The 144,144-nt window shown below is 43.4% G+C and overlaps 4 protein-coding genes and 1 non-coding gene across 6 annotated transcripts; 2 read left to right on the top strand and 3 right to left on the bottom strand.

The window, feature by feature from the left end:
• Window positions 1-28,456: 28,456 nt before the first annotated feature.
• On the top strand, window positions 28,457-73,151 carry LOC106582113 (B-cell CLL/lymphoma 9 protein). The gene is given in 13 exon segments (XM_014164866.2): window positions 28,457-28,797; window positions 30,300-30,480; window positions 33,375-33,477; window positions 34,376-34,448; window positions 42,221-42,646; window positions 57,077-57,417; window positions 58,023-58,130; window positions 58,240-58,426; window positions 66,562-66,661; window positions 67,068-69,237; window positions 70,909-70,998; window positions 71,001-71,177; window positions 71,359-73,151. Coding segments are annotated over 9 exon segments (4,527 nt in total). The 5' UTR covers window positions 28,457-28,797; window positions 30,300-30,480; window positions 33,375-33,477; window positions 34,376-34,448; window positions 42,221-42,347; the 3' UTR covers window positions 72,414-73,151.
• Window positions 73,152-74,420: 1,269 nt separating this feature from the next.
• Window positions 74,421-81,045, bottom strand: ppa6 (Lysophosphatidic acid phosphatase type 6). Of its 2 annotated transcripts, none has more exons than XM_045704324.1 (11): window positions 80,872-81,045; window positions 80,122-80,356; window positions 79,818-79,946; window positions 79,021-79,151; window positions 77,857-77,936; window positions 77,694-77,781; window positions 77,436-77,568; window positions 77,191-77,291; window positions 76,888-76,980; window positions 76,514-76,679; window positions 74,421-75,479 (listed from the first exon to the last, which is right to left on the bottom strand). In XM_045704324.1, exons 2-11 carry the CDS (start codon window positions 80,344-80,346, stop codon window positions 75,345-75,347), a joined length of 1,281 nt encoding a protein of 426 aa, XP_045560280.1. In that variant the 5' UTR covers window positions 80,347-80,356; window positions 80,872-81,045; the 3' UTR covers window positions 74,421-75,344. The 2 variants fall into 2 exon arrangements, with proteins under 2 accessions (XP_045560280.1, NP_001133278.1); NM_001139806.1 differs by having other exon boundaries at window positions 80,122-80,361; window positions 80,872-81,006.
• Window positions 81,046-83,226: 2,181 nt separating this feature from the next.
• trnat-ugu (transfer RNA threonine (anticodon UGU)) lies at window positions 83,227-83,300 on the bottom strand. Its single transcript has one exon. It is a non-coding gene; the product is annotated as a tRNA-Thr (tRNA).
• Window positions 83,301-89,158: 5,858 nt separating this feature from the next.
• LOC106582114 (gap junction alpha-5 protein) lies at window positions 89,159-113,267 on the bottom strand. The gene is made up of 2 exons (XM_014164867.2): window positions 113,050-113,267; window positions 89,159-90,586 (listed from the first exon to the last, which is right to left on the bottom strand). Exon 2 carries the CDS (start codon window positions 90,554-90,556, stop codon window positions 89,396-89,398), a length of 1,161 nt encoding a protein of 386 aa, XP_014020342.1. The 5' UTR covers window positions 90,557-90,586; window positions 113,050-113,267; the 3' UTR covers window positions 89,159-89,395.
• Window positions 113,268-128,864: 15,597 nt separating this feature from the next.
• LOC106582042 (gap junction alpha-8 protein) lies at window positions 128,865-133,048 on the top strand. Its single transcript, XM_045704758.1, has 2 exons — window positions 128,865-130,025; window positions 130,386-133,048. The coding sequence occupies exons 1-2, from the start codon at window positions 128,877-128,879 to the stop codon at window positions 130,521-130,523; spliced, it is 1,287 nt and encodes a 428-aa protein (XP_045560714.1). The 5' UTR covers window positions 128,865-128,876; the 3' UTR covers window positions 130,524-133,048.
• The last annotated feature ends 11,096 nt before the right edge of the window (window positions 133,049-144,144 follow it).

Raw genomic sequence — 144,144 nt, 5'->3', positions numbered from 1 at the left:
TAACCATAGTCTGTGCTCATCCAGAGGGTTAGGAGGAACGATAGAAGGCAGGAATCTACCAGCGATGGTCACTAATCCATTTACTGTGCCCAAACAGCACATAAAAAGCATCTGCTTCTCATTCAAACATAATGATGTGATGTCACAGGTGTATTCAGATAGATATGTAACCATGACTCACGTAATCCCAAGGACATTACCATGCAGTACCTGATAATACCACAAGATAGCAGCCAATACTAGGTAGTGAGAATTGGCTGTGGGTGCCGCTGCAAAATAATGAAATCTTCTTCCATCTTTACTCTTCTAAATGGCCCCCTGTTGATCTGAACTTTGGATAGGTGTGTGTCAATAATATGGTCATACCTAATAAACAACAGACTCGCACCAACCCAGTTCTTTCAGATCTAAAAAAGGCCCCTTGTCAATGGTCCATCATGAAGTGTCTAAGGCAAGGGGATTAATTCAGACTGGGTATCAGACAGTATCAGTAATATAGTCAGCCCTTACTCATTGGATGTGTAGTGTATAGGTGTTATGTAAAATTGCATGTTTATGAAAAAAATTCACCATCATGTTGCAACCGTACCAGAGAAGGGACAGCATAGCGTGCAAAACTGTTTATAAAACGATTCATTTATTTCCTCCTGATAACAGCACGACATTACACCATATCATACTTTACCATTGTCTATCACTTCTGGGTAAAAATGAAGTACCTTACTGTGATTGTTTTCAATTAAAGTGGTAGAATTTTGATAGGACTGTTTGGGAGTGGTCTGAGTGGGTAGGAGAAATTGAGCTGTTATTGGCAGAGAGGTTTGGAACTCTCTTTCACCAGGCAGGCCAAAACTCCATCCCACCAAAGCAGGCTAACATTTCAGGTGGTCTTTTCAAGGAGCTCTTACACTAAAAGGGCTTTATCATTGTTTTCACAATTTCAGAGTATTATTCCAAACTCATAGTATAGAAATGTATATAACACACAGGAAAATCCAGTTTTTGACTGCACTGGGCCTTTAAATCTAGTATAAAAATGGTGTTGGAGACAGGGACTCAACTTTTCATTGCATAGACAGCATCTTGTTACTGATGGTAAGAGACTGATTGTGGTTTCTTTCTAGTTTGGTGATTAATATCTGATGTGTGTGAGGAATACTGGGTCTGGAGGGCTGTACAAACTACATAACTATTACCTCTCTCCATCTGAACAGAACCTACTGGGATTTATTCTCTAACAGTTAGGTACTCTACTCATCTACACTGAATTACTCACTGAGGTGATTATGGCAGTATTTCTGTTACTTGTTCTTTGTCTGATTTCTACTATCTGTGGAAATGGTACCAACATTTTATACTATCTGATTTCTACTGTACATCTCATCTTTACAGTATGGTAAAAAGTGGTTTTACTCTTTGTCTTAGGGGACTATCACCATGGCGATGTTGACCATCCTTCTGTCCTCAGTGCTGCATTTGCTCTGGGCGAGGCATGTAGTAGAGACTCCACCTCACACATACTCCTCATACATTCATTCATCTTAGTTGTTGTACACTGCGAGACTTCACTAAAACACCTTAGAATACACAGTAAAATACCTTATGTGTTTTACAGAATGAATGCTGTAGATTGCACTGCATTATCGGTAAAATGCAGAAATTACTGTTATTAACTGTACTTGGAAGCCTCCAATAAAAATTACTAACATGCTATATTTCTTTACAGTAATAGCTTATGATTACTGTAGATTAAAATGTTCAGTTTCAAACGCCAATCTCATGCTGTCAGGGGAGATGCAGACTATTTCAGTTTTTTTTTTTTATCATAAAAAAAAAAAAATCACGCAAATAGTAATTGTTGTAATGATTAGGCTTCGCTGTACCCCAGCCTCTGGGTGCCATAGTAAATAAACTGAATGTAGATTTGTGACTGTTTACATTTGCAATGGCTTGTTTGCACAGAGAAAATGGCTTGTTTCTAGGCCAAACAATTCAAAAGTGTAAGCGATCTAAGGCACTGCATCTCAGTGCAAGAGGCGTCACTACAGTCCCTGGTTCAAATCCAGGCTGTATCACATCCGGCTGTGATTGGGAGTCCAATAGGGCGGCGCACAATTGGCCCAGGGTTGGCCATCATTGTAAATAAGAATTTGTTCTTAACTGACTTGCCTAGTTTAAAAAATATATTACCTTAGTTTTATTGTATTATACTGTAAAAACAAACAGCAATGTACCATATTATTTACAATAAATTGGCATAAATCGCAATGCACTCCAGGTGATTTTTAGGTATAACTGGTAAATGATACCATACATTCCAATGGTTGGTTTAACAGTACCTTACTTTAAAGAAGTACTGTATTTCAAATGGTAATGTAATTTCACCCCACAATAAGAATATAGTACCCTACCGTATTTTGAGTGAAAAAAAAGTTTTTGCATGGTATTGTTGTTTCTGTTTCAAACATATTTTGAGGCGTGCCTTGTAAGAGGTTACATTTGTTGCACCCGTGAGTGAGATTGCTGTACCAGTTTAACTGATATGTGTTACTGTAGTAGACCCCCAACAATTAAATGTGTATAGGGGACAGATTGGAGTGGCAGCAAGCCTCAAACCTTTAATGGTTTAGTATTTGCCATGTCCTTGATCTGTTTTGCCCTGTAGTCACTGCAAGTTTTGAAGCTTTTAAGGCCTCTAGAAGTGCAAGTGATTCATTGTGAACTACCTGTCAAATCGAACCCAGTGTGATAAGGCATATGGTTGTGCAGTAAGACCCAGTTGTTTATTATCTATATCAGGGTTTCCCAAACTTGGTTTTGGTATTTTCTCTAGCACTACACAGCTGATTCAAATACTCCAAGCTTGGTGATGAGTTGGTGATTTGAATCAGCTGTGTAGTGCTATAGCAAAAACCAAAACGTGCACCCAGGAGGGCCCTAGGACCTAGTTTGGGAAACCCTGATCTAGATCAACAACATTGGGAGACATATTGCGACAGCTGATGCAACTAACGCGTTCTAACTTGAACAGCAAGGAGTCGTATACCAGTTAATACTATAGTGAATTTGTTAGGTTACTAACGTTAAGGTTTGCTCATCTGATGTTGTAACGTTAGCTAGCTAATGTTAGCTGTCTGACTTTATTAGCCAGCTAATTGTCACGCCATAAACGTAATTATTTGATCAGTTAAGTTGGCTAATGTTGCTCAACATTTATCTGGCTAGCTAACGGAGAATTCGATCTAGCTAGCAAGATACTTAACAATACTTGTTCCATCACACTTTCTCCCTCACCTCGAACTTTCCAAATTACAGTTAATTTTCAGTTACAGCTCATGAAGTACGCTTCATCACCTTATCACCCCCGTCTTTGTGGTCAGGCTTCTCACCTACCTCTTCTTTATCGTCCAGGGGACGCGCTGCGTAACTGACAAACTGCCTTTCCACTCTTTCGGCGAAAGGTGACTGGTTTGCATCCCTGATGAACAGCATCACCATAGTCCAATACAGACAGAAAAGTACAATGAATCAACTCCTTTCTGGCGTCAAAGGAAAAACAAGCTTTGTGCTGGTAATAAAACCCAATAAGCAGCATGAATTTCCTGATAAGTTCCTCTACATGGGTGGTGATGCTCAACTTCTCATCCACCCAAACTCACAGATATTTCTACACTTTGACTTGCTCTATAGTGCCATACCATGCATTTTGTTTTAGAGGAATTCAGAACAAGCTTCAAATCACACAGATTCTGTTGAACGATGTTAAAATCTGTTTGAGTTTTTTCAAAAACCAAAGTCAAACTGCTGCCACTTGAAGAGAGAACAGTGTCATCCACATAAGTTGCTTACTGGAAATCTGTGTGAAATGTTAACTAGCTAACAAACTAACTACTGTGAACTAATGTTTTCCCTCTACAGTATGTGGTTAATTTTCAGAATGAGAGAATAAGGTGAAAATGAGGCTTTGCTTGTTAAACAAGTGCATTCAGCAATCAAGTGTAGAGGTGAAAGGAACACCACACACTTTCCCTCTTATTCAGTATAGTGGATAAAAAGGAGTATGCCAGGTGTACTCTGCCAGAAAGATAAATTATGCCAACAAAGGGTACCATGCTCTGAAGGCACATTCTAGAACAGATGTCCACAGGCAGAAAGTGTACAATGTAATAATGTGCAGTGTAGCCCAAAGATATTGCTTTTGTTGTGTTGAACTTGACAGTAACACTTGTGAGTGAGGGGGGATTATAAAACATTTTTACTCAGTGAATGTTATTTTTGCACACCTGTAGCCTTGCGTGCTTGATCGATGTCGACTATAGTGGCCACTATAATAGAGCAAAAATAGAATGCCTGTTTTCGTTTTATTTCCACTTAAGATGTTTTTCTCTCAAGTGCAATATTTAGATGTGTGTGTGTGTGGTCACAAGCATTCTATTATAAAGGCTGTCATGGCTAACAGCAATATTAGTGTATTGTTTTTTTCTCAAGACTTGAGTGTCATTTGCAGTGAAGTCTAGGCAACAAATAACATTGGATTGCTTTCTTTACATTTTTTAGCTGTGAGTTAGGTTCACATTAACCACTATTTATTTTACACACAGAGACTGATCATGTAGATCATATTCTTTGTTGTTTTATTAGTTAAAACCTGCATTTCCCCCAAGAAGGGATTTATTTGGCATGTTTCAGTGCAAAAAAAAGTGTCACCTTTTTGGGCCCTCACCAGTTTGCATCCCTGGTTTATGTGCATGCCTCAAGCTCTACACTGAAGGATCTTGATTCTGTATCTTGCAGCCTTTGGTGACAAAACCAATCAGATACATCTATTACTCACCATCTCTACAGTGCTGTCTATTACTCACCATCTCTACAGTGCTGTCTATTACTCACCATCTCTACAGTGCTGTCTATTACTCACCATCTCTACAGTGCTGTCGATTACTCACCATCTCTACAGTGCTGTCGATTACTCACCATCTCTACAGTGCTGTCGATTACCCACCATCTCCACAGTGCTGTCGATTACTCACCATCTCCACAGTGCTGTCGATTACCCACCATCTCTACGGTGCTGTCTATTCACGTTGTCTTATATTGTTTAGTTATTTTTTGATCTCAGCCCCCGTACCTTTTGCCTCTTGCCTGGCCGTCATTGTAATTTTTTTTATTTCTTACTCGACTTGCCTGGTTAAATAAAATAAAAAATACATATTTGGTATATATACAGTGGGGTCCGAAATTACTGACAATAATTGAGCAATAATGACTGCATAAAATAAACAATTCAATTACTGAGCTATATTGTATGCTAAAAAAAAAATGGGGATATATATATATATATATATTATTATTTTAGACTAATACAATTGCTTAGAGAAAAATACTTTGTTTTCAAGTAATATTTTATTTCACAAAAATGTAGGGGTCAAAATTATTGACACCCCTAAAGATTCTTAAAAATAAAGTAGTCAAAAGTTTAGTATTTGGTCCCATATTCCTAGCACACAATAACTACAACTACTACAAAATCTCTTTCTCTGGGCAATTGTATTTGTATAAAGAATATAATCTCCCATTTTTTTGGAGCATACAATATAGCTCAGTATTGGAATAATTTATTTTATACAGTCAATATTGCTCATCTTTATCAAGGGTGTCAATCATTTTGGACCCATGTGTGTGTGTGTGTGTGTATGTATTAGAGGTTGACCGATTAATCGGAATGGCCAATTAATTAGGGCCGATTTCAAGTTTTCATAACAATCGGAAATCGGTATTTTTGGACGCCGATTTGGCTGATTCTTAAAAAAAAAAAAGTATATCTTTTTTTTTTTTACTTTATTTAATTAAGCAAGTTAGTTAAGAACACATTCTTATTTTCAATGATGGCCTAGGAACGGTGGGTTAACTGCCTTGTTCAGGGGCAGAACGACAGATTTTTACCTTATCAGCTCGGGGATTCAATCTTGCAACCTTACGGTTAACTAGTCCAACGCTCTAACCACCTGCTTTACATTGCACTCAACGAGGAGCCTGCCTGTTATGTGAATGCAGTAAGAAGCTAAGGTAAGTTGCTAGCTAGCATTAAACTTATCTTATAAAAAACAATCAATCATAATCACTAGTTAACTACACATGATTGATGATATTACTAGTTTATCTAGCCTGTCCTGTGTTGCATATAATCACTTAGGTACACGTTGCTCCAACCATAAACATCAATGCCTTTATTAAAATCAATACACAAGTATATATTTTTAAACTTGCATATTTAGTTAATATTGCCTGCTAACATGAATTTCTTTTAACTCTGGAAAATGTGTCACTTCTCTTGCAAACAGAGTCAGGGTATATGCAGCAGTTTGGGCCGCCTGGCTCGTTGCGAACTGTGAAGACTATTTCTTCCTAACAAAGACAGCCGACTTCGCCAAAAAGGGGGGATGATTTAACAAAAGCGCATTTGCGAAAAAAGCACAATCGTTGCACGACTGTACCTAACCATAAACATCAATGCATTTCTTAAAATCAATACATAGAAGTATATATTTTTAAACCTGCATATTTAGCTAAAAGAAATCCAGGTTAGCAGGCAATATTAACCAGGTGAAATTGTGCCTGCGGAGCGCAGGCATTGGGCGAACTGGGCCCTCCCAGCGCTCTGGAGACACAGTGAGCAGCGCCGGCGCAGGATAACCTGGACCGAGGAGGCGCACTGGAGACCAGACGCGCTGAGCTGGCACCATCCGCCCTGGCTCGATGCCTGCACTCACATGGCACTTGCGGGGGGCTGGCCTATAGCGCACCGGGCTATGCACGCGCACTGGAGACACCGTGCGCTTTACCGCATAACACGGTGCCTGACCAGTACTGCGCTGCCTGCCGTAAGCACGGGGAGTTGGCCCAGAATTCCTTCCTGGTTCCGCCACACTCCCCGTGTGCCCCCCCCCCAAAAAATGTGGGGGCTGCCTCTCGTGCCTGTTGCGCTCCCTCCCCTCATACCAGCGCCTCTCAGCTCTCGCCGCCTCGATCTCCCACTGCGAGCGGCGATAATCCCCAGCTTGAGCCCATGGTCCTTTACCGTCCAGGATTTCCTCCCAAGTCCACGATTCCAGATAGCTCCTCTCCTGGTTCTTCTCCTTGCGCTGCTCCTTCCTCCGCTGCTTGGTCCGTTTTTGGTGGGTAATTCTGTAATGGCCGTCGTCAGAATTAGACCAAGGTGCAGCGGAGGATGTGTTCATCATTAGGGTTTTAATTAAAAATAGAACACTACAAAAATAAACAAAAGACGACAGCAAAACAGTCCTGTCAGGATTAACTCTACACAAGACAGAAAACACTAGACAGAAACAATTACCCACAAAACCCCAACGGAAAAACAGGCACTTATGTGTGACTCCCAATCAGCAACAACACTCTACAGCTGTGCCTGATTGGAAGCCACACGGCCAAAATCAACGAAACAAACCAACATAGAAAAATGCACATAGAACGCCCACCCAATGTAACACCCTGGCCTAACCAAAATAAAGAACAAAAACCCCCTCTCTATGGCCAGGGCGTTACAAGGTTGTGCAATGTAACAGGAATATTTAGACTTCTGGATGCCCCCCGTTAGATAAAATACGGAACGGTTCCGTATTTCACTGACAAGAAAAACGTTTGTTTTCGAGATGATAGTTTAATGACCTAAGGCTCGTATTTCTGTGTGTTATTATGTCATAATTAAGTCTATGATTTGATAGAGCAGTCTGACTGAGCGATGGTAGGCACCAGCAGGCTCGTAAGCATTCATTCAGACAGCACTTCCGTGCGTTTTGCCAGCAGCCCTTTGCAATGCATTGCGCTGTTTATGACTTCAAGCCTATCAACTCCCAAGATTAGGCTGGTGTAACCGATGTGAAATGGCTAGCTAGTTAGCGGGGTGCGAGCTAGTAGCGTTTCAAACGTCACTCGCTCTGAGACTTGGAGTAGTTGTTCCCCTTGCTCTGCATGGGTAACGCTGCTTCGAGGGTGGCTGTTGTCGATGTGTTCCTGGTTCGAGCCCAGGTAGGAGCGAGGAGAGGGACGGAAGCTATACTGTTACACTGGCAATACTAAAGTGCCTATAAGAACATCCAATAGTCAAAGGTATATGAAATACAAATCGTATAGAGAGAAATAGTCCTATAATTCCTATAATAACTACAACCTAAAACTTCTTACCTGGGAATATTGAAGACTCATGTTAAAAGGAACCACCAGCTTTCATATGTTCTCATGTTCTGAGCAAGGAACTTAAACATTAGCTTTCTTACATGGCACATATTGCACTTTTACTTTCTTCTCCAACACTTTGTTTTTGCATTATTTAAACCAAATTGAACCTGTTTCATTATTTATTTGAGGCTAAATTGATTTTATTGATGTATTATATTAAGTTAAAATGAGTGTTCTTTCAGTATTGTTGTAATTGTCATTATTACAAATAAATAAAAACAATCAGCTGATGCATCGGCTTTTTTTGGGGGGTCCTCCAATAATCGATATTGGCGTTGAAAAATCATAATCGGTCGACCTCTAATGTACATTAATGTATAGTTAAAGTGACTATGCATATATGATAAACAGTAGCAGCAGTGTAAAAAGTGGGGTTGGTTGGGGTGGGAACACAATGCAAATAGTCCAGGTAGCCATTTGATTACCTGTTCAGGAGTATTATGGCTTGGGGGTAAAAACTGTTGAGAAGTATTTTTGTCCTAGACTTAGCACTCCGGTACCGCTTGCCATGCGGTAGTAGAGAGAACAGTCTTTCACTGGGGTGGCTGGGATCTTTGACAATTTTTAGGGCCTTCCTCTGACACCGCCTAGTGTAGAAGTCCTGGATGGCAGGCAACTTAGCCCCAGTGATGTACTGGGCCATACGCACTACCCTCTGTAGTGCCTTGCGGTCAGAGGCCGAGCAATTGCCGTACCAGGCAGTGATGCAACCAGTCAGGATACTCTCGATGTTGCAGCTGTAGAACCTTTTGAGGATGAGGACCCATGCCAAATCAGTATAATGCTGTAAATGTACAGGAAAACATTTTACAGTGTATACTTGGCCATTTGAATCGATTTGGAATGTAGAGATGTGTAGAAATGGGTCAACCTGGATGCTACAAAACACTTTTTGCATTCAAGGTTCCATCTGGAACTGAAAGGGTGGTTTCCCACAAACTAGCAGGAGCTGTGGGAAGACGTTGAGGACGAAGGTAGGTCCAGAATAACAGCAGGCCCCCGGAGGTGAAGGAGACGGCTCAGATCACGTGGGACAAGTTGAGAAGATCATTAACGAGAACGAACGGTGGAGGGAAAGGCAAATGTTGAGGCGATCACGCCGTCCCCCAAGATGGAGTCGTTCCACATGGTCTGCAAGTCTGACTTTGAAGACGACACCCCTGCCTGGTATATTTAACAGATTTAATTATCATAATTGTTAGCTTCTCTGCTATACTGTTTGGTAACTTTCCACTACTGTGATGACTAAAGCAGCAGTTCCCAATCTAGGTATCGCTGGAGAGTTTTCGTAATCCTAAATATATATATATATATATATATATATATATATATATATATATATATATATATATATATACACTGCTCAAAAAAATAAAGGGAACACTTAATCAACACATCCTAGATCTGAATGAAAGAAATAATCTTATGAAATACTTTTTTCTTTACATAGTTGAATGTGCTGACAACAAAATCGCACAAAAATAATCAATGGAAATCCAATTTATCAACCCATGGAGGTCTGGATTTGGAGTCACACTCAAAATTAAAGTGGAAAACCACACTACAGGCTGATCCAACTTTGATGTAATGTCCTTAAAACAAGTCAAAATGAGGCTCAGTAGTGTGTGTGGCCTCCACGTGCCTGTATGACCTCCCTACAACGCCTGGGCATGCTCCTGATGAGGTGGCGAATAGTCTCCTGAGGGATCTCCTCCCAGACCTGGACTAAAGCATCCGCCAACTCCTGGACAGTCTGTGGTGCAACGTGGCGTTGGTGGATGGAGCGAGACATGATGTCCCAGATGTGCTCAATTGGATTCAGGTCTGGGGAACGGGCGGGCCAGTCCATAGCATCAATGCCTTCCTCTTGCAGGAACTGCTGACACACTCCAGCCACATGAGGTCTAGCATTGTCTTGCATTAGGAGGAACCCAGGGCCAACCGCACCAGCATATGGTCTCACAAGGGGTCTGAGGATCTCATCTCGGTACCTAATGGCAGTCAGGCTACCTCTGGCGAGCACATGGAGGGCTGTGCGGCCCACCAAAGAAATGCCACCCCACACCATGACTGACCCACCGCCAAACCGGTCATGCTGGAGGATGTTGCAGGCAGCAGAACGTTCTCCACGGCATCTCCAGACTCTGTCACGTCTGTTACATGTGCTCAGTGTGAACCTGCTTTCATCTGTGAAGAGCACAGGGCGCCAGTGACAAATTTGCCAATCTTGGTGTTCTCTGGCAAATGCCAAACGTCCTGCACGGTGTTGGGCTGTAAGCACAACCCCCACCTGTGGACGTCAGGCCCTCATACCACCCTCATGGAGTCTGTTTCTGACTGTTTGAGCAGACACATGCACATTTGTGGCCTGCTGGAGGTCATTTTGCAGGGCTCTGGCAGTGCTCCTCCTGCTCCTCCTTGCACAAAGGCGGAGGTAGCGGTCCTGCTGCTGGGTTGTTGCCCTCCTACGGCCTCCTCCACGTCTCCTGATGTACTGGCCTGTCTCCTGGTAGCGCCTCCATGCTTTGGACACTACGCTGATAGACACAGCAAACCTTCTTGCCACAGCTCGCATTGATGTGCCATCCTGGATGAGCTGCACTACCTGAGCCACTTGTGTGGGTTGTAGACTCCGTCTCATGCTACCACTAGAGTGAAAGCACCGCCAGCATTCAAAAGTAACTAAAACATCAGCCAGGAAGCATAGGAACTGAGAAGTGGTCTGTGGTCACCACCTGCTGAACCACTCCTTTATTGGGGGTGTCTTGCTTATTGCCTATAATTTCCACCTGTTTGTCTATTCCATTTGCACAACAGCATGTGAAATTTATTGTAAATCAGTGTTGCTTCCTAAGTGGACAGTTTGATTTCACAGAAGTGTGATTGACTTGGAGTTACATTGTGTTGTTTAAGTGTTACCCTTTATTTTTTTGAGCAGTATATATATCGTCTTTATATCTCAATCATTGTAATGTGGTTAACCTTAAAAATCTAAATGAAAATTATTCAAATCGAAAAGATAAAATTCAACCAGAGAGCGCTCTTAGATCATGGGAAAAGGCCGCACTTGACCGTTGCACTTGAATTATTCCCACGGTGAATGGCTGAGCCCGTTACACTATGAAACCACACATTATTGCAGAGACTTTGATATTCCCAGCGGCAATTGACATGGTCAAAACAATGTGTGAGGAGGCCGCCAGCAGAAGAACAGAAACTCACATCAATACCTTTGTCAGATCACACTGTGAAACTAAGAATTGATGCTATAGCTAGCAATAAAGAGGAAACTGGCTGAACGACTCAAACTCCCCAGCTTATGTTCTCCAAATGGACGTTAGCTGTGAGAGCCGAGATGTCCATGCATTGACATTTGTTGGCTACATGTCAGGGGATGCAATTCATGAGGACATATTGTTCTGTCTCACGATTCCCGAGCATGAAACGGCACAGGGGATGTTCAGTGTGCTGCGTGGCTACTGTTTAGTGACGAAAAACACATTCCATGGGATCGAATGGTGGGCTTTTGCACAGATGGGGCTCTATCTATAACGGGATGGGGGGCAGGCTTCTGCACTCTAGTTATGAATGTGTCTCCCTCTGCCATGTGGACGCATTGTATGATACACCCACTGAGCTATAATGGATACACCAAGAGCAACTGGCAGCAAAAGAGCTGAGCACAGAACTCAGAGATATACTGCAGCAGGTAACTTCGATTGTAAACTACATCAAACCACATCCATTGAGCGCACGCTTGTTCACAAAACTATGTAGAGATGTTCTATTTCATATTGAGGCTGGGTGGTTATCGAGGGGAAGTGTTGGAAAGATTGGTCGCATTGAGAGTGGAACTGTTGTCATTCACAATGGATAAACGCAGGTATAGCATTTTTTTAAAGTGTAGCGCTCTCCATGACACTGAACAACACAGGGTTAGGGTTCAGCCTATAGGGTTCTCTAGGATCATGGTACCAGGCAGGCCATCTGTAGAGTAGTAGTACTTTATTGATCCCAACTTAGGAAATAGTTTTATCACCATCTCCTAATAGGTTACTTCCTAAATGCTGTGCCACACCAGACAAAATAAAACTGCGCAGTCCCAGTCATCACAGGATGTATACAGTCTCCTCAACTGTTAACATTATCACTATCAACAGCTGGATTGGCATACTCAGTATGTCAATCATCATGATCAATGGGGATCTGCTGCTGATGATGATTGCCATAGGAGTATGACAATCCAGCTGTTGATAATGATCATGTTAACCGTTATAGAGATGATAATGTTCATGATAATGATTGTTGTGTAGATACCATATATACAAACACGCCATGTGAATTGGACTGAAACCTGAGGATGTATAGTTGGGGTTCACTACTACAGTAAGTTCTCAAAAAATCCATTCATTTTTTAACAATGAATATTCTGTTAATACATACCATCGCTCTTTAGGTAACCTTACGGTTTCCAGCGGCTGCATGTGCGTGTTTATGACAGTTAGGAGAGTAGAGAACGCCCAGGAACAGCTGACTATTTAATACATGTCTAGTGGGGCCCCCACATTCTCAGAGAGAGTGGGAGAGAGAGAAAGTGGGAGAGAGAGAGGTCAGAAGGGGTAAGGAGTATGTGGGTGGGAGGTTAAAGAAGGGGGAGGGGGAGAGGCAAGAGAGGGAGGGAAAGGGACAGAGGGTCTGTCTTGTTTGTTGCTTGTCAGCAATTGCTTGAGACAAGCTTCCCCTCCATGTGTGAATGCTACTTGGCAGGAATGCGTGGACTGTACCAAGTGAAAGCCAGGAGGGGGTTCAACAGGGAAAACGGACTCCAACTGAGCAGCCAGTGTGTGGCTGAAGTGATTCCTCTACGCTTTGATGCTGCCCTGGTGTGCATCTTTGTGTGTGTGTGTGTGTGTGTGTGTGTGTGTGTGTGTGTGTGTGTGTGTGAGAGAGAGAGAGAGAGAGAGAGAGTGAGAGGTTGCCGGAGAGAGTGTTCTGTATGGATATGTGCTCTCTTTCACAAACGGCAACAAAGAGAGGGAATGAGACACCCCTTTCTCCCCCTCCCTCCACACAGGAGAAATAGAAGGAAAAACAGAGGGAAAAAAGATGATGAAACCCAAAGTGTTCATGTAGACTGTGTGTGCATGTTTGCGTGTGTACGATACAGAGACATCTCTTCAAAAGAGTCCAGACACACACCTGGTGCATCTTGCTTTGTGTGTGTGCTTTGTGTGTTTGCAATATGTGTGTGTTTGTGTAAACACCAGCATGTCTCTCCCCTGTTCCCCAGTAGGGGTTGTAATAGTCTTGAGAATGTGGGTGGTTGTGCTGTGGCTGTGGCAGTACAGCCTGTTGCCTTCCCCCCTATCCACTCCTCTCCCATCTGCATCAATAAGAAACCCAGGCAGAGACATATTCCCACTTTCTCTCTCCATCCTTTTCACGGCGAGTAGGATCTTTCCTTTTCAGAGGGAGCACCCATGGCAGGATTTATCTGACTTCAGAAAGTGAAAGACAAATTCCTAACAATCTAAATTAGTTCTTTATTAATGAAGGAAAAAATGAGTTTGATTCAATTAAATCAACCACTTTAAAAGCCCACATTGAATGGAGTCTTCCCTAATCCACTCCCCTCTGCTCTTCTTTCCTCTTTTCCTCCCATCTCGCTCTCTTTCTATAAGGAACATTTTGTGTTCAGTCATGCACACACACACACACACACACACACACACACACACACACACACACACACACACACACACACACACACACACACACACACACACACACACACACACACACACACACACACACACACACACACACACACACACACACACAATTGAGGCTCCTGTTGGCAGTCACAGAGGTTTTATTTCCAGACTGAATCTTTTTTGTGTGGAAAAGCAGTAAAGTTCCAGAATGTCCAGTCAGCAGTCTGTTTCTACTCTACAACAATCAGAAACCCCTGTTCCCTTTTCATTTATTGCACTTGTGGTTTTAAAAGACTCTTAAAAAAAGGATGTGTAATTATAAGTTAATAACTGAATAATGTTGTGGATGTGGAAACGTGTTTGGCTTAAGGAGTGTATACGACTGGGGTGCTGGATGGTTCACTGGAGGGGCTGGTAGAGAGGAGAAACAGTAATCACACACACACACACACCTACACCTACCTACAGCTGTAAGTTGGTGTGGAAGCTGTATTCAGGAGACTCAGCTCTGAGCGAGGTGTAAGAGAACATAGGTGAATGGATGGAAGGAGAGGGGAGGACTGATAGAAGAAGGGTGATGGAGTAAGAGGAAAGGGGGGAGGGAGGGATGCACAGAAGGGGAAAGGGGCAATAGAGGGAGTGGGGAAGGAGGGAAAGATGGAAAGGAAGGAATGGAGAGAGGGAGGGAAGAGCAGGAGGTAGGGATGGAGGGAGGGGAGGAGGGGTGATCTCAGGGGTTTGAAGCACATTAGTATTCATGGAGAAGAGGAGGCCTCAGACAGCACAGAAACAGAGGAGCCAGACGGAGAGCAGGACAATACCACACACACACACACACACACACACACACTTTATTCTGCATGTACTGACGTGTGTGTGTTCAGCATGCATGGATATATAAAATATGTACAGTGCCTTCAGAAAGTTCACAGCCCTTGACTTTTTCCACATTTATTGTGTTACAGCCTGAATTTAAAATGGGTTAAATTTAGATTTTGTGCTACAGATCTACACACAATAACCCATAATATAAAAGTGGAATTTTGTTTAGACACTTTTACAAATTATATAAAAAAATGTAAAGCTCTGTGTGCAATAATAGTGGTCAACATGCTTTTTGAATGATTACCCCATCTCTGTACCCCACACATACAATTAAACACACATACAAGGTCCGTCATTCGTGTAGTGAATTTCAAGCACAGATTCAGCCACAAAGACCAGGGAGGTTTTCCAATGGCTTGCAAAGAAGGGCACTTATTGGTAGATGGGTAAAAAAGGAAAAAAGCAGATATTGAATATTCCTTTGAGCATGGTGAAGTTATTAATTACATTTTGGATGGTGTATCAATACACCCAGTCCCTACAAAGATACAGGCGTCTTTCCTAACTCAGTTTCCGGAGAGGAAGGAAACTGATCAGGGATTTCACCATGAGGCCAATGGTGATTTTAAAACAGAGTTTAATGGTTGTGATATGAAAATATGCATCCTGTTTGCAATAAGGCACTAAAGTAATATTGCAAATAATGTGGCAAAGAAATGTCCTGAATACAAAGTGTTTTGTTTGGGGCAAATCCAACACATCACTGAGTACCACTCTTCATATTTTCAAGCATGGTGGTGGCTGCATCATGTTATGGATATACTCGTCATTGGCAAAGACTAAGGAGTTTTTGGGGGGTATTTTCTACAGAGTAATAGTGAAGCAAGTCTCTTCAAAACTATGAAATAACACATATGGATTCATGTAGTAACCAAAAAAAGTGTTAAACAAATCAAAATATATTTTATATTTGAGATTCTTCAAAGTAGCCCCCCTTCGCCTTGATGACAGCTTTGCACACTCTTGGCATTCTCTCAACCAGCTTCACCTGGAATGCTTTTCCAACAGTCTTGAAGGAGTTCCTACATATGCTGAGCACTAGTTGGCTGCTTTTCCTTCTCTCTGCGGTCCAACTCATCCCAAACCATCTCAATTGGGTTGAGGTCGGGTGATTGTAGAGGCCAGGTCATCTGATGCAGCACTCCATCACTCTCCTTGTTGGTCAAATAGCCCTTACACAGCCTGTAGGTGTGTTGGTTCATTGTCCTGTTGAAAACAAATGATAGTCCCACTAAGCCCAAACCAGATGGGATGTCATATCGCTGCAAAATGCTGTGGTAGACATGCTGGTCAAGTGTGCCTTGGCCCAAGCAAGTCTCTTCTTATTAGTGTCCTTTAGTAGTGGTTTCTTTGACGAAATTCGACCTGCTTCGCGTAGTCTCTTCTGAACACTTGATGTTGAGATGTGTCTGTTACTTGAACTCTGAAGAATTTATTTGGGCTGCAATTTCTGAGGCTGGTAATTCTAATGAACTTCTCCTCTGCAGCAGAGGTAACTCTGGGTCTTCCATTCCTGTGGCGGTCCTCATGGGAGCCAGTTTCATCATAGCGCTTGATGGTTTTTGCGACTGCACTTAAAGAAACTTTCCGGATTGACTGACCTTCTTGTCTTAAAGTAATGATGGACTGTCGTTTCTCTTTGCTTATTTGAGCTGTTCTTGCCATAATATGGACTTGGTCTTTTACCAAATAGGGCTATCTTCTGTATAACATCCATACTTTGTCACAACACAACTGATTGGCTCCAACACATTAAGAAGGAAAGAAATTCCACAAATGAACTTTTAACAAGGCACACCTGTTAATGGAAATGCATTCCAGGTGACTACCTCATGAAGCTGGTTGAGATAATGCCAAGAGTGTCCTGCTTTTCCCTAACCAATTGGGACATCCAGGACCAGGGCTGCATGAGGGACATCATGCCCAGGAAGGAGCGCTATTGCTGGGCTAAGCTCAGGGAAGGCGATAGAATCTAAAATTAATTGGGTGACTTACAACACACCACAAATGATGATAGCAGGAATGGAAGAAGGAAGGGGGGAGAAAAAGGAGAGGAGGCAGAAGCCGAAAAGACAACACTTCCATGGTGGTCTATTCTTAGTCTCACTCCTCAGATTTGGGGGAGTGTGTGTGACTGTGTGTGTGTGTGTGACTGTGTGTGTGGGCGGTGTGCAGCTGATTTGCTTTGACCCCCCCTCTCTCTCTCTCACACACACACACACACACACACACACACACAGATATATAGAGAGGGAGATCACTTATGGTGTCCTCTAAACACTCTGAGGTGCTGCATAGAGATGGAGGAGGCATGGTTGCCATGGCGGCAGCGCTGCATCCTTTTGTTAAAGATGTCACTCAGGGGGAATCAGGGCTAATGAGGAGGGAGTGTGTGTTTGTGTGTTGTAAGCTCAGTAGTCTATTCAGGTGAGTGTGTATTGAGAATGTGTGTGTGTTTTGTGTCCTAGGGTCAAGGATAGCAGTACTAGAAATGAGAGAAGGAGAGGTGGTGGGAAGGAGAATAGCTGAGAGGGAGAAGGTAAAGTGAGAGAGAGAGAGAGAGAGAGAGAGAGAGAGAAGAGCTTAGGCAGGGATATACATGTAAAGGAATGTCTGTAGAAGCTGAAAACAAATCAGTTGTGAGTTTTTGTGTTTGTGTGTATGTGCACATTTCTGTGTGTTAGTGTGTATTTACTTTAGACAGAGGAGTGTATGAGAGAGTATAGGTGCTGTGTGTGTGTTGTCTCCATTGAGACTGAGAAAGGTGTACAGAGCTGCGTAGGCAGTCTGTTCTCTCAGCTCTTCATCTCACTGTAAATTAGAGAAGAATCGGAAAAAATAGCAGGACTCGTTTAATCACTCCCTCTTCCTCTTATTCTATCCCTCTTTCTTCTCAACAGAAACAGCTTTGAGGTTGACACCTGTGCACCAGGGCTGTGTGAGCTCACACCCCCAAACACACACACACCCCCAAACACACACATACTCCCAAACACACACAAACATACATACAATCTCGCACACACATATGCATACAAACACACACGCACAGAAATATTGGACTGGCATCAAAGAGTGCGAGAGGCCCTCATTTCATTCTCTCCTCTTTTTCCCTTTCCTTTTTGTATTCTCTCTCTCTCTCTGTCCCTCTCTTGCTCTCTCTCTACTGACAGGGATAAATAATTTCATCTAGAGGGTTTTCAAATTCCAACACTGAGAAGCATGGCGTTCATCTTTCATTATTTGCTCTCTCATTCTTCCCTTCTCTTTCTCTTCCATTGCTTATCTCTCTTGCAGACCCTCCCTCCCCCTCTCCAACCCTGTCCTGGCTCTAGTCTAATGATTCATATTTCACATCCAATACCTTTTCATTTAGTCTGTCTCCACTGCTTCAGCCACCACAGCTGATGATCTCAATTGGCTGATAGAATAGTGGCTTAAGCAGACAGGTACACACACATCTGTCTGTGTGTATACAAACACACACACACTCACTCATACACAGTTAAGAGGGGATAGAGGGAAGGGGAGGAGAGCAAGGTAGAGAGAGAGGAGGAGAGGAGATTTAGTTGAGGAGGTGAGAGATGACACGCATACACACACACACACGCCTCTCTCTCTCTCTCTGTCGCTCCCTTTGATCTCCAGCTCTGCCCCACACTGCATATTAAGATGCCTGGGCCCTGTTTGGTATTCCAGAGTGGGCAGCAGCAATGCCAGTCTCCATATCCTCTCCCTGCATCCCTCTGAAAGAGAGCAGAAACCCTCTGTCTGTCTCAAGATGCTTATCCAACTAAATGGGTCTGAACAGATGGAAGGAGAGAAGGAGGAGGAGGGTGAAGGAGGAGGAGAGAGAGACTGAGGGAGGGTTAGGAGGGAAAGGGGGAGGCAGAGGCATTAGGCCCAGGCAGCACAGAAGGAGTGAGTGTGTGAGTGAGTGAGTGAGTGAGCAGGGAAAAAGAAGCGGAGAGATGGAGCTGATGTTAGCAGAGAGAGTATAATTAAACGTTATTATCACAATGGGCCAGTAATACAGGATGTCTGCCTCACTGAAGGAGGGAGGGATGAGAGAGAGAGAGAGAGAGGAATGGAGAGATTAAAGTGGAGGGAGAGTGAGAAAGAGACAGTGAAAGAGGCAAACAGAATTAGAGAGAGAGAGTGAGGGAGTTTGGTGGTGGGTGACTGCTCAATGTTTGGGATTAGTATATGACTCGAAAGCTCTCTCTCTCTTTCATTCTGTCTCTCGTTCACTCTCTTTCTCTAAGCCCTAGGGATGGCACATCTTTAGTTAAACTGCTCTATTAAATGGCGCCTGCTGAGAAAATCAAATTATAACTTCCTTTAATCAGCGAGTATCAGTGGCCCACACAGGAGCAGCCAGCTCTGACGAGAGAGAGAGAGAGAGAGAGAGAGAGAGAGAGAGAGAGAGAGAGAGAGAGAGAGAGAGAGAGAGAGAGAGAGAGAGAGAGAGAGAGAGAGAGAGAGAGAGTATAGGATAGAGTGGAGGGAGGGAGGGGGAAAAAGAGAGAATAGGGGAAAGAGTGAGGGGAAATAAGAGAGAGAGGGAGGAAAGGAGGGAGAGGAGGAGGGAGAGCGAGAAAGAGCGACTGGAGACCTGAGGGAGGACGATATGAACCTATCTCCCTTCTGCTTTGGTTCCCATGGCAACAAGATAGTGGGGGGGGTTGTGGAATGTCTGCATCCATCGCTTCCTCTCTAAACATTCATAGAGAGAATAGAGAGAGAGAGAGAAGTCGAGGGGTGATCAATACATACTCTGGGTGTTTTAAATTACATTCAATTAGATGATATTCAGTTGCGGCACAGCTAACTATGTCTACCAGCACACTCACTCACTGTAACACTATAACTACCAAGTTCTCTCTATCATTATCGGTTGTCTACCTGCAGTCTCCCAGTGTTCGAGCCCTCTTATGGTATAAATATTATAGCCCTGTTCAATCATAAATCCAGCTCGTTAATACCTGTTCTAAACCATTGTTTCCCAACTCCGGTCCTCAAGTGCTCCCAACAGTACATATTTTCGATGTGGCCCCAGACAGGCACTCCTGATTCTACTTGTCAACTAATCATCAAGCCCTTGACGAGTTGAATCAGGTGTTTTTATCCGGGGCTACAACTGTGTGCTGTTGGGGGTACTGCAGGACCGGAGTTGGGAAACACTGTTCTCAACACTCCCTCCCTGATTAGTCATTAACAGGCCAGTTAGTGTAATGCTGAAACACAGGTGGGCGGTGGCTCACATCTCTGGGGGCTGCCTCTTCTACAGATGGCGGATCTTAATTTGACCAGTATTGTCGCAGCAAAATAATCCTGCAGCAACAGCTAGCAGCTTACCAACCTGCATCCTAAATGCAGGCTTGCCTCTGAAGCTAAGCAAGGTTGGTCCCTGGATGGAAGACCAGGTGCTGCTGGAAGTGGTATTGGAGGGCCAGTAGGAGACACTCTTTCTCTAGTCTAAAAAAATATATATCCCAATGGCCCAGGGCAGTGGGGACATTGCCCTGTGTAGGGCACAACAGGCTGCTGAGGGGAAGACAGCTCATAATAATGGCCGGAGCAAATGGAATGGCATCAAACACATAGAAACCATGTGTTTGATGTATTTGATACCATTCAACTCTTTCTGCTACAGCCATTACCACGGGCCTGTCCTCCCCAATTAAGGTACCACCAATCTCCTGTTGTGTAGGGTGCCGTCTTTCAGACGGGACGTGAAACGGGTGTCCTGACTCTCTGTGGTCACTAAAGATACCATGGCACTTATCGTAAGAGTACGGGTGTTAACCCTGGTGTCCTGGTTAAATTCCCAATCTGGCCTTCATACCATCATGGCCACTTAATCATCCCCAGCTTTCAATTGGCTCATTCATCTCCCCTCCTCTCACATGTAATTATTTCTCAGGTCGTTGCTGTAAATGAGAATGTGTTCTCAGTCACCTTACCTGGTATAATAAGGTTTAAATAAAAATGAAATGTAACTTTTAGTCCATAATGTTGCTTGATCGGTGAGTAGGCTATTAGGTGGCCAAAATTAGGCTACATGAAAAGTGCAATACTGTTAATATAACTGTGTGTTAGTGTGGGTTTTCCACATTTTGTTGTTACAGCCTGAATTTAAAATTGATTACATTTAGATTTTTTTTGGTCACTGTCCTACATACAATACCCCATAATGTCAAAGTGTAATTATGTTTTTCTAATTTTTTACAAATGAATTAAAAATGAATAGATGACACGTCTTGAGTCAATTAGTATTCAACCCCTTTGTTATGGCAACCCTAAATAAGTTCAGGAGTAAACATTTGCTTAATAAGTCACATAATAAGTTACATGGACTCACTCTGTGTGCAATAATAGCGTTTTACATGATTTTTGAATCACTACATCTCTGTACCCCACACATATCGATAAAAGGTCCTCAGTCGAGCAGTGAATTTCAAACACAGACTCAACCACAAAGACCCAGGAGGTTTTCCAATGCCTCGCAAAGAAGGGCACTTATTGGTAGGATGGGTAAAAAATAAAAAAGCAGACATTGAATATCCCTTTGAGCAGGGTGAAGTTGTTAATTACACTTTTGATGGTGTATCAATACACCCAGTCACTACAAAGATACAGGCGTCCTTCCTAACTCAGTTGCCAGAGAAGAAGGAGATTTCACCATGAGGCCACTTTAAAACTGTTACAGAGTTGAATGGCAGTGATAGGAGATAACTGATAATGGATCAACAACATTTTAGTTACGCCACAATACTAACCTAATTCACAGAGTGAAAAGGAGGAAGCCTGTACAGATTAAAAATATTACAAAACATGCATTCTGTTTGCAACAAGGCACTAAAATAATACTGCAATAAATGTGGCAAAGCAGAGCAAACTATTTGTCCTGAAAACAAAGTGTTATGTTTGGGGAAAATCCAATACAACACATTACTGAGTACCACTCTGCATATTTTCAAGCATAGTGGTGACTGCATCATCTTTTTATCTATTTGTATTTTTTTTATTTTACCTTTATTTAACTAGGCAAGTCAGTTAAGAACAAATTCTTATTTTCAATGACGGCCTAGGAACAGTGGGTTAACTGCCTTGTTCAGGGGTAGAACAACAGATTTTTACCTTGTCAGCTCGGGGATTCGATCTTGCAACCTTTGCGGTTATTAGTCCAACGCTCTAACCACTAGGCTACCCTACCCTAATTGTTAAGGACTGGGGAGTTTTTCAGGATACAAAAAGAAATAGAATGGAGCTAAACACAGGTAAAATCCTAGAGGAAAACCTGGTTTAGTCTGCTTCCACCAGACACTGGGAGATTAATTCACCTTTCAACAGGAAAATAACCTAAAAAGGCCAAATCTACACTGGAGTTGCTTACCAAGAAGACAGTGAATGTTCTGCAGTGGCCGAGTTACAGTTTTGACAAATCTTCTTGACAATCTATGTCAAGACCTGAAAACTTGACAAAGCTTGAAGAATTTGGAATAGAATAATGGGCAAACGTTGCACAATCCAGGTGTGGAAAGCTCTTAATTAAGAGACTTGCCCAGAACGACAGCTGTAATCGCTGCCAAAGGTGCATCTACAAAGTATTGACTCAGGGGTGTGAATACTTATGTAAATTCAATAGTTCTGTACTTCATTTTTAATAAATGTGCAACAATTTCAAAAAATACATTTTCACCTTTCATTATGGGGTATTTATTGTATGTAGATCAGTGAGAAAAACTATCAATTTTCAATTTGGGTTGTAATACAACAAAATGTGGAATAAGTCAAGGGGTATGAATACTTTCTGAAGGCACTGTACCTGCCGAGGGGAACAGAACAGACAAAAAACACTGCTGGGAGAGACTCAACAAAGAGAGGGATGGGGAAGGAAAGCAGGATGGAGAGATCCATTTCAATTCATGTGACTGTTGGTGAAAAAGTGCTATGAGTATTTTCAGTTTGAAGAGACACATAACAGTGAAATGGATTCAATTTCAACAGTGGGAGAAAGAAAGAAGGGAGAAAGGTCAATAAAACAGAATCTCCCCAGAGTGGCCTGGATCTTATAGGCCTAGTGCTTGTAGAATCCAGGAAAACTATAAAATAGAATAGAAGAATCTGTATTAACCATCAGAGAGGATCTCTGCGGTGTTGCTTGACTGTTACTCATAGCAACACTGCAAACCATGATAATGGCTGCCTGATGATTGGTCTGACAGCGGAGCTCCAGTGTGCGACCTCATTGGTGTGTGAGTGAGCTCACTGTCTCAGTATTTTGATAACCCTGTTGAGTGAGGCTGCTCTCACCACTGCAGAATACGCTAATGAACTCACTAAACAAATCCAATACCTCCAGAACCAAAACATCAGCAGCAGGGACTAGTCTGAGGATACAGGCATGGCTATAGATGGGTTTCTGTTAGCAAAGATGAGGTGTTTTGGGCCTGTTATGTCTATTGTGTCTTTCTGTATTGAAGGGGCATTGAAATAAGAGTCATTGTGTTGGTTGGTGAGGAAAAATCCCTCTACTTTGACAATAAAGCCCCTTTTCATGTGTGTGGAGTAGCGAACCGAGCTCCTTTTAGGAACAGCAGTACAAGGACCGGGTACCGCCTCTTCCCATCATTTATGGCGGATCCTTGAAGACCCCTCACTGGGCAGGCTGGGGCGTGAATAGGTCATCGATTAGTATGGCCTCGTCTGGTCTTGGAGAGCAGCAGCGTGAGTACTGTTCTCTATAGGTTCTTAATAAGAAGATCTCTCTCTCTCTCCTTCCGTCTTCCATCCCCCCCTTCCCTGTCAGTGTGTCTACAGCGTCTCCCTGCATAGCAGAATTTACTAAAGCCTTAAATAATGCAGATGGTAATGTGATAAGAGTCAATGTTGGTGTCCTGCTTAAACACGCACACACACACACACACACACACACACACACACACACACACAGTACAAATACAGATAGTCAGACTGAGACAAAGACCGATCAGACACATATATAACAGACCACAACACTCATGAACGTACACCTACACCAACAAATACACACACACACTGAACCAGTCAAGGAATCACTGAAGTATTCCACCAATTTTTATGTACATAGGCCCAAATCTAAATATATGATACATATTTTGTTTGAGTTTAGGACAGGAGGTGGAGCCTGTTGTCCTGTTTCCTCAGTGTGTTCCAACTTCCCAGCCAATGAAGCAGCCAGAGTGGGAACGCTGGAGAGTCAGAACAGCGGCCTGGAAAGCTCTGCTAGTGTGCATGTCTAATGCATCCCAGTCTGGGAATACTGCCAGTCTGCTGTTACTAAACAGTGGACTTATCACACAAACACACAGTCTAGGCTTATACTGAGTGCATAAAACATTAGGAACACCTTCCTAATATTGAGTTGCACCCCCTTTTGCCCTCAGAATAGCTTAAAATTGTTGGAGCATGGGCTCAAAATGGTATCGAAAGCGTTCCACATGGATGCTGGCCCATGTTGACTCCAATGCTTCCTACAGTTGTGTGAAGTTGGCTGGATGTCCTTTGGGTGGTGGACCATTCTTGATACACATGGGAAAATGTTGAGCATGAAAAACCCAGCAGCGTTGCAGTTCTTGACACAAACCTATGCGCCTGGCACCTACTACCATACCCTGTTCAAAGGACCTTACATATTATGTATTGGCCATTCACTCTCTGAATGGCACTCATACACAATCCATGTCTCAATTGTCTCAAGGCTTAAATATCATTATTTACCCTGTCTCCTCCCCTTCATCTATACTGATTGAAGTGGATTTAACAAGTGGCATCAATAAGGGATCATAGCTTTCCGCTGGATTCACCTGGTCAGTCTATGTCATGGAAAGAGCAATTGTTCCTAATGTTTTGTACACTCAGTGTAAATCCAGAGGGGGAGAAAGAGAAAGATATGTATACAGTTTTATGCTCTGTCACAGATCGGCACTAACATGCACCAACATGTCTAATATAACCATGGCCTCAGTCAAAAGTCACAAATATGCAGCGCTAGTCTAAGAACCCAGGGGAGCTTCTGTTATTTAGCTTCTGTTGTTCACTTGTCTGTATCTGTGTGTAAAAGGACAGCGAGTGAATCTGAGAATGTCAGTTAAACACAGAATATCTCTGGATTCTTTTCTGAATTCCGTGTTTCACTTGGCTCTTCCCTCTCTTATATGACATAATTTCTGTGTTCATGACAAAGAAACCCAACCCTGACACAAGACACAACCCCTGTCCTGCAGTCTGTGTTCTCCTGTACAGATACCCTCTTCACTCATCCACTCATCAGAACACTCCAGATGACAGTAAAGTAAAGTATCTGGAGACTACTCCCGTCTCTGTGTTATTTTTGGTGGATTATTTTATAGCACTATCAACAGGCTGCTTCAATAACTTAAGCGGCTGTGTCCTATGTGCTGTTGTGGAGTTCTGAAGTCCCTTGGCATTTCTCTCAGCTCTGTTTACTATTCCTCCTTTAAAAACATGCACTGTAAAAAATGACTTCAACTGTTTACAAGTAAATGATTTAGCTAGGTTTTCTCAATTGAAAAATACTATATTTGTTGAAACCAAATATATGATTCAATGCCAAATGTTTTGTTTGATGATTACCAAACCTATATTTCAAGGTGCAGCCTATTTCTTTCAACACTCAACTTACATTTCCTCTTTGATTAAACCTAATAAATAACTAATACAAACTGAGATTTCATATAAATACAACCCAATTTAAAAAAAAAATATTGTTCCAAGTTCACTTTTTCATTTGGAATGACCTATCAAAATGTCTTCAATTGAGTTACAAGCAATTAAATACATTCCCTGTAAATCAAGAAATTGAGTTGGTTAATTAAATAACGTTTCCAAACATATTCTTTTCACAAGACTTTCACATCTAGTAGCCACACTATGGTAACCAAGCATTGACTACCTAAAAGGGATACTTCGGGATTTTGGCAGTGAAGCCCTTTATCTACTTTCCCAGTCAGATGAACTCGTGGATACCATTTTTATGTCCCTGTGTGCAGTTTGCTAACTAGCCCTAGCGCAATGACTGGAAGTCTATGGGTATCTGCTAGCAGAAACCCATAGACTTCTAGTCATTGTGCTAATAATAGTTAGCATTGGCTCATGAAACTTCCTTCATACTGGACAGAGACATAAAAATGGTATCCATGAGTTCACCTGACTCTGGGGAAGTATTCCTTTAACATAGAAACCTTATGGGCTCTTTAATATCAAATCAAAATCAAATGTATTTTTATATAGCCCTTCGTACATCAGCTGATATTCTCAAAGTGCTGTACAGAAACCCAGCCTAAAACCCCAAACAGCAAGCAAAGCATGTGAAAGAAGCACGGTGGCTAGGAAAAGCTCCCTAGGAAAAACTCCCTAGAAAGGCCAAAAACCTAGGAAGAAACCTAGAGAGGAACCAGGCTATGAGGGGTGGCCAGTCCTCTTCTGGCTGTGCAGGGTGGATATTATAACAGAACATAGTCAAGATGTTAAAATGTTCATAAATGACCAGCATGGTCAAATAATAATAATCATAGTAGTTGTCGAGGGTGCAACAAGCACGTCCGGTGAACAGGTCAGGGTTCCATAGCCGCAGGCAGAACAGTTGAAACTGGAGCAGCAGCACGGCCAGGTGGACTGGGGACAGCAAGGAGTCATCATACCAGGTAGTCCTGAGGCATGGTCCTAGGGCTCAGGTCCTCCGAGAGAAAGACAGACAGAGAGAAAGAGAGAATTAGAGAGAGCATATTTAAATACACACAGGACACCGGATAAGACAAGAGAAATACTCCAGATGTAACAGACTGACCCTAGCCCCCCGACACATAAACTACTGCAGCATAAATACTGGAGGCTGAGACAGGAGGGATCAGAAGACACTGTGGCCCCATCCGATGATACCCCCGGACAGGGCCAAACAGGCAGGATATAACATATCACATGCACGTGTATCCTTACAGATGCTGACAGTGTACAAGAATTAGTTTGAATAATGACTACAATAGACCACATTAATTGGAATGACATTCACTCTCATGATTGGGCAAAAAGAACAAACTGAAAGCCACACCTCCAACTCTTCTAATAGGCTGTTGCTGCTACATTGCCCCCACTGCTATTCAATGTGCATGCCTTGAGCTGGTGAAAGTGATTTAGATGCGGTCATTGCATTTTAAAAAAACACATTGATCTGTCAAATTTGTTATTTGATTTCATACAAATGTAATAGGTGGAACGAACCAAAGCATCATTTTTAATCGTTCCAATCAGTGAAAAGCACTTCAGATGAACAAAAGCATTGTCCCACTTTTTATATTGTGGGATTTTCTTCTCGCTCTGTCTGTCTGATTGCTGGTAGAGAATAATGGGTGTTAGGACAACTCTCCCCTGTCACTCTCACAGTACAACAGCTGTTGAATGGTTTGGTGGATGTGGTTAGGTTGATGCAATGTTATTGCAATGGTATTATGTGATAAGGGTTTGTCTTGCACGTGACAAGTACTATGTTATGCACACACACACACAGGATGATAATTAAGTGGAGATAGTCATTCAGGAATAATCTCTGCCATAGCCTCATGGGTAAAAATGCAAGTATTATTACCTCACTTTTCTACACAACAATCATCATCTGGTCCATCAGAACCCACACACACACACTAAGAAAGAGAGGGGGCAGGGGAATGTCGGGGGCCTCATAGGAGAAGAGAAACATTAAGCACAAGCAATCTGAGAGTGGTCCTCTTCAATATTTAATCAAGATACAGTACATTTCAAATGTAATCCAAATGTTTAATTATAACAACTGGGATTTGAATCAATTGGTGTGTTTGTGCACGGTTGAGTGTATGTGTGTGTCATTCATCCATAAAATGTAACATTTAGAAGGGAAACTATGACATCTTGTTGGTGTGTGTGTGTGTCTGTGTGCAGGCTATGTATTATGGAGAAATGTACCCTTATGTTCTTCTTCACTCTTTTGGTATAAACATATGTTATAAGTCACTCTTTTCATATAGGCACATTTTATAAGTCACTCTTTTGGTATAGGCATATTTTATAAGTCACTCTTTTCTTAATATCACCTTCCCTCTCTGTGTCAGACTTTTTGACATGTTAATAATTGAATCAATGTGTCTACTGTGTGTAGGATTCTGTGAGTAGGATTCAACCGAGTGTAGGATTCAAATGAAAAGACATTGCAGGAAAGGAGGAGAAAGAAGGGAGACAAGGGAGTTTGGTTGAAGTAGATTCTTAATGAAGATAGACTCAAAAGGCTACATACAGTCTGCGGTGAATGCTGTGTGTTTTATTGTGCAGGTAATGGTATAATATATGTGTAGCCTACGTACACACAGTTTAATGGGTTTCACCTCAAACCAGTTGAATATTCTAATTTTCAAAAGCCTACTTGCCCGTTTTCTGTCTTGAGACGGCATCTTGTCCCCTTCCCCGACAGTTACATTCTCAATGGCACACAGACCTGACCTAGAATTGCTACATAGAATTCGGACTAAACCAACACGCTGGGACGGGCGGGGGAGACAGCAGGAAATCTTGGTTATGGATATAATGTAGTAGGACCGCTGGAAGCTACGGCGAAGGGGGGGAGACATTTCTGTTTATAACGTTGGTCGAATAATGTAGCTATTTCATCACTACAATTAGGCTATAGAACGTAGCCTACTAAGCGAAGCAAGACCGATGAGTTATTCCAGGTGAGTTTTCGGAGAAAGTGTCGCTGTGGCCGCTCACCTCCTGGCAAGGCAACACGGGGGTCCTCCTCCCGGGGACATCTCAGTCCAGTATCCGCTCTACCTACCTCTGTCCCCGAAGGATGGCCACAAAACCCAGCGTACCCGGTCTGACAAGGAAATATCGTTTCTTCTCATCAACGGTGATTTTTTTTTTCTTCTCGTGATTACAGCGGATTATTCCACACAACGTTGACAGGATATGATATTACGCGCGGAGGAATATGGCTTTTTACGCTTTACCGGAGTACCAATCTTGCCTCGCGAAAATGAAAATAGCCTACGGTGCAGCATGCATGTGCCACAGTCTTCAATACAATTCGGCGCAAGCAATATACAACACAATTTATATTTGCTTGAAAAAGGCGTAGGCTATTGTAGGTCCACTATAGGCCTAACAAACGTATAGCCTAGCCTATCCTTAGTAGCCTACCCTATTAGGCTATCCACACAGAGAACCTATCCTACGTGGTATTGAGACCAAGCGAATTCGGTGACGATAACATTCTACATTGTTACTGTACTGAAGTTGAAAATGTAACACTGCATGTCGTGGGAGTGGCTGTATTTTTCTATTAGACAAAGCTTAAAATGTTTATCTTTTTTTAAGTATTGTCTGTCTGTGGGCGCTGATTTGGACAAGCAGGGTTGTGGCGAGTGGCAACCGCAGTGAGAGCCCCCCTCTCGGGGCCGACTTTGTTTGCGCTGGCCGGGGCAGTGTGAGAGAGCTGTAGTATTCCCTTCCCCCAGTTCTTGGGCGAAACAGGAACAACTTATTTTAGGAGGAAAAAGTTGGAGTTTGGAGCGCCCTGAAATACTGAGGACGCCAAACGTTAGCCAGTGAGACGCTGAGATTTCATGGGGTCACTTATTTCGTTTGTTTCAGGAGTTTTTCACTCGTTTGCAACCTAGGCCTACAATTATATTTTTTTTTACGGTGTATTTATGGCTATAACTGTAGCTAGTTTACCGCATTACTACAGTGCCAGCTCTACATTACTCTATCTAGTTGTAGCCTCTTGTATAGTCTATTCTGCAATTGGGACATTTGAAATCAAGTGATGTCACTCAGGATGCCAGATATTTAAACTAACCAAGGCCAGACATATGATTAAGTGGCATTGCATGACTGTGTGTGTGTCAAGGGTTCTGGTTTGTTTCTCCCAGGCACGTCATTGATCAATTCATATTATTGATTGGCTAGAGTCCACACACCTGCTTACTCTGAACCCTAATCTGTCCCTTCTGGACTGAAGTCGTTTCTCTACTAATCCAGTATTCCCCACCAACCCTGGCCCTGGATAGTGCTTATTTTGTTCCAGCCCAACATTAACACATCTGAATCAACTAATACACTATTACTGATAAGTTGATTTGTGAAGTTGTAATAATTCTGGTCTGGAAGAAAATTCTGAACACCCTGTATCTCTCCAGGACTGTGGCTGGAGACCATTTAATCATTGAACTAGGCTAGTTCTAGAGAGGGATAACTAGTTCCTAGACATAATGTATTCTACTGAAGAGGGGCTGAACTAGTTTACATTTGAGTAATTGCTGCTGTTGTATCGCTCCTGGCAGTGTTACAAGTATTTTTGCAACAGAAGTCAAAATTATTGGATGTTGAGTAAAACTTTGTCTCTCTTAGGTGTGTGTTTGGCTGCAGTGACCTGTGAGGGTGTTGCCAGTGACAGAGCAAGGATCAACTCCTGCCTTCAGCCTGTCTTTGTCTGAGTGGGAGGAGTCAGGGTTCAAAGGTTGTGGCTCTGAGGACCCTCGGGCTGTATTTCCATATGAGGCCCTGCTGAGGGGGCTGGGGACCAACCGAGGTAACCTATCAATCACTATAGTCTGTCTGTTTCTGTCTGTCTCACACACACACACATACTACCTTTGCCTGCTTCAATGCCTGTTGAACATTCAAGGCCGTGAGTAGGGATGACTCTGGGCTGGATTGTTTTGGGCGGGCAGCACTATCTGTGATCTGTACATACTGAGGACACTGGAGGGTCAAAGCTTTCTGCCTGAGAAAACTATCCACACTGTCATCTAATCCACAGTGTTAACCAAAAACCACAGCAAGGAAGACGACATGATGAAATGGATACAGATGTATTAAGGACAATTGTTTTTTCTTCTCCTGAGTGAATTGGCCTAATGTTTCCTATTTTGTTTACTTCGTGGCTTTTCAAGTAAAAATCTTGGGGTCAAACATTAGGAGAGAAATGTGTGTTTAGAGAGAGGGAGAGATGCATCATGTGCTTCAGCTTGAAAGATGAGGTCTTCCTGGGGTCTTCAAGTTCTAATGTCACATACATAAGTAGAGTGAAATGGTTTTCTTGCAAGCGCTAAACCCAACAATGCAGTAATCAATAACAATGCAATTCTTCCTTGGGCTTACATCTACATGATATATTTTTTAAATCTGTCAAAACACCTCATAACAAGACATGGTATCAATAACAAGATACAACGAGCTGAAACAATCCACCTACGATTCCCCACAGGGCCTCGTCACCTCAAGGCCTCGTGCCGTAGCTATCTGACCGTTCAGAATCATAGCAACGCTTCTAGCCACATCCATGTGCATCATTTTTGTGACGTTGTAGGCTAACCCGTCTTTCTCTCCCCTCTCTTCTCTCTCTCTCCCTTCTCTTCTCTCCCTCCCCTCCTCTCTCTCCCTCCTTCTCTCCCTCCCCTCCTCTCTCTCCCCTCTCTTCTCTCTCCCTCCCCTCCTCTCTCTCTCTCAGTGCATTCGGAAAGTATTCAGACCCCTTGACTTTTTTCCACATTTTGTTACGTTACAGCCTTATTCTAAAATGGATTAAAACATTTTTTTCCCTCATCACTATACACACACAATACCCCATAAAGACAAAGCGAAAACAGCTTAAGACATTTTTGCAAATGTATTCAAAATAAAAAACAGAAATACCTTATTTAGATAAGTATTCAGACCCTTTGCTATGAGACTCGAAATTGCGCCCAGGTGCATCCTGTTTCCATTGATCATCCTTGATGTTTCTACAACTTGATTGGTGTCCACCTGTGGTAAATTCAATTGATTGGACATAATTTGGAAAGTCACACACCTGCCTATATACGGCCCCACAGTTGACAGTGCATGTCAGAGCAAAAACCAAGCCATGAGGTTGAAGGAATTGTCCGTAGAGCTCCGAGACAGGATTGTGTCAAGGCACAGATCTGGGGAAGGGTACCAAAACATTTCTGCAGCATTGAAGGTCCCCAAGAAAATGGTGGCCTCCATCATTCTTAAATGGAAGAAGTTTGGAACCACCAAGACTTCCTATAGCTGATCGCCCGGACCAAACTGAGCAATCAGGGGGAGAAGGGCCTTGGTCAGGGAGGTGACCAAGAACCTGATGGTCACTCTGACAGAGCTCCAGTGTTCCTCTGTGGAGATGGGAGAACCTTCCAGAAGGACAACCATCTCTGCAGCACTCTACCAATCAGGCCTTTATGGTAGAGTGGCCAGAAGGAAGCCACTCCTCAGTAAAAGGCACATGACAGCCCGCTTGAAGTTTGCCAAAAGGGACGTAAAGGACTTTCAGACCATGAGAAACAAGATTCTCTCATCTGATGAAACCAAGATTGAACTCTTTGGCCATAATGCCAAGCTTCACATCTGGAGGAACCTGGCACCATCCCTATGGTGTGAAGCATGGTGGTGGCAGCATCATGCTTTGGGGATGTTATTCAGCGGCAGGTACTGGGAGACTTGTCAGGATCGAGGGGAAAGATGAAGGGAGCAAAGTACAGAGAGATCCTTGATGAAAACCTGCTCCAGAGTGCTCAGGATCTCAGACTGCGGTGAAGGTTCACCTTCCAACAGGACAACAGCCCTAAGGCTTTGAGACAAGTCTCAATGTTCTTAAGTGGCCCAGCCAGAGCCAGGACTTGAACCCCATCGAACATCTCTGGAGAGACCTGAAAGTAGCTGTGCAGCAACACTCCTCATCCAACCTGACAGAGCTTGAGATGATCTGCAGAGAAGAATGGGAGAAACTCCCCAAATACAGGTGTGCCAAGCTTGTAGCGTCATACCCAAGAAGACTGGAGGCTGTAATCCCTGCCAAAGGTGCTTCAACAAAGTGCTGAGTAAAGGGTCTGAATACTTATGTAAATGTGATGTTTCAGTATCTTATTTATAATACATTTGCAAACATTTCTAAAAACCTGTTTTTGCTTTGTCATTATGGGTATTGTGTAGATTGATGAGGGGGGGAAAAAAACAATTTAATAAATTTTAGAATGAGGCTGAAACGTATTTCTTTTTGGAAAAGGTCAAGGGGTCTGAATACTTTCCGAATGCTGTGTGTGTGTAGTTCTGTGTCTGCCTGTACATTTAATTGGGCAGGTCTTTGCCAGAAGTTTTAAAATCCCATGGGAATGAAACAGGGACAGACCCTGACTCATGTTCTCTCCACAGTGCTAATGTTGGCCTAGAGGAGAGAAGGTTGTGTGTGTGAATTTGTGATCATCAAAGATAATAATTACTTGCACAAATATGACCTCTACACCATTTATTGTATACGTTTGGTCAGTAGGACCTTATTGGAGATGTGTATGTAATGTGTGTGAGACACCAGCCAGACAGGCCACATTGCATGTTCTGTTTCTGAGCTCAGCTAAATCTGCTCTCTGTCCCCATGCGCCTCCCATTCCCCAGGATCACTAATCAATTACATGGTCTCTCTTTCAGGCGTTACTACATGCTCCTGCTGCTCACCAGAAAAGGATTGGGTGGAGGGGAGGTGTACAGTATAGAAGTGGACCACATAAATTTAACATCACCATATCCAGCTGTACGACAAACCATCATAAATGTTTACATGATAGACTGGAATGTTTATATGTGTGTAACGCACCAACACATTTCATTTAGTTGTTTTTGCACATCAAATGGCTATATTTAAATATTTGCATTGCGCTATATCAATGTCGCCAACATTTAACCAGGCCTACCCAGTTCCTTGGGAGTAGAGAGGAGTGTGTGTTCCCTCTGTCTGTCTCTGTGGGGCACAGGGCCTCCGAAGGCTCCCTTCGACTGTTGGGATTTCCCACAATGCTTTGAGCCGCAGGGAGTCCTCACGGCATGAGCTATGGAGGAATGTGGCCGGAGTGTGGGAGCGACCTGAGGGATGGAAGGAGAACATGGCTGAGGGAGGGGAAAGGGGGGGGGGGAGACAGGAGCTAGTGTGTTGAAAGCACTGGAGTTGCAGTCGGAAGCATCAAATCAATATCTCTACACCTATAGTACCTACTCCATGAATATACAAAGAATGTTAAGGATTATACTTCAGTCTGTTATCAACTTCTGTGCTGTTTGTGTGTGTGTGTGTGTGTGTGTGTGTGTGTGTGTGTATATACCAGTATTTGAGATGGATATAACTGTGTGTTAAGGAAAGTGATGGTGTGTGAGTTGCTGTATCTTAGTGTGTGCTTTGTATTATCATATGTTACTAATTATATTACACCCTCAAACAGAAACAGAGAGGGGTGTGAGTGAGGTAGAGAGGGATAATGTGTGATGAAGTGTGTGAGCCAGAGATCAGAGCAGCAGAAGAGCTGCTGAGTGCCAGTCCTGCTGCCCGCTTGGCCGACACACACACATGGCACCGTGCCCAGGCCCAGACAGCAGATGTGTCAGTCGTGAGTCAGCTGTGTGTCTCGTGTAACCTTTTCCGTCTCTTCTGCCTGCAGGTTTTGGAGTAACACACGTTTCTCTTCCCGGTGCAGGGATGGCCACATCTATATCATGACAATGATGGACATGGTGAGTGATGTGATCATAGTCATGTCCTAAACATGACATTACAGCGTAACAGTGGGGAGGAGAGTGAGGGCCCTGGATGCCGGTGGGCATCACTACAGCAAGTCTTTCTTTATAAGAGGCCATTACTAGTTAGATCTGTTGAGTTTAATATGGTTAGAGACAGGCACATATATGGGTAAAGCGATAGAGACAGGGAGAGAGAGAAAGACGTGTGTGTGTGTGTGTGTGCGCTAAAGCCGATGATAATGTGTGAGTTAAGTATGCGGAACAGTCGAAGAGTTCACTGTAAACATTTGACATGGCTCACATTCATAAGGAACAAGAGCTCACTCATAACTGTGTGTGTGCGTATGAATGTGTTTGTGTATGTACAGGTAACTGCCAAAATAAAGGGTCTTAATAGGGTGTTGGGCCACCACAAGCCAGAACAGCTTCAATGCACCTCAGCATAGATTCTACAAGTGTCTGAAACTCTATTGGAGGGATGTGACACCATTCTTCCACAAGAAATTCCATCATTTGGTGCTTTGTTGATGGTGGTGGAAAAGGCTGTCTCAGAATCTCCCAAAAGTGTTCAATTGGGTTGAGATCTGGTGACTGAGAAGGCCATGGCATATGGTTTACATTGGTTTGATGAGCATGATAACATTGTGACCACCCTTTCCCCTGTGGATGGGGGGCATTGTATTATTATGTGGGCAAATCCATGGTAGCTAAAATAATGGCCTACCCAGCATTTTTATTCGGTACGTGCTATCTGGGATCCTTGGGACATCCCCTACCCCATTGAAATGGTTAAGGTTAGGGACTTCCCAATGGTCCTGATAGCACTAACCATGTTTATACTTGACCCTAAGCATGATGGGATGTTAATTGCTTAATTAACCCAGGAACCACACCTGTGTGGAAGAACCTGCTTTGCAATATACTTTGTATCCCTCATTTACTCAAGTGTTTCCATTATTTTGGCAGTTACCTGTATGTCACAAACCTCTCCCTTGGCGTCACAGCGCTATATTTAGCCGTTACCCTGAGCTCCAAGAATTCTGTGCGTTCCGTGTGTGTTATCTCCCGGGCGTGTTGTCTGTCTGGCACCGGGTACAGGAAGTCACCTGAACAGGTGAGATCCCAGGTGTCAGCTGTCAGCCAATCAGAGCAGGAAGAGGAAGGCATCCCCCTGTCTCAAACATGTTGGTTGGAAGGACTAGAACACTCAGTGAAATGAACTGGGAGCTGCATAGTGTACAGATGAATGTTCCCTCTACTATCGCCTGTGTTCTGTCTGTCAAAGGTATTTTCTGTCTTTATTGTCTTGTGTGTGTACTGACAGTTGAAATTGGAGTGTGTGGGGTGCTATTGCATTGTATGAAATCCAGGCTAGGTTGACAGATGCTACATGTAAATATGTTTTCATTGTGCAAGTCTGGTGTGTCTAGGATGCCGTTCCAGTGGTTATCCAGGTTTAGCTGTGTGTGTGTGTGCATCATGGTCTTGCAAGGGAGAGTGTAAACAAATAGTGTTTAAAATGATTTAGAGGGAGAGAGAGCGCGCGACTGCTCTGTTGTGGCTGAGCTGCGATATTGGATTTGCGTAAATGAGGCTGAAACATCTGCAGGCCTTTTACAGCCAGCGGGGCTAAGAGAGGGTAGTGTGTGATTGTGCGCAAGGCGTGTAAAAAAACAAAAAACACCCGCACTTCAAAACCCAACCTAATTAAGTTGCCTCTTTTTAAATGTGGAAATCACTCTTTATATCAGCGGCTCTTTACTGAAGAAGCACATTTGTTGTTTAACTGATCAGCTAGTTTAATAGAGGGAGAGGAACCTCTCCGATTAACCGTTACCGTATACGTGTTTGTTTTGCTGGGGCTGCTCTTTGTGGGTGTGTATATAGATATACTGTATATCTATCTCTACATACTAAAATATAAACACAACATGTAAAGTGTTGGTCCCATGTTTCATGAGCTGAAATAAAAGGTCCTAGACATTTTCTGTGAGCACAAAAAGCTTATTTCTCTCAAAAGTTGGGCACAAATTTGTTTACATCTCTGTTTGTGAGCATTTCTCCTTTGCCAAGATAATCCATCCAATTGACAGGTGTGGCATATCAAGAAGCTGATTAAACAGCATGATCATTACACTGGTGCTTCCTTGTGCTGGGGACAATAAAAGGCCACTCTAAGATGTGAAAGTTTGTCACACAACACAATGCCACAGATGTCTCAAGTTTTGAGGGAGCATGCAATTGGAACGCTGACGACATGAATGTCCACCAGAGCTGTTGCCAGATAATTTAATGTTAATTTCTCTACCATAAGCCACCTCCAATGTCGTTTTAGAGAATTTTGCAGTACGTCTACCGGCACCACAACTGCAGACTACACGTAACCACGCCACCCCAGGACCTCCACATCCGGCTTCTTCACCTGCGGGATCATCTGAGACCAGACAGTTGATGAATCAGTGGGTTTGCACAAATGAAGAATTTTTGCAAAACTGCCAGAAACCTTCTCAGGGAAGCTCATCTGCGTGCTCGTCATCCTCGCCAGGATTTTGACTGCAGTTTGACGTCGTAACCGACTTCAGTGGACAAATGCTCACCTTCGATGGCCTCTGGCATGCTGAAGAAGTGTCATCTTCACGGATTAATTCCGGTTTCAACTGTACCGGGCAGATGGCGTCGTGTGGGCGAGCGGTTTGCTGATGTCAACGTTGTGAACAAAGTGCCCCATGTTGCTGTGGGGTTATGGTATGAGCAGTCATAAGCTACAAACTACGGACAAATTGGATTTTATCAATGGCAATTTGAATGCACAGAGATTCCGTGACGAGATCCTGAGGCCCATTGTCGTGCCATTCATCTGCCACCATTACCTCATGTTTCAGAATATATTGCACAGCCCCTTTTCGCAAGGATCTGTGCACAATTTCTGGAAGCTGAAAATGTCCCACATTTTCCATGGCCTGCATACTCACTAAACATGTAACCCATTGTGCATGTTTTGGTCACTACATTTGAGAGAAATAAGCTATTTGTGTGTATGAAATATTTCTGGGATCTTTTATTTCAGATCATGAAACATAGGACTAATACTTTACATGTATTGTTTATATTTTTGTTCTGTATGTACGTATGCATGCTTATATTCAACAAAAATATAAACACAACTAAATATGCCAAATATCAGTCTAAAAAACAAATCCGATTTAACCGTTTAGACACAAGCCGCATGGCCAATAATCAGATTTGTGGCTTGAAATATCCGATTACATGTGCTTTTTGGCAGGAAGAATAACAGATTCTAATCAGATATGCAAAAAAAAATGTATTTGAGTCACTTCAAACTGCCAGTGTGAACAAGGCTTTAGTGGTTGCTTGTGTGTGTGGTGGGTGCTGCATGTTTGTTCTGTGTGATAGGAATGTCAGCAAGCGGCCCAATTAGCGTCTCGTTAGTGTGTGATTGGAGGGAGAGGGTGATTGACAGTTCCTGCTGTGTGTGTGTGTGTGTGTGTGTGTATTTAAGACTGATGTGAGTATATCTAGCAACAACAGGAAAGACAGAGTGGTTTTGCTATTCTAAGGCTCAGGCAGAACTAATTTCTTTGTAAATGCACTAGGTTTTCCTCAGCATACAGTGCCTTGCAAAAGTATCTATCCCCTTGACGTTTTTCCTATTTTGTTGCATTACAACCTGTAATTTAAATTGATTTTTATTTGGATTCCATGTAATGGGCATACACCAAATAGTCCAAATTGGTGAAGTGAAATGAAAAAAATTATTTGTTTAATTTTTTTTTTTTTTATGGGAAAGTGGTGCGTGCATATGTATTCACCCCCTTTGCTATGAAGCCCCTAAATAAGATCTGGTGCAAGCAATTACCCTCAGAAGTCACATAATTAGTTAGATTGCACACAGGTGGACTTTAAGTGTCACATGATCTCAGTGTGTGTGTGTGTGTGTGTGTGTGTGTGTGTGTGAGAGAGATATCACACACACACACACACACACACACACACCTGTTCTGAAAGGCCCCAGAGTCTGCAGCACCACCAAGCAAGCGGCACCATGAAGACCAAGGAGCTCTCCAAACAGGTCAGGGACAAAGTTGTGGAGAAGGGTTGGGTTATCAAAAAAAATGCCAAACTTTGAGCATCCCACGGAGCACCATTAAATCCATTATTAAAAAATGGAAGGAATATGGCACCACCACAAACCTGCCAAGAGAAGGCCGCCCACCAAAACTCATGGACCAGGCAAGGAAGGCATTAATCAGAGGCAACAAAGAGACCAAAGGTAACCCTGAAGGAGCTGCAAAGATCCACAGCGGAGATCGGCGTATCTGTCCATAGGACCACTTTAAGCCGTACACTCCACAGAGCTGGGTATTACGGAAGAGTGGCCAGAAAAAAGCCATTGCTTAAAGAAAAAAATAAGCAAACACGTTTGGTGTTCGCCAAAAGGCATGTGGTAGACTCTCCAAACATACGGAAGAAGGTACTCTGGTCAGATGAGACTAAAATTTAGCTTTTTGGCCATCCAAGGAAAATGCTATGTCTGGCACAAACCCACCACCTCATCACCCCGAGAACACCATCCCCACAATGAAGCATGGTGGTGGCAGCATCATGCTGTGGGGATGTTTTTCATCGGCGGGGCTGGGGAAACTGGTCTGAATTGAAGGAATGATGGATGGCGCTAAATACAGGGAAATTCTTGAGGGAAACCTGTTTGCCTTCCAGAGATTTGAGACTGGGACTGAGGTTCCCCTTCCAGCAGGACAATGACCCTAAGCATACTGCTAAAGCTACACTCGAGTGGTTTAAGGGGAAAGATTTAAATGTCTTGGAATGGCCTAGTCAAAGCCCAGACCTCAATCCAATTGAGAATCTGTGGTAAGACTTAAAGATTGCTCTACACCAGTGGAACCCATCCAACTTGAAGGAGCTGGAGCAGTTTTGCCTTGAAGAATGGGCAAAAATCCCAGTGGCTAGATGTGCCGAGCTTCTAGAGAAGCCCCAAGACACTTGTAGCTGTAATTGCTGCAAATGGTGTCTCTACAAAGTATTAGCTTTGGAGGGTGAATAGTTATGCATGCTCAAGTAGTTTTTTCTGTCTAATTTCTTATTTGTTTCACAATAAAAAAAAATATATTTTGCGTCTTCAAAGTGGTAGGCATGTTGTGTAAATCAAATGATACAACCCCCCCCCCCAAAATCCATTTTAATTCCAGGTTGTAAGGCAACAAAATAGGAAAATTGCCAATGGTGTGAATACTTTCGCAAGCCACTGTATACAGTGCCTTCAGAAAGTATTCATACCTCTTGACTTATTCCATAGGCCCACCCACTTGGGAGCCAGGCCCGGCCAATCAGATTTAGTTTTTCCCCACTAAAGTGCTTTATTACAGACATAGATACTCCTCAGTTATATCAGCTGTCTGGGTCTCGGACCATTCCGCAGATGAAGAAGCCGGATGTGGAGGTCCTGGGCTGGCATGGTTACACGTGGTCTGCGGTTGTGAGGCCGGTTGGACGTACTGCCAAATTCTCTAAAATGACATTGAGGCGGCATATGGTAGAGAAATGAACTTGAAGTTATCTGGCAACAGCTCTGGTGGACATTCCTGTAGTCATGTCGATTACATGCTCCCACAACTTGGGACATCTGCACATTTTAGGGTGGCCTTTTATTGTCCCCAGCACAAGGTGCACCTGTATAATGATAATGCTGTTTAATAATCTTGATATGCCACACCTGTCAGGTGGATGGATTATCTTGGCAAAGGAGAAATTCTCACTAACAGGTTTGTTACAAAAATTTGTGCACAAAATGTTTTGAGAAATAAGCTCTTTCTGCATATGGAACATTTATGGGATCTTTTATTTCAGCTCATGAAACATGTGACCAACACTTTACATGTTGCATTTTATATTTTTGTTCAGTAGACATTATTTGCCCATTATTCTTAAAAAATTATTCAAGCTCTGTCAAGTTGACCATCACTAGACAGCCATTTTTAAGTCTTGTCATAGATTTTCAAGCCGATTTCAAAACTGTAACTAGGCCACTCGGGAACATTCAATGCCGTCTTGGTATGCGACTCCAGTGTAGATTTAGCCTTGTTTTAAGTTATTGTTTTTGTCCTGCTGAAAGGTGAATTCGTCTCCCAGTGTCTGTTGGAAAGCAGAGTGAACCAGGCTTTTCTCTAGGATTTTGCCTGTGCTTATAGCTGTATTCTGTTTCTTTTTATCCCCAAAAACTGTCTAGTCGTTTCCGATGACAAGCATACCCATATCATGATGCAGACAGCACAATGTTTGAAAATATGAAGTGGTACTCAGTGATGGTTTGGATTTGCCTCAAACAATGATTTGTATTCAGGACAAAAAGTTAATTTCTTTGCTGCATTTTTGCAGTATTACTTAAGTGCCTCGTTGCAAGCAGGATGCATGTTTTGAAATATTTGTATTCTGTACAGGCTTTCTTTTCACTTTGTCATTTTAGGTTAGTATTGTGAAGTAACTACAATATTGATCCATCCTCAGTTTTCATCTATCTATCTTTCTATCTTTCTTTCTTTCATAATCACCATTGGCCTCATGGTAAAATCCCTGATCAGTTTCCTTCCTCTCTGGCAACTGAGTTAGGAAGGGTGACTGGGTGTTTTGATACACCATTCGTAGTGTAATTAATAACTTCACCATGCTCAAAAGTATTTAATTTTTTTTACACATCTACCAATTGGTGCTCATCTTTGCTAGGCATTGAATTTGTGGTTGAATTTTTGCTTGAAATTCACTACTCGATTGAGGGCCCTTACAATCATCTGTATGTGTGGGGTAGTCATTCAAAAATCATGTTAACCACTATTACCACAACAATATGTTAAGCACATTTTTACTCTTGAGCTTATTTAGGCTTGCCATAACAAATGGATTGAATACTTATAGACTCAAGACATTTCAAAGAAAAAAAGTATTTCAACACATTTCTGCAAACAAAATGTCCCTTTGACTTTATGGGCTTTTGTGTGTAGATCAGTGACACAAAATCTCAATTGAATTCAAGCTGTAACACAACTAAATGTGGAAAAGTAAAATGGTGTGAATACTTTCTGAAAGCACTGTCGGTCTTTCTGTCCCTATGGAGTTGTCTCTCGCTGTACACACACACAACCCTGTACAGTAGTGTATAGTTAGCCCATGTAGGAGCAGCTAACAGTGAGATTGTCTGTTAATTCCAGTCCCAGCAGCTCTCTCTCTCGCCCCCCCCTCCAGTGGATCGCTGGAGCCGGTTACAGTATGAGTGTTTTGGAGGAGTTCCTAAATATTTGCGGGATGACAGTGTGATCTGACTGTGCTGCTCACTGTGGATTCTCATGTCATTACCAGAGGGGGATAAAACACACACACTGCTGCAACAGAATGCATACGCACTCACAGGCAAACACACACACTGCTGCATCCATAGAATGCATACGCAAACACGCGCACACACACATGCACGTATGCACACAGTGTAAGAACGGGTGTGGGCTCTGTGGTCAATAGGAATCCAGGCAGTCATAATTGAGAGCTCAGTCAGTGGAGCTTCCATTTGTATTGTGTGTTTCCCCCAGTCAACCACATTCAGGGACTCCCACTACGTCTACCAGAGAGGATGATACACAACAGAATTATTTTCAAACGTGATAACCAATGACCATGTAACGGCAATGACAATTGTTGTAAAGGTGTCCTTACATTTGTCTTCTGTCTTCTCTCCACAGAGTGCCCAAGGGCTGTGAGAGCCCCTCGGGGAAACTTCATGCACAAACCCACTCTCTTCCTTACACAGAAACACACACTCTCTCTGACACACACACAGTCTTATTGAGACACACACACACACAGAGCATGTTGGAGGTCCAGGAGGAAAGGCCTGCCACAGCAGGAGGAACGGCAGCGACACACTTCAGCAAGAAAGAGCGAGGGAAGAAGGAACGAGAGGAGGCCAAGGACAGCCGGGGGAATCTTGGGAATATCGGGAACAGTATTCCAGGTTCGGGTGGCCGAGGGAACGGCAGAGGGAAAGCCCCTCACACACACACAGGCAGCCCCCACCAGCTCATCACCCCACCCTGCTCTGTGGTGCTGGGAGCCCCCTCCATTCATCACAACAGACTGAAGAACTCCCCATCCACCAACACACAGAGGTGAGGGAGAGAGAGTGTACGTGTGTCTGTCTGTGTAAAGTAGTAGTAGTAGTAGTAAAAGTGGTGTGTGTGTGTGTGTGTGTGTGTGTGTGTGTCCTGGGGTCAGGGAGTACACTGTGTTTGGATCTTCTCTCTGCTGACTCATGTTTCTGGAGCCACTGGAAATCAGCATCTGCCCTGCCAAACGCCTGCCATCCCTCTCTCTCGCGCTCTCTCTCTCTCAGCTGTGTGTGTCAGTAGGGTGTGGTATGGGGCTGTGTCTGCCAGTTGGAAGTGTCCTGTTCTCCTGAGCTGTACTTTTCTCATGGCCACTGAGAAGCAGCCGCCCTGATCCTCCTCTCCGCCAGATTATTATGGTCTGTTGTCTCTGGCCTATGGTTGTGAAGAACTGCCCCTGTCAGTTGTACATGGTTATGATCCGAGCCAAATATAATACTCTGGCAGACATTATTCCTACCTCACTATTGGCCAGTGAGAAAATGGTTTGTGTTTCCCTTCCCTCGGTCTGTCTGTACTATGCCTATACTTGCCTATACCAACTGTGATCGACAAGGCATTCCTAGTCGATCACCGAATATTTCTCTCAAACAATAAAGCCTTGCGTTCCTATTTTTCATCTCGTGCTGCTGGCAGATGGTGTACCCGATTCAGCTGCCCTGCGCGCCGGGTTGGCGACGTGTTCAAATTTTGAACCATTTCATGTGTCTGAAGCTGCAAACTCTGCCTTCCCAGGGGGGCCTACCGCTGGCCAATCGGATGGCTCAGATTGCCGGGTCTGCAGTAACGTAGCAGGCATAAAAGAAAGTTACAGCAAAGTTGATACTGTGAGCTTTTAAAACCCTGACTAGAGAGAGACGGTCAACAAATACAGCAAAATGGTGGTTTTATGAGGGAGTTCATGTGTAAGTTCTTACTCAGCACTGTCAACACTTTTTGTATTCCACACTTTGTATTCCACACTTTTATAAGCCATACAATGCAGGTTCTTCCTGCTTGCGCTACAACAAGCACTGCAGCTGTACATTTTTTTATTATTTATTTTTTAAATGGTCAGAACAACAATGTATTCGCAGGGCAATTCAAGCAAAGCCAATATGAGGTGATAATGTATTGGGCCTATAGCTTACTGCACAAACCTCATTGCTACAGCACTGTTTTTAATTGGTTAATGTTGCATATGATTACTCTTGACTCAGAAAAGGTTGGTGACCACTGGTCTAACTGTAGGTATTCGCTGATGATGTATGTACAGCACAGTGGTTAGTAGCTATAATGATGATGTATGTACAGCACAGTGGTTAGTAGCTATAATGATGATGTATGTACAGCACAGTGGTTAGTAGCTATAATGATGATGTATGTACAGCACAGTGGTTAGTAGCTATAATAATGATGATGTATGTACAGCACAGTGGTTAGTAGCTATAATGATGATGTATGTAGAGCACAGTGGTTAGTAGCTATAATGATGATGTATGTACAGCACAGTGGTTAGTAGCTATAATGATGATGTATGTACAGCACAGTGGTTAGTAGCTATAATAATGATGATGTATGTACAGCACAGTGGTTAGTAGCTATAATAATGATGATGTATGTACAGCACAGTGGTTAGTAGCTATAATGATGATGTATGTACAGCACAGTGGTTAGTAGCAATAATGATGATGTATGTACAGCACAGTGGTTAGTAGCTATAATGATGATGTATGTACAGCACAGTGGTTAGTAGCTATAATGATGATGTATGTACAGCAGTGGTTAGTAGCTATAATGATGATGTATGTACAGCACAGTGGTTAGTAGCTATAATGATGATGTATGTACAGCACAGTGGTTAGTAGCTATAATGATGATGTATGTACAGCAGTGGTTAGTAGCTATAATAATGATGTATGTACAGCACAGTGGTTAGTAGCTATAATGATGATGTATGTATAGCACAGTGGTTAGTAGCTATAATGATGATGTATGTATAGCACAGTGGTTAGTAGCTATAATAATGATGATGTATGTAAAGCTTTGGTTAGTAGCTATAATAATGATGTATGTACAGCACAGTGGTTAGTAGCTATAATGATGTATGTACAGCACAGTGGTTAGTAGCTATAATGATGATGATGTATTTACAGCACAGTGGTTAGTAGCTATAATGATGATGATGTATGTACAGCACAGTGGTTAGTAGCTATAATGATGATGATGTATGTACAGCACAGTGGTTAGTAGCTATAATGATGATGATGATGTATGTACAGCACAGTGGTTAGTAGCTATAATGATGATGATGATGTATGTACAGCACAGTGGTTAGTAGGTATAATAATGATGATGTATGTATAGCACAGTGGTTAGTAGCTATAATGATGATGTATGTACAGCACAGTGGTTAGTAGCTATAATGATGATGTATGTACAGCACAATGGTTAGTAGCTATAATGATGATGTATGTACAGCACAGTGGTTAGTAGCTATAATAATGATGATGTATGTACAGCACAGTGGTTAGTAGCTATAATGATGTATGTATAGCACAGTGGTTAGTAGCTATAATGATGATGTATGTATAGCACAGTGGTTAGTAGCTAAAATGATGATGTATGTACAGCACAGTGGTTAGTACCTATAATGATGATGTATGTACAGCACAGTGGTTAGTAGCTATAATAATGATGATGTATGTATAGCACAGTGGTTAGTAGCTATAATAATAATGATGTATGTATAGCACAGTGGTTAGTAGCTATAATGATGATGTATGTATAGCACAGTGGTTAGTAGCTATAATAATGATGATGTATGTACAGCACAGTGGTTAGTAGCTATAATGATGATGTATGTATAGCACAGTGGTTAGTAGCTATAATGATGATGTATGTATAGCACAGTGGTTAGTAGCTATAATAATGATGATGTATGTACAGCACAGTGGTTAGTAGCTATAATAATAATGATGATGTATGTATAGCACAGTGGTTAGTAGCTATAATAATAATGATGTATGTATAGCACAGTGGTTAGTAGCTATAATAATAATGATGTATGTATAGCACAGTGGTTAGTAGCTATAATGATGATGTATGTATAGCACAGTGGTTAGTAGCTATAATAATGATGATGTATGTACAGCACAGTGGTTAGTAGCTATAATGATGATGTATGTATAGCACAGTGGTTAGTAGCTATAATGATGATGTATGTATAGCACAGTGGTTAGTAGCTATAATAATGATGATGTATGTACAGCACAGTGGTTAGTAGCTATAATAATGATGATGTATGTACAGCACAGTGGTTAGTAGCTATAATAATGATGATGTATGTACAGCACAGTGGTTAGTAGCTATAATGATGATGTATGTACAGCACAGTGGTTAGTAGCTATAATGATGATGTATGTACAGCACAGTGGTTAGTAGCTATAATGATGATGTATGTATAGGACAGTGGTTAGTAGCTATAATGATGATGTATGTATAGCACAGTGGTTAGTAGCTATAATAATGATGATGTATGTACAGCAGTGGTTAGTAGCTATAATAATGATGTATGTACAGCACAGTAGTTAGTAGCTATAATGATGATGTATGTATAGCACAGTGGTTAGTAGCTATAATGATGTATGTACAGCACAGTGGTTAGTAGCTATAATGATGATGATGTATTTACAGCAAAGTGGTTAGTAGCTATAATGATGATGATGTATGTACAGCACAGTGGTTAGTAGCTATAATGATGATGTATGTACAGCACAGTGGTTAGTAGCTATAATAATGATGATGTATGTATAGCACAGTGGTTAGTAGCTATAATGATGATGTATGTACAGCACAGTGGTTAGTAGCTATAATGATGATGTATGTACAGCACAGTGGTTAGTACCTATAATGATGATGTATGTACAGCACAGTGGTTAGTAGCTATAATAATGATGATGTATGTACAGCACAGTGGTTAGTAGCTATAATGATGATGTATGTATAGCACAGTGGTTAGTAGCTATAATGATGATGTATGTATAGCACAGTGGTTAGTAGCTAAAATGATGATGTATGTACAGCACAGTGGTTAGTAGCTATAATGATGATGTATGTATAGCACAGTGGTTAGTAGCTATAATGATGATGTATGTATAGCACAGTGGTTAGTAGCTATAATAATGATGATGTATGTACAGCACAGTGGTTAGTAGCTATAATGATGATGTATGTATAGCACAGTGGTTAGTAGCTATAATGATGATGTATGTATAGCACAGTGGTTAGTAGCTATAATGATGATGTATGTATAGCACAGTGGTTAGTAGCTATAATAATGATGATGTATGTACAGCACAGTGGTTAGTAGCTATAATAATGATGATGTATGTACAGCACAGTGGTTAGTAGCTATAATAATGATGATGTATGTATAGCACAGTGGTTAGTAGCTATAATAATGATGATGTATGTATAGCACAGTGGTTAGTAGCTATAATAATGATGATGTATGTATAGCACAGTGGTTAGTAGCTATAATAATGATGATGTATGTACAGCACAGTGGTTAGTAGCTATAATAATGATGATGTATGTATAGCACAGTGGTTAGTAGCTATAATGATGATGTATGTATAGCACAGTGGTTAGTAGCTATAATAATGATGATGTATGTACAGCACAGTGGTTAGTAGCTATAATAATGATGATGTATGTACAGCACAGTGGTTAGTAGCTATAATAATGATGATGTATGTATAGCACAGTGGTTCGTAGCTGTAATAATGATGATGTATGTACAGCACAGTGGTTAGTAGCTATAATAATGATGATGTATGTACAGCACAGTGGTTAGTAGCTATAATAATGATGATGTATGTATAGCACAGTGGTTAGTAGCTATAATAATGATGATGTATGTATAGCACAGTGGTTAGTAGCTATAATAATGATGATGTATGTATAGCACAGTGGTTAGTAGCTATAATAATGATGATGTATGTACAGCACAGTGGTTAGTAGCTATAATAATGATGATGTATGTACAGCACAGTGGTTAGTAGCTATATTAATGATGTATGTATAGCACAGTGGTTAGTAGCTATAATGATGATGTATGTATAGCACAGTGGTTAGTAGCTATAATGATGTATGTACAGCACAGTGGTTAGTAGCTAATAATGATGATGATGTATGTACAGCACAGTGGTTAGTAGCTATAATGATGATGTATGTATAGCACAGTGGTTAGTTGCTATAATGATGATGTATGTATAGCACAGTGGTTAGTAGCTATGAAGATGATGTATGTATAGCACAGTGGTTAGTAGCTGTAATAATGATGATGTATGTACAGCACAGTGGTTAGTAGCTATAATAATGATGATGTATGTACAGCACAGTGGTTAGTAGCTATAATAATGATGATGTATGTATAGCACAGTGGTTAGTAGCTATAATAATGATGATGTATGTACAGCACAGTGGTTAGTAGCTATAATAATGATGATGTATGTATAACACAGTGGTTAGTAGCTATAATAATGATGATGTATGTATAGCACAGTGGTTAGTAGCTATAATAATGATGATGTATGTACAGCACAGTGGTTAGTAGCTATAATAATGATGATGTATGTACAGCACAGTGGTTAGTAGCTATAATAATGATGTATGTATAGCACAGTGGTTAGTAGCTATAATGATGATGTATGTATAGCACAGTGGTTAGTAGCTATAATGATGATGTATGTATAGCACAGTGGTTAGTAGCTATAATGATGTATGTACAGCACAGTGGTTAGTAGCTATAATGATGATGATGTATGTACAGCACAGTGGTTAGTAGCTATAATGATGATGATGATGTTTGTACAGCACAGTGGTTAGTAGCTATAATGATGATGTATGTACAGCACAGTGGTTAGTAGCTATAATAATGATTATGTATGTATAGCACAGTGGTTAGTAGCTATAATAATAATGATGTATGTATAGCACAGTGGTTAGTAGCTATAATAATAATGATGTATGTATAGCACAGTGGTTAGTAGCTATAATGATGATGTATGTATAGCACAGTGGTTAGTAGCTATAATGATGATGTATGTATAGCACAGTGGTTAGTAGCTATAATAATGATGATGTATGTACAGCACAGTGGTTAGTAGCTATAATGATGATGTATGTACAGTACAGTGGTTAGTAGCTATAACGATGATGATGTATGTACAGCACAGTGGTTAGTAGCTATAATGATGATGTATGTATAGCACAGTGGTTAGTAGCTATAATGATGATGTATGTATAGCACAGTGGTTAGTAGCTATAATGATGATGTATGTACAGCACAGTGGTTAGTAGCTATAATGATGATGCATGTATAGCACAGTGGTTAGTAGCTATAATAATGATGTATGTACAGCACAGTGGTTAGTAGCTATAATGATGATGTATGTACAGCACAGTGGTTAGTAGCTATAATAATGATTATGTATGTACAGCACAGTGGTTAGTAGCTATAATAATGATGTATGTACAGCACAGTGGTTAGTAGCTATAATAATGATTATGTATGTACAGCACAGTGGTTAGTAGCTATAATAATGATGATGTATGTACAGCACTGTGGTTAGTAGCTATAATAATGATTATGTATGTACAGCACAGTGGTTAGTAGCTATAATAATGATGATGTATGTACAGCACAGTGGTTAGCAGCTATAATAATGATGATGTATGTACAGCACAGTGGTTAGCAGCTATAATAATGATTATGTATGTACAGCACAGTGGTTAGTAGCTATAATAATGATGTATGTACAGCACAGTGGTTAGTAGCTATAATAATGATTATGTATGTACAGCACAGTGGTTAGTAGCTATAATAATGATGATGTATGTACAGCACTGTGGTTAGTAGCTATAATAATGATTATGTATGTACAGCACAGTGGTTAGTAGCTATAATAATGATGATGTATGTACAGCACAGTGGTTAGCAGCTATAATAATGATGATGTATGTACAGCACAGTGGTTAGCAGCTATAATAATGATGATGTATGTACAGCACAGTGGTTAGTAGCTATAATAATGATTATGTATGTACAGCACAGTGGTTAGTAGCTATAATAATGATGATGTATGTACAGCACAGTGGTTAGCAGCTATAATAATGATTATGTATGTACAGCACAGTGGTTAGTAGCTATAATAATGATGATGTATGTACAGCACAGTGGTTAGTAGCTATAATAATGATTATGTATGTATAGCACAGTGGTTAGTAGCTATAATGATGATGTATGTATAGCACAGTGGTTAGTAGCTATAATGATGTATGTACAGCACAGTGGTTAGTAGCTATAATGATGATGATGTATGTACAGCACAGTGGTTAGTAGCTATAATGATGATGATGATGTTTGTACAGCACAGTGGTTAGTAGCTATAATGATGATGTATGTACAGCACAGTGGTTAGTACCTATAATGATGATGTATGTACAGCACAGTGGTTAGTAGCTATAATGATGATGTATGTATAGCACAGTGGTTAGTAGCTATAATGATGATGTATGTATAGCACAGTGGTTAGTAGCTATAATAATGATGATGTATGTACAGCACAGTGGTTAGTAGCTATAATGATGATGTATGTATAGCACAGTGGTTAGTTGCTATAATGATGATGTATGTATAGCACAGTGGTTAGTAGCTATAAAGATGATGTATGTATAGCACAGTGGTTAGTAGCTATAATAATGATGATGTATGTACAGCACAGTGGTTAGTAGCTATAATAATGATGATGTATGTACAGCACAGTGGTTAGTAGCTATAATAATGATGATCTATGTATAGCACAGTGGTTAGTAGCTATAATAATGATGATGTATGTATAGCACAGTGGTTAGTAGCTATAATAATGATGATGTATGTATAGCACAGTGGTTAGTAGCTATAATAATGATGATGTATGTATAGCACAGTGGTTAGTTGCTATAATGATGATGTATGTATAGCACAGTGGTTAGTAGCTATAAAGATGATGTATGTATAGCACAGTGGTTAGTAGCTGTAATAATGATGATGTATGTACAGCACAGTGGTTAGTAGCTATAATAATGATGATGTATGTACAGCACAGTGGTTAGTAGCTATAATAATGATGATGTATGTATAGCACAGTGGTTAGTAGCTATAATAATGATGATGTATGTACAGCACAGTGGTTAGTAGCTATAATAATGATGATGTATGTATAACACAGTGGTTAGTAGCTATAATAATGATGATGTATGTATAGCACAGTGGTTAGTAGCTATAATAATGATGATGTATGTACAGCACAGTGGTTAGTAGCTATAATAATGATGATGTATGTACAGCACAGTGGTTAGTAGCTATAATAATGATGTATGTATAGCACAGTGGTTAGTAGCTATAATGATGATGTATGTATAGCACAGTGGTTAGTAGCTATAATGATGTATGTACAGCACAGTGGTTAGTAGCTATAATGATGATGATGTATGTACAGCACAGTGGTTAGTAGCTATAATGATGATGATGATGTTTGTACAGCACAGTGGTTAGTAGCTATAATGATGATGTATGTACAGCACAGTGGTTAGTACCTATAATGATGATGTATGTACAGCACAGTGGTTAGTAGCTATAATGATGATGTATGTATAGCACAGTGGTTAGTAGCTATAATGATGATGTATGTATAGCACAGTGGTTAGTAGCTATAATAATGATGATGTATGTACAGCACAGTGGTTAGTAGCTATAATGATGATGTATGTATAGCACAGTGGTTAGTTGCTATAATGATGATGTATGTATAGCACAGTGGTTAGTAGCTATAAAGATGATGTATGTATAGCACAGTGGTTAGTAGCTATAATAATGATGATGTATGTACAGCACAGTGGTTAGTAGCTATAATAATGATGATGTATGTACAGCACAGTGGTTAGTAGCTATAATAATGATGATCTATGTATAGCACAGTGGTTAGTAGCTATAATAATGATGATGTATGTATAGCACAGTGGTTAGTAGCTATAATAATGATGATGTATGTATAGCACAGTGGTTAGTAGCTATAATAATGATGATGTATGTACAGCACAGTGGTTAGTAGCTATAATAATGATGATCTATGTATAGCACAGTGGTTAGTAGCTATAATAATGATGATGTATGTATAGCACAGTGGTTAGTAGCTATAATAATGATGATGTATGTATAGCACAGTGGTTAGTAGCTATAATAATGATGATGTATGTACAGCACAGTGGTTAGTAGCTATAATAATGATGATGTATGTATAGCACAGTGGTTAGTAGCTATAATGATGATGTATGTATAGCACAGTGGTTAGTAGCTATAATGATGATGTATGTACAGCACAGTGGTTAGTAGCTATAATGATGATGTATGTACAGTACAGTGGTTAGTAGCTATAACGATGATGATGTATGTACAGCACAGTGGTTAGTAGCTATAATGATGATGTATGTATAGCACAGTGGTTAGTAGCTATAATGATGATGTATGTATAGCACAGTGGTTAGTAGCTATAATGATGATGTATGTACAGCACAGTGGTTAGTAGCTATAATGATGATGCATGTATAGCACAGTGGTTAGTAGCTATAATAATGATGTATGTACAGCACAGTGGTTAGTAGCTATAATGATGATGTATGTACAGCACATTGGTTAGTAGCTATAATAATGATTATGTATGTACAGCACAGTGGTTAGTAGCTATAATAATGATGTATGTACAGCACAGTGGTTAGTAGCTATAATAATGATTATGTATGTACAGCACAGTGGTTAGTAGCTATAATAATGATGATGTATGTACAGCACTGTGGTTAGTAGCTATAATAATGATTATGTATGTACAGCACAGTGGTTAGTAGCTATAATAATGATGATGTATGTACAGCACAGTGGTTAGCAGCTATAATAATGATGATGTATGTACAGCACAGTGGTTAGCAGCTATAATAATGATGATGTATGTACAGCACAGTGGTTAGTAGCTATAATAATGATTATGTATGTACAGCACAGTGGTTAGTAGCTATAATAATGATGATGTATGTACAGCACAGTGGTTAGCAGCTATAATAAAGATTATGTATGTACAGCACAGTGGTTAGTAGCTATAATAATGATTATGTATGTACAGCACAGTGGTTAGTAGCTATAATAATGATTATGTATGTATAGCACAGTGGTTAGTAGCTATAATGATGATGTATGTATAGCACAGTGGTTAGTAGCTATAATAATGATTATGTATGTACAGCACAGTGGTTAGTAGCTATAATAATGATGATGTATGTACAGCACAGTGGTTAGTAGCTATAATAATGATTATGTATGTACAGCACAGTGGTTAGTAGCTATAATAATGATGATGTATGTACAGCACAGTGGTTAGTAGCTATAATAATGATGATGTATGTACAGCACAGTGGTTAGTAGCTATAATAATGATGATGTATGTACAGCACAGTGGTTAGTAGCTATAATAATGATTATGTATGTACAGCACAGTGGTTAGCAGCTATAATGATGGATCATGGTGGGTTGGGGGATTTCCCACAGCGTAAGTCTTGAATACAGTAGGCCTACTGTTTTTAGTCTGTTTTTCAATTAGGGTGCCTCCATAGAAATAGAGCTGCTGAAGGTGTGTGTGTGTGTGTGTGTGTGTGTGTGTGTGTGTGTGTGTGTGTGTGTGTGTGTGTGTGTGTGTGTGTGTGTGTGTGTGTGTGTGTGTGTGTGTGTGTGTGTGTGTGTGTGTGTGTGTGTGTGTGTGTGTGTGTGTGTTTATGTATTAGTCTGCACACATGTTAGGTTGTTTGTGTGTGTGTGTGTGTGTGATTCACTACTCTGGCAGTCTCTCCTCCCGGCAATGGAAAGTGAGGAAAGAGGTAGGGGGAGATTGGGAGGGGTTGATGGGACAAGAGGTCAGTCTGGTCCACTCCCAGCCAGCCGTCTGACTCTCTGGCCTCTTTTCCAACTGAGATTCCTCAGTCAGGAGTCTGTTCACTGGACACTCATTAACTCTAGCTCCAGGCTCTGGCCTGTTTCCCCTCTGTGTCCCTGGTTGTGTCAAGTGTTTTCCCTGAACTCAATAATTTGATGCCGCCACACAACAATAAAAAAGGAACATAAAAATATTTCTGCCAAGATTCACTTTGAAGATGCTAGAACTGTCCACATTTACTTTTCCTCTGTCAACAAGACTAGTAAAGAACAGCAAAATCGGACAACCCCATAGTAGAATGGCTTTAATCGGAGGTGCATTCGAGTTGCGGGTGTCACGGAGAGAAACCTGCATTCTGATTATCAGTCAATGCCCAACATTTCTTAATGTAATTGCACGCATGGCACCATTAAAGGCAATTCCAACTAGAGTTTGTAGCATGGTTTAGGAACACCTGCACACCAAAACTCTTAACGGGGAAATGGTGTCTTGAAAGGGAAATTACATACATACTTTGTAATTGAAACAGTTTTTCTCTGTTGAATAATAATTCATGCTTCTTCAAAATAATTTTAAATATTAATAACAATTTAGGATGTTGTGTCAAATGTAAAGTTGTTCTCTAAAAGTCTGACTTTAAAAACTCAAATTTTTTTTTTTTTTTTTTTGTTGAATCATTTTGGAGTAGAATGTCCTTTTAAAAAGTCACCAGAACGGTACTTCTCAGTCCTTGTACAGAAGTAACCCCTATCCCCCCCAACTTTTTTCTGTGACCTTTGCCACCACTGCTTTTCTAGGGGAAACAAGTCGTGGTGGGGAAGTGAGAGAACTAACAGAGACTGTGGGAGAATCTTAATTGCATACTCCTCTCGTCGCCTCCTTCTCAAAACCCATCGGAGGAGAAGATCAGAGGGGAGGGACCTCTGGCCTGTGTTTTGAGAAGGAGGTGAGGAGAGAGGATTGCCTGGCTACTCACACTCCTTGCTCCGGCCATACCCTATGCCACGCCCACAGACGTTAGTTTCTTCTCTGCAATGAGTCTGGATCGGAGTACCTGTCCAACCCTTCAGCGACTGCGAACACATTTCGGGCCTTCTAATTGGTTCAGAAACCAATAGGTTGAGCTAGAACACACATGGGTTAAGCGGCTGTTTGAAAATTAGTTACTGGCTTTGATGCTCAGATTGGTTAGACCAGTGGTCACCAACCTTTTTTGAGTCAAGATCACTTTCTGAGTCAAAATGCAAGCCGAGATCTACAGCCAGGATTGTTATCAGTAACATGACTTAAAAAACATAAGCATATGCAACATTAGCCAATTAAAAACAGTACTGTAGCAATGAGGTTTGTGCAGTAGGCTTACTAGGCTATAGGTCCAATACATTATCACCGCATATTAGCTTTGCTTGAATTGCCCTGCCAAATCATTGTTGTTTGGACATTTTTTCAATGCTATTTCAACATTTGAGGTAGGCTATATGATCACACCGGTAATCGACCCATTGTTGTATTACTTGTGAGGCACAGCTGAGTGAACATACATTTAAATAATGTGCTTTTTATTTTACTGGGCTGATGGTGCCTGCATCTGATGGTCAGTCTCAGTGGAGGGAGAGAGCAGCAGACTGAGGGTCCACCTCTCAATGTCCCTCCGCTGACATTGACCAAAAAGGGACACCGTCTTCCAGCTGATGGCAAAACTGAAGTCGCACTGCATTATTTCTGCCTCGTGCACAAATTCATGTTGTTACTCCTATGAACAGAGAAAGTAAAATATAGACCCAAGCTGCAAATAATAACGCAAGCCTATCGATACTTTCCTACTCATTCATTACAGCTACATGCTGGTTGTAGCGCGAGTGGAAGTTGCAAGAATTGTGCATTTTATGGCTTATAAAAAGTGTTGACAGTGCTGAGTAAGAACTTAAAGCATGAACTCACTCATAAAAACAGCAGCTCTTTGCTGTATTTGTTGACAGTCTCTCTCTAGTCATTGTTTTAAAAGCTTTGAAATCTCACAGTATCATCTTCGCTGTAGCTTTTTTTTAATGTCCGCTACGTTACAGTGAGCCGTTCAGTTGGCCAGCGGTAGACCTATATAGTGCACTTGATTTGCTCTCCGGGGCCACGAGATGGCAGAGTTTGTACCTTCAGACACATAAAATGGTTCAAAATGGGAACACTTCGCCTACTCGGCACGCAGGGCAGCTGAATCGAGTGCACCTACCGCCAACAGTACAAGAAGAATTTAAAAAAAATGAACGCAATGCTTAATTGTGTTTTCTGTGAAATGTTTGGTGATCGACTAGGAATGCCTTGGAAATCGTCAAGTCGATCGGTGACCACTGGGTTAGACGATCCGATCGCTGATGACTTTGTTTTGTAAAATGCTTCTCCGCCCCTCGTCACCACAAACAATGATCAATGGAGTGATTGCAGTCTGACTAGAGACAGGAGAAGGGATGTGAGGAGTGATTGCAGTCTGACTAGAGACAGGAGAAGGGATGTGAGGAGTGATTGCAGTCTGACTAGAGACAGGAGAAGGGATGTGAGGAGTGATTGCAGTCTGACTAGAGACAGGAGAAGGGATGTGAGGAGTGATTGCAGTCTGACTAGAGACAGGAGAAGGGATGTGAGGAGTGATTGCAGTCTGACTAGAGACAGGAGAAGGGACGTGAGGAGTGATTGCAGTCTGACTAGAGACAGGAGAAGGGATGTGAGGAGTGATTGCAGTCTGACTAGAGACAGGAGAAGGGACGTGAGGAGTGATTGCAGTCTGACTAGAGACAGGAGAAGGGATGTGAGGAGTGATTGCAGTCTGACTAGAGACAGGAGAAGGGACGTGAGGAGTGATTGCAGTCTGACTAGAGACAGGAGAAGGGACGTGAGGAGTGATTGCAGTCTGACTAGAGACAGGAGAAGGGACGTGAGGAGTGATTGCAGTCTGACTAGAGACAGGAGAAGGGACGTGAGGAGTGATTGCAGTCTGACTAGAGACAGGAGAAGGGATGTGAGGAGTGATTGCAGTCTGACTAGAGACAGGAGAAGGGACGTGAGGAGTATGCAATTGAGATTCTCCCTGAGTGTACTACTTGGGGAGCCATACCTGTTGCGGCATTCAAACACGTACACACAGTGTGAGATATGCACTTGATTCTCCTGGAATGTCATAACCCTAGTCTCCAGTAATTCTTCCTCATCAGTTTAAGTAAAGTTGTCTTCCCTCTTGCCTAACCATGACCAGGTCAATTGATTTTTATATCAATGAGACTACCTGGATAAATAAAGGTTAAATAAAAATTATGCTGACATTTTCTTTCACTGTCTGTCACTATGAAAGAGTGCATGAAGTACATTTTGCTTCAGTTTATTTATGTACAGTTGATAAGCACTTCTCTCTCTCCCTCCTCCTCATCTCTCCCTCTCTCAGTCCTAAACCCAAGCCAGAAGTCATGGTACGCTCCCCTCCCGTCATGTCTCCCTCTGGTGGTGCCATGGACTCCAAACTGCCCAATCAGAGCAAACCAGGAAGCGGCGGCAGCCAACTTCAGGCTTCGCCCTGCGACCTCAAGACAGTGGGTGCTAAGGGCTCCCAGCAGGGGGGTGTTTTGGGGACGGGTCCAGGGGGCATGGGGGGGCTGAAAAACGGCCAGGGCCTGACCTCTGGGGGACAGGGGTCAAAGGTGAAGGTAAAAAGAGAGAGGAGCACCTCGGTGGAGTCCTACAACGAGCAGCAGCCAGACACAGTTACGCCCACCAGCGACGACAAGGGTGACTATTACACTGCACTCCAAATAGTATTCAGCTCAAATATGTCAAGTTGAGTACCGGGAAATGTAGTGGTATGAAGTAGTGTACTATTTACTGATGACATCCTACTTTCTAAACTTGCATTTCCATGAAGATAAAGTGCTTATATATTTCTGAGTCTCTGACACAATAGCTGTTGATGTTAGTGGGCATGTTACGTATACATTCTGTGTGAACATGTGTTGTGGCTGTGGAAACAGCAGCAGGCCCCTGAAAGCGTGTCATTATGGTCACGCACTCTGCCCTTGATCCACTGCTGTGTCGGTCTCTCCTCTCCTCCTGGGAGTCTGGTGCACAGGACTGCACTTAGAGAAGGGAGGGGAGAGGGGAAAGTGTGTTTGTGTGTGCTATTGACATGGAGAGCCCAGCTCTAACTCTGGTCTGTAGAAACGCACACACATGTAAACACAGCTAGACACACACTGACTGTGTGTGTGTGTGTGTGTGTGTGTGTGTGTGTGTGTGTGTGTGTGTGTGTGTGTGTGTGTGTGTGTGTGTGTGTGTGTGTGTGTGTGTGTGTGTGTGTGTGTGTGTGTGTGTGTGTGTGTGTGTGTGTGTGTGTACAGACAGTAACAGGGTGAAGAGGATGTGTGTGGCTGAGAGGAGGCAGCCCTACAGTGGAGCTGACTGGTGCTCTGGAGGAGAGAGTGATGAGGACGACAAAGGATTCTTCAGTAAGTGTGTGTGTGACTTTGTGTATGTGTTTGTGTGTCTGTCGGTCATCCCCATTTCCACCTGCTACTGAAAACTACAGTACCGATGATCCTCTCTGTCCCTCCCCAGACTGTAACTCCAGTGACGTGAAGCCCCAGGACTCCAACTCCCATCCTCCCTCCAACGCCGGACTCAGCCGCTCTTCCACGCCCTCCCACAATCCACTAGGAGGCCAGGGCGCAGCGTCGGAGTCGGCGGGTGGTCAGAAGGCTGGGTCTAAAGTGGTTTATGTCTTCACTACAGAGATGGCCAACAAGTAAGGCAGATCACAGCGAATGAATGTAAATTACACTGCAAAAATATATTTTTCAAGATATTTGATCTTAATTGCCGTATTAATCGTCATATGAAGGTAAAATATCTTGAAATAAGATAAATTACTTGAATTGAGCCTTTTTAGATTAAAATAAGCAAAATTATCTGCCATTGACAGTAGGTCATTTAGCTTGGTACGAAAAAACAAGTTTAATTATCACTCAATATAAGATATTTAGGCGTGCATAGATTTAACTTTTTGCTAAATGTTCTCCACTCAATGGGCTTTATTCGGTGTGTTTTGTGAGTGTGACTGTGCTTTGCTGGTGACACTATCACACCTCCTCCATGCTTCACGGTAGGAACCACACATGCGGAGATCATCCGTTCACCTACTCTGCGTCTCACAAAGAAACTGCGGTTGGAACCAAAAATCTGTACTCATCAGACCAAGGGACAGATTTCCATCGGTCTAATGTCCATTATTTGTGTTTCTTGACCCAAGCAAGTCTCTTCTTGTTATTGGTGTCCTTTAGTAGTGGTTTCTTTGCAGCAATTCGTCCATGAAAGCCTGATTCACACAGTCTCCTCTGAACAGTTGATGTTGAGATGTGTCTGTTACTTGAACTCTGTGAAGTATTTATTTGGGCTGCAATTTCTGAGGCTGGTAACTCTAATGAACTTATCCTCTGCAGCAGAGGTAACTCTAGGTCTTCCTTTCCTGTGGCAGACCTCATGAGACATTTTCATCGTTGTGCTTGATGGTTTTTGCGACTGCACTTGAAGAAAGTTCTTGAAATGTTCCGTATTGACTGACCTTCATGTCTTAGTAATGATGGACTGTCATTTCTCTTTGCTTATTTGAGCTATTCTTGCCAAATAGGGCTGTCTTCTGTATACCACCTCTACCTTGTCACAACACAACTGATTGGCTCCATCGCATTAAGGAAAGAAATTCCACAAATTAACTTTTAACAAGGCACACCTGTTAATTGAAATGCATTCCAGGTGACTACCTCATGATGCTGGTTGAGAGAATGCCAAGAGTGTGCAAAACTGTCATTTAAAAAAAATATATATTTCACCTTTTATTTAACCAGGTAGGCCAGTTGAGAACAAGTTCTCATTTACAACTGCGATCTGGCCAAGATAAAGCAAAGCAGTGCGACACAAACAACAACACAGAGTTACACATGGAATAAACAAATGTACAGTCAATAACACAATACAAAAAAATGTATATACAGTGTGTGCAAATGAGGTAAGATTAGGGAGGTAAGGCAATAAATAGGCCATAGTGGCGAAATTACAATTTAGCAATTAAACACTGGAGTGATAGATGTGCAGAAGATGAATGTGCAAGTAGAGGTACTGGGGTGCAAAGGAGAAAAAAAACAATATGGGGATGAGGTAGTTGGATGGGCTATTTACAGATGGGCTATGTACAGGTGCAATGATCTGTGAGCTGCTCTGACAGCTGATGCTTAAAGTTTGTGAGGGAGATATGAGCTTCCAGCTTCAGTGATTTTTGCAATTCGTTCTAGTCATTGGCAGCAGAGAACTGGAAGGAAAAAGGTGGCCAACGGAGGAATTGGCTTTGGGGGTGACCAGTGAAATATACCTGCTGGAGCGCGTGGCGCTATGGGTGTGTGCTGCTATGGTGACCAGTGAGCTGAGATAAGGCAGGGCTTTACCTAGCAAAGACTTCTATATGACCTGGAGCCAGTGGATTTGGTGACGAGTATGAAGCGAGGGCCAGTCAACGAGATCATACAGGTCGCAGTGGTGGGTAGTATATGGGGCTTAGGTGACAAAACGGATGGCACTGTGATAGACTGCATTCAATTTGCTGAGTAGAGTGTTGGAGGCTATTTTGTAAATGACATTGCCGAAGTCAAGGATCGGTAGGATAGTCAGTTTTACGAGGGTATGTTTGGCAGCATGAGTGAAGGATACTTCACTGTTGCGAAATAGGAAACCGATTCTAGATTTAATTTTGGATTGGAGATGCTTAATGTGAGTCTGGAAGGAGAGTTTACAGTCTAAACAGACAGCTATGTATTTGTACTTGTCCACATATTCTAAGTCAGAACCGTCCAGAGTAGTGATACTAGACGGGCGGGCAGGTACGGGCAGCGATCGGTTGAAGAGCATGCATTTAGTTTAGCTTGCATTTTAAGAGCAGTTGGAGGCCACGGAAGGAGAGTTGAATGGCATTGAAGCTCGTCTGGAGGTTAGTTAACACTGTGTCCAAAGAAGGGCCAGAAGTATACAGAATGGTGTCGTCTGCGTGGAGGTGGATCAGAGAATCAGCAGCAAGAGCGACATTATTGATGTATACAGAGAAAAGAGTCGGCCCGAGAATTGATCCGTCCGATTTAGACACACTGAACTCTGTCTGAGAAGTAGTTGGTGAACCAGGCGAGGCAGTCATTTGAGAAACCAAGGCTGTTTAGTCTGCCGATAAGAATGTGGTGATTGACAGAGTCAAAAGCTTTGGCCAGGTAGATGAATACGGCTGCACAGTATTGTCTCTTATCGATGGAGGTTATGACATCGTTTAGGACCTTGAGCGTGGCTGAGGTGCACCCATGACCAGCTCAGAAACCAGATTGCATAGCGGAGAAGGTTCGTTGGGATTCGAAATGTTCGGTGATCTGTTTAACTTGGCTTTCGAAGACCTTAGAAAGGCAGGGTAGGATAGATATAGGTCTGTAACAGTTTGGGTCTAGAGTGTCTCCCCCTTTGAAGAGGGGGATGACCGCGGCAGCTTTCCAATCTTTGGGGATCTCAGACGATACGAGAGGTTGAACAGGCTAATAATAGGGGTTGCAACAATTGCGGCAGATAATTTATGAAAGAGAGGGTCCAGATTGTCTAGCCCAGCTGATTTGTAGGGGTCCAGATTTTGCGACTCTATCTGGATTTGTAGAAAAATATTTATTGAAATTCCCAATTATCGTGGATGTATCGGTGGTGACAGTGTTTCCTAGCCTCAGTGCAGTGGGCAGCTGGGAGGAGGTGCTCTTATTCTCCATGGACTTTACAATGTCCCAGAACTTTTTGGAGTTTGTGCTACAGGATGCAAATTTCTGTTTGAAAAAGCTAGGCTTTCCTTTCCTAACTGCCTGTGTGTATTGGTTGCTAACTTCCCTGAAAAGTTGCATATCGCGGGGGCTCTTCAATGCTAATACAGTCCGCCACAGGATGTTTTTGTGCTGGTCAAGGGCAGTCAGGTCTGGAGTGAACCAAGGGCTTTATCTGTTCCTGGTTTAACATTTTTTGAATGGGGCATGCTTATTTAAGATGGTGAGGAAAGCACTTTTAAAGAATAACCAGGCATCCTCTACTGATGGAATGAGGTCAATATCCTTCCAGGATACCCGGGCCAGGTCGATTAGAAAGGCCTGCTTGCTGAAGTGTTTTAGGGAGCGTTTGACAGTGATGAGGGGTGGTCGTTTGACCACAGACCCATTACGGACGTAGGCAATGAGGCAGTGATCGCTGAGATCCTGGTTTAAGACAGCAGGGGTGTATTTAGAGGGCAGGTTGGTCAGGATGATATCTATGAGGGTGCCCATGTTTACGGATTTGGGGTTGTACCTGGTAGGTTCATTGATAATTTGTGTGAGATTGAGGGTATCTAGCTTAGATTGTAGGATGGCCGGGGTGTTAAGCATGTCCCAGTTTAGGTCATCTAACAGTACGAACTCTGAAGATAGATGGGGGGGCAATCAATTCACATTTAGTGTCCAGGGCACAGCTGGGGGCACAAGGTGGTCTATAACAAACGGCAACGGTGAGAGACTTGTTTCTGTAAAGGTGGATTTTTAGAAGAAGAAGCTTGAATTGTTTGGGCACAGACCTGGATAGTATGACAGAACTCTGCAGGCTATCACTGCAGTAGATTGCAACTCCACCCCTTTTGGTAGTTCTATCATGTTGAAAAATGTTATAGTTAGGGATGGATATTTGGTGGCATTCCTAAGCCAGGGTTCAAACACGGCTAGGACATCAGGGTTGGCGGAGTGTGCTAAAGCAGTGAGTAAAACAAACATAGGGAGGAGGCTTCTAATGTTAACATGCATGAAACCAAGGCTTTTACGGTCAACAAATGAGAGCGCCTGTGGAGTAGGAGTAGTCGTCTAGTGCGTTCGGAACAGAGAGTAAAAGGAGCAGGTTTCTGGGCGTGGAAGAATAGATTCAAGGCTAGAGGTCGACCGATTATGATTTTTCAACGCCGATACCGATTATTGAAGGACCAAAAAAGCCGATACCGATTAATCGGCCGGTTGTTTTTATTTATTTGTAATAATGACAATTACAACAATACTGAATGAACACTTATTTTAACTTAATATAATACATCAATAAAATCAATTTAGCCATAAATAAATAATGAAACATGTTCAATTTGGTTTAAATAATGCAAAAACAAAGTGTTGGAGAAGAAAGTAAAAGCGCAATATGTGCCATGTAAGCAAGTTCCTTGCTCAGAACATGAGGTACATATGAAAGCTGGTGGTTCATTTTAACATGAGTCTTCAATATTCCCAGGTAAGAAGTTTTAGGTTGTAGTTATTATAGGAATTATAGGACTATTTACATTTACATTTAAGTCATTTAGCAGACGCTCTTATCCAGAGCGACTTACAAATTGGTGCATTCACCTTATGATATCCAGTGGAACAACCACTTTACAATAGTGCATATAAATCTTTTAAAGGGGGGGGGGGGGGGTTAGAAGGATTACTTTATCCTATCCTAGGTATTCCTTAAAGAGGTGGGGTTTCAGGTGTCTCCAGAAGGTGGTGATTGACTCCGCTGTCCTGGCGTCGTGAGGGAGCTTGTTCCACCATTGGGGTGCCAGAGCAGCGAACAGTTTTGACTGGGCTGAGCGGGAACTGTGCTTCCTCAGAGGTAGGGAGGCGAGCAGGCCAGAGGTGGATGAGCGCAGTGCCCTTGTTTGGGTGTAGGGCCTGATCAGAGCCTGAAGGTACGGAGGTGCCGTTCCCCTCACAGCTCCGTAGGCAAGCACCATGGTCTTGTAGCGGATGCGAGCTTCAACTGGAAGCCAGTGGAGAGAGCGGAGGAGCGGGGTGACGTGAGAGAACTTGGGAAGGTTGAACACCAGACGGGCTGCGGCGTTCTGGATGAGTTGTAGGGGTTTAATGGCACAGGCAGGGAGCCCAGCCAACAGCGAGTTGCAGTAATCCAGACGATTTGTATTTCATATACCTTTGACTATTGGATGTTCTTAAAGGCACTTTAGTATTGCCAGTGTAACAGTATAGCTTCTGTCCCTCTCCTCGCTCCTACCTGGGCTCGAACCAGGAACACATCGACAACAGCCACCCTCGACGCAGCGTTACCCATGCAGAGCAAGGAGAACAACTACTCCAAGTCTCAGAGCGAGTGACGTTTGAAACGCTATTAGCGCGCACCCGCTAACTAGCTAGCCATTTCATATCGGTTACACCAGCCTAATCTTGGGAGTTGATAGGCTTGAAGTCATTAACCGCAATGCTTGAAGTACAGCGAAGGGCTGCTGGCAAAACGCACGAAAGTGCTGTTTGAATGAATGCTTACGAGCCTGCTGCTGCCTACCATCGCTCAGTCAGACTGCTCTATCAAATCATAGACTTAATTAAAACATAATAACACACAGAAATACGAGCCTAAGGTCATTAATATGGTCGAATCTGGAAACTATCATCTCGAAAACAAAACGTTTTTCCTTTCAGTGAAATACGGAAACTTTCCGTATTTTATCTAACGGGTGGCATCCCTAAGTCTAAATATTTCTGTTACATTGCACAACCTTCAATGTTATGTCATAATTACGTAAAATTCTGGCAAATTAGTTCGCATCGAGCCAGGTGGCCCAAACTGTTGCATATACCCTGACTGCGTGCAATGAACGCAAGAGAAGTGACAGAATTTCACCTGGTTAATATTGCCTGCTAACCTGGATTTATTTTAGCTAAATATGCAGGTTTAGAAATGTATACTTCTGTGTATTGATTTTAAGAAAGGCATTGATGTTTATGGTTAGGTACAGTCGTGCAACGATTGTGCTTTTTTGCAAATGCGCTTTTGTTAAATCATCCCTCGTTTGGCGAAGTCGGATGTCTTTGTTAGGAAGAAATAGTCTTTACAGTTCGCAACGTGCCAGGCGGCCCAAACTGCTGCATATTCCCTGACTCTGTTGCAAGAGAAGTGACACATTTTTCCCTAGTTAAAAGAAATTAATGTTAGCAGGCAATATTAACTAAATATGCAGGTTTAAAAATATATATTTGTGTATTGATTTTAAGAAAGGCATTGATGTTTATGGTTGGAGCAACGTGTACCTAAGCGATTATATGCAACGCAGGACAGGCTAGATAAACTAGTAATATCTTTAACCATGTGTAGTTAACTAGTGATTATGATTGATAAGTTTAATGCTAGCTAGCAACTTACCTTGGCTTCTTACTGCAGTCGCGTAACAGGCAGGCTCCTCATGGAGTGCAATGTAAAGCAGGTGGTTAGAGCGTTGGACTAGTTAACTGTAAGGTTGCAAGATTGAATCCCCGAGCTGACAAGGTAAAAATCTGTCGTTCTGCCCCTGAACAAGGCAGTTAACCCACTGTTCCTAGGCCGCCATTGAAAACAAGAATGTGTTCTTAACTGACTTGCCTAGTTAAATAAAGGTGTAAAAAAAAAAGAAGAATCGGCCAAATCGGCGTCCAAAAATACCGATTTCCGATTGTAATGAAAACTTGAAGTCTGCCCTAATTAATTGGCCATTCCGATGAATCGGTCGACCTCTATTCAAGGCATAATGTACAGACATGGGTATGGTAGGATGTGAATACAGTGGAGGTAAACCTAGGTATTGAGTGACGATGAGAGAGGTTTTGTCTCTAGAGACATTTAAACCAGGTGAGGTTACCGCATGTGTGGGAGGTGGAACAAAAGAGCTACGTACGGCATATTGCGCAGGGCTGGAGGCTCTATAGTGAAATAAGACAATCACTAACCAGAACAGCAATGGACAAGGCATATTGACATTTGGGAGAGGCATGTGTAGCCGAGTGATCATGGGGACCAGTGGGTAGCTAGGCGAGCTGGAGCCACGGCGATTCAGACAGCTAGCGGGCCGGGGCTAGCAGGCTAGCAGAAGGGCCTTAGTGGGACGTTGCGACGGAGGAGTCTATTTTAGCCTCCTCGGATGGTTACGTCGGCAGACCAGTCGTGTTGGATTGGCAGGGCTCCTCCGTGTAGGCAGTAAAAGGCTCCAGGCCAATTGGCAAATAGGTATTGTTGCCCAAGAAATTGGCTGATGGACAGTCCGATATGCTCTAGACAAGGCAAAGCGTGGCTACTTTGAAGAATCTCAAATCTAAAATATATTTGGATTTGTGTTATTTCATAGTCTTGATGTCTTAACTATTATTCTACAATGTAGAAAATAGTAAAAATAAAGAAAAACCCTTGAATGAGTAGGTGTGTCCAAACTTTTGACTGGTACTTTATATATACTGTACAAAAATATAAACGCAACAATTAATAAGGCATTGTGACATCAATAAGGGATCGTAGCTTTCACCTGGTCAGTGTGTCATGGAAAGAGCCGATATTCCTAATGTTTTGAACACTCAGTGCACACACACTGTACACACGGAGGGGCCAGAGAATAATAACCAGTGTGCAGAAGCACATCATACTGCACATTTCTCTGAGAAAGTAGAGGAGACATCAAATCCAGAAATATTGCTCTCCTCCGAACATGTGAAAGCCTGCAGCTATGCTTTGTTTTCAGTGTGCTTGCCTGAAAGTGTGTGTGTGTGTGTGTGTGTGTTAGCTCAGATTAACACTGTCCTCTGTAGGGAATAGGAGATGAAAGATGTGGATGTTAATTGGAAAATGTGTGTAAAGTTGTTTGTTTAGTCTGTCAACCTTGGCATTCCCTTCATGCCCTTGTCTAACACTGCCGTCATTCTGCTGGCACACGTGGACACACACCACGCATGCGCACACACACACACACACACACACACACACACACACACACACACACACACACACACACACACACACACACACACAGACCGCTGACTGATGTGTGACTGTCTGGTTTCTGATCCTCAGGGCAGCCGATGCTGTTTTAACAGGACACTCAGAAAACATAATCAACTTCCACATGAAAAACATCTCCAACAGCAAGGACAAGACCCCCCTCCCACCCCTGGTAAGAACACACACACACAGTCTTGTATAACTAACCTAGTGGGGACACACAATTCAGTCCCCTTAAATGATATTTTCCCTAAACCTTACCTTAACCCTAAAACCTAACCTTAACCCTAACCCAGCTCCTATTCCAAATTCTAAGCCTAACACTAATTCTAACCTAAACCCTAAACCGCCTAGAAATAGCATTTGACCTTGTGGGGACTAACAAAATGTCCCCAGTTGGTCAAATTTTGGTTTGTTTACTATTCTTGTGGGGACTTAGTTAAACACACACAATGACAAAGGTGATGACCACAGGTCACTTGGCATACAGTCAGCTTTGATAAAGACTTACAAACCCTCACTTACTCAAGCCTCCTTGTTTTTAATTCCCTCTCTCTTTTTTCCTTTCTTCATTTTAGAACAATCAGACAGGACCCCTCCGAGGTGACTCCAAGCCCTCTCAGCAGTCATCTCACCCCTCAGACCAGAACCACCAGACAGTGTCTAAACCTGGCATGACTGATCAAGCTCCACTCCAGCCCCCTCCCCAGGGGATTAAGCCTGGTTCACTCACCCAGGAGGGGGCCTCCTCAGCAGGCATGGACCCCAAGAACATCCCTGGTAATACCATGGGTCCAGGTGACCAGACCCCTGGGTGCCAGCCTCAGTCCGAACAGGGCATGCCCCCTGTGAACCCCCCTCAGCCTGGGGAAGGAGGAGGGCCGGGGTCCATGGGAATGGGTCAGCCTGGTCTGACACCCCAGCAGCAGCAGCAGCAGCAACTGGCCCAGGAGCTTCTCAACATGGAGGCCAACACAGAGGGACTGTCCCAGGAACAGCTTGAGCACCGCCAGCGCTCCCTCCAGACCCTCCGAGACATCCAGCGCATGCTCTTCCCCGACGACCGCGACGCCCCACCGCCACCCGGCCCCCATGGGGGACCCCCACAGCCCCACGACGGCATGCCTGATGTGGGACCCAGGAGGCCGGAGCAGGGCCCTCTCCAGGCCATGATGGCCCAGTCCCAGAGCCTAGGTCCACCAGTGGGGCCAGGAGGGCCCCGACCCCAGGGACCCCCATTCGGCCCCCCGCATGGACACCCCAGAGACATGCCCCCCTTCCCAGATGAGCTGGGTCACATGATAGGTCCTGGGGGGTGTGGAGACGGAGATCACATGACCCCGGAGCAGGTGGCCTGGCTGAAGCTGCAGCAAGAGTTCTACGAGGAGAAGAAGAGGAAACAGGAAATGCATCACCGCCCACTTCCTCCCGACATGATGATGCACCCCCACGGGCCGCGCAGCATGATGAGAGGACCCCCACCGCCCTACCAGATGGGCCCCGGAGAGGTGTGGGGTCCAGGGGGGCCGGGAGGGCCATCAGAGCACTACCAGGAGCGCATTGCCATGGGCCCCAGAGGGATGCCGCCTCACATGCAGAGGATGCCAGGGTTCCCCCAGGGCATGATGAACCCTGATATGGAGGGACCCCCCAGGCCCGGAATGGGCTGGCCTGAAGACATGCCCCCCAGAATGGGGATGGGGGATGGCCGAGGGTTCCCAGGAGGGCCAGAGGGGATGTTCGGAGGTCCAGGGTTGCGGGGAGAGCGCTTCCCCAACCCCCAGTCAGTCCAGGAGGCCATGTTTCACCAGGGCATGGGGGGCGACAAGGGACCGGGCCTTCCTCCACAGATGATGATGGAGATGCAGAGGATGATGGGACACCAAAGAGGCAGCATGGAGCCAGGCAACGGGGGCGGGATGATGTTTCCCAGGATGCCTGGCGAGGGCCCCATGAGCCCCTCCTCCAGACTGGCTGTGATGGGGGGCCGGGACATGGGCCCTGAGTTTGGCATGGGCCCCCATGGGAACCCCCAACTACGAGATGGGCCAATGAATATGAGCCCAGACGAGATAATGAGAATGAGAGGGCCTCCAATGGACAACATGGGGCCCCAGGGGAGGCAGATGCAGGGGTCCCACTTCCCTGACCATCCCCAGCCAGGGGACTTCCCCATGGGGCCCGGACGGCCCTTCCCTGGGGGTCCTGGAATTATGAGGGGGCCTCATGGAGAGCAGCCCTACCGTGGCCTGGAGCACAGGACCACGCCTACGGGGGGCAACGGCCGCCTCAACCACCTTCCCCCCGCCGCCGGAACAGCCCAGGGCCAGAGGGGACGTAAGCCTGCAGAGCTGAACATCCAGTCAGGAGGGGCCAGCTCGCCCAGTCTCAATCCGCTCAAGTCCCCTCCTTTGAGGCAGGTGCAATCCCCCATGATGGGCTCTCCCTCTGGGAACCTCAAGTCCCCACAAACCCCCTCCCAGCTGGCTGGTATGCTCTCCGGCCCTCCGGGACCAAACGGCCCCCCTAACACTGCCAACTCGGCCCCAATGAAGTCCCCTCACTCTTTGATGGGGTCTGCTGGTGCCTCCCCAGTACATATGAGGTCCCCGTCCCTCCCCAACCCTTCTCCAGGGTGGGCATCCTCCCCCAAACCCCCCATGCCCAGCCCAGTACTCCCCCAGCAGCAGGGGGGAAAAACCCCCCTCAGTATGACCTCACCTAACATGATGGGTAACATGGAGCAAGGTACAGTACTTATTTGGCTTTATTCTTGTTTATGTTCTTTCTCCCTCCACCGCTCTCTTTTCTCTCTCGCTCGCTCTCTCGCTAATCAAATTTGATTTGTCACATACTTCGTAAACAACAGGTGTGGACTAACAGTGAAATGCTTACTTACGAGCCCTTCCCAACAATGCAGAGAGAAATAATAGAAAAGTAATAATAATAATAATAATAATAATAATAAATACACATTCAGTAATGATAACTTGGTTATATACATGGGTACCTGTACTCAGTTGATGTGCAGGGGTAAGAGGTGGATATGTACATATAGGTAGGAATAAAGTGACTAGGCAACAGGATAGATAATAAATGGTAACAGCAACGTATGTAACAGCAATGTATGTAACAGCAACGTATGTGATGAGTCAGTTGGTACCAAAATGGGAAATGCAGATAGTCCGGGTAGCTATTTGGTTAACTTGTGAACTAACTATTTAGCATTCTTGGGTGACTGGAGTCTTTGATCATTTTTAGGGCCTTCCTCTGACACCGCCTGGTATAGAGGTCCTGTATAGCAGAGCGCCCAGCCCCAGTGATGTACTGGGCCGTACGCACTACCCTGTGTAGTGCCTTGCAGTTGGATGCAAAGCAGTTGCCATATGAAGCTGTGATACAGCCAGTCAAGATGCTCTCAGTGGTGCAGCTGTAGAACGTTTTGAGGATCTGACGGCCCATGCCAAATCGTTTCAGCCTCCTGAGGGGGACGAGGCGTTGTCGTGCCCTCTTCACGACTGTGTTGGTGTGTGTGTGTGGACCATGGTAGATCCTTAGTGATGTGGACACCTGAGGAACTTGAAGCTCTCGACCCTCTTTACTACAGCCCCGTCGATGTGAATGGGCACATGCTCGACCCTCCTTTTCCGGTAGTCCACGATCAGCTCCTTTGTCTTGCTGAGGTCTCTGACCTCCTCCCTATAGGCTGTCTCATCTCTCTCTCCCCCTCTTTCTCTCAACTGCTGTGATAAACAACATAAGAAATGTGTATTTCAATTTCAAGACAGAGATAATATTCATTTTCAAAGAGATTTTAATACTTACTACCTTTCTCTTGAATGATGATTGGGTGAAGATGACCTAACGTCTTTAATAGAGGGCTGTTTTGTAATGTCTGTTGTCCAAGAGGTCTGAACAGACCTCTGTGTTGTGTATCAGGCAGGCTAGCATTTGTCTCAATCAGTCATCTTTAAATCATGTAATTTATAAGTCAATTGAAAGCATCATTCTCATCCATCTAAACACATTTTCCCAAAGCAGAAACACTCCCCCTTTTCAGGGAAATCACACCCCCTTGTGGCCATGTAACTGCACTATCTAAATTAATTCACGTCATTATTTACAATTAAAACATTTTAAAGTTTAATTTAACCTTTATTTAACTAGGCAAGTCAGTTAAGAACAAATTCTTATTTACAATGAGTGCCTACACCGGTCAAACCTGGACGGCGCTGGGCCAGTTGTGCGCCGCCCTATGGGACTCCCAATCACGGCCGGTTGTGATACACATGTATTGTATGTCTGTATCTAAAATGTGTTTGCCACAATGTCCCTTATATATCTATTTCAAACCAGGATATGTTTTGCTACCCAAGGTAAATAGTTCTTATATTTCATCTCTCTCTCCCCTCTCACCAGGTGGTAACGCCCCCCCCTCGTCAGGAGCCCAGTCTGGCCCCATGCCCCTCCAGGGGGGTCCAGGTGTCGCCCCGACCGGCAGCCCCTATTCCCTCCCCCCGAACCCACGCTATCCCAGAACCCCCTCTCCATCATGATGTCACGCATGTCTAAGTTCGCCATGCCAAGCTCCACCCCCCTCTACCACGACGCCATCAAGACGGTGGCGAGCTCGGACGACGACTCGCCCCCCGCTCGCTCCCCAAATCTACCCCCCATGAACAACAATGGTGAGTCGATGGAGACATGCCTAGAAGTCATGTTAAACCTCTTTTGAGATGTATTTTGAACCCTTTTTCATAGAGGTGTGACTCTGTTTACTCCACTTGATGTAGGTTTGAAATGATAACATGCTGTCTGTGTTGTATGGTGCAATAACATCCCTCTGTCTCTCTCTGTGGCCCTCTGTAGGTATGGGAATGAACCAGCACCAAGGTCCTCCTCGTATGATGGGCCCCGGCTCCTCTGGCTCCATGCCTGCCCTCAGTCCCCTGGGTATGACCCCCATGGGCTCCCAGCCTCTCTCCCACGGCATGCCCCAGCAGATGCCCTCTCCCAACGTTGGCCCGGGCATGATGCCCCATGGCATGATGATGCCCCCCAACCCCCAGGACCAAGGCATGGGCAACCCCCAGATGATGCCCCAGGGGCGCATGGGCTACCCCCACCGAGTGCAGGGCTACCCCCTGCCCCAGTCCCCCTCCCAGCAGGGTCCCTTCTCCCCCCACAACGGCCCCGGGCCCCAGGGCTTCCCAGGACATCCCATGGGCTTCCAGGGAGAGGGGGGTCCTATGGGGGGTCGGATGGGGAACATGCCCCATGGAGGGGGAGGTGACGGGGGTAGGCCCAACAACCCTGGAGGACCGCAGTTCAACATGCAGGGAGAGTTCAGTGATACAGATCTGCATGAAGTGATGCGAACAGGAGCATCCGGTATGCCAGAGTTTGACCTGTCCAGGATCATCCCATCAGAGAAGCCCAGCCAGACTCTGTCCTACTACCCTAGGGGAGGAGGAGATGGGCCCGGCCCAGGGGGGAAACCTCCACACATGCAGGGGATGATGCAGGGTATGATGGGGGAGGTCCCGCCCAGGATGGGCATGTCCATGCAAGGGATGGGGGGGATGCCTGGGGGGCCGGGAGGTGGTATGGCCCCCCAGGACATGCCCATGGGAAACCCTTCCCACAATCATATGCGGCCGCATGGGCCCCCAGGGTTCATGGGTCAGGGAATGATGGGACCCCAGCACCGGATGATGTCACCTGGGGGTCCGGGGGGCATGATGCAGGGGAAGGAGAGGGGAGTGCTCTACAACCACCCTGGGCCTGGGGGGTCGCCCAATATGATGATGTCACTACAAGGCATGGGTGCCCCACCCCAGCAGACGATGATGATGGGGGGGCATATGAGGCAGCGTGGCAGGGACATGGACATGGGGTTCAGCCCAGGGCCCGGAATGTTCTAACACACAACTCATAGAATCTTGGACCTTGAATGTTCTGAGCCGATATACAGTATAAGGATGGAATAAGTCACACAGCAGATAAGAGATGGATTAAAACGCAGGAAGTAAGGAATGAAAGACAGAGGTGGGTTCTCTGGATTGAAACATGTAGTGCAGAGGAGTGGGTAGTTAATGGCTTGTGGGAGCTACATAGCCCAGTACTTGTCTTTTACCACAAGCATTTCATTTAGTCTCTTCAGAAATGTCTGAATGTATGGGATTGCTGTGCTTCAATGTCAATTTAAACTGTTCAAGTGTTTTTTTTTCTTTTAAATCTCTGATTATAAGGGTGAGTTGAGCATCGGAGAGGAATGGAGTGAACCACCTTGGAGGACTGTACATCGACTTTTTCAAATCAGTTAAAAATCAACAATGGATAACAAACATAAAGACTTTGTGGAATAAAATCGTACTTTGAGAAGATTTCAATGGAACTCCATCTTCTCTCTGGCTCCATGGTTTTGACTATTTCTGTCCAGTATGACTGTGTGTGTGTTTTTGTTGTAAGTATGTATAGGGATTCTATCAATGACCTCTAAGCTCTCTTATCCACCTTTCATTGGGGGAGGGATGCCCCACTAAAGAACAGTACTGTTTTCCATTGGTGGGCTATTTTAATTTCCTTTGTAACTCCAGTGTATAACAAACCAAACTATGACCTCAAAGATACTAGTATTATTAAAAAAGCACAAACATGGATCAACGGAAGTGTCTTCTTTCTACATTTGAACATTTCTACCAGCCAGTCAGTGTGAATAGCGGTAGTACTGTTCTGTGTGCTCCGTTTCCTATTCCTGTTGCTGTTTGTTCTTCTATTGACTCTGGAATATCATTCCCACAGCATTAATCTCATAGAAAATGAACTGAGTGGGATCAGAATGTAGAACTGGTGAGCTCGTCATGTACTTTATAGTCGTCTCAGACATTAGTGGGACAGGTCTGTCAGTGAGCTAGTCAGGGGCTGTATGTATGGTGGTCTCAGACAGTGGAACAGGCCTCAGTCAGTGAGCTAGTCAGGGGCTGTATGTATGGTGGTCTCAGACATTAGTGGGACAGGCCTCAGTCAGTGAGCTAGTCAGGGGCTGTATGTATGGTGGTCTCAGTCAGTGAGCTAATCAGGGGCTGTATGTATGGCGGTCTCAGACAGTGGGACAGGCCTCAGTCAGTGAGCTAATCAGGGGCTGTATGTATAGTCGTCTCAGACATTAGTGGGACAGGCCTCAGTCAGTGAGCTAGTCAGGGGCTGTATGTATGGTGGTCTCAGTCAGTGAGCTAATCAGGGGCTGTATGTATGGCGGTCTCAGACAGTGGGACAGGCCTCAGTCAGTGAGCTAGTCAGGGGCTGTATGTATAGTCGTCTCAGACATTAGTGGGACAGGCCTCAGTCAGTGAGCTAGTCAGGGGCTGTATGTATGGTGGTCTCAGAAATTAGTGGGACAGGGTATCAAGAAAGCCAGACAGAAATCTGACCACCAACATCATCTAGGGCCAGAGTTTTTCCAGACCATATAACATTACGTTACTGCTCAAGTCACATGGTCAGGAAAAACTAAGATCCCTACTTAGCATAGATTTGACTTCCTCACCCGTCTGTGTAAGCTTGTCATGTGTACCTCTTTGGTTCAGAGACGTCTGCCAAGTCTGTGGCAATGGAAGACAAAAGATATTGGCCGTGTTTGAGTGGATCAAAACTGCAATGTATCAGACAGTGCCATTGTTCCACTCTAATCAGGGACTTTAGACCTGGGACAAAAGGTAGGTGCAATTAATTAGCAGGTAGAACAGAAAACAAGCAGGCTCCAGACCTCGTAGGGTAAGAGTTGAATACCCCTGAATTCTAATACAACATGACTGAAAGGTGAGGTTCAGGTATCGTTACGAGGCCTACTGACTGACCATATATGACCACTGGTGTTGAGATTGGACCACAATTTGCATTGCTATGCTGCACAGTAGTGAGAGACAAAGCCTTGACCAACTCTCTTTTATTTCTCTCCACCACTCCAAAGCAAAGTCAAAGAATTTCAGGGCAACTCTCCATGATTTGGCATACAACTAACAAGCAAATTAAATCACTCCAGTGTGGGTGTGTATATTTGCTCATAGGTCCATGCATTTAATTTATACAATCAACAAATTCCTAAAAAAAAAAGGCACCTACTGTTTCACTCACAACATATTTTTAATTCCCTTTTAACAGGTTCTAAAATGAATGATTTGGAGTGGGTAAACGTGCACACACACATTTTGGTTCCCTTGGTTTATGAACACTACGTACATGATGTGCTTGGTTATCCCCTGAGGAAAAGATTGTAGTTTGATATGAAGAAATTTAGTTCACTCTAAAAGCAACAAAGCCAGAACATATTTCAGAAAGTAAATATCTAGAATCTGGTGCACTATATTCTATAGTGCATAAAGTAATCAGATATTCTGCGTGCATAGTCACAGAATGTAAACATATGAATATAAATTGGTAACACATACTTATTTTTTAGGCAGATTATATTATCACCAGATCATTTATATAATTAAGACCTCTAAGTAAAACTGTCTTCATCTTAACCAGTATGAGCAGTAACACACAGGATGCCCATTGCCCTGATATCAGCTGGATGTGGTTTCAAAGCCAGTTATACACTTTGACAGTGAAGCTATATTTGTGCGTTTAGACAGTAATACAGACGTTTTCAAAGTCTGAGACAGTGGGCCTCCCTTCAATGAGCATTAAGACAACTGCGTACTCACACTTTGAAAACCTCTGTTGTAATACACTGGCTAGCGATAGGCAAATGCTAGGCTAGGGCTGGAGAGTGGATGTCTCTGGTGGGATGTAAACATGGTGGCTGGTAACAGTGAGTGCATGGGGTAGAGCTGGGGGTCGCAGAAGCCTCAGGGGTCAGCCACGCCCTTTGTGCGGTTGCAGAGTGACTCGTAGAGCTCAAAGGTCAGCGAGTAGTTGGAGAGGGCCTGCTTGAACTCCTGCAGGGGGCAGTAGACTCCACTACAGCCTGGAACCAACTGGTCCTACAGAGACGGATCAAAATAAAGAATGTGTAAGAAAGACACTAACCACGTTTCCATCCACAGTTATGAGAGTAAAGTCATGCTGTCTAAAAAAATAATGACAGCTGTGATTTTATAAATGCAGATCATTTGTTCGTTCAACATGGTGGGACCTTTTTGTATTGGTAAAATGTATTATGCGAGAAATTGTGAAAACTGACTCAGTAAACCATGCAGTTTATTAGGCTACAGATTAAATAAGTTATGATGCACTTTCACCACCCTGTGAAGTTCAAGGTGATGAGCTTGATGCTCCTTTCCAATAAATATTGAGGGTCGTATTCTGGTGACATGATGATCGATGCACCACTGCCGTTTGACAGATAGTATCCACAATAATCTCATCATGTAGACTAGCCTGCCGCATGTGCCAAGAGGAGAGGAGGCACATTTCCTATTTAACGCAACAATTGTGACAAAACTATCAGTAGCGTTAACATGGAAACACAAAACTTTAGATTTAAACTTTAGCGAAAAAGTACATTGTACATGCATTGATTATTTTTTTATCCACAACAAGTCAGTTTGGTGAAAACATTTTCTTTATGTGGATTTTAGAATATTCACATGAAAATCTGTCACCAATAGCAAAGGTGCATATAAGATGGTGGCCCCCCATGTACTTACCACAAATGTCTCATTTGCTCAGCTCGCCGTATTGTACAATGTTCTCCATTACTCTTTTTTTATATTAGCATTAGCACAGTATACATGATCCCAATTCTAGCTCGAATACTGCAGCATTTTGAAAAAAATTAATTGTGCTGATTTACTGGCACATTGGACCATGTTGCGCGCCGTAGTTTAAGAACTCTATGGATAGTGCTAAAAACAATGATGTCATATCTGAATTCCTCCATCTTTATGCACCTTCACCATTGGATGGAAACCTAGCTATACAAACAGATCACTGACTCTCGGAGAGAAACAGAGTCTGGAAATTGTTTCAATATTATGTGCACACTTCTGTGAGCCCTGCATCCTCCCTAGCCTACCTGGCCAATGTAGGACACTTTGACGAAGGCCTCTTTGGTCTGCCGGTGCTGGTGCAGCTCCAGGGTGATGTCTGAAGCGTACGGTGGCCATCGCATGTCAAAAATCCCCAGAGCCATGAGACAGGGTATCAGAGTGGTGTCGTGGGCAGAGTAAAGGAAGAGCTTCCTGACAGAGAAACATATGCATAAATGCCCTCAGATTTCAGATGTTTAGCAACGAGTAGGGGTGGGGAACAAAACGTTCTAAGGATGTGCCATTCGGAAAAGGACATTTGCTACCATCAATTGGTTGGGTTGAGAACTGCAGCTCTACAAATCTCTGTTACTGGCTCTGTTCTAATGGACAGGTTCATGTTAATGTTACAGTAGTTCACCTGTTAGGCTCTGAGGTTGTGTCCTGTAGTTTATCTTCTATGTTGCCCATTAGGATATGCAGGAGGGGACCCACACACAGCTGCAGGTTCTCCCTAGTCGCAACAAACCAACCCCAGAGAAGATTAAGAAAACAACTGTCTTGGGTGATTTTTTTAAAACACCTCTAATGCACAGTGGACTGTGATTTCATAATGTGGAATAAGGAAGCATATGCTCATGGAACAGGGAACTATTTTCTGTGTGTTCTACTCCCCGACCCTCTACACATGCTGATCTGTATTTAAATCCCTCTGCCCTTTGACCTCTTGCTGGGTTCGTAGATGTGGTAGATCATCTCCACAGCTCTCCTCTCCACTGTGTTTCTCCAGGAGTCAAGGACTGGTGGGCAGGGTAGGCCGTGGGTCTGTTTGAACACACATATTGTAACGTTAAAATGGCAATGCAATGCAGTGATAGTACCACTCATATCTTTTGACCACATAATCAACTTCGGTAACAAAAGGATATTTTTTAGTCATGGTATTGTATTTTTGTTGTTTTGTGTCACCTCTCTTGCCACCATGTCATCCCTGATGAGGATGAAGTCAACCCGTTGTTGGGCAGCGATGCCCAGAGCACTCTTGATGCTGCTCAGGTCCGCAGCAATGTCTGGCAGAGTGGATGACTCCGCCCAGCGATGACTACAGCACACACAGCCAATCACAAAAACCAACACGAGAGAAACATCCAATCACAAAAATCAATGAGTGAGGGATCCAGCCAATCACAAAAACCAACAAGAAAAGGGACCCAAGCAGCCACTCACCCGCTGAGGAGTTTGAGCAGTCTGCATCCATGGTAGTTAGGGTACAGGATCTCTGACTCGGCCTCAGTCGTCAGAATGGGAACCATGTCTTCAGGAGAGGGGGAGCAACATTAGGAGATAGACCAGTATTTCCTATGACACACAAACACAAACTGACACATACCTCTCTGGCTTTGATAGAACAGCCCTGCCACCAGGCACTTGGCAGACTCTATGGTTCTCACAATGTTAGTGGAACGCACACTGGGAGAGAGAGAAGAAAATATCAATGTCTTGTGGGCTACATGTACTCTGTCACAGATCTTACAATCGTGTTGTAGTAGGAGTGTACTTTACCATAATCAGTTATCAACCTGTACGGTATGTTCTTGTTCTGTTAACTACTCATGTCCCCTTTATGGACCGAGCGCCTATAGTCATGCAGTGTATGAGCAATGTAATTATGCCATTGCTAATTACTTTAGTAAATGTAAAGCTCATGTTCACATCCTTGTATTCAGTGTTTTTCTTTTTAGATCCATAAAGTAAGAACAGTACATTATGTTACCTAACCTGGGGCCCAGATATTTCTGCTATACCCTTTAACGTTGTCAAGCAAAACAAAGAGGGAGTTGGCTACAGAACCAGATGTGACTACCAGGCTACTGGTGATGATCACATGATGTGTCTGTACTTACTTGACCTCTGTAGGACTGAAAGTGGGGTTGAGGATGGCTGTGGTACTTACTTGACCTCTGTAGGACTGAAAGTGGGGTTGAGGATGGCTGTGGTACTTACTAAACCTCTGTAGGACTGAAAGTGGGGTTGAGGATGGCTGTGGTACTTACTAAACCTCTGTAGGACTGAAAGTGGGGTTGAGGATGGCTGTGGTACTTACTAAACCTCTGTAGGACTGAAAGTGGGGTTGAGGATGGCTGTGGTACTTACTAAACCTCTGTAGGACTGAAGGTGGGGTTGAGGATGGCTGTGGTACTTACTAAACCTCTGTAGGACTGAAAGTGGGGTTGAGGATGGCTGTGGTACTTACTAAACCTCTGTAGGACTGAAGGTGGGGTTGAGGATGGCTGTGGTACTTACTAAACCTCTGTAGGACTGAAGGTGGGGTTGAGGATGGCTGTGGTACTTACTAAACCTCTGTAGGACTGAAGGTGGGGTTGAGGATGGCTGTGGTACTTACTAAACCTCTGTAGGACTGAAGGTGGGGTTGAGGATGGCTGTGGTACTTACTAAACCTCTGTAGGACTGAAGGTGGGGTTGAGGATGGCTGTGGTACTTACTAAACCTCTGTAGGACTGAAGGTGGGGTTGAGGATGGCTGTGGTACTTACTAAACCTCTGTAGGACTGAAGGTGGGGTTGAGGAAGGCTGTGTCCTGGATGTATCTCTTCCTCAGCCTCTCTCCCAGCTCATACAGCTGCTGCATGCCCACCGTGGTGAGCTGACCTGGGTACGTACCTCCCTGCAGGGGAGAGGAACAGGGTCAGGAGTCAAAGGTTGCCAAGACAGTCAATCCAAAATGGCATCACCAGTGTCTATCCATTGTGTATCCGCAGAGTAGTACTGTGGTATGCCAGGTGCACCGTGAGACAGACACAATCCTCCGGAGAGTCTCCCAGCAATCTCCCGCTGAGTGAAGGACAAATCTCTCGGTATATGCTCATTGGTTATCTGTTCGTTCCCTCATTGCCAGGTCCAGACCATAACAGTCAGAGCTGAGTCAGAGTGAACCATAGATTGTTCTTTCACTTGAACAGGCCTTTAGCTGAGATACAGCCCCTGGTCTAAGCCTCAGGAGACGGTCTCCCAGGGTGCAAAGTCCTGCTTTATGATGACCCCTACCCTCAAAGACCACTAATAGATTTAATGGGCAACTAGAATTTCGATCCTGACACGTCGTGCCAGTGTGGTGTGTGATGTTACTGGTCTGGAGAGGGAAATCCTAATGGTTGACAGCTGGCTGTGAGTAACCCAGTAACAGTGACATATGTCTCTATGGAGTCCATGCCAGCACACCGACGTGACAACTTAAACCCATTAACCGTACTTATCCAAGCGCTGCCTACTCCTTTCCTTATCTCTCTAGGCACTACTTCCTCTGCTCGCTAACAGACACAGGCACACTCACGGTCAGTATGTTGGCCCGGTAGCTGTCCTCCACCGGTGAGGGCGGCCGTGGACCTCCTTCCAGGTCTGTCACCACATAGTTGATCTGTGTGTGTGCTGGGGGTTCCAGGAGGTTAGGCACCCACTGGGCCTGATACAGACAGGACAAGGAAAAAGGTTAGACTTCCAGATGCTGGTGAACATACCTTCATATGCCTTGTCTTGGAGATCAGGCTAAGATGAATGGCTTTCCCTCAACTTCAAGTCCTGGGAGACAGAGCATCAGGTCTGTCAGATGTTCTTGTGTGACACAGGTGGTCTCTCACCTCCATGATGCCTGGTATAGACTTCAGCGGGGTTCGGGCTCCGTGGCGGAACAGGACTTGCACGAGTTTGAGCTCGTAAGGAAAAGGTGGTTCCGTGCATGTGCGGTCCGAACCTGAATCCGTCTGAGTTGGTTCTGTCTTCTTATGAGACCAGAGCATGGATCCAAACGCCATGGACACCGAGCCCAAAACACCTGCTTTGGTCCAGAGGTTCCTCGTCCTCATGCTTACGTTACTATACTGCCGAGACAGACCACACAATACCAACATTGAACATAGGCAGTGTGCTAGCTAGCAAGCTATCATTTGCAGCTAACGTTAACCATGTTTAGTGATCTGCTTAAGATTTTAGCTAACGTTAGCAAACGTTATTCCAATCTTTATTTTTCGGTAACTAACGTTATCTAGGTAACGTACTGTATACAACTACATTCTGGGTAAACCTGGCACTTGATCTTTTGGTGTCGATGGTAGCAAGTTATGAAGCAGGCGTTTGAAACAAGCTGGCTGTGTCGGTAAGCTAACGTTAGTCAATATATGTCAATATTGAGAATGTGCTGCAGACTGATGAGGTTAGCTAGCTAGCTAGCGATACAGTCGATATCTCAACTAATGTCAAAGCCATTCAAGTAACGTTAGCTAAATATGGAACGTTAACTAGCTAACCAGAAATTGATTCATTTTCGGGTTAGCTAGCTCTTTAGCTACTTCAATGGCACAAGATATTGAACTCAAATGTACAGAACTTACGTTTAAATACCACTGGAACAGTTATTAACTAGTTTAAAAACAAATAAAAGACATCGACTAACTCAGTGTATTTTGAAAACACGGCACCCGGCTAGGGACAAAATGTTTTTTGGAATATGTAGTCATTTCTGGTGTGATCCATGCTTTGAAAGTGAAACTGCTCTTCACGGAAAAGCTACCCACATGCGTCATTTCCCTCCCATGCCCCTCATTACCGTAAGCACAGCGTGGTGCCCATATAAATATAGCGCAATAATGTATGAAGTGGGAAATAAATTAAAGCTAAACAGACAATATACAGGTAATTACCAAAAATAAGGGAAACCCTTGAGTAAATGAGTCATAAAAGTATATTGAAAGCCGGTGCTTCCACACAAGTGTGGTTCCTGAGTTAATTAAGGGGCTCCGAGTGGCGCAGCGGTCTAAGGCACTGCATCTCAGTGCTGGAGGCGTCACTACAGACTCTGGTATGATTACCGGCTGTTTCACAACCGGCTGTGATTGGGAGTCCCATAGGGTGGTGCACAATTGGCCCATCATCGTCCGGGTTAGGGTTTGGCTGGGGTAGGCCGCCATTGTAAATAAGAATTTGTTCTTAACTGATTTGCCTGCAGGTTCAGACAGCCTATAGGGAGGAGGTCAGAGACCTGGCAGTGTGGTGCCAGGACAACAACCTCTCACTCAATGTGAGCAAGACAAAGGAGCTGATTGTGGACTACAGGAAAAGGCAGGCCGACAGGCCCCATTAACATCGCCTGGGCTGTAGTGGAGCAGGTTGTGAGTTTCAAGTTCCTTGCTGTCCACATCACCAACAAACGAACATGGTCCAAACACACCAAAACAGTCGTGAAGAGGGCACATCAACACCTTTTCCCCCTCAGGAGACTGAAACAATTTGGCATGGGTCCTCAGATCCATGAAATGTTCTACAGCTGCACCATCGAGAGCATCGTGACCAGTTGCATCACCATCTGGTATGGCAACTGCTCGGCATCTGACTGTAATGCGCTACAGAGGGTAGTGCGTATGGCCCAGTACATCACTGGGGCCAAGCTTCCTGCAATCCAGGACCTATATACTAGGCGGTGTCAGAGGAAGGCCCTAAAAACTGTCAAAGACCCTAGTCACCCAAGTTATAGACTGTTTTCTCTGCTACCGCACGGCAAGCGGTACCGGAGCGCCAAGTCTAGGACCAAAAGTCTCCTTAACAGCTTCTACCCCCAAGCCATAAGACTGCTGAACAATTAATCAAATGGCCACCGGACTATTTACATTGACACCCCCCATCTCCATTTGATTTTACACTGCTGCTACTCGCTGTTTATTATCTATGTATAATCACTTCACCCCTACCTACATGTACAAATGACCTCTAACCTGTACCCCCGCATATTGACTCGATACCGGTACCCCCTGTATATAGCCTTGTTATTGTTATTTTGTTGTGTTACTTTTTATTATTTTTTACTTTTGTTTATTTGGTAAATATTTTCTTAACTCTTTCTTGATCTGCACTGTTTCGTTAAGGTCTTGTAAGTAAGCATTTCACGGTAAGGTCTACCTGAATACCTGTTGTATTCGGCGCACCTGACAAATACAGTTTTATTTTATTTTATTTGAAATAAAGGTTACAAAAATAAATGAAAAAAAAGCTATGAACATCCCATCATGCTTAGGGTCATCTAACATGGCTATGCCCTAGGATGACAATGCCCCATCCACAGGGCATGAGTGGTCACTGAATGGCTTGATCAGCATGAAAACGATGTAAACCATATGCCATGGCCATCTCAGTCACCAGATCTCAACCCAATTGAACACTTATGGGAGATTCTGGAGTGACGCCTGAGACATCTACCACCATCAACAAAACACCAAATGATGGAATTTCTTGCGGAAGAATGGTGTCGCACTCTCCAATAGAGTACCAGACACTTGCCAAGGTGCATTGAAGCTGTTCTGGATCGTGGTGGCCAAACGCCCTATTGAGACACTTTATGTTGGTGTTTCCTTTATTTTGTGTTTTATGCATTTTATAAATATAGGCCTATGGTCTATTGTTTTATGTGTGGAGATTTACTTGTGAACTAAATCTTTTAATCTTTTTACTGACTGGAATTGAAATTGAATCAACGCCCCAGTGCCTTGTCTGCAACTTGAACTTTAGACCCATCTTGTGTACTTTAGTGTGTAAGTCATAAAGTAGATACACATTGGATGTTATGATGTATTTGTATTATCTAATGATGAAGCTGATACATTTACTTTTTAGTCATTTAGCAGACACTCCTATCTAGAGCCACTTACAGTAGTGAATGCATTCTAAACATTTTATACATTTTTTCTTTCCGTACTGGTCCCCCATGGGAATCGAACCCACAACCCTGGCGTTACAAACACCATGCTCTACCAACTGAGCCACACGGGACAATGACTACATGTTCAGACAGGCAATATGATAAAAAATGAATATCCAATGATGATAATGATAGCCTGTTCATTTTATTGGAGACAATTAGTAGTGTGAATGAAGGCTATCTGCAACTAGTAAGATTGCATGTATGCAGGCCTACAGTAGACAGGGTAGAGGGTAGGAAATGTAGTTTTGATCAGTGTTTCCCAGAGTACCCTAATTGAGGAAGGACCTGCCATACCGTATAAAATCATTCCTTGGACGACCAGATGAGCGCTTCTATAGAGGGAAGGTCTTGTGTAGAGTTAGCCATAGTGTGGCGTTTCAATGTCAATTAATTTCCTTGAGGGCAACCATATCGAGGACAAATGTTTGGGCTGTGGTCGACTTTACTGCGAAAGTTTGTGTTACATTCATTTCTGGCAGACAAATTCATTTGACAGATTAGTTATATTTTATTGCAGGCTTTACAGGAACAGGAACAGGAACAGGAACATGACATTGAAATGTCCACAGAGAAATAGAAACCAGTCTGTTGGCATTCCAAAAGAGGTTCCTCTACTCTATAGAAAAATAAAATATGATTCATGATATTATAAAGGGGGCTGTATATTCCAAAACCCCAAAAGCCTAGTGCAAAATCAGTTTAGAACTTCACAGGTTGTGGTTATGCCTTCTTTAGTAGCCTCCAGGCCTAGACATGTTATTTTCTGACTAGCCTCACATTTAAACAAAACTAAATCACATTTAAGCAAATATGAAAATACATGTACTGCCAAGAGATAGATAGCTACCAATGTGACAATCAATCAACTGTTTCACACAGTCACATTAAAGTACAGATAACTGACAAAAAAATGGAAACACAAATAAATGATTGATACAAAGTATATTGAAAGCAGGTGTTTCCACACAGGTGTTGTTCCTGAGTTTAAGCAATTAACATCCTTATGGTCAAGTATAAAAATGCTGGGCAGGGAATTATTTTGGCTACCATGGCTATGCCTCCTGACAATGCCCCTACTCAGAAGGCACAAATGGTATGATGAGCATGAAAATTATGTAAACCATATGCCATGGCTGCCTCAGTCACCAGATCTCAACCCAATTGAACACTTATGGGAGATTTTGGAGCAATGCCTGAGACAGTGTTTTCTACCACCATCAACAAAATGCCAAACCATGGAATTTCTTGTGAAAGAATGGTGTCGCATCCCTCCAATAGAGTTCATAGACACTTGTAGAATCCATGCATTGAAGCTGTTCTGGCTCGTGGTGGCCCCACACCCTATAAAGACACTTTATGTTGATGCTTTATTTTTCATTTTGGCAGATACCTGTAATTTTGTTATAGGAAAGGAATTACACTGTATTTTAAAGGTTCAAGGGGAAATGACTCCACCTCGTGGCTAAAAAAAAACTGAAACATGGAGATATACTGAAGGACAATCAACTTTTCAAGCTTGTGCCTTGTCTTGATTCAAGCTAAATTATTTGTTTTCATATATGGCTTTTGAACACACTGTTCTTTCACATCAGGACATTTTCTCAAATCTAACATGGAGCTGAAAGTCTCTGCCTTTGATCCTTTTGTAGATTAACTTTTCATAGGCACTTGATTACTATCTGTTCCCGAGCGCATAAAACCTTATGTAATGATTGGAGTCTGTTGAATGGAGAAAACACTTTTCTTTTTTGCACAGCGGTCCCTTGTTCTGATTTCTGACTGAAAGATAATGCTTGTGCTATGTTACTGTATACAGTGCATTCGGAAAGTATTCAGACCTCCTGACTTTTACCACATTTTGATACGTTACAGCCTTATTCTAAAATTGATGAAATATTTTTTTTCCCTTATCAACCGACTTACAATACCTCATAATGACAATGCGAAAACAGGTTTTTAGAAATTCTGGCAAATTTATAAATAATAAAAAACAGAAATACCTTATTTACATAAGTATTCAGACCCTTTGCTATGAGACTCGAAATTGAGCTCAGGTGCATCCTGTTTCCATTGATCATCCTTGAGATGTTTCTACAACTTGATTGGAGTCCACCTGTGGTAAATTCAATTGATTGGACATGATTTGGAAAGGCACACAGCTGTCTATATAAAGTCCCACATTTGACAGTGCATGTCAGAGCACAAACCAAGCCATGAGGTCAAAGGAACTGTCCCTAGAGCTCCGAGACAGGATTGTGTCGAGGCACAGATCTTGGGAAGGGTACCAAAACATTTCTGCAGCATTGAAGGTCCCCAACAACACAGTGGCCTCCATCATTCTTAAATAGAAGAAGTTTGGAACCACCAAGACTCTTCCTACAGCTTGCTTCCAGGCCAAACTGAGCAATCGGGGAAGAAGGGCCTTGGTCAGGGAGGTGACCAAGAACCCGATGGTGGCTCTCACAGAGCTCCAGGGTTCCTCTGTGGATATGGGAGAACCTTTCAGAAGGACAACCGTCTCTGCAGCACTCCACCAATCAGGCCTATATGGTAGAGTGGCCAGGCGGAAGACACTCCAAAGTAATAGGCACATGACAGCCTGCTTGGAGTTTGCCAAAAGCCAACTAAAGGACTCTCAGACAATGAGATTCTCTTTGGCCTGAATGCCAAGTGTCACTTCTGGAGGAATCCTGGCACCATCTCTACGGTGAAGCATGGTGGCGACTGCATCATGCTGTGAGGATGTTTTTCAGCGACAGGGACGACTGGGAGACTAGTCAGGGTCAAGGGATAGATGAACGGAACAAAGTACAGGCAGATCCTTGAAGAAAACCTGCTCCAGAACCTCAGAACCTCAGACTGCGGTGAAGGTTCTCCTTCCAACAGGACAACAACCCTAAGCACAAAGCCAAGACAATGCAGGAGTGGTTTCGGGACAAGTCTCTGAATGTCCTTGAGTGGCCCAGCCAGAGCCTGGACTTGAACCCGGTCGAACATCTCTGAAGAGTCCTGAAAATAGCTGTGCAGCGATGCTCCCCATCCAACCTGACAGAGCTTGAGAGGATCTGCAGAGAAGAATGGGAGAAGCTCCCCAAATACAAGTGTGCCAAGCTTTTAGCATCATATCCAAGAACACTTGAAGCTATAATCACATCCAAAGGTGCTTCAACAAAGTACTGATTAAAGGTTCTTAATTCTAAAAGGTCTGAAATGTAATATTTCATTTAAAAAAATGGTTGCAAATCTTTTTGTAAAACCTGTTTTTGCTTTGTCATTATGGGGTATTGTGCGTAAATTGATGAGGGGAAAAATACAATTTAATAAGGCTGTAACGTAACAAAATGTGGAAAAAAATGTAAGGGGTCTGATTACTTTCCGAATGCAGTGTCTGCAATCAGGATTGAACACAGAGAAAACAGCTTCTCCTGCTATATTTGAAGCTGATATAGTGCACAATGGATTGCATTGCAGAGATCTGTGTCCCAATTTCACTTTGCAAACTGCTGCAGATAGCCTCCGTCACTGGATCGCAGGGATCAGGGGACCACACTCTGTGGTCAGACCCCTGAAAATAGGTTTTTTTCCTCCTCTGACAGCAGTGTGTGTGTGTGGGCGTGTGCGCGTCTCTGTGTGTATGTGTGTGTTTCCATTTGCAAGCATGTACATGTTTGTGTTATTATAATCAGCAGCTGGGTAGACAGTGGGACAGTTTTTGGCACACAGAATATGCAAGTTTAACGTACACTATTCTTAGACTTTAAAGAAAGATCTACTGTAATTCTCTGATCTATAAAACATAAAAACATACAATGTGCAATTATCTATTATTTCAAGGCTTTTCCCAAATTGTGATTTAAAAGGTGTATCTTTCTTTTGCATCAAGATCAATATTTGATCACAGTTATATTGTCCATATTTCAAGCTTGGCCAGGCTCTTATTGCTCTAACAAAAAACATCAGTTCTCCCAACGGTCACAATCTTAAAGCTCAGTCTAATATGCGGAAGCTCTCAAGATCCACTCAACCCACTCCCAGTGAGCTTACAGACCCCAAGGTCTCTCTTCCTGTGGTGCTCTTGGAGCTGTAGACCAGACAATCCTCCACAGTTTCCCCCGTTTTGGGCTGCTGCTCCTGGGTTTGTATGGCCAGCCTGGTGCCTTCTGAATGGATCCACTTGGAGTTTGCCAACACATCCATCTTTAGCCCCAGTCTGTATTACACTACTGGTAAAACGTTTTAAAACAACTACTCATTCAAGGGTTTTTCTTTATTTTTTATTATTTTCTACATTGTAGAATAATAGTGAAGACATCAACACTATGAAATAACACATATGGAATCATGTAGTAACCAAAAAAGTGTTAAAAAAATCCAAATATATTTGAGATTTGAGATTCTTCAAATAGCCACCCTTTGCCTTGATGACAGCTTTGCACACTCTTGGCATTCTCTCAACAAGCTTCATGAGGTAGTCACCTGGAATGCATTTCAATTAACAGGTGTGCCCTCTTAAAAGTTAATTTGTGGAATTTATTTCCTTCTTAGTGCGTTTGAGCCAATCAGTTGTGTTGTGACAAGGTAGGGGGGGTATATAGAAGATATCCCTATTTGGTAAAAGACCAAGTCCATATTATGGCAAGAAGAGCTCAAATAAGCAAAGAAAAATTACAGTCCATCATTACTTTAGGACATGAAGGTCAGTCAATATGGAACATTTCAAGAACTTTGAACGTTTTTTCAAGTGCAGTCGCAAAAACCATCAAGCGCTATGATGAAACTGGGTCTCATGAGGACTGCCAAAGGAATGGAAGACCCAGCATTACCTGTGCTGGAGAGGATGAGTTCATTAGAGTTACCAGTCTCACAAATTGCAGCCCAAATAAATGCTTCACAGAGTTCAAGTAACAGACACATCTCAACATCAACTGTTCAGAGGAATCAGTGTGTGAATCAGGCCTTCATGGTCGAATTGCTGCAAAGAAACCACTACTAAAGGACACCAATAAGAAGAAGAGACTTGCTTGGGCCAAGAAACACGAGCAATGGACATTAGACCGGTGGAAATCTGTACTTTGGTCATGAGTCCAAATGGGAGATTTTTGGTTCCAACCACCGTGTCTTTGTGAGACGCAGAGTAGGTGAACGGATGATCTCCGCATGTGTGGTTCCCACCATGAAGCATGGAGGAGGAGGTGTTATGGTGTGGGGGTGCTTTGCTAGTGACACTGTCATTTATTTATAATTCAAGGCACACTTGAATTCTAAAGGCACACTTGAATTCTCAAGGCATACGCCATCCCATCTGGTTTGGGCTTAGTGGGACTATCATTTGTTTTTCAACAGGACAATGACCCAATTACCAAGAAGGAGAGTGATGGAGTGCTGCATCAGATGACCTGGCCTCCACAATCCCCTGACCTCAACCAAATTTAAATGGTTTGGGATGAGTCGGACCGCAGAGTGACGGAAAAGCAGCCAACAAGTGCTCAGCATATGTGGGAACTCCTTCAAGACTGTTGGAAAAGCATTCCAGGTGAAATCAAATCCAATTTATTTTTATATAGCCCTTCGTACATCAGCTGATATTCTCAAAGTGCTGTACAGAAACCCAGCCTAAAACCCCAAACAGCAAGCAAAGCATGTGAAAGAAGCACGGTGGCTAGGAAAAACTCCCTAGGAAAAACTCCCTAGAAAGGCCAAAAACCTAGGAAGAAACCTAGAGAGGAACCAGGCTATGAGGGGTGGCCAGTCCTCTTCTGGCTGTGCAGGGTGGATATTATAACAGAACATGGTCAAGATGTTAAAATGAAGCTGGTTGAGAGAATGCCAAGAGTGTGCAAAGCTTTCATCAAGGCAAAGGGTGGCTATTTGAATAATCTCAAATATAGATTATATTTTGATCTGCTTAACACTTTTTTTGGTTACTACATGATTCCATATTTGCTATTTCATATTTTTGATGTCTTCACTATTATTCGAAAATGTAGAAAATAGTAAAAATAAAGAAAAACCCTTGAATGAGTAGGTGTTCTAAAACTTTTGACTGGTAGTGTACCTGCTCCAGTTCTGTCTCTGGGCAGGTCCTCTCTCCTGCTGTGTCTGAAAGTCCTGTCTGCTCCCTCCTCTCTTTCTCAGCCCCTCTCTCGTTCTCTGTCTGTCTGGTTCTACACGGCCAAGTCATCTGGTCGGACCCGGCTGCTGGTACCGCTGGTCTTGCTGAAGCGGCGTTTGTCTTTCAGGTAGCTGGTGTGCAGCAGGGTTGGCGCGGAGCACCCGTTGGGCATCTCCCCTGGCATCTGGGTATAGCTCATTCTCAGGAATCCTCCCTCCCCTTCCAGGTCGTCATGGGAATGATGGCGCTCGGTGGCCATGTTGACGGAGTTCTGCTGGTGTGCCATCCTGTTGTTGAAGGGGTGAGAAGGCATGGAGGTCATGGGGTTCATGGGGGTCACCGTATCCGACGATGCCAGGCACTGGCTGAAGTCAGGGGGAGGGGTGCAGCCCGGGGAATTGTGATGGGGCGGGGTGTCGGGGTCCCTGGTGACGGCAATGGCCACAGCATTATGGGTGCGGTTCTTGAGGGCGGCATGGGTGCGCTTGCACTTCCTGATACGCCTGTAGGCCAGGTGGTAGAGCTCAACCACAGAGAGGAGCAGGGAGACACCAGACACCACCAGCATGAAGACGATGAACACGTTCTTCTCTGTGGGCCTGGACATGTAGCAGTTGACTGGGTTGGGGCAGGGCCAGGCCTTGCAATGGTACAGAGCCCTGAGGAAGACTCCATAGATCATGTATTGGACCACGATGAAGGTCACCTCCATCACTGTGCGGATCAGAATGCTCAGAATGTATGTGGATAACAGCGCTCCCCGCAGGCGAACCTGCCCTGACGCCTCCAGCACCTTCCCACAATCCCTCTGCTGGAGGTATGCCTTCTCCCCTGATACGCACCCCCCCTCTCCTCTCTCCTCCATCTCCTCCCTCTTCTCCTGCTCCCTCCTCTTTCGTTTCTCATCCCTCCGCACGATGTGCATGGCGTGGCCCATGTAGATCAGTGATGGCGTGGATACGAAGATGATCTGTAGGACCCAGTAGCGGATGTGTGCGATAGGAAACGCCTGGTCATAACAGACGTTGGTACAACCGGGCTGCTGGGTGTCGCACAGGAAGTCACTCTGCTCGTCTCCCCAGGAGGACTCTGCGGCCGTGCCCAGGACCAGGATCCTGAAGATGAAGAGGACGGTGAGCCACACCTTCCCCACTGACGTGGAATGTTCTTGAACCTCCTCCAGGAAGTTCCCCAGGAGACTCCAGTCCCCCATCACTACTGCTCACTGGTCACTGGCACACACCTGAGAGAGGAGAAGAGGGAGAGAGAAAGAAAGAGGGGCAGGGTGAGGGTAAAGGAAGAGAAAGAGATGGGTCAAGGAGGGAGGGAGAGATTGGAGAAGAGATAGTGAGTGAAGAAGAAAGAAAATAGGGAGAGAAAAGAAAGCAGATAAAATGACTAGTGTGTGTGAGTGGCATGGTATGCATGTATAAATAGCCTGTGATTGGCCTGGAGACTGGACACGACACAAATGCCTGAGAAGGAATCTTTTCCCACGACACACACAAACATACTGTATATTTAAGGACATTTCAAAATAAATAGTGAGGTTATTTCTGATAAATGATATACAGTAGTTGGATGTTTGTGTTTCTATTCCTGACACTGACACATTATAACCAGACAGAAAGGGTGAGGGGCCATAGGGCAGGACAAGGCTAGGAGCTAGTGACCCCGAATGTTAGAAATGGATTGGAATTCTGTGCCCCTGACTTAACCCTACAATCTACAACATCTCCTCCATATTGTCCAGAGCACAGCAACGGTCATTGGTCACCATGTTTGTACCGGTTAATTGAAGCCTTTGATGTCACTCGCTCGTCTCTCCGTTCCACTCCTCCTGTGATTTGTATCAGTGTGTGTGTGTGTGTGTGTGTGTGTGTGCTGTTGCCCCCTGACCGCAGTATGAGTGAGACTTTGCGTGTATCTACTGTCCCTATAAGGCATCTCAGCAGACCGCTTTATGAGTGTCATGAACACCCCAATCATCGAAGTACGCACTAAGTGAACTGATTTCAATTTTTTTACTACAATTATTCAACAGGTGAAAATAAAGTAGACACACACACACACACACACACACACACACACACACACACACACACACACACACACACACACACACACCGTCCGTGTTTGGCTGGGGTAGGTTGTCATTGTAAATAAGAATTTGTTCTTAACTGACTTGCCTAGTTAAATAACGGTTAAATAAAATAAATACATATGACCATGAGAGGTTTGGCAGTACATCTCTAGCTCTAGATGTCACGACGTCCACCGAAGGTGTCTCCTCTCCCTGTTCGGGCAGTGCTCAGAGGTCGTCGTCGCCGGCCTACTAGCTGCCACCGATCCCACTTTCCTTTTTCGTTTAGCAATGTCTGGTTTGTCACACCTGTGTCTTGTTGTGTCTGATTCGGTGGGTTTATAATTCCCCGCTGCAGGGTAGGCTGTGTGCGGGATTGTTACTAGTTAGTACAGTAAGGGGTGCGTGCCTGCACCAGGGGATTTTGGTTTCGTTTTTGAACGGTATGTGTTTTACCTTGGACACTTGTGTTCGCTAGATTCGGAGTTTAGATTTCTCCTCTGTGTGAACTGTGTGTTCCCATTCCCTGTGGGTGGATGATACATTTCGTGTGGTTACCTTGTGCGTTTTGTGCGGTGCCTTTGGGACCGCCTGTGTTAAAATACATTTGATTCCCTGGAACCCTTCTGCTCTCCTGCTCCTTATTCCACACACATCCCCCTCTTGTAAGAGGTTGTTACAGAATCCCGCACCAATCAATCATGGAGTCAGCAGCAGCTGATGCGCCCTCCACGTCCATGGAGGAGCGCGTTCTACATCACACCACCGTCCTCCACCGTGACAGCCATGGATCAGGTGATGGCAACGATGGAGAGATGGGAGAGGGGTGGCCTGCCTACCCCTGCACCCACCGCGTACCACCCTACACCATCACCTGTGCCGGCACCATCCGGGCCCAGCGATATTCGGCTCGCCCTCCCGAGGGAGTACGATGGGACGGCTGCCGGGTGCAAGGGTTTTCTGCTCCAGCTGGAGCTGTACCTGGCAACCGTTCACCCGACTCCTTCGGGAGAGGAGAGCGTGAGCGCCCTTGTCTCCTGCCTGTCCGGTAAAGCTCTGGAGTGGGCCAACGCGGTCTGGGAGGGACCAGACTCGGCGAGGGACGATTACCCAGAGTTCTGGGTGAGCGTCTGTTCCATCTGCGGCAGGAGACAAGGAGCGCTCAAGATTTCGCGCTGGAGTTCCGGACCTTGGCCATCGGCTCGGGGTGGAACGACAGGGCCCTGATTGACCACTATAGGTGTAGCCTACGTGAGGACGTCCGCAGGGAGCTAGCCTGCAGAGACGCTACCCTCATCCTGGACCAACTAGTGGACATGTCCATCAGGTTGGATAACCTGCTGGCTACCCGCGGGCGTCCGGATAGGGTCCTGTTGTTTTCACCCCCCAGCACCTCTGCTCCGACCCCCATGGAGTTAGGAGGTGCTGCAGTGAGGGCGACCAGGCGCCGGATGTGGTCGGAGAGGGCACACTGCCGACCGGTGTTGGAGGGGCTCATCTGGGAATCAAGATGGCCAGCAGAGCAATGCTCGGACACCTCAGGTGAGTCAGCACCAGGCTCACCCAGAGCCCCATGTTGGTCACATGTATGTTTTAATTTCTTTCCCTGAGTTTTCTCCCCATTCCCAGCATAAGGCGCTAGTCGATTCAGGCGCAGCAGGGAATTTTATGGATCGCGGTTTCGCACATAGGTTAGGGATTCCCCAGGTTCCGCTGGACAAACCTTTTCAGGTGCACTCCCTAGATAGTCGACCATTAGGGTCAGGGGTGGTCAGGGAGTCCACGGCTCCACTGGACATGGTTACGCGGGGGGATCATGAGGAAAGAATTGGTTTTTTCCTCATTGATTCTCTTGCGTTTCCGGTGGTGCTGGGGATTCCCTGGTTGGCCTTTCACAATCCTACCATTTCGTGGCAACAGAGGGCTCTAAAGGGGTGGTCAGAGGAGTGCTCAGGCAGGTGTGTGGGAGTTTCCATCGGTGCAAAGACGGTGGAGAGTCCAGACCAAGTCCCCACCGTGCACATTCCTCCCGAGTATGCCGATTTGGCTATCGTCTTCTGTAAGAAGAGGGCGACCAAATTACCACCCCATCGACGAGGGGATTGTGTGATAAACCTCCAGGTAGACGCCGCACCCCCCAGGAGTCACGTGTATCCCCTGTCACAGGAGGAGACAGTGGCTATGGAAACATATGTCTCTGAATCTCTGAGGCAGGGTACATTCGGCCCTCCATGTCACCCGCCTCCGCAAGTTTCTTTTTTGTGAAGAAGAAAGGAGGAGGGTTGCGTCCGTGCATTGACTATAGAGGTCTAAATTCGATTACGGTGGGGTACAGTTACCCACTACCTCTCATCGCTACGGCGACGGAGTCATTCCACGGAGCACGCTTTTTCACAAAATTGGATCTCAGGAGCGCGTATAACTTGGTGCGGATCGGGGCGGGAGATGAGTGGAAGACAGAATTTAGCACCACATCTGGCCATTAAGAGTACCTCGTCATGCCGTATGGGTTGAAGAATGCTCCAGCCGTCTTCCAATCCTTTGTAGACGAGATTCTCAGGGATCTGTACGGGCAGGGTGTGGTGGCTTATATCGATGACATCCTGATATACTCCGCTACGCGCGCTGCGCATGTGTCTCTGGTGCGCAAAGTGCTTGGGCGACAGTTGGAGCATGACCGGTACGTCAAGGCTGAGAAATGCGTGTTCTTCAAACAGTTCGTCTCCTTCCTGGGGTATCGCATTTCCACATCAGGGGTGAAAATGGAGTGTGACCGTATTTCGGCCGTGCGTAATTGGCTATAGGTTGTTACACTAGAGTTAGCCAAATGACAACCCTTAAGAGAGGTCCCTTTTGAGTGGCTTTCTTTAAGAAATCATATTGTTTGGGATTGCTTCCTCTGAGAATAAGAACAGGAAGACTGAGACCGCTCAGCCCTCTGCAACCTCTGCTCTGTTCCGATTCTCAGCGTAGCTAAGATTCCGTTCCCACCATGACAGCCTGTGTGTGAGTATTCAGACAGACTGACAGACTAATTACTGCTCCTGTGATGGGTCTGTACCCCCGTGCTCCTGCTTCTACCTCTCATCCCTCTTATTCTCCTCTGAGCGACCATGCCAACTCTGTCTGGGAACAGCAACAAAAAAAACGGTCAAATAAGATCAAGTATCCAATTCGCATAGCGCCCCAACAGATCCACAGATGACACAATCTCTATTGCAGTCCACACTGCCCTTTCCCACCTGGACAAAAGGAACACCTACATGAGAATGCTGTTCATTGACTACCGCTCAACTAAGGACCCTGTGACTGAATACCTCACTCTGCAACCAGGCGGTGTCAGAGGAAGGCCCAGAAAATAGAATGTTCTCTCTGCTACCGCATGGCAAAAGGCTCTGGAACCAAAAGGCAATTTAACAGCTTCTACCCCCAAGTCATAAGATTGCTGATCAGTTAATCAGTTCATCAAATGGCTACCCAGACTATTTGCATTGACCCCCTTATTTTATTCTTATCTATTCTTATCTATTCTTATTTTTTGCACTGACTCTCTTGCACAGGCTCAGTGTACACTCACTGACTAACCACACACTGACACTCCAACACACACACAAGCATATTGATGCTACACACACAAACACACATATATTCACATTCCACACATTCTTGTCGTGATGTGTGTTTGTCCTATATATAAATATATATATATATATACATATTTTTTGTTAATTTTTTATTTTTTAAATTTTTTATATATATATATATATATATATATATATATACTGCTCAAAAAAATAAAGGGAACACTTTAACAACACAATGTAACTCAAAGTCAATCACACTTCTGTGAAATCACTGATTGACAATACATTTCACATGCTGTTGTGCAAATGGAATAGACAACAGGTGGAAATTATAGGCAATTAGCAAGACACCCCCAATAAAGGAGTGGTTCTGCAGGTGGGGACCACAGACCACTTCTCAGTTCCTATGCTTCCTGGCTGATGTTTTGGTCACTTTTGAATGCTGGCGGTGCTTTCACTCTAGTGGTAGCATGAGACGGAGTCTACAACCCACACAAGTGGCTCAGGTAGTGCAGCTCATCCAGGACGGCACATCAATGCGAGCTGTGGCAAGAAGGTTTGCTGTGTCTGTCAGCGTAGTGTCCAGAGCATGGAGGCGCTACCAGGAGACAGGCCAGTACATCAGGAGTCGTGGAGGAGGCCGTAGGAGGGCAACAACCCAGCAGCAGGACCACTACCTCTGCCTTTGTGCAAGAAGGAGCAGGAGAAGCACTGCCAGAGCACTGCAAAATGACCTCCAGCAGGCCACAAATGTGCATGTGTCTGCTCAAACGGTCAGAAACAGACTCCATGAGGGTGGTATGAGGGCCCGACGTCCACAGGTGGGGGTTGTGCTTACAACCCAACACCGTGCAGGACGTTTGGCATTTGCCAGAGAACACCAAGATTGGCAAATTCGCCACTGGCGCCCTGTGCTCTTCACAGATGAAAGCAGGTTCACACTGAGCACGTGACAGACGTGACAGAGTCTGGAGATGCCGTGGAGAACGTTCTGCTGCCTGCAACATCCTCCAGCATGACCGGTTTGGCGGTGGGTCAGTCATGGTGTGGGGTGGCATTTCTTTGGGGGGCCGCACAGCCCTCCATGTGCTCGCCAGAGGTAGCCTGACTGCCATTAGGTACCGAGATGAGATCCTCAGACCGCTTGTGAGACCATATGCTGGTGCGGTTGGCCCTGGGTTCCTCCTAATGCAAGACAATGCTAGACCTCATGTGGCTGGAGTGTGTCAGCAGTTCCTGCAAGAGGAAGGCATTGATGCTATGGACTGGCCCGCTCGTTCCCCAGACCTGAATCCAATTGAGCACATCTGGGACAACATGTCTCGCTCCATCCACCAACGCCACGTTGCACCACAGACTGTCCAGGAGTTGGCGGATGCTTTAGTCCAGGTCTGGGAGGAGATCCCTCAGGAGACCATCCGCCACCTCATCAGGAGCATGCCCAGGCGTTGTAGGGAGGTCATACAGGCACGTGGAGGCCACACACACTACTGAGCCTCATTTTGACTTGTTTTAAGGACATTACATCAAAGTTGGATCAGCCTGTAGTGTAGCTTTCCACTTTAATTTTGAGTGTGACTCCAAATCCAGACCTCCATGGGTTGATAAATTGGATTTCCATTTATTATTTTTGTGTGATTTTGTTGTCAACACATTCAACTATGTAAAGAAAAAAGTATTTAATAAGATTATTTCTTTCATTCAGATCTAGGATGTGTTTTTTAAGTGTTCCCTTTATTTTTTTGAGCAGTATATATATATATATATATATATATATATATTCTTTTTTTAAATCCCAGCCCTCATCCCTGCAGGAGGCCTTTTGGTAGGCCATCATTGTAAATAAGAATTTGTTCTCAACTGACTTGCCTAGTGAAATAAAGGTAAAATAAAATAAAATAAAATTCCTTCACACTCTTCACACATGCTGCTACTCTCTTGTTTATTATCTATGCATAGTCACTTTACCCCTACCTTCATGTACATACGACCTCAATATCCTTGACTAACCAGCAATGGTGTAAAGTACTTAAGTAAAAATTCTTTAAAGTAGTACTTAAGTAGGTTTTTTGGGTATCTGTAGTTTACTTTACTATTTATATTTTTGACAATTTTTTTATTTTACTTCACTACATTCCTAAAGAAAATAATATACTTTTTACTCCTTACATTTTTCCTGCCACCCAAAAGTACTCGTTACATTTTGAATGCTTAGCAGGACAGGGAAATGGTCCAATTCTCACACTTATCAAAAGAACATCCCTGGTCATCCCTACTGCCTCTGATCTGGCGGAGTCACTAAACACAAATGCTTTGTTTGTAAATAATGTCTCAGTGTTGGAGTGGTGCTCCTGGCTATCCGTAAGTAAATGAAAAACAAGAAAATGGTGCTGTCTGGTTTGCTTAATATAAGGAATTTGAAATTCCTTATATTAATATACTTACTTTTATACTTACTTTTACTAAGTATATTTTAGCGATTACATTTACTTTTGATACTTAAGTACATTTAAAACCAAATACTTTTAGATTTTTACTCAAGTAGTATTTTACTGGGTGACTTTCACTTTTACTAGAGTCATTTTATTTTATGGTATCTTTACTTTTACTCAAGTGTGACAATTGGATACTTTTTCCACCACTGCTAACCCGTACCCCTGCACATTGACTGTACCGGTTCCCCTTGCAAATATCCTCATTATTGTTATTTTTATTGTGTTATTACTTGTCCTTTAGTTAACTTTTTTAAAACACTGCATTGTTGGTTAAGGGCTCGTAAGTAAGCATTTCACGGTAAGGTCTACACCTGTTGTATTCAGCGCATGTGACAAATACAATTAGATTTGATTTGAAGTCTGAGAAATAAACAGTCAGAAATATCAAGAGTGACTTAAGGGTGCGGGTCTAAAGCGATCAGAAAGTTAACAGTAAACTAGAACAGCATGTGTGATACACTGTGTGACAGCACAATGAAAGGCTACAGAGCAACAATATATGTGGTGAAAACAACAGACTTACTGGAAGGCTCAAGACACAGAATGACGGACTTTAACAAAAGATGACCTCACCACTTTGAGCAAAGTTCATCTGAACATACTATAACTTGTGTTGACTAACTAAACACAACACTACTGTATGTAAACGTCTGGCCTCATATTGATAGTAATATTGCAGTGTTGGCCAGCCAGGCTACACAGCCAACAGGTTGTGTTGTAAACAGGTGAGGAAACCCTTTTGTCAGACCAGTCTTGTAGGAAAACGACTGTTTTAACTCCTACCTCCTGCCATTGTGAAGGCCTGGCTCTCACTCCCTTCCTCTAGTCTAGGCTAGCTCCTCCTCAGTTCTTTGTGGCTCGCTGTAAACACATTATCTGATCGCTACCCAAAGCTTTGATGACAGTTGGATGTAGAAAGGCATGTTCTGGCTGTGATTTTTTTTTAAAGGACCCCATGGCACTATAAAAATCCATGTAATATGGTCTAACAATGACTTATCTCTGAACTCAATTAATGAAATCACTTTGCAAGAAATTATAGAGCATGGAATTTAAGAGCTCCTTGTTGGGAAGAGGCCTAATTTTAAATTGATGAAAAAGAAAGGAAAATTAGGAAGGGTGGAGGTGAAGAGGAGTTGTTAACAAAAAGTGGTTGGCTAAAAGCGAAAATATTTGGTTCAAATACAAAGGGGAGGGATGCCCTTTTTGCCCCTGGAAAAATATGTTAAATAACAAACAGTCTTGCGTATGTGTCATTACTTCAACAGAAAAAGTTTAGAGAGAATGTCCAGTAATTTGTACACTTAACTACTTGGTACAGTAGCTGCCCATCTTTGCCGTCACATTTGAGATTGTTCTATTCCACTCCTGGGTGCCCAGTAATAAATAGGAATTTACTGTAATACACTATACCCACTGTACACCGTCATAGCTGTCATATTGGTTTATAATATCTGTCTCTGAGTAATGGACACTTTGGCAATGAGGTATCTAACAATGCACACACTGGGCATAGCATACCACTCAGATATGTCTCTGACATTGATCAGAGCACAGGGGACGTTACAGAAGGAAGCACCTGTGGTAAGGACTACTCAACGTTGGCCTGATTGGAATCCATGCTACAGGTCTGCCACCGCATTTAACCACAGTAAGGTGACTGGGAACATGGACTAGTACAAACAGACCAGCTATGACCTCCGTAAGTCAATCAAAGAGGAAAAAAGATGTTACAGGGACAAAGTGGAGTCGCAGTTCAATGGCTCAGACACGAGACAGATGTGTCAGGGACTACAGATAATCATGGATTATAAAGGGAAAATCAGCCCCAATCTCTGTAGCCAATGTGAGTAGAACACTTTAACCCTCGCAAAGCTGCTGGCCCGGACTGCATCCCAAGCCGCATCCTCAGTGCATGCGCAGACCCGCTGGCTGGAGTGTTTACGGACATATTCAATATCTCCCTATCCCAGCCTTCTGTCACCACTATCGCCTCGTAGCACTTACTTCTGTCATCATGAAGTGCTTTGAGAGGCTAGTTAAGGATCATATCACCTCCACCTTAGCCAACATCCTAGACCAACTGTAATTTGCATACAGCCCCAATAGATCCACGGATGACACAGTCGCCATCGCACTGCACACTGACCTATCCCATCTGGAAAAGAGGAATACCTACACTACATGGCCAAAAGTATGTGCTCGTCAAACATCTCATTCCAAAATCACAGGCATTAATATGGTGTTCTATGCTGTAGCGTTAAGCTTTCTGGAACTAAGGGGCCTAGCTTCACTGGAACTAAGGGGCCTAGCCCAAACCATGAAAAACAGCCCCAGACCATTATTCCTCCTCCGCCAAACTTTACAGTTGGCACCATGCATTCGGGCAGGTAGCGTTCTCCTGGCATTCACCAAACCCAGATTCGTCTGTCGGACTGCCAGATGGTGAAGCTTGATTCATCACTCCAGAGAACGCGCTTCCACTGCTCCAGAGTCCAATGGCGGTGAGCTTTACACTACCCCAACCGACACTTGGCATTGCGCATGGTGATCTTAGGCTTGTGTGTGGCTGTTCGGATATGGAAACCGATTTCATTAAGCTCCTGACGAACAGTTCTTGTGCTGCTGTTGCTTCCAAAGGCAATTTGGAATTTGGTAGTGAGTGTTTCAACCGAGGACACAACTTTTACGAGCTATACGCTTTAGCACTTACGGGTCCCGTTCTGTAATCTTATGAGGCCTACCACTTCGCGGCTGAGCCGTGAACATTTCCTAAACATTTCCACTTCACAATAACAGCACTTACAGGGGCAGCACTAGCAGGGCAGACATGTGATGAATTGACTTGATAGAAAGGTGGCATTCTATGACGGTGCTTCGTTAAAAGTCACTGAGCTCTTCGGTACGGGCCATTCGAGTGACAATGTTTGTCTATGGAGATTGCATGTCTGTGTGCTCAATGTTATACGTTTGTCAGCAATGGGTGTGGCTGAAATAGCTAAATCCACAAATTTGAAGGCATGTCCATATACTTTTGGCCATGTAGTGCACGTAAGAATGCTATTCATAGACTACAGCTCAGCCTTAAACACCATAGTACCCTCCAAGCTCATCATTAAGCTCGGGGCCCTAGGTCTGAACCCCGCCCTGTCAAACTGTGTCCTGAACTTCCTGACAGGCCGCCCCCCAGGTGGTGAAGGTCAACACCTACGCCACGCTGATCCACAAGACAGGTCCCCACAGGGCTGTGTGCCCAGTCCCTCTCATGTACTCCCTGTTCACCCATTGTGTGGCCATGCACATCTCCAACTCAATCATCAAGTTTGCAGACGACATCACAGTGGTAGGCCTGATTACCAACAACGACGAGGTTTAGAGCCCTGGCGGAGTAGTGCCAGGAAAATAACCTCTCCCTCAATATAAAAAAAACAAAGGAGCTGATTGTGGATTACATAGAGGAGACTGAAGAGGGAGCATGCCCCCATCCACATCAACAAGGCTGCAGTGTAGAGGGTCAAAAGCTTGAAGTTCCTTGGCGTGCATATCCCCGAGGACCTGAAATGGTCCCACCACACACACACAGGGATGAGGAAGGCACAACAACGCCTCTTCAACTTCAAGCGGCCAAAGAAATTCGGCATGCCCCTAAGACCCTCACGAACTTCACCAGATGCCACATTGAGAGCATTCTGTCGGGCTGCATCACCGCCTGGTACAGCAACTGCACCGCCTTGAACAGCATGGCTCTCCAGAGGGCACACTGCCTGCCTTCCAGAACATTTACAGCACTCAATGTCAAAGGAAGGCCTAGAAGATCATTAAGAACCTCAGCCACCCAAGCCACAGTCTGTTTCCTCTGCTACCATCTAGCAGATAGAGACAGTACAGAGCTGGGACTGAGAGACTGAGAAACCGCTTCTATCACAAGGCCATCAGACTGTTGAACAGCCATCACTAGCCGGCTACCTGCCCGGTACTCAGCCCTGCACCTTGAGACTAATGCCCCATGTACAGTATATAGAGTCAATGAACTCTGGTCACCTCATAATCTGTTTTATATACTGTTGTTTAGTAACTGTAACTGGGATTGTTATGTCTTGATTCTATTTTTGGTTATTGGTGTATTTGTATTGTATTTACATTTACATTTACGTCATTTAGCAGACGCTCTTATCCAGAGCGACTTACAAATTGGTGCATTCACCTTATGATATCCAGTGGAACAACCACTTTACAATAGTACATCTATATCTTTTGGGGGGGGGGAGGGTGGGGGGGGAGGGTTAGAAGGATTACTTTATCCTATCCCAGGTATTCCTTAAAGAGGTGGGGTTTCAGGTGTCTCCGGAAGGTGGTGGGGTGTGAAGGTGAACGGAAAGGATGGAGCAACGAACCGCCCTTGCTGTCTCTGTCTGGCCGGTTCCCCTTTCTCCACTGGGATTCTCTGCCTCTAACCCTATTACAGGGGCTGAGTCACTGGCTTACTGGTGTTCTTCCATGCCGTCCCTGGGAGGGGTGCGTTACTTGAGTGGGTTGAGTCACTGACGTGGTCTTCCTGTCTGGGTTGGCGCCCCCCCTTGGGTTGTGCCGTGGCGGAGATCTTTCTGGGCTATACTCGGCCTTGTCTCAGGACGGTAGGTTGGTGGTTGGAGATATCCCTCCAGTGGTGTGGGGGCTATGCTTTGGCAAAGTGGGTGGGGTTATATCCTGCCTGTTTGGCCCTGTCCGGGGGTTTCATCGGATGGGGCCACAGTGTCTCCTGACCCCTCCTGTCTCAGCCTCCAGTATTTATGCTGCAGTAGTTTATGTGTCGGGGGGGCTAGGGTCAGTCTGTTACATCTGGAGTATTTCTCTTGTCTTATCCGGTGTCCTGTGTGAATTTAAATATGCTCTCTCTAATTCTCTCTTTCTCTCTTTCTTTCTCTCTCTCGGAGGACCTGAGCCCTAGGACCATGCCTCAGGACTACCTGGCATGATGACTCCTTGCTGTCCCCAGTCCACCTGGCCGTGCTGCTGCTCCAGTTTCAACTGTTCTGCCTGCGGCTATGGAACCCTAACCTGTTCACCAGACGTGCTACCTGTCCCAGACCTGCTGTCCCAGACCTGCTGGAACCCTGACCTGTTCACCGGACATGCTACCTGTCCCAGACCTGCTGTTTTCAACTCTCTAGAGACAGCAGGAGCGGTAGAGATACTCTCAAAGATTGGCTATGAAAAAGCCAACTGACACTTACTCTTGAGTTGCTGATTTGTTGCACCCTCGACAACTACTATGATTATTATTATTTGACCATGCTGGTCATTTATGAACATTTGAACATCTTGGCCATGTGCTGTTATAATCTCCACCCGGCACAGCCAGAAGAGGACTGGACACCCCTCATAGCCTGGTTCCTCTCTAGTTTTCTTCCTAGGTTTTGGCCTTTCTAGGGAGTTTTTCCTAGCCACCGTGCTTCTACACCTGCATTGCTTGCGTTTTGGGGTTTTAGGCTGGGTTTCTGTACAGCACTTTGAGATATCAGCTGATGTAAGAAGGGCTATATAAATCAATTTGATTTGATTTGGTGATTGACTCCGCTGTCCTGGCGTCGTGAGGGAGCTTGTTCCACCATTGGGTGCCAGAGCAGCGAACAGTTTTGACTGGGCTGAGCGGGAACTGTGCTTCCGCAGAGGTAAGAAGGCGAGCAGGCCAGAGGTGGATGAACGCAGTGCCCTTCTTTGGGTGTAGGGACTGATCAGAGCCTGAAGGTACGGAGGTGCCGTTCCCCTCACAGCTCCGTAGGCAAGCACCATGGTCTTGTAGCAGATGCGAGCTTCAACTGGAAGCCAGTGGAGTGTGCGGAGGAGCGGGGTGACGTGAGAGAATTTGGGAAGGTTGAACACCAGACGGGCTGCAGCATTCTGGATGAGTTGTAGGGGTTTAATGGCACAGGCAGGGAGCCCCGCCAACAGCGAGTTGCAGTAATCCAGACGGGAGATGACAAGTGCCTGGATTAGGACCTGCGCCGCTTCCTGTGTAAGGCAGGGTCGTATTCTGCGAATGTTGTAGAGCATGAACCTACAGGATCGGGTCACCGCCTTGATGTTAGTGGAGAACGACAGGGTGTTGTCCAGGGTCACGCCAAGGCTCTTAGCACTATTTCCTGACATTCTACTGAACTGTTGGAACTAGTAAGATCAGTGTTCACTGCACCTGCCATAACACCTGCAAATCTGTGTAAGTGACCAATAAGCTTAGATTTGATTTGAGAGAGGATAAGCTAATGAAACCATAGGCTGCATTGGCATAGCGAGAGTCTGGGGTCTGTATTGTAGTCTATAGAGATAGTTATTGTTAACAAAAAGAGAGTGAGAGTAGCCTGTATGTTTAGAGATGGGGTTTGAGGTTGGACAGTAGGCCGACACACTTTGCATTTGTAACGGTTGTCCAAAGGAGTAAACCAAGGTGCAGCGTGGTAAGTGTTCATCTTGATATTTATTTTTTCTCAGAACACTTAAACAAATAAACAATGGTAAACGACCGTCACGTCTTGCAGGCTTACCGAGCAGTACAAAAATAAGATCCCACAACTCAAGGAGGGAAAAAGGGCTCCCTAAGTATGGTTCCCAATCAGAGACAACGATAGGCAGCTGCCTCTGATTGGAAACCATACCTGGCCAAAACCTAGAAATATAAAACATAGAATGCCCACCCCACACCCTGACCTAACAAAATAGAGAAATAAACCGTCTCTCTCAGGTCAGGGCGTGACAGCAATAAGTGTGGTTGGACTACATTTAGTGAACATACTGTAAACACAGGGCTAGAGAGGTTTGGAAAAGTGGGTGTGATGCCCGAACTCATACCATAGGGGCCTTTAGTGGAGTAGCCTATAGATAGAGAATGGATCAGGAACCCAGAACATCAGCAAATAACAAGAAGAACACACCGAGTGATATGGACAACCTGTCGTTCAGTGTAGTAGTATTTACAGTAGTTTTTACATACATGGACATTGACTGGACCTGGGCTGGAGAGCAACCAGGCTATAGTCCATAGAGATGACATGACTAGCAAACTGCATCAATAATGTGTGGTGGTAACTGATGTCCTAATTAAGAGCAGGTACAGACCCAGTAGCAGCAGCAGCAGGGTTGAAAAAGCCACCGGAATGGATGCAGTGTTTTCTCTCAAAGCAAGCCAGGGAAGGAAGCAACACAACAACAATAAATCCTGTCCGATGCCTCTACCCTCCTCTCCTTTTCTCTGCCTGGGCTCAAAGCATTGCCTTAGAGGGCAGTTAGTGATTTTACAGCTGGAGATCAACCACTGCATTCATGGGACTGATCTCTACAATTTATAGCTGTCTTGTAAAACACTGACTGTAGGACTTTTTTCTGCCTTAACCAATGCCATTTAACAAGTGATGACTCATTTGAAAAACCAAACCCACAACCTCAGAGCATTGAAGACTGGATAAAGGATGAACTATCTACAAGGAGCTCCCGCAAGGAACTCCCGCAAGAGTAGTATCATAACTGGACAATCTACCTTACTGAACTATATGAAACTACATATCTATGTACAACTATCCTGAGTTTCCATATAAAATGATTGCCTCACACTGAAAAGACTGAGAGAAGTCAGTCTTGCTCCAAAACATCAACCCCTCTATCCCCTATTCTTTCCAACCCCTTCCCATCACAAACCCCTCTGCCACCTCCCTCACCATAATCCCATCCACAATTTCTCCTTCCTCTCCACGTATCCACCAGACAGGAACAACAGGGGCAGGGTTGATTTACACATTGTCCCTTTACTGCTCTCATCACTAGTCTGATCCATAGACATTAAAACCAGTAGATAGTGATAGCAATGACATCATCGACATATTCCTAGGGAAAACTCCTGATGGCGCATGAAGCCACAAGTATTTGAATTTGAAGCACGCCATATTGCTGAATGGCACCAAAAAAAAAAATCGCTGAAGATCATGGTGAAAGTGGCCGTAACTAGCAAAGGTCGATGTAAACGTTTTCATCCTGCCTGAGATAGTCAACCCAGTCTACCGGTCGTAATTGGTCTGTGTCAGCACGTGGTCCTGTGTGATGACAAGTGTGCGCTCCGAGAGCGAAACGAGATGGGTGGGGCTAAAGCTTAAGAGGGTATGAATGATGCTGAATGGGTGTAGACAAAGAAGAGCTCTTCACTAGATACCAAAACATTCAAAGGCCATTTTCTCAAAAGTGAGTTTACAAGTTGATCAACTTTAAAAGCAGAATTACTTTCCCATGGTTCCTCAAATGCAGTGTATGATATATAATTTTGTAGCTCTGAGTCTTTACTTTTATCCAATGTAAAAAACACAATTTCAAGTTTTGCTACATAAGACCAAATCCAGGTTGTGAGTCACAAATGTAGTAGTCAGAATGGATCACTATTTAATGAAATATCTCAATTCGTAGCGATCTTTAAAAGAATTCACTGTAGGGATCGTGCTTGATCATAATAAACACATTTTAAAGGCCAATTTACATAGGCTTTCTAGAGTAGACCAGTAGCCAACCAGCTGAGCTCCACGCTCCAGAGTGGACACTGGGGGCCTGGAATGATCAGTGACGCACATCCTCTCTGTCCCCATAGAAGACAACAATATATAAAATACTATGCCTTCAGATAGTATTCATACCCCTTGACTTTTTCCACATGTTGTTGTGTTACAGCCTGAATAAAACAAAATGTGTCACTGGTCTACACACAATACCCCATCATGTCAAAGTGAAATAATGTTTTAGAATTTTTTACTAATTAATAAAAAATGAAAAGCTGAAATGTCTTGAGTAAAGAAGTATTCAACCCCTTTGTTACGGCAAGCCTAAATAAGTTTAGGAATAAAAGTTATCTTAACCTTTTTACTGCTGTGGGCTAAATCACACAGTGTTTATTGGTAGTCTTAAACAAATCTACTTTGAAACAAAAGTATACACCTAACACACATGGTTATGGGCTTAAGAAAAAGAAGATACCTGTACCATGTCAGATATAGAGTTGGAAAGTATTACATTTTGAGTTTGAGTCCCAATATTACACTTTCTACACATCGCAGAACACTGAAATATAACAAACCGTTTGACATAGAAACACCGGATTTCTGCCGTAAAAAAATTATAATGTTGATTAATTATGAAATTAAATATAAAAAAAAAGAATAGCATTCCACCCATGATGCCACTAGAGGGCGATTTGGTTATTTGACTGCAGGAAAGGTCACATATTAAGTTGCATGGACTCACTCTGTGTGCAAAAATCATTTTTAACATTCTCTTTTAAAGAAAACCTCATCTCTGTACCCCACAATTATTTGAAAGGTCCCTCAGTCAAGCAGTGAATTTAAAACACAGATTCAACCACAAAGACCAGGGAGGTTTCCAAACTTTCGCAAAGAAGGACATCTATTGATAGACGGGTAAAAAAATGAACAGACATTGAATATCCCTTTGAGTCAGTACAAAAATACAGACGTCCTTCCTAACTCAGTTGCCTGAGAGGAAGGAATCCTCTCAGGGATTTCATCATGAGGCCAATTGTGACTTTAAAACAGTTACAGAATGTAATGGCTGTGATAGGAGAAAACTGAAGTTGGCTCAACAACATTGTAGTTACTCCACAATACTAACGTAATTGACAGAGGGAAAATAAGGATGCCTGCACATAAAAAAATACAAAAAAATGTGGCAAAGCAATTAACTTTTTTTCCTGAGTGCAAAATGTTATGTTTGGGGCAAATCCAATAAAACACATTACTGAGAACCACTCTCCATATTTTCAAGCATAGTGGTGGCTGACTCATGTTATGGGTATGCTTGTAATCATTAAGAACTGGGGAATTTTTCAGGATTAAAAATAAATGGAATGGAGCTAAGCACAGGCAAAATCCTAGAGGAAAACATGATTCAGTCTGCTTTCCACCAGACACTGGGAGATGAATTCACCTTTCAGCAGGACAATAACCTAAAACACAAGAACAAATATATACTAGAGATACTTATTTAGACCACATTGAGTGGCCTAGTTATAGTTGTTTTGACTTAAATCAGTTTGAAAATCTATGGCAAGACTTGGAAATGGCTGTCTAGCAATGATCAACAACCAACTTAACAGAGATAGAAGAATTAAAAATATAATAATGTGCAAACATTGTACAATCCAGATGTGCAAAGCTCTTCGAGACTTAACCAGAAAGACTCACAGCTGTAATCGCTGCCAAAGGTGATTATAAAATGCATTGACTCAGGGGAGTAAATTAGATGTAACTGATGTTAATGAGATATTTCTGTATTTAATTTTCATGAAATTTGCAAAAATGTCTAAAAACATGTTTTTACTTTGCAATTATGGCATATTGTGTGTAGATGGTTGAGAGAAAAAAATATACTTAAAACATTTTGAATTCAGGCTGTAACAGAACAAAGGGAGGAATAATTCAAGGGGTATGAATACTTTCTGAAGGCACTGTATATATACACAGTATATACAGTGCATTGTGGAAGTATTCAGACCACTTCACTTTTTCCACAATTTGTTACATTACAGCATAATTCTAAAATGTGTATATATACATAAAACAAATAATTCTCATAATTCTACACATAATACCCCATACTGACAAAGCGAAAACCGTCGATTTTTTTGTTGTTGTTGCAAATGTATTCTAAATAAAAAACAGTATATTAGTATATTAGTATTCATACGCTTTGCTATGAGACTCGAAATTGAGTTCATGTGCATTCTGTTTCCATTGATCATCCTTGAGATGTTTCTACAACTTGATTGGAGACCACCCTTGGTAAATTCAATTGATTGGACATGATTTGGAAAGGCACACACCTGTTTATATAAGGTCCCACAGTTGACAGTGCATGTCAGAGCAAAAACCAAGCCATGAGGTTGAAGGAATTGTCCGTAGAGCTCCAAGACAGGAATGTGTCGAGGCACAGATCTGGGGATGGGTACCAAAACACTTCTGCAGCATTGAAGATCCCCAACAACACAGAGGTCTCCATCATTCTTAAATGGAAGAAGTTTGGAACCACCAAGACTCTTCCTAGAGCTGGCCGTCCAGCCAAACTGAGCAATCGGGGAGAAGGGCCTTGGTCAGGGAGGTGACCAAGAACCCGATGGTAACTCTGACAAAGCTCCAGAGTTCTTCTGTGAAGAAGGACAACCATCTTTGCAGCACTCCACCAATCAGGCCTTTATGGTAGAGTGGCCAGACGAAAGCCAATCCTCAGAAAAAGGCACATGACAGCCCACTTGGAGTTTGCCAAAAGCCACCTAAAGGACTTTCAAACCATGAGAAACAAGATTCTCTGGCCTGATGAAAACAAGATTGAACTTTTTGGCCTGAATGCCAAGCGTCACGTCTGGAGGAAATCAAGCACAAGAACTAGACAAGTCGGGACAAGTCTCTGAATGTCCTTGAGTGGCCCAGCCAGAGACCGGACTTGAACCAATTCAAACATCTCTGGAGAGACCTGAAAATAGCTGTGCGGCGACACTCCCCATCCAACTGGACAGCGCTTGAGAGGATCTGCAGAGAAGAATGGGAGAAACTCCCCAAATACAGGTGTGCTAAGTTTGTAGCATCATACCCAAGAATACTAAAGGCTGTAATCGCTGCTAAAAGTGCTTAAACAAAGTACATAGTAAAAGGTCTGAATACTTCTGTAAATGTGATATTTCAGATAACTTTTTTTTATACATTTGTCATTATGGGATATAGTGTGTAGATTGATAAGGATTTTTTTTATCCATTTTAGAATAAGGCTGTAACGTAACAAAATGTGGAAAAAGTTTGGACACACCTACTCATTCAAGGGTTTTTCTTAGTTTTACTATTTTCTACATTGTAGAAGAGTAGTGAAGACATCAAAACTATGAAATAACACAAATGGAATCATGTAGTAACCAAAAAAGTGTAAACAAATCAAAATATATTTTAGATTTTTCAAAATAGCCACCCTTTGCCTTGATGACATCTTTGCATTCTCTCAAACAGCTTCCTGAGGTAGTCACCTGGAATGGTTTTAGAACAGGCTTGAAGGAGTTCCCACATATCCTGAGTGCTTGTTGGCTGCTTTTCCTTCACCCTGCGGTCCAACTCATCCCAAACAAGCTCAATTGGGTTGAGGTCGGGTGATTGTGGAGGCCAGGTCATCTGATGCAGCACTCCATCACTCTCCTTCTTTTTCAAATAGCCCCTACACAGCCTGGATGTGTGACACACTTAACAATTGATGTTGAGATATGTCTGTTACTTGAACTCTGTGAAGCATTAATTTGGGATGCAATCTGATGTGCAGTTAACTCTAATGATCTTATCCCCTGCAGCAGAGATAACTCTGGGTCTTCCATTCCTGTGGCAGTCTTCATGAGAGCCAGTTTCATCATAGCGTTTCATGGTTTTTGTGACTGCACTAGAAGACATTTTCAAAGTTCTTGAAATGTTCCCGATTGACTGACATTCATGTCTTAAAGTAATGATGGACTGTCGTTTGTCTTTGCTTATTTGAGCTGTTCTTGCCATAATATGGACTTGGTCTTTTACCAAATAGGGCTATCTTCTGTATACCACCCCTACCTTGTCACAACACAGCTGATTGGCTCAAACACATTAAGAAGTAAATAAATTCCACAAATTAACTTTTAAGAGGGCACACCTGTTAATTGAAATGCATTCCAGGTGACTACCTCATGAAGCTGGTTGAGAAAATGCCAAGGGTGTGCAAAGCTTTCAGGAAAAGGGAAAAGGGTGGTTACTTTGAAGAATCTCAAATTTCAAATATATTTTGATTTGTTTAACACTTTTTTAGTTACTACATGATTCCATTTGTGTTATTTCCTACTTTTGATATCTTCACTATTATTCTACAATGTAGAAAATAGTAAAAATAAAGAAAAACCCTTGAATGAGTAGGTGTGTCCAAACTTTTGACTGGTACTGTATATGACTACGACTTTATAAGTTTAATCAGGTAATATTAATTACAGAGAATTCAATTGATAAAATAGTATGTCATATATAATTTAATCCATAGTAAAGACACGACACAGGAGAGTAGCGTTAAGTGTTTGTCACGAAATTAAAATGGCGGAAAATCCATCAAGGCCGACCTTATGGGTCCCTGAGGCAAATCTGTTCCTTGTGAGGAGAGGGAGCTATGTACTGAATTTCATGATTTTAGGTCAAATGGGGTGAGGCGCGTGACCTTTCAAAGTTAGCATTTTCAATCTATTGTTTTAACCCCACCATCTGGCCAATCTATGAATGTTTTTAATGCCAGATCTCTGTGGCAAGACGCATCATTCACCCAAGTTTCGTCAAAATTGGGCCAGTGCTGTCTGAGATATCGTGTGTGACTAACGTACAAACGAACATACTAACTTACTAACAGACGGAGACAAATCCACAGTCCCCTCCCCGATTTCATTGCGGGGGAGAACAAAATATCCTCTTCAATAACAGTCCCAAATGCATATACCCTGCAGTGACAGCTTAGTAAAAGGGGCACAACTTCAGAGACATATTAAGAAAACATAAAATCACCCTCCTCCCACCTCTCTCTATGAAATCCCAACACACTGCTTGGTGTACCATTGGAGAACAAAGAGGTTGGGTAAGGATGCGACCCCCACCCTGACATAAGGCAGGTGCTTAAAGGGGGGTCCGAAACGGTACTAGATGGGTGTACCTAATAAACTGTATATGTGTATATGAGACGTCAACTGTTTGAGGTCTGAATGGCCATCCTCTCTAAACACATTGACTATTAACCGACTTAGTTTAGCCATGGAGGGGCAGGGGTGGGGTGGGGACAGACCCCCCTGGGTGAGTTGGGGGGAGACAGTGGAAGACGGGGGGAAAAATACTTCCTAAATCGCAGAGTGGGTTAGTCACCTGCCACACGACTGCTACTTATAGAGCAGCGAGCCACCAGCAAACCCTGAGGACTGGCGAGCCATATATCAGTCACCGTCTCACCCCACCAGACGCCACGCAGCTAGCCAGATCATCTGCTACCTTACATGGAGGTCTGCCTTTTCATCTGCCACTAACTGTACACAGACCCACAGCCCTGTTATGAGCTATTGTTTTAACTGCACAGTGTTACACTGGGTCGCTCAGCCCAGACACCAGCCTGTTGCCGGAGGGGAAGACTATTGATGTTTGATTATCAATTATAGTACCTGCATTAAAGTTTTGTTTTAAAAGAAAATGTTCATTGCAGGTTTTGTACATGATTCTAGTTTGATTCTAAAGTTCAGTTGCTATATGCTTTGCCTTCGGGAAGTACATTTATATTTACTGTGGTTCTTAGGATTATCAAATTGGATTTAATCTTTTCATGAGGTAGAGTGTAAGGTGATAACCAGTAGCATGCAAAAAAGAGACCGGGTGTGTCTTGATGTTTCCTGCAGTTATCTCTTCACTTTTCAGCAGTTCTTCTAATAAACAGGGTTGTGTCAAACCATGGAATGTTTGTGCAATAGGGTAGCATCAGTGTTACAACAGTCTTTCTTATCAATAGTATCTTTATTTCTAGCTGCACCGCAATGTATGCTCACTATCAGGAAGTACCCCTGGCTGCCCTGGGGCCCTGACCTGAAGGAGTCCCCTATTGATTTCGTTAGTCACTCTCACTCAAATATCATTAACATAAGTCATGGCAAAATGTGTAGAACTGCAGGAAATAAACTTTAAAACATACATTTTTCTCTCCTCCATCAAAAGGGGGGCAACTCAACATTTTTGCCCTCTTGGTGGGTGGGGCTCCCCAACCAAATCTCAATTATGGCCCCCAAAAGGCTACATCCAGCCATGGTCATGAGACTATGCATCTTTCGGTAAACAAAGAGATGGAAAAAGGTACACATCTGTCATCTCATTTAATGTCGAGTTGGTGAAAGTCTTGTATTTGTTAATGATCCTGTTTTTGATACTTCATGTAAGCAATCTTATGTCAAGCCATCCAATCTGATGCCTTGTCATTGTCTTGTAAATTATTGTAGATTGAAAATGGTGTTGTAGCTATATGAATAACCTTCATGAAAGAAACATTTGTTAATATAAGGACATTTACTGCTCTAAGAGACCCCTGTCATCTTAGACAGTGGAACAGTGGAGTCATTTGTTAAAATATATTTGTCTCTGGAGCTGCTGGCTGGCTGGATGAGTCAGTGTTGAGAGAAAGAGTGAGACTAACACACACCAGGACCCCTATAAATCGGCTCAACTAGTAAAAGGCAGAGACACTGGGTATGATGCTTTAGTGGCCCAGCAACTATATAGTATGAATACAAGAGACAGATGTTAATAGCATACCTCTATAAAACCCTCACACACACTCACTGAGTGACAGATGTGTGAGTCCTGTTAGCCTTGAGTGCACCTATGAAAAGGGACAAATTAAGACTCTGGTCCATTTCCACAAGTTTCCTGATCTACTCTGAAGTGTCCTTCCTATGTTTGTGTGTCCCATCGAGGGTGATGTGGTGGTAAATTACCTTTTCGTGCTACAGATGGTGATGGCTGTCAGTACTGAGGAAGAGGGTCCTAGCTGCTTCCCAAAGGGTCTTCACCTCAGAGACTGATGGAATGGTGGATTGGACTGGGCCGTAGAGGTGTGGTGACCTGATGGGATAAGTGGAGATAGGACCGGGCCGTAGAGGAGTGGTGACCTGGTGGGATGATTGGAGATGGGACCGGGCCGTAGAGGAGTGGTGACCTGGTGGGATGAGTGGAGATGGGACCGGGCCGTAGAGGAGTGGTGACCTGGTGGGATGAGTGGAGATGGGACCGGGCCGTAGAGGAGTGGTGACCTGGTGGGATGAGTGGAGATGGCACCGGGCCGTAGAGGAGTGGTGACCTGGTGGGATGAGTGGAGATGGGACCGGGCCGTAGAGGAGTGGTGACCTGGTGGGATGAGTGGAGATGGGACCGGGCCGTAGAGGAGTGATGACCTGGTGGGATGAGTGGAGATGGGCCCGGGCCGTAGAGGACTGATGACCTGGTGGGATGAGTGGAGATGGGACCGGGCCGTAGAGGAGTGATGACCTGGTGGGATGAGTGGAGATGGGCTGGGTCGGAGGACAGAGGTTGGTGGAGATCAGTGATCCTGAGTCGTACCTCTTGCAGACACACCGTCAGATATAATCAACAGGAGCTGGGTAGATCAGAGAAGAATATAATTTCTGTAGAGTGGAGTAGGATCTCTGTAGAGTAGAGTGGAGTAGTGCTGGAGCTCTGTGCTGTCCCAGGGTGGGAATGCTGGCTTGTGCAAGGGGCACGGGAAGAAAAGTAGGGGCATCATGAGAGAGGGTTTCCTCTCTGCCCTCCTCCCTGCCTCTCTGTCATCCGCAGTCTCCTCCCTCCCTCCCTCCCTCCCTCCCTCCCTCCCTCCCTCCCTCCCTCCCTCCCTCCCTCCCTCCCTCCCTCCCTCCCTCCCTCCCTCCTCTGTCCTCTCCCTCCCCCGTCTTCTTATGGTACATCCCTCTCACAGATTCCCTGGTAGGCTCCCTGGCACTTTATTTTGGTGGGAAGAATTCCTTAGCATCGGGAAGGGAAGTGGAATTGTGTTCAGGGATCAATAGGAATTCCGTTCTGACAAAGCTTTCAGAGGAATTACTTGTCTTTGTTGTGTGTTTTACTCAGTCTTTGTTCTGTGTTTTTTTGTTTTACTACCGTCAACAGTATATTGTCTTTAAAGTGGTAGTCAGCATAAGCAACAGTCTGACATTGCAACACATACTTTCCCAGCATACTATGTAACTACCGTGATTTTTTTTGTGGCGAAATGTGTAGGTAACATGATTCATTATGTCACGGAATATACCTAATAGAATCACTCTACCGGGAGAGAAATATCAGATTTCATATGAATGCAAGTAGTCATGAAGCGTAAGCCTTCTCTGTTTTACATTGTTCAGTAAGTTTGGTGGAAAATGTTAAGTAAAGCAACGTTTTAAGTATGTTATTCGCAGTAAATAATGTCACTGTTATATGTGAAACAGGTTTAATCTTTTATAATAAGTTTACAATAAAAATATAGATTTTATGCAAATGTTATAGGTTACAAACCAAAAAATTATTCATGATGATCAGGGTTCAATAAGCATCTGAATTAGACAGAATCGGGTACCCCACCCTCGTTCAACTACTATGTAATGATAAAGTCAGGGATAATACAAGTTTATCTGGCATACTGTATAATAAAGCATGCCCCACAGATGCCAAAAACAATCTACCCCCTCCACTCTGTGCTGAGAATACCTGTTTTGGTCATGTCTTCTCTTCTTTTCTCTCCCTCCTCCCTTGCTCTCAAACACGGTCCTGCTCCGAAGTCAGGAGACAGAGTTTGGGATGCCAGCCGATACTCCTCTACACCCTCCTACTCCTGTTTCTCCTTCTCTCTCCTTTTGTCCTGTACACAGAGCCAGTGTCTGGCCTGGCTGGTTTCACTGTTCTAGATGTATGGGCCTGCAGCTATATGATGACATTATATAGTGTCAATCCTTTAGGTTGTGATTCCTACTTGATGCAGGGCAGCCTGTTCAAACGACTGTAATTACAGTAGGTGGTGAGGGCACACACACACACATAGACACACACACGTGAATACAAACATACACGCATGCACGCATACACACACGTGAACACAAGCATACACGCGTACACACACAGAAAGACAGATACACAGACACTATGACAATGCTAATTTAGTGGCAGGGGCACCTCTGTCAAATGTGACATTGCTTTCCATCACCTTGTGGGAACTCTGTTTGCATCTATAATGAGAGGGGTGAGAGGAGAGATGGAAAAACATATTTCCCCCCCAACACACACATGGAAACATACTCCCTACAGTATGTGTTGTCTGTGCTGGTCCTAGATCAGCCAGATCTCCAGTGGTGTTACTCTGCGGGTTACTCTAGATCGGAAGAGTGATGTAGGGCCATCTAAAAGAGCCCGTTCTCCCTGTAACAAGTCTGTCTTTGATGGCGGACTGTGGAGAATGCCTGTGCATGTATATATACATCTGGGAAACGAGTTAATGATGCAGATATCATGCTGTGCGCCTTGAGGCTGAATCAATCAATAATACTCTTAAAGGAAATGTTTAAGGAAAGAAAATATGTTAATAATTCCTAATCACTCTCTTTTCGTTCTATGGGGTATTCAACCCCTTTTCACCTCTTAGTGTTTATCATCACCAGGCAGGATTATGGTGAGAGCAGAGTTTGTTTAGTCAAACAGCATCAAGTGATCTGGAACAGAGAGGTGACGCTCTCCAATTTAACTTAATCTCAACATTTACAACAGAGCAGCAGTGCCAGGGTGGGGGCTGTGTGTGGGGAGGAGCGTGTGGGGGTGGGCACTCTGCTGGATCATATTAACATAACCACGTAACAACCCCCCCCCCCCCCCACTACCCCCACTGGTGACTTGACACGATTTCAGCCCTGCTGCTCCTGTGTCCGAGGGAAACCAGGCTTGACCCCAGTCTCCCCCCCAACACACCCTCCCACACCGCTGTAGCTGTAGGCCTGGGTTGCCTGGGTTACACCACTGTGGAACATTGAACAAAAGTTCAGTTCAACACACACAAATAGCACAACTGACCTGACAGTGGCTTTTAAGGGACAAAAACAGTGATATGTTGAGATATACAATGATACTATCACCAAACCTTACGTGTGTGTGTGTGTGTGTGTGTGTGTGTGTGTGTGTGTGTGTGTGTGTGTGTGTGTGTGTGTGTGTGTGTGTGTGTGTGTGTGTGTGTGTGTGTGTGTGTGTGTGTGTGTGTGTGTGTGTGTGTGTGTGTGTGTGTGCATACGTGTTCGCACATAGGTGAGATATGTGCTCTAAGTATGTGCTGAGTGATTTGCCAGGGCAGTATGCATTCTTCTTACATACTAAACCACATACAGTAAGTGATCCGAGTAGGCCTTCTGATAAACCAGTGTTGTTCTAATGTAGCCCTCTCTCTCGGTCATTCGATAGGCAAACCCAGAGATGTTGCTTCCATTCCTGCATGGGCCCTGTTGATTCCATGAGCCAGCAAGGTGGGAAAATATCATGTTCTGCCCTCAGAGCAAGGCAGTTAACCCTGAACAACACCTGCTCCCTGGCTGCCGATGATGTGGACGTCGATTAAGGCAGCACCCGCACCTCTCTGATTCAGACGGGTTGGATTAAATGCGTAAAACACATTTTGTTTGAATGCATTCAACTGACGAGGTATTCCCTTCTACCAGACCACTGCTTTTTAGACCACACTCTGAGCTCATCATCATAGTGCTGTTATCCCAGACCTGAGGGATGGAGGGAATATATGGGTCATGTGTGTCTAGGTTGACTGTCGGTTCCCCTCTCTAACCTCCTCCCTTCACCTCCCTCCTATAGCCGCCTCCTAAGTACTGGAGACTGTCATTACATCCTGTGTACGTGTGTGTGTTTTCCTTTCAGCCTCTCAATGATCATTTATGTGCGTTCTAGGCGTTGTCCATACAGAGAATTCTGAGAGGGATTACTTCCATTCGTTGTTACGTAAAAGGGGAAAAAACATGATATTGATAACCTACAGTTATAGGACAATCGACAAAAAGGTTATACTAATATATTACAATTAGCCTATTTCTTAGGAATGTCTCTTTCATCAGTTATTGATGGGAAATGTACTGGGACATAAGCTGGGCCATTGTTATTCAAATTAAGATCTTATCAATGTTTATATTCAAAATGTTCCATGAGTTTTCTGACTTTTTCCTTTAGTAGACCTAACTTAACCTGTTTAGGATAGGGGGCAGTATTTTCACGGCCGGATATAAAACGTACCCGATTTAATCTGGTTATTACTCCTGCCCAGAAACTAGAATATGCATATAATTATTTGATTTGGATAGAAAACACCCTAAAGTTTCTAAAACTGTTTGAATGGTGTCTGTGAGTATAACAGAACTCATATTGCAGGCCAAAACCTGAGAAGATTCTATATGGGAAGTGCCCTGTCTGACCATTTCTTGTCCTTCTATAGCCTCTTTATCAAAAATAGAGGATCTTTGCTGTAACGTGACATTTTCTAAGGCTCCCATAGGCTCTCAGAAGGCGCCAGAATGGGGAATGATGACTCTGCAGTCCCTGGGCGAAAAACAGTAGGGGTTTTGGAAAGTGGTCGTTCTGAGAACAATGACACTGGCGAGCGTGTGCATGTGAAGACTCCAATTTCTATTTTCAGTGTTTGAACGAAAATGAGGTCTCCCGGTTGGACTATTATCGCTATTTTACGAGAAAAATCGCATAAAAATTGATTTTAAACAGCGTTTGACATGCTTCGAAGTACGGTAATGGAATATTTTGACATTTTTTGTCACGATACGCGCCGGCACATCACCCTTCGGATAGTGTCTTGAACGCAAGAACAAAACGCAGCTATTTGGATATAACTATGGATTATTTTGATCCAAAACAACATTGGGTGTTGAAGTAGAAGTCCTGGGAGTGCATTCTGACAAAGAACAGCAAAGGTAATCACATTTTTCTCATAGTAAATCTGAGTTTGGTGAGTGCCAAACTTGGTGGGTGTCAAAATAGCTAGCCATGATGGCCAGCTATCTACTCAGAATATTGCAAAATGTGCTTTTGCCGAAAAGCTATTTTAAAATCGGACACCGCGATTGCATAAAGGAGTTCTGTATCTATAATTCCTAAAATAATTGTTATGTTTTTTTGTGAACGTTTATCGTGAGTAATTTAGTAAATTCACCGGAAGTTTTCGGTGGGTATGCTAGTTCTGAACGTCACATGCTAATGTAAAAAGCTGGTTTTTGATATAAATATGAACTTGATTGAACAAAACATGCATGTATTGTTTAACATAATGTCCTAGGAGTGTCATCTGATGAAGATCATCAAAGGTTAGTGCTGCATTTAGCTGTGGTTTTGGTTTTTGTGACATTATATGCTAGCTTGTAAAATGGGTGTGTGATTATTTCTGGCTGGGTACTCTCCTGACATAATCTAATGTTTTGCTTTCGTTGTAAAGCCTTTTTGAAATCGGACAATGTGGTTAGATAAAGGAGAGTCTTGTCTTTAAAATGGTGTAAAATAGTCATATGTTTGAAAAATGGAAGTGTTTGGATTTTCGAGGTGTTTGTAATTTGCGCCACGCTCTCGCCAATATCATTGGATATTGGCGAGGCCTTCCGCTAGCGGAACATCTAGATGTAAGTTAAGCTGTTCAATTATGTTCTTCTTACTATAAAATCATATAAAATTAAATTGTGTCAACACGCATTCTATTCCACTGAAATATATTTTCTTCATATTATAATGTTTCTTAAATACACGATTAAAATAAATAATGGATTTATTTTGATGGTGTATATTAAATTGATGCATTATACTTTTTAAAATGTATGTTCAAAAGGCCTACATCAGTGGCTTGTATGCCTGCATGTCTGGATATGCTAAACGTGTTTGTAGACATAATTTCAACTCTTTGGTTATGCATTTCTCCCTGCACCCCAACTCCTCAAACTATGGATCTGCTTCTTGTTTTCCATACCCTCTATGCTCTTTCCCTCCTTCTTGTCATCTTATCACACTGAACCTGCTCACCTCCTCCACCCCATCCTACCCTCCCTCTTCCTCTCCTCCATTGTGTGTGTGTCGATCATCCTCTACATCCCAAGGTTTCCCGTGGTACAGAGAGGAAGCTGCCCTTCCACATCCTGTCAGAATGGAACAATCCATCTCTCTCTCCCACTCCTTAGGCACAGTGGGGTAAAGTACTTAAGTAAACATACTTTAAAGTACTACTTAAGTCATTTTTTTGGGATATCTGTACTTTTCTATTTATATTATTGACAACTTTTAATTTTACTTCACTACATTCATAAAGAAAATAATGTACTTTTTACTCCATACATTTTACCTGACACCCAAAAGTACTCGTTACTTTTTGACAGGAACTTATCATGTCATGACTTCCGCCGAAGTCAGCTCCCCTCCTTGTTCGGGCGGCGTTCGGCGGTCGACGTCACCGGCCTTCTAGCCATCGCCGCTCCATTTTTCATTGTTCCATTTGTTTTGTCTTGTTCCCCGCACACCTGGTTTAAATTCCCTAATCACACTGCATATATATATTCCTCTGTTCCCCCATGTCTTTGTGTAGAATTGTTTTGTTTTGTGTTTGTTGTATCGCGCCAGTCTGGTTTTTCACCCTGGGCATTGCCTGTACCCTATTTGGGGAATTATTGGTGAACCTTATTGTTATATTATTGACGGTATTTTGCAGTTGTCACCTTTGCCGGTTGGCTTGAGTTGTAGCTGTTTGCTCCCGTCTGTTTGTTGCTCTTGGCTAATAAAGTCGCCTGATCACCTATTCTCTGCTCTCCTGCACTTGACTCGAATGACCAGCAGCGAAAACCCTGACATATCAAGATAACATCCCTACTGCCTCTGATCTGGGGGACTCACTAAACACAAATGCTTTGTTTGTAAATTATGTGTGAGTGTTGGAGTGGTGCTCCTGGCTATCTTTAAATAAAATAAAGAAATAAATACATGTGCCGTCAGGTTTTCTTAATATAAGGAATTTGAAATGATTTATACTTTTATATTTTAGTAATTACACCAACTTTTACTCAAGTAGTATTTTACTGGATGACTTTTACTTGAGTCATTTTCTATTAAGGTATGTTTACTTTTACTCAAGTATGACAATTTAGTACTTTTCCACCACTGCTCGGGCCCATGTGCTCGATGAGTGTGTTTCCTCGTTTCCAGTAAGGAATTATTTTATTGCATAATTTAAAAGTAATTTAAAAGCTCCCTGGTCTCCAGGCTTACTGGAGCAGGGTTTAGGCTTGTGAACCTGCAGTGAGCTCTGACTACAGGACTCAGGATACCTGAGACTCATTCATCCCTCCTAGCTCCAGGACCAGGACAGATCCCTCACTGGGTGTGTGGGAATGTAGACTAGATGATGCATGGTCACAGAGTCCAGTGTTTTCCCTGCCTTGCCTGTTTGTCCCATGCTCAGGCAAGTTCTCCTCAACATAGTTACCTGCACTAAATACAAACACATCTGTACATGCCAGGAAGCAAGCACTGGTGTAGAGTAGGCCTTTGCCCAGCAGGCAGGAGTATGCTCCACTTCCCATGTGGACCATTAGAACCACTAGATCTCCTAAAAACACTTGTCTGGAGTGGAGGCAACACAGTAAACACAAGCTGAAGAAAATAGAGTCCTTCTCGACACGCTTAGTGTTGGATACAGGAACTCTGTCCCCTCACAAACACACAGTAGCCGGCGTGTGTTAGCATTGTATTAGCAATGTGGCAGAACATTGGAAGGGAAGCCTGGAGCAAAAACCCAGGTAGTGAACCCAAACATCGAACAATCTCTAACATTCTTGATAACTTTTTTTACAATCTAATGAGCAATCTAACAGTATTTACCTCTCTAACGAACCATGTAACAATGGTCAACACAAATATTTATCACTGCCTAAGTGTTAAAGATAAGCTAGTCAAATTAACTTCCTTGTTTTGCATAGCTCTAATATCACACTTAAAATGAAGGAAGCTTGGTTTGTGTGTTGGGTGTGTGCGTGTGTGAAATGACCTTGGCTATGCCCCATCTGGTTTATGGAAACAGGTCCAGTGAGGTTATCAACCAGGTCTACTCCAGAAGAGGTAGAGACAGAGTGCTCGTCCAAACCCAACAAACCTGACCTCCCAAATACAATGGTATAACCCAAGTCCAGCTGGCCAACAACAGATCTGCCCTCCTTAACACAATGGTATGGCCTGTGACCAGCCGAATAGCACAATGTCTTTGATAACCCAAGGTGTGTGTGCATATTAGTATGCATGTGAGTGCCTTTACCACTCCACTGGCACAGAAGCTGGTCCAAATGCAGGCTCCAGTTTAGACACTGAGAATAAAAAAGTCTTATCACCAGTTTGACTTGGCCGACGTTGGTGCACATTCTCTCTCTTTCAAACATTTGGCTTTATTTGCTTTGGTGACTATGAGAGGAAAGGGTCGGAAATGCCTTTGTATAGTCTGTTCAATCTTAAGAACAATCATTGGAAAGTAATGAATGTTGGGTTCTCAGAGGAAACACTACATTTCTCAAGGATAGAGAGGTGTTTTGTTCACACATTGGAGGTGCGAGAGGTTGGAGCTGCCATGACCATAAAAGTATTTGGCCTAGGCCTGATTTTACTGGTAAATTGGCTTATATGGCTTAATGAAACCTTTATTAAGCCTTTATAAAGCCTACATAAATGCTTCATGACTTAAAATCAGATGTTCCATTATATAAAGGTGATATATCTAGTATTTTACAAATTGTGACATAGCCCTTTGATAGTGCATTCCAATACTTTAGTGGTCATGGTAGTGTACTAGGTCATGGGAGCATTGCCCCCAGGCCCTCCTATACAGACATCTCCGATTACATCTCTTTAACACTCAGTGAATAACCTCTCTATGCATGTGAGACTGTGCGTGTGATAACCACTCAGGTATGTTTGGTATTGTGATGTGTGTGCAGTGGTGACCCGTCATTCAGAGCCCCACCTGTTTAGCATTTTTTTTAAAATAATAATAATGTGTATATATATATATATATATATTGTTGTTGTTAATGCCTTTTTTGCATGTTATTTTGGCATTAATACATGTCACATATCAGTTTGCAAACAATATAAAACATTGAATAATAATTGAGTTAATAAATCCGCATAGGCAGCTTTAAAATGCAGGTGTTTCATCCTAGCTCAATGCTTTCTGTAGTGGTGGGGCAGCCAGCGGAAAATATTGGGTAGGAGTTGGTAATGTTCTCTAGTTGCGCCTTGACTGGCTCAGTGTTTGGTCACTCATGCGGACACTACGTCACCTCAAAATCTTCAGGGAGAGCTCGACAATTGAAGCCCATTGGGTGCTGCCATAGAGTTACATTAGAAGTGCCCATCCAAGAACGCTCAAGGTCATTGGCCCACAGATAAAATGAAGTCAAATCACATTATACCTACCGTAGCTTTAATTGGACTGATCATGTCAACATCATACTTTCAAAATCTTAGCTAGCAAGCTAGCAGTCATCATCACCAATCAAGTCAACAATCTACTGGAAAATCCTTTTCATCCTTATCATATGAAGAAAAATTATGAAGAGAAATTATAGATAAAATGTTCCAGTGCTCATCGGCCAAAACCCTGCTCCAGTGCTCATCGGCCAAAACCCTGCTCCAGTGCTCATCGGCCAAAACCCTGCTCCAGTGCTCATCGGCCAAAACCCTGCTCCAGTGCTCATCGGCCAAAACCCTGCTCCAGTGCTCATCGGCCAAAACCCTGCTCCAGTGCTCATCGGCCAAAACCCTGCTCCAGTGCTCATCGGCCAAAACCCTGCTCCAGTGTTCATCGGCCAAAACCCTGCTCCAGTGCTCATCGTCCAAAACCCTACTCCAGTGCTCATCGGCCATTTGACATTACACAACACGTTGGAAATCGCAAATTCAACAATGAGTGGTTTGGAAGGAATCAGTGGCTTGGACCACACACCAACTACACTAAATATCAGTCTAGTGATTGCTTTGCAATGTTTAGCAAGCATTGCAAAGCAATCACTAGACTGATATTCAGTGGAGTGTCATATTCGTGAATGTAGGTGGCAGGGAAGTCAGGCGCAGGAGAAACCAAGTTGGTTAAATATGGAGTATTTAATAAAAAACAAACTACATAACCAAAGTACAAAATAAACTGGGTAAAGAATACCCGTCGCACACCGAAACACAAATCCACATAACATAACATACAAACAATCACCGACAAGGACATGAGGGGAAACAGAGGGTTAAATACACAAGTAATTAATGGGATTGGAAACAGGTGTGATGGAAGACAAGACAAAAACAATGGATAATGAAAAACTGATCAATGATGGCTAAAAGACCGGTGACGTCGACCGCCGAGCACCACCCGTGCAAGGAGGGGCATCGACTTCGGCAGAAGTCGTGACATGGAGTGAGTGTGTGGTTCAAGTCTGGGTTTAAAGGTCTCTTTTCCAAGCTTAAAAGGATAAACATTCAACACCGGCCATGCTGTCAATCCAGAGTGACATCTACCGTGTTCAAAACAACTGGAATCTCGGGAACTGGGAAATCTCCGACTTTAGTGAGTTCAAGACAACTGGGAACTCTGAAAAAAACTAGCTCCAACTGGGAAAATAAGTTTTGAACTGTCATCCAACTGAGCATTCCAAGTCGGGATCTCAGACCTCTTTCTAGAGCTCCGAACTGAGGATCACTGATGTCATGATTTGACCTTGTTTTTTTCAGAGTTCCCAGTTGTCTTGAAAGCACCATAAATCCAGAGAATGACAGACTTTGATGACAAAGTTTGATGACAAAATGTGCCCACTAAGGACCGCCTTGCAACCTTCCTGTTCAAGTGAGCACAGCACAACAAGGTGAGTCCAAAAATGTATTATATGCTGCTGCATAAATTATGTAACATGCCAGGGAGACATGTATACTCTATTTAAGAAAGAAATACTAAGGGTATGTTGTGTAGTAAGCTGTTAGTAGCCCATGTGCCTCACCCTTATAATTTGGTCCCTTTTCCCCCTCATAATTTAGCCTACTGTTCTGACTTGGTGGTGCACATGTAGCCTATAGCCTGTTTTAGAGAAATGTTGTCTGCTTTCATTGTCTGCTTATATGCCCCCTTTATTTATCCTATGGTACTGACTTGGTGTACAGGGATAATACTGTAAGAACGGCCCAAGTTCTATATTATGTCACTGTTTCAAAAGTGCTGAACAAATAGTTATATTGACTACGTCCGTCCTAGCTTGATCATTAATGTCTTAATCGAAATTACAGATCGCCTCTTATCCGCTCATCGTCCCGTTATGCCGTAGTTTGTACATCTCAATTGTCAGTAGAAACCACATTTGTTTAAGCAAGTCAGCCATATCAGCTATGTTTTTTAAAGGCAGTAAATGAGGCTGAATGAACTGTTTCGCTGCCAGTCAAGGCTCTGCTGATAGCCAGGTGTAGCAGTGGTAAGGACAGCTGTTGGGACTCTGCTGTTGGGACAGCTTTATCCAGACCCTAAGAGTTTTTGGGCATTTTCAGCACTATTGTGATGTTCTGGGACATGTTATGTACATTTAAGCCATCCTTAAGGCAAACACAATATAAACTTTCATTTCTAACCAACTGAGTAAATGGTGGTCAGTGGTCAGGCTAAAAATCTGAGTTTTGTAAATCACATTGAGAATAAAGGAAATCTTCAGTCAATCTTGTAACTTGTAAGGCTGCAGCTTTAAGCATAAAATCAGTATGGCGTGTATTTTATTTTTCTCATTCATCTTACTAGTTCTCAATACATATAAATGGTTATGTAAGATTCTTAACTTTGGGGAAATGTATGTGGAGTCATTGGGAGAGATGTAGGTTTATGTAATGGTATTATTGCAGCAAGGTCAATGACCAATGATGAAAGCTACTGTAGTAACCATAGAAACCTGAGTGGTCTTTTTTGTCTGTGTGGCGTGTCGGTGTGGTTGTGGGTAAAAAGGGAGGGGGCAATGTTAGTCTATTCTACATAAACTCCTCATAACATGATGACAACCATTATGTATTTACCCTGCTTACTGTACTGTCCTTACTGTATTTTTGATCTTACTGTATATTCGTTTTAACTATCACTTTTAGTCTCTCTGTCCATCTCTCTCTCTCCTTTCCTCTCCCTCTTTTCCAATGGCTATGTTGGGAGCAGGAAGCGAGTGGCGCCATCGCGCCGTAGGCAGATCGCCGTACGATAGGTTTGTTAGCGTGTTAGCGTTCTGATTAGTGGCCGGTTAGTGCCCTGCCACAGGAATCTAATCTGGCCTCACGCCTCACCACACATGCTCAATAAAGTCCGCACCCTCCATCATGACATCATGTCTTTGTGTGAAATCCCAGCGCCATTCACGGGCCCACGGCAGGGCTTAGCATGCCAGCGTCCACCATACCAACACACAGCGCTTTAAAGGGAGTCCCCCAGTGCCCCAGTCCCCCAGCCTTCACAGAGGATACATCCTTCACCATGGGTCCACCGGCTCGGATAATGTCAACTTGCCACCTGTGCGTTCTGCTGCGTTTCCTCTAGGGGGTTACTCCCCCGGCCTTGGTGGAGAGGAAATGGGTTTCATAACCTTTTGCTGAGGATTTTCTATGAAATTCACATTTGAGGATGAGTGGCAGGCACATCACAACATGCCTCTTAATTCTGGAAGCACAGAAAACTATTTCCTAAAACACATCCACTAACTTGACACCTGAAGTTCCGGAAGTCTCATCAGCAACTGAGCCATTAGTAATACCACTTATAAGTAATAGGACTTGTTCTGTGTGATAAAGGAAGAGCAGGATTCATTATCTCTTGGTTTTGTCCGGCATTAGTCTTGCAGTAATAAACATATAATAAATTCCTAGGTCAAAAACACTCGGGTTAACTGCTGTTGCTCTTGGTATAGAGATTTTGAGACCAAATACCCAGCTCAATGACACCCCAGAGACTGAAGACCCAGATTGTTGGGTCCAGACCAAAACCCAATGAGAGCGTGATCACTTACTGGTTGGTGGAAATCCCAGGGGAGGGTTAAAATGAGACAGGAGATTGCAGTGGTGTAGAAAGGTGCCGTGGCTTGTGTCCACTTGTGATAATCCATTTAAAGCCCAACAACTATTGTTTTATATCTAATGATGTCTTTAAGGTATCAATTCTAACTGTCCTTATAGGTGTGTGGTAGTCAGTACATCTCAATTTCCAGTAGTTTGTGATACAGTATCTGGTCATTTTCAATAGAAGAACTATGCCCTAAATGAATAGTATGTGCATAAATCTCTTATTGAGTACATGAACCAACTCTGGGTCATGAGAATGAGATCGTGGAGGGGAGATTAAATGTGTAAATCTAAATACATTTCTGTATAGGTTGCATAAAACATTGCCCATTGACTGCGACATAATTCTTTCCCCTTCCGCTGGACTGCGACATAACTCTTTCCCCTTCCGTTGAATCACTGCACCAATGGTTTCCTCTGGAGCACAATATTTCAACAGTTTAGATAACACCCAAACAATTCATTTATTCAAATAAACCTTTCCCACGTCTGAGTGTGGTTTGTATGTATCTGCCATCTCAAGTATTGGCTTGGTGAGATGTAGGACTGTTCAAAGTTCAAATATGCAGGTGTTATATAGTATACAGTGGTATTGTAGTCGCTCATCTTTTTTGACCGTTTTACATTTATGATCATAAAAATGGCACTCAACTGAAAATTCTCATGTTTCTGGCCGTAATATATATCTATATTAGCCACAGATAAGTCACGCATTGTCGTGTATTCCAGACTGTAAGTATGAGAATGTGTGTGTGCGCATGTGTATGCGTCTATGACAGGTGATAAACATGCCACTGCGACCTGCTGTGTCACCTCCAGAATGATGAAGCTCTGGCCTCTTACTGCCATCCTGTTATTGTCTGCTGCTCTAATGCGAGGCTCCTGAATTATGGCCATGTTAACAACAGGGTCAGAGAAACACTGGCATAGAGAGTGTGAGAAAAGTTGCCTTGTTATGTATGAATGATGGGTATTTGAGTTTGACAGTATGAAGCTCAATGCAATAGTGTATGTATTGTATTTGAATTGCATTTATCTTCCTCTGCCAGGCACTGGGTTGAGGTAAATACAATGTAGAGAATGTTGTGGATGGTTTTCAAATGTATAAAATCCTTAATTTTAAGTAATTCATGAATTTTTTTTATTTAATTTGACAAATCTGCTGCAAATCTGTTAAAGTGCTCATATTTTTTTATAAGCATATAATGTAATGATGTTGTAGATGAGTCGTACTGTAGATAGAAAGATAAAAGTGAGCCATAAAGCATTGACATTTTGCCTTACCTGTTCCTGGAAAGCTGTTTTCCAAAATAGAGTCCTTGCCTCATATCCTTTCACTCAATAGCTGAAATTCTTCACATTCTAGACAGATCATTCAAACCTGTGACACTAACTAGCTATGGCATGTATCGAACATACACATGACATGATCCTTACTCAGTTCTTAATCATAAACTAGTCATCAAAGTAATGTAGATGAAAACTGTGAATTCTCATTACAGTATTGTTGTCTTGCTTACCATCTAGCCTACTTACCATTTATAGCCTAATCAACCCGAATGCATGTCACATATCCTATACTGTGAATTGTATGAGAATATGAATGGTTGCAATTTAAGTTATTTACAAAAAGTACACCTACAGAAAATACTTTCTCTCCGTAGAAGACTATAAAATTAAGCTACCATTCACAATTAATAGCAATGATAATATGACCATGGATGAAATGACAACAACCAAAACCCAAGTGCAGGTCCACGAGGAAATTCACCCCCCATCCCCCCACTTCTCATAGCGTTAAAGCCTGACTCGGTCTCTGCAGGCTGATAGTAGGACAGGCACCAGTCAGCTGTTGTGGTTCTCTGTGTGTGTGTGTGCGTGTGTGCGTGCGTGCGTGCGAAGGGCTGTATTGAGGAGAGCTGCAGAGGGGATGTACTCGGTGCCCTGGCTCTGTGGTGTCCATGTTGCTTTGGGAGCCTCAGGCCTGCTCCCATACATCCCACTCTGGGTCTGTTGATCCTATTGTCTCCTCCGTCACCACGCATCGTCCAGCGAATAAAGGCCGTCTGGCTCCAAGCTTAAATATTGCAGCAAACTAAAAACCAACCATCAGAGCCGATTCATTCACATCTGCTCAGTGGGGCAACAAGGACAGGGCTTTAGGTGGGAAAGAGGGCAGAAGTCTACTTTTCCCCGCCGGGTGCCAAGAGAACAGGACAGGACACTACGACTTCGCCGGAGCCGCATCTGTGGCAAGTTAACTATTTGTTAACATTAAACCAAATATCATACCTTCAAGATGTAAATATGTGGGTTATGGATGTGTTATTGCTAGTATTCCAGGAGGGTTGATTTGGTGACTAGTGGAACGGTGCTTTAGTGATAGGCTGTGCAGAGGGACTTTAACTCGACAGATCGCTGTTCTTTCGCCATTATTCAGATTTTGTCATGCAACAGCTTTTTAGCTGAACAAAGACATTGCGATAATCGTGTGGTGAGGGACAGGAATTTTGGAAGTTCCGCTGCTTTCCACGTGTCTGTTTTTAAAACCTATCTCTGTCTCTCTCTCTATATTTCCTCCACCATCCCTATCCCCCTTGCGTCCACCACTTCATTCTATCAACAGCGCTACGGACCGATCATGGGTGACTGGAGCTTTCTGGGTAATATTTTAGAGGAAGTGAATGAGCACTCAACGGTGATCGGCCGGGTGTGGCTCACGGTCCTCTTCATCTTCCGCATCCTCATCCTGGGTACTGCGGCAGAGTTTGTGTGGGGCGACGAGCAGTCAGACTACGTCTGCAACACGCAGCAGCCCGGTTGCGAGAACGTGTGTTACGACGAGGCGTTCCCCATCTCCCACATCCGCCTGTGGGTTCTGCAGATCATCTTTGTGTCCACACCATCTCTGGTCTACGTGGGCCATGCCGTGCACCACGTCCACATGGAGGAGAAACGCAAGGAGCGTGAGGAGGCCGAGCTGAGTCGCCAACAGGAGCTGAGTGAGGAGCGGCTGCCACTAGCGCCTGACCAGGGCAGTGTGCGCACCACCAAGGAGACCAGCACCAAGGGCAGCAAGAAGTTCAGGCTGGAGGGCACCCTGCTGAGGACCTACATCTGCCACATCATCTTCAAGACGCTGTTCGAAGTGGGTTTCGTAGTGGGCCAGTACTTTCTGTACGGCTTCCGCATCCTGCCGCTGTACAAGTGCAGCCGCTGGCCCTGCCCCAACACTGTAGACTGCTTCGTGTCCCGGCCAACAGAGAAGACAGTCTTCATAATTTTCATGTTGGCCGTGGCTTGCGTCTCGCTCTTCCTCAACTTTGTGGAGATCAGCCACCTGGGCTTGAAGAAGATCCGCTTCGTCTTCTGGAAGCCAACCCCGGGGCAAGCCCAGGGTGAAGGCCTGAGCCCCCTGCCCCCCCCAGGGGGGATCCTCAAGAGCCTGCCTCCCCTGGCCGTGCCCTCCATCCAGAGGGCCAAAGGCTACAGGCTGCTGGAGGAGGAGAAAGCCCCGTCCGTGACCCACCTCTATCCTCTGGCAGAGACGTGCATGGAGGCAGGGAGGTTAACCCCCCTGGCACCGCCCTTCCAGTGCATGGAGGAGAAGGCGGAAGAACTGAGGCACACGGAGGATATTTCTAAGGTGTACAATGAGACCCTGCCCTCCTACGCCCAGACCACCGAGATAGGGGAGGACACACTACCACTACACCAAGAGGAGGAGGAGCAGGAGCAGCAGGAGGTGGTGGAGGAGGACAAAGAAGAGGAGGAAGTGGTGGAGGAGGTGGTGGAGCAGGATGTGGTGGATGGAGTGGTGGAGGAGGAGGTGGTGGATGGAGTGGTGGAGGTGGTGGTGGAGAAGGATGTGGTGGATGGTGTGGTGGAAAGGGAGGAAGAGAAAGAAGAAGAGCAGAGGGAGGAGGATGAAGAAGAGAGGGAGGTGGTGGAGGAGGTTGTGGTGGAGGATGTGGTGGAGGAGGATGTGGTGGATGGTGTGGTGGAAAGGGAGGAAGAGAAAGAAGAAGAGCAGAGGGAGGAGGATGAAGAGGAGAGGGAGAAGGAGGTGGTGGAGGAGGTTGTGGTGGAGGATGTTGTGGAAGAGGATGTGGAGCAGGAGGATGCAGTGAAGGAAGTTGTGGTGGAGGAGGAGGTGGTGGTGGACGGGGAAGGGGGACCTCCAACCGAGGCGGAGATGGAGGTGACGGATACGATAGAAGACACCAGACCACTGAGCAGATTGAGCAAAGCCAGCAGCAGGGCCAGGTCAGATGATCTCACCGTATGAACCTGTGAGAGAAAACACGCGCACACACGCACACACTTACACCGAACACAGGAGAACATACACCTAACTCTAGACAACACACACTTAAAACAGTAGGGCTTAACCAAGGGAAACACATGTAAATCCAACAGGGATAGATTCAGTCACAAGTTGCATATTACCCTTATGACGTGGGCAACATAATTCAACAAGGCAAAGAAAGATCTGAGCTTGTTTGTGAGATAAGTGAATATTATAAAAAGTAGCGGTTAACAAGAGGAGGGATAGATTTTTTTTCATTAAGCGTGTTCTTATGTAGAAAATGTAGAAAGGGCAAACATGCAGAAAGGGGAAAATATTTTTACTTTAACAATAACCAATGAAAGTTCACTAATGTTTACATATTCTGGTGGGGTTGAATGGGTAGGGGAAGAGATTGAGCATATATTCCTGTCTGCAAGGCAGTAATATTACTGTAGGCAGGCAAGCACTTTCATTCCCATACAGTCAGTGACAGACTGCAATTATGTAGTTGAAAAACATGTTGCAGGTGGAAGGGCTCTTATACACCAAGTCCTTGCACAGAAAAATCATGGAACAAAATTTACAAACTTATGACTGACTCTTCAACACTAAGTTGATAGTCATTTTTTGGATCAAAAAGAGCATAATTTTGGCACACATTTCCTAGAGAACAGGGAACTCTGTGCAAGGCCAATATAACCCTCATATCAACTCAATTACGCTTAGATTTACATTTCTTTCAATTGAAGGGAGATTTGCATCTATGTACAAGAACATATCTCTCCCTTTCATGTTTATATACAGCGTTGTACAGCCAAAAAGCTGGGTAGTGGAGAAAAACAAACCCAAAAAATACCACATGTTGAATGTCTCTTTTCAATGTGATTCTACAGCTCATCTTTTGGATTGCTTATATATTTTGTTACCTATATAATGCAGAAGTGTGAACTGTTATAATGATGTCTTTTTGTGAAAGAGAGGAGTGCTGGTTTTGCCCGATCACAGACTGGACCATAGTAACAACCTCAGGCCAAATCCTCTCTTTTCGCGCTGTACAAACAGGCTTCAGAGCGATAAAGATCATGCACGATCAGCACAAAGTATTGTGGAGCCACAGACAATAAAAGAAACCACTCTCACATATGAAAAACAAGCTTCCTTGACATTGTTGTGGGGGAAAAATAGTTTTACTTGATTTTATCTGCCCTTGATGTTCCTTGCCCCTGTACAAATATGAAATACTTGTTTACAAAATTTTGAAAGAAAAACAATAAATGGTGAATCTCATTGTACATAAACTATCATCCTATCTGATGTCTAATAGCAAACATAATGTTGAGACACTTAGTTTAAGTTATGATATTATGTCTAGCTAAATTACTAGAAAACAGTCAAGAAACATCATAATACTGATCAAGTCACTGATTTGGTAGGGAAAATTAAGTGCTTATCAAAATTGAATCATTATTTCCATAATTACCAAAGACTTGCTTTGCAGAACTTTGACCTTTCTTATCTCTGTCCAGAGATGTTTTTATTTTTACATGTTTAAAAAGTTGTTAGAGAGCAGAATTCTCTCTTACAAGTACTTTTTAAATTAAAACAAAAAAACAATTCCCCTTGAAAGGGAAGCCTTAAAGTATGACTTATGTGTATGAAATATTTCTATATTTTTCTCTCTTGCTCTCTCTGCTTTATTTAGATTGCTTGGCTATTTTGCTTTCCAATGTATAATTGTATGTGCTTTACCTGTAAATGTAAATTCTCAGATGTCTTTGTAAAGGTTAAAGCACTTCCATTGCTCTGGGAACTATGTGAATGTCATGTCTTAAATTCAACGTTTTTTCCCTTAGCTTTCAAATAATCCTTTGTACATGCAACCCCCCCCCCCCTTAATTTGTTAGGGAAATGTAAAGTTTGTCTGCAAATAACTGTACTTGCTTCTCATTCAGTGCTGTGCCTTAAAGCAAAGCATTGGTCAATGCAGCAGTGGGTTTATCCAGTGGCACAGATCAAATGGTGCAGAAAAGCCACACGCACAAGCACACACACACTCACACATGCATACACATGTGCATGCACACGTACACACACTTCCAGTGTTGGTTTTGGGGGTATGATCAAACGGCTCTAGACAAACTCTGACAGAAAGGCAGCTTTGACCCCTTTGTGACCCCTAGCCACTCATTTGCTTCCCATAAGCCAATGCTTTGACAACCTTGTGAATGAGACAACAGGCGTTTCACAAATGCAGAATAGTTTAGCACATTTCAACACTGAAATATATTCCAAAAACAAAATGTGTTCTGGTTCTCATGTGGTAAATTCATATGACTGGTACATATGTGTTTTGTGTTTCAAACAGTTCCCCTTGCTTAATCGTTTGTAAGAACATTTGACTAATCTTCGGAAAGAAAATATCACTTTTTACTAACTTCTAGTCCTCTTTGCTCCTAGTTGTGTGGCTGTATGATCTTTTGGACAGTGAACCAAGGCAATAAAAGGTCACACGTGGGCAAGAAGTGTTGCGTCAGTGTTTCTCTTCAAACTACTCTCTCTCTCTCACCCCCCCCACACACACACTATACAAACACACTCACACACAAACATTTTGCTGACATCTGATGCTTTGCAGCCTATTGCCACAGTACATTACTTACCAGAGAATTCTGAATGTACATGGTTAAACGTGTATCAAGTGTTAGTGAGTATTTACTGCCCTCTGTTGGCAAAGATAGTGACTCAGTCATTTACGTTTGAAACAGCTTTACCAATACTAAGCAATAAGCCCTGCCGACTGCTAACTACTGGTTATCAGGTTACTTTGATACATCAGTACAAGAGATTGATGAATATATAAAAAATGACTGACCACTGACATGTATAGAGCAAACTCTTTCCAGGTCTCAGGTTCAATATACAGTGGGGGAAAAAAGTATTTGATCCCCTGCTGATTTTGTACGTTTGCCCACTTACAAAGAAATGATCAGTCTATAATTTTAATGGTAGGTTTATTTGAACAGTGAGAGACAGAATAACAATCCAGAAAAACGCATGTCAAAAATGTTATGAAATGATTTGCATTTTAATGAGGGAAATTAGTATTTGACCCCTCTGCAAAACATGACTTAGTACTTGGTGGCAAAACCCTTATTGGCAATCACAGAGGTCAGACGTTTATTGTAGTTGGCCACCAGGTTTGCACACATCTCAGGAGGGATTTTGTCCCACTCCTCTTTGCAGATCTTCTCCAAGTCATTAAGGTTTCGAGGCTGACGTTTGGCAACTCGAACCATCAGCTCCCTCCACAGATTTTCTATGGGATTAAGGTCTGGAGACTGTCTAGGCCACTCCAGGACCTTAATGTGCTTCTTCTTGAGCCACTCCTTTGTTGCCTTGGCCGTGTGTCTTGGGTTATTGTCATGCTGGAATACCCATCCACCACCCATTTTCAATGCCCTGGCTGAGGGAAGGAGGTTCTCACCCAAGATTTGACGGTACATGGCCCCGTCCATCGTCCCTTTGATGCGGTGAAGTTGTCCTGTCCCCTTAGCAGAAAAACACCCCCAAAGCATAATGTTACCACCTCCATGTTTGATGGTGGGGATGGTGTTCTTGGGGTCATAGGCAGCATTCCTCCTCCTCCAAACACGGCGAGTTGAGTTAACCTGTTGGGGCTAGGGGACAGTATTTGCACGGCCGGATAAAAAACGTACCCGATTTAATCTGGTTACTACTCCTGCCCAGTAACTAGAATATGCATATAATTATTGGCTTTGGATGGAAAACACCCTAAAGTTTCTAAAACTGTTTGAATGGTGTCTGTGAGTATAACACAACTCATTTGGCAGGCCAAAACCTGAGAAGATTCCTTACAGGAAGTGGCCTGTCTGACCATTTCTTGCCCTCCTTGATCATCTCTAACAAATACAGGGGATCTCTGGCATGACGTGACACTTCCTACGGCTCCCATGGGCTCTCAGAAGGCGGAAAAAAGATGAACGATGTAATTCCATCCCCAGGCTGAAACACATTAGCGCGTTTGGCAAGTGCTCTATCAGAGGGCCATTAGACTGAGGCTCGTGCATGAGGGGATAGCATGCTTTTACTTTCACTCTCTTTGTAATAAAAAACGATTTCCCGGTCGGAATATTATCGCTTTTTTACGAGAAAAATGGCATAAAAATTGATTTTAAACAGCGGTTGACATGCTTCGAAGTACGGTAATGGAATATTTAGAAATGTTTTGTCACGAAATGCGCCATGCTCGTCACCCTTATTTACCCTTTCGGATAGTGTCTTGAACGCACGAACAAAACGCCGCTATTTGGATATAACAATGGATTATTTGGGACCAAACCAACATTTGTTATTGAAGTAGAAGTCCTGGGAGTGCATTCTGACTAAGAACAGCAAAGGTAATAAAATTTTTCTTATAGTAAATCTGACTTTGGTGAGTGCTAAACTTGCTGGGTGTCTAAATAGCTAGCCCTGTGATGCCGGGCTATCTATTGAGAATATTGTAAAATGTGCTTTCACCGAAAAGCTATTTTAAAATCAGACATAGCGAGTGCATAGAGGAGTTCTGTATCTATAATTCTTAAAATAATTGTTATGTTTTTTGTGAACGTTTATCGTGAGTAATTTAGTAAATTCACCGGCAGTGTTCGGTGGGAATGCTAGTCACATGCTAGTCACATGCTAATGTAAAAAGCTGGTTTTTGATATAAATATGAACTTGATTGAACAAAACATGCATGTATTGTATAACATAATGTCCTAGGGTTGTCATCTGATGAAGATCATCAAAGGTTAGTGCTGCATTTAGCTGTGGTTTGGGTTTATGTGACATTATATGCTAGCTTGAAAAATGGGTGTCTGATTATTTCTGGCTGGGTACTCTGCTGAGATAATCTAATGTTTTGCTTTCGTTGTGAAGCCTTTTTGAAATCGGACAGTGTGGTTAGATTAACGAGAGTCTTGTCTTTAAAATGGTGTAAAATAGTCAGTCATATGTTTGAAAAATTGAAGTTTTTGCATTTTTGAGGTTTGAGGCAAGCGTCCCACCTAGCCCATAGAGGTTAATGCCAAACAGCTCCATTTTGGTCTCATCTGACCACAACACTTTCACCCAGTTGTCCTCTGAATCATTCAGATGTTCATTGGCAAACTTCAGACGTGCATGTATATGTGCTTTCTTGAGCAGGGGGACCTTGTGGGCACTGCAGGATTTCAGTCCTTCACGGCGTAGTGTTTTACCAATTGTTTTCTTGGTGACAATGGGCCCAGCTGCCTTGAAATCATTGACAAGATCCTCCTGTGTAGTTCTGGGCTGATTCCTCACCGTTCTCATGATCATTGCAACTCCACGAGGTGAGATCTTGCATGGAGCCCCAGGCCGAGGGAGATTGACAGTTCTTTTGTGTTTCTTCCATTTGCGAATAATCGCACCAACTGTTGTCACTTTCTCACCTTTCTGATTGAGAGGGGGTCAAATACTTATTTCCCTCATTAAAATGCAAATCAATTTATAACATTTTTGACATGCGTTTTTCTGGATTTTTTTGTTGTTATGCTGTCTTTCACTGTCCTTTTCTTTGTCAGTGCGCAAACTTACAAAATCAGCAGGGGATCAAATACTTTTTTCCCTCACTGTATGTAAGAATGCTGTTCATCGATTACAGCTCAGCATTTAAGACCATAGTACCCTCCAAACTCGTCATTAAGCTCGAGACCCTGGGTCTCGACCCCGCCCTGTGCAACTGGTTCCTGGACTTCCTGACGGGCCGCCCCCAGGTGGTGAGGGTAGGAAACAACATCTTCACCCCGCTGACCCTTAACACTGGGGCCCCACAAGGGTGCGTTCTCAGCCCTCTCCTGAACTCCCTGTTCAACCATGAATGCATGGCCATGCACGCCTCCAACTCAATCATCAAGTTTGCAGACGACACTACAGTGGTAGGCTTGATTACCAACAATGTCGAGACGGTCTACAGGGAGGAGGTGAGGGCCCTCGGAGTGTGGTGTCAGGAAAATAACCTCACACTCAACGTCAACAAAACAAAGGAGATGATCGTGGACTTCAGGAAACAGCAGAGGGAGCACCCCCCTATCCACATCGACGGGACAGTAGTGGAGAAGGTGGAGAGTTTTAAGTTCCTCGGCATACACATCACGGACAAACTGAAATAGTCCACCCACACAGACAGCGTGGTGAAGAAGGCGCAACAGCACAACAGCACCTCTTCAACCTCAGGAGGCTGAAGAAATTTGGCTTGTCACCAAAAACACTCACCAACTTTTACAGATGCACAATCGAGAGCATCCTGTCGGGCTGTATCACCGCCTGGTATGGCAACTGCTCTGCCCACAACCGTAAGGCTCTCTAGAGGGTAGTGAGGTCTGCACAACGCATCACCGGGGGAAAACTACCTGCCCTCCAGGACACCTACACCACCCGATGTCACAGGAAGTCCAAAAAGATCATCAAGGACAACAACCACCCGAGCCACTGCCTGTTCATCCTGCTATCAATCAAAGATTGATTGTAAACAACGTTTGACATGTTTCTACGAATGGTAATGGAACATTTTGACTTTTCGTGTCTCGATTTGCGCTCGCGCATTATGCCTTTGGATAGTGATCTGAACGCATGAACAAAACTGAGGTATTTGGACATTAATATGGAGTATTTCGAACAAAATGAACATTTCTTGTGAAAGTAGGAGTCCTGGAAGTGCATTCTGCCGAAGATCAGCAAATGTAAGGAATGATTTATAACACTAATTCAGAGTTTTGTTCATGCCAGAACATGGCGGGTAGCTGTATAGCTTGCATTGATGGTTGAGCTATGTACTCAGAATATTGAACAATGTGCTTTCTCCGTAAAGTTATTTTGAAATCTGACACAGCGGTTGCATCAAGGAATAGTGTATCTATAATTCTTTAAATAATAGCAATATATTTTGTCAACGTTTATAATGAGTATTTCTGTAAATGAATGTGCTCATTCACCGGAGTTTTGGTGGGAATACATTTTCTGATCATCACGCGCCAATGTAAAATGCTGTTTTTGGATATAAATATGAACTTGATCAAACAAAACATACATATATTGTGTAACATGATGTCCTATGAGTGTCATCTGATGAAGATCGTCAAAGGTTAGTGCTTCATTTTAGCTGTATTTTGGGTTTTTGTGACATCTCTTTGCTTGGAAAATGGCTGTGGTTATTGTTTGTCTATGTACTGTCCTAACATAATCTAATGTTTTGCTTTCGCTGTAAAGCCTTTTTGAAATCGAACAATGTGGTTACATTAACCTCTCTGGGCTAGGTGGGACGTTTGCGTCCCACCCTAGTCAACAGCCAGTGGAATCGTGTGGCGCGAAATACAAATACCTCAAAAATGCTATAACTTCAATTTCTCAAACATATGACTATTTTACACCATTTTAAAGACAAGACTCTCGTTAATCTAACCACATTGTCCGATTTCAAAAAGGCTTTAGAGCGAAAGCAAAACATTAGATTATGTCAGGAGAGTACCCTGCCAAAAATAATCACACAGCCATTTTCAAAGCAAGCATATATGTCACAAAAACCAAAACCACAGCTAAATGCAGCACTAACCTTTGATGATCTTCATCAGATGACACTCCTAGGACATTATGTTATACAATACATGCATGTTTTGTTCAATCAAGTTCATATTTATATCAAAAAACAGCTTTTTACATTAGCATGTGATGTTCAGAACTAGCATACCCACCAAAAACCTCCGGTGAATTTACTAAATTACTCATGATAAACGTTCACAAAATACATAACAATTATTTTAAGAATTATAGATATACAACTCCTTTATGCAAAGGCTATGTCAGATTTTAAAATAGCTTTTTGGCGAAATCACATTTTGCAATATTCTGAGTACATCGCTCGGCCATCACAGGCTAGCTAATTTGACACCCACCAAGTTTGGGGCTCACTAAACTCAGAATTGCTATTAGAAAAATGTGATTACCTTTGCTGTTCTTCGTCAGAATGCACTCCCAGGACTTCTACTTCAACAACAAATGTGGTTTTGGTTCCAAATAATCCATAGTTATATTCAAATACCTCCGTTTTGTTCGTGCGTTCAGGTCACTATCCGAAGGGTAACGCGTGAGCGCATTTCGTGACAATTTTTTCTAAAATATTCCATTACCGTACTTAGAAGCATGTCAAACGCTGTTTAACCTGTTAGGGCTAGGGGGCAGTATTGACACGGCTGGATAAAAAAACGTACCCGATTTAATCTGGTTACTACTCCTGCCCAGTAACTAGAATATGCATATAATTATTGGCTTTGGATAGAAAACACTCCAAAGTTTCTAAAACTGTTTGAATAGTGTCTGTGAGTATAACAGAACTCAAATGGCAGGTCAAAACCTGAGAAGATTCTGTACAGGAAGTACCCTGTCTGACCATTTCTTGGCCTTCTTTGCCATCTCTATCCATTACAAAGGATCTCTGCTGTTACGTGACACTTCCTACGGCTGCGATAGGCTCTCAGAAGGCGGCAAAAAGCTGAATCGTGGCTTTGCAGGCTCTGGCTGAAAAAAAGTAGCGCGTTTGGGTAGTGGCTGGTTACAGTACTGTGAGACTCAGGCGCGTGCCCGCGTCGACCGAATGCTTTGTTTTCTTTCCTCTGTTTACCTAAACGGAGATTCCCGGGCGGAATATTATCGCTTTTTTACGAGAAAAATGGCATAAAAATGGATTTTAAACAGCGGTTGACATGCTTCGAAGTACGGTAATGGAATATTTATACATTTTTTGTCACGAATTGCGCCATGCTCGTAACCCTGATTTACCATTTCGGATAGTGTCTGGAACGCACGAACAAAACGCAGCTATTTGGATATAACGATGGATTATTTTGGACCAAACCAACATTTGTTATTGAAGTAGCAGTCCTGGGAGTGCATTCTGACGAAGACAACAAAGGTAATCAAACTTTTGTAATAGTAAATCTGACTTTGGTCAGGGCTAAACTTGGTGGGTGTCTAAATGGCTAGCCGTGATGGCTGGGCTATCTACTGAGAATATTGCAAAATGTGCTTTCACCGAAAAGCTATTTTAAAATCGGACACCTCGATTGCACAAAGGAGTTCTGTATCTATAATTCTTAAAATAATTGTTATGTTTTTTGTGAACGTTTATCGTGAGTAATTTAGTAAATTGTTAGTAAATTCCCCGGAAGTTTGCGGGGGGTATGCTAGTTCTGAACGTCACATGCTAATGTAAAAAGCTGTTTTTTGATATAAATATGAACTTGATTGAACAAAACATGCATGTATTGTATAACATAATGTCCTAGTCCTAGGTGTGTCATCTGATGAAGATCATCAAAGGTTAGTGCTGCATTTAGCTGTCTCCTGGGTTTTTGTGACATTATATGCTAGCTTGAAAAATGGGTGTCTGATTATTTCTGGCTGGGTACTCTGCTGACATAATCTAATGTTTTGCTTTCGTTGTAAAGCCTTTTTGAAATCGGACAGTGTGGTTAGATTAACGAGAGTCTTGTCTTTAAAATGCTGTAAAATAGTCATATGTTTGAGAAATTGAAGTAATAGCATTTCTAAGGTATTTGAAATTCGCGCCACGGGATTCAACTGGCTGTTGCGTAGGTGGGACGAATTCGTCCTGCCTAGCCCAGAGAGGTTAAAATGTATTTTTATGCTATTTTTCTCGTAAAATAGCGATAATATTCCAACCGGGCAACGTTGTATTCATTCAAAGACTGAAAGAAAAAAATGGAGAAGTCTCGTGAACGCGCATCTCAGTCTCACTGTCCCCAGGCTGACCACTTACAAACTCTGCTGCTGTACTTTGCCCAGAGACAGCAGACACCCCATTCCACTTTCTGGCGGTTTTAGAGAGCCAATAGAAGCCTTAGAAAGTGTCACGTTACAGCACAGATGCTGTATTTTTGATAGAGATGCAACAGAAGGACAACAAATTGTCAGACAGGGCACTTCCTGTATGGAATCTTCTCAGATTTTGGCCTGCCATGTGAGTTCTGTTATACTCACAGACACCATTCAAACAGTTTTACAAACTTTCTATCCAACTTTCTATCCAAATCGACTAATTATATGCATATTCTCATTTCTGGGCAAGAGTAGTAACCAGTTTAAATCGGGTACGTTTTTTATCCGGCCGTGAAAATACTGCCCCCTTGCCCAGACAAGTTAAGGAGAAGTGTATCTTTAAAATGGTGTAAAATAGTTGTATGTTTGAGAAATTGAAATTATTAGATTTTTGATGTTTTGTATTTCGCGCCCTGCTGTTCCATTGGATGTTGGCTAGGCGTTCCGCTAGCGGAATGTCTGTCCTACATTTACATTTAAGTCATTTAGCAGACGCTCTTATCCAGAGCGACTTACAAATTGGTGCATTCACCTTATGATATCCAGTGGAACAACCACTTTACAATAGTCCTCAACAGGTTTTAAAAAATAACTATATTTTGGAGATGATTTAGTTTTCAAATAACCTAAAGTGAGTGAGAAAAAGGCTATTCTTGAACATGGGGTGAGACATTCTTACTAATTTGTAAATAAAGCCAGTATGTTGTTTAGAATTATTTATTTATGTTTTTAGAGGGAGAGAAACCAAAAGTCCACCATCGCCTCATGGGTTTCCCAGTCGCGGCTGGCATGGGTATCGTACCAGCATCTGTAGCAACGCAGTTTGCACTGCAATGCAGTGTCTTAGACCGCTGCGCCACTCTGTTAGGAAAATATGGCCTGTACAACGTGACCGTTTCCACACCCTAATCACAGTCAGAAGACAGTTGAAGAAACTTGTGTGGACTTATGGAAAGGCTCGGTAAGACATGTTATATATAATAATAATAAAAAAAATTCAGAACATTAACCACGTGTTCACTTGTTTTGTACTGTTTTGTAGTTTCGACCCGATGATTCGTCTGACAAACAAAGAACTTTGCGTCCTGCAGGCCCAGATCAAAGCTGTCGAGACATTCAATGACGTCATCTTCACAGACTAATCAACTCTGGCCCTTGAGCAATTTGCTCAAAATTGCTACAGAAAAAAGGAAGAAGATCAAGCAAGCCGATTCCCAAGCATCTGCTCAAACTCCATGTGTGGGGGGCAATTTCTCGCCAGAGACCAGGCCCATATTTGATTTGATGGTAAGTTCGGCTATTTATAAAGCAAAAGGTACATAAAATATTATAGCCTACACCTCACGGACTGCTATGTGTTCCACAATAATTCACAGTTGGCTCATTTTTCAGGTATCATGGCTCGAGATTTTTTTGAGGAAGAAATCATCAAGAGATATGCTGGACCCTATGTCCGAGAGGTATTTCTGGGACTACATTGTTTCTTTCAAGTTGGGATTATAGCAATATTTTGTTATGTTTAGGCCTATTTACATGTATATTTCTAGTATTGTACCTAATGTTGGCTGTTAGGCTAAAAGTATTTTTTTCTTCTACAAATGCAGACAATGACCCAAAACACACTGCCTCCTGGGTTTGCATTGCAAATGAGGGCTTTTACCCGCGGTCATGGAGCTGGGTGGAAGTGCAACTAAAATGTAGTTTAAATAAACATCTGCATTTTGAATGTCTTTTTTGTCGTTATTTTATTATCGAAAGCATAAAGATGTTGATGAAGAAATACTGTACTGCTGTTTTGAGTTAGAAATGTAACACTTTAGAGTACTTAAGCATTGAATAAAAGTTGGGGGATGTTCACTCCTACAGTAGCCGGGCTATAAAGAGTCTATTGTCCTGCTTATAGGGCTACACCTGCTACAGTACACTTTTGAAAAACAAGTGTTTGAAAACCTGTTTTCAAAATGCCTCCAGCTGTCCATCACTACGTTAAATAAAAACACAGCATCTTGTTTACATTTTTTATTGTAACCTCAATGTCACAAGTAATTTGTATCTACCTTTACAATTACTTTTAGAGTTTGGGATTTACAAATGTGTGCTTTTCATGTAATTTTTTGTTAAATCCAGTTCGGATTTAAGTATAACTTTTGACTGACGCCTTAAGTGAGAGGTCTAATGCTTTAATATTTAATAATTTCTGCCCTCAGAATTCATATTTAAGGGGCATTTTTCGCGCCATTATTGGTTACATTGTTTTAGTTTGAACTTGCAGACAGGCACTAAGAACAGCGGGAACATTCCCTAGTCAGCACCATTATTAGTGCAATGCCCCTTAAAGTGTTGCTCTGTGCTACCCAGTGCAATGCCCCTTCCTCCTCCTCCCTTCTAGTGATGGGTCATTCGCGAACGAGCCGGCTCTGGGAGCCTTTGGGAGCCAGCTTGCATATCAGAAGCGCCAAATCTATTTATAGAACTATAAAAAAATTAAGATATGAATAATCAAAAGATTTAAATGAATAGAATTAACTAATTCAAAGAACTAAAAAATATATATGATAATATAGGCCTAAATGCTCAAGCGCGCACAGACATTCCATCTGACTGTCTGCTCAGATTAACAGCCTCACCTGTTGTTCCTGTCAACAGACACGCAGTGTCAACCAACGAACCAAAGATGTGTGAGGGAGGGCCGAGCCAACTCACTCACAGTCACACACTTAGCAACCGAGGAGAGAGAGGAAGGACAGCTGTGAAAACATATTTTTTAAAGAGCCGTTTGGGAGCCAAAAGAGCCGGCTCTTTTTGGTGAGCTGAGCCGAACGAGCCGGCTCACTGAAAAGAGCCGGAATGCCCATCACTACTCCCTTCCCCATGGACCAGGTCCGTCTTCTGTGCGCTGCTCTTCCCTCGTACCTTAAACCTTGTGCGTCCACCGCGATCTCAGTGCTATGCTTGTGAAAAACCGGGTTAATATATCTGTGAGAATATCTAAGGGGCTTTTATATAATTCTAAATGAATTAATAATAATCGCTTTGTTTTAAAAAAGTATGATATTTTGGAGATTATTTCATTTTCAAATAAAGTGAGAAAAAGGCCATTATTAAACATGGTTGTGAGACATTGGTACTCATTTGTAAATAAAGCCAGGTTATTTAGAATTATTTACTTCTTTTTTTAGAGGGAGAGAAACCAAAAGCCTACCATCACCTCATGGGTGAGGTCGCGGACGGCACGGGTATTGAACCAGTATCTGTAGCAACGCAGTTTGAATGGTGATGCAGTGTCATAGACCGCTGCGTCACTCGGGCGTTGTACAATGTGACTGGTTGGGAGTAGGCTACACTACCACAGTAAGTAACATTTCCACACCATAACTGTAGTCCAAGTATCTCTTAGAATAAAAACCTTATTATAACAACAGTTTTAGTAAGTAATACTGAAGTCGTGTACAATTATAAGTTTCTATTTGGTTTATGTCGCCCATTCATTGTCAGTTAGAGACACAGTAGCGCCTTGGAACCCAAAAGCATAATTAGTGGTCTAACTTCCCCTTACGCTGGTCTGCCCCTCCACCACAGAAAGTACTGAGTTAAGCTGAAACACCTGCATTGCTGCTTTACTCAAGAAAGAGACTGTTTGTATGCATGTTTTTTTTTTTTTACATTGTTTGCAAAGTGATATGTGACACAAATTAATAACAAAAC

This window comes from Salmo salar, chromosome ssa21 (genome assembly GCF_905237065.1).
Source record: "Salmo salar chromosome ssa21, Ssal_v3.1, whole genome shotgun sequence".
Lineage (NCBI taxonomy): Eukaryota > Metazoa > Chordata > Actinopteri > Salmoniformes > Salmonidae > Salmo > Salmo salar.
The sequence above is the reverse complement of the archived record's forward strand: the minus strand, read 5'-3'. Positions and strand labels throughout refer to the sequence as shown.

Coding starts and splice junctions, on each gene's coding strand:
- LOC106582114 (XM_014164867.2), bottom strand. CDS start 90,556: ATGGGGGACTGGAGTCTCCTGGGGAACTTCCTGGAGGAGGTTCAAGAA.
- ppa6 (XM_045704324.1), bottom strand. CDS start 80,346: ATGAGGACGAGGAACCTCTGGACCAAAGCAGGTGTTTTGGGCTCGGTG. Junction 79,947..80,121: donor CTATACCAGGCATCATGGAG/GTGAGAGACCAC, acceptor TGTCTGTATCAG/GCCCAGTGGGTGCCTAACCT. Junction 77,292..77,435: donor ATGACATGGTGGCAAGAGAG/GTGACACAAAAC, acceptor GTGTTCAAACAG/ACCCACGGCCTACCCTGCCC.
- LOC106582042 (XM_045704758.1), top strand. CDS start 128,877: ATGGGTGACTGGAGCTTTCTGGGTAATATTTTAGAGGAAGTGAATGAG. Junction 130,026..130,385: donor AGGAAGTGGTGGAGGAGGTG/GTGGAGCAGGAT, acceptor GTGGTGGAGGAG/GAGGTGGTGGTGGACGGGGA.